The sequence below is a fragment of the Canis lupus genome, chromosome 10 (assembly GCF_011100685.1).
Source record: "Canis lupus familiaris isolate Mischka breed German Shepherd chromosome 10, alternate assembly UU_Cfam_GSD_1.0, whole genome shotgun sequence".
NCBI classification, from domain to species: Eukaryota; Metazoa; Chordata; class Mammalia; order Carnivora; family Canidae; genus Canis; species Canis lupus.
The window spans coordinates 15,353,336-15,497,514 of record NC_049231.1 but is presented as its reverse complement, the minus strand read 5'-3'; positions in this window follow the sequence as shown (position 1 = coordinate 15,497,514).

The window sequence follows — 144,179 nt, the reverse complement described above, 5'->3', positions numbered from 1 at the left end:
TCACATTTCTTTAAAAACCACATGACTGCCTCTTGTTTTTTTTCTTTTTTTTTTAATATTGTTTTGGAAAGATTTAGGAAGTCTATAAGCTGAAAACATGAATTTATTCTTGCATTATTACTGAATGGGGTCCTGAATAATAATTCTACTAGGAATCAAGAGCAAACATAATAAAAGTGAGAATGGGCAGCCCGGGTGGCTCAGCGGTTTAGCGCCAGCTTTGATCCAGGGCGGGATCCTGGAGACCCAGCTTCGAGTCCCACATTGGGCTCCCTGCATGGAGCCTGCTTCTCCTCCTGCCTGTGTCTCTGACTCAGAGACTCTCTCTCTCTCTCTCTCTAGGTCTCTCATGAGTAAATAAATAAAATCTTCAAAAAAATTTTTAAAAAGTGAGAATGCTTTGTTAATGGTCAAAACATTCCCACAGTTTAAGTTCCCTTCTTTACTTTTTATCTACGATACTGTTTTTCCTTGCATCTAAAATAAAGAATTCTCTTTATTGATAAAATCAAAAAATATTTTAATTTTTTTTCTTCCTTGCCCCCCTGAGGTATAGGCCCAGTTTATTTTTGTTTTTTTATGTTGTAAAATAACTCCCCCTGTAGTGGTATTCCTAAATGCACTGTGGTTTGTTTAAGTATAACACTAATAATTTGTGTCCAATTGTTCTTAAATGAAATGATCAATTTAAGAATACTTTGTCTTTCAAGGTCAGCAGGGTCTTCAGAAACACCTGATAAGCATCCATCAGATGTTATGAGCTATTTATTTAATCTAAAAGTGTCTTTCCTTTCTTTTTATTTTTGTTGTTAAATATTTATGGTTAATTAATGAAATAAAAATGTTTCAAGGGATTGTAGGTAACGCACAGTGTGACAGTAGATTCTGAGGCTAAGTCAGTTCTAGGATCTAGTATCTTCACGTGTAGAATTAGGATTATAAATTAACATACCAAGTACACAGAAAGACTTATAAAAATAGTATTTCCTAATCAACAAAATGGAATAAGACTGGAAGAAAGAACATAAAAGACATAATTAACCAATAGAATGAAAGGTTCGAAGCTATAGAATTATAATAGAATAAAAGCTTAGGCACAAATTGAAAAGTGATTTGATTTAGCCAATTTCTATAGACAATAACTCAAAGATATAGATTCCCACTTTTATTCTAATTTAAAGCATTGTTTTTTTCTAATTTAGAACATTCTTAAAGTAATACCTCCAAAACAAATTAATAATACACATCTTGTTTGGGAGACACATCAACAGATAAGGTTATTAAGTCCCTTTGATAAACATTCCATATGTCTAATTTTTTAATTTTGTCAGCAAATATTTTCTCATGCCAAGTATCAGAAAGAGATTTTTTCTCCTGAAGTATGCACATTGGATCACCATATTTATATATTTTTCATAAATACTTGCAGCAAAAATCCTTGTCTAGGAAAATCATTTTCAAACTCTTTTGGCTTGACAAGTAACTTTGGTCTATTTATTGCTCTTCAAGAGTAACATTTAATTTAAACAATTTATTTTGCAGTAGTAACAAATCTAAGATTTTCTGCTAAGAAATCACATCCCATTCCCCTCCTGTAGGTTAGCTCAATGAACTCTAAAAATAAAATTTCAAGTAATAGTAGATATACATTGAGTTACTCCTAAATAATCCTTCAGAACGCAACAGGGCTTATAGTAAATCTGAATGTAGGAATGATTCCCTACAGATGCCAGAGACCCACCACAGCCATTGTATTATTAGTTACAGCAGGAAGCCTTGTCGTAGTGCATGACTGCTGAACCTGGAAATACTCTGAAATGTCACAGACCAAATCTCCATTGCTGTACAGAATCTACGGAGACCTGTAAAGGTATTTTAAGATGGATTGACATTTCTACTTCCTCAAAAACTTTAGCTTTCAAAAAGCTAATGTTCTCTGGATCTACTGTATTCTCCTTACATTACATGCATATTGTTTCTTGCTAATACTCTTCTATAGCTGTTAATGGTGCTGTATCAAGAAATTTATGGATTGCATATGAATACAGAACACTAGATTAGGTATTGAACAACTTAGAGGAAAAAAAACTCAATTTCCACATTTTTCAAGATGTATAAAACATGCACAGTTCCTAAGCACCAACAAAAATCCTTTTTTTAAAATTTTATAAAATAGGTGTTCAATTTGATAACAATGAAAAATCCACTATGTAAAACCATAGAAATAGTATTATAGATGTTAAGAAACTTCATTTATACATTACCAGAATTGCTAATCTGGAAAAAAATGTAAAATTCAATCAAATTAAAAAAAAAAAAAAAAACTAGAACTGTGCTTTAAATATTAAAGTGTGAATTGGACAATAGAAGCAATAATCTAGATAGCTGAAATTAAACCAAAAAGCTTCCATGATTATTTCCAAATTCGTAAGCAAGTTTTTTTTTTTTTTTTTTTTTTTTTTTTTTAAAGTAGGCTCCCATGGACCCACTGTGGAATCTAACACGGGGTTTGAACTCATGACCCTGAGACCAAGACCTGAGCTGACTGAGATCAAGAGTCAGACATTTAACCGACTGAGGCACACAGATGTCCCATTTTTAAGCATTTTTTAATGAGAAATATTTTTGCTTGATTATTAGAATAAGTTTTGTAAATTCTCTACTATGTGTAGGCACAGCTTTAAAATCAATAAGAAAATGGGGCAAAAAAGCTAGTTGTATATTCAAGAAGTAGTAGTTTACGAAAATCATGGACTTATTGCTTATTTGTGCTTATAATAATGATGTCCATGTTATTTTAATATGAACCTAATTTTTATTTGAAAAAAAATGGTCATGTTCTTCTATACCAAATATATCTAGAAAACCGTTTCCTTGGTTAGATTTCTGGAAGTGTTTGGGATGTTGTAGATTCTTGATGTTTCATTGTGTCTCAGAATTTGCACTATATTGTAAAATGATTCCGTGGAGGACCTCACCTCCGATGAGATTCTTTGGGGAAAATGCTAATGCCTGCCCATCAGGTTTCTGTTTGACTGGCATCAGATTGTTGGCTTTCTCAGGGGGCATATTGTGGCCAGTTTTGAAGCCACTCTCCTTACAATAGACACATTGCGCAGTCTGTATCCTGGCCTGTCTGGGTTAAGCAGTAGAAACTTGTACACCTGGGCCTACTTCATTTTCCTCTCTCTTCACCACCCTGGTCGTGGTTCAATCAGTCAGTAAACCACCAGTTTTCAACATTGCTCAGAAAAGAAACAAGCCTGGAAGCTCCAAGTAGATATATATTCCCGAACTACTGAGGACAAATGTCCATTTCTTAAGAATATTCCCCTCCAGTGCCAATTCTGGGGTGGGCCTGAGCGTTTTTGCAGCTTTTGAAACATCTAACCAGAAATGACCGATGTCAGCTTTCGGTAAAAACCCCCAAGCTCTCTGAGAATGAGCTCCCTCAGTTATTTTAGTGAGCCACATGTCAGCACTAACAGACTCATTTTCTTCCTCCAAAATCCTCCATTTTCTGCTTATATGGCTGGAATGGTGGGAAGTGAGGTTGAAAGACTAGTTCGGATACCCCCTAGACAGGTAGGTGAAGTCCAGGGTAGAACTCGGGCAGCTTCATAATCGTTCGATCATGTGAATGAACTTGTTGTTTATTGTCCTCAACATTAAAAAAAATAAAATAAAAGACCAACTTCACGTGATCTATACACCTCAGCTAATCCGCTGATGTAACTAGAACTTTCCTACAATCCATGAATGAAAAGGGTTGAGAGTCGTGCAGAACAAACACTATAAAAATTACAAAAGGGAAAAAAGTTCGTCAATGTGTAGAAGGATTATATTCTGTGAATATCTAGCCACAAGGGGTGTGCCCATAGAAATATAAAGTGGAGGATCGATTTTCTGTAATTATGAATAAACACTAAGCCTTGACGGTCGTTATATCAGCTCTGCATCAAACCTCACTGCCTATAATCTTCTCTGAGTATGTCCCTTCGCTTGTCCTGTAGTGCACTTGGGGATGTCTATTCATGGGTATTTCCTTGAACAAGACACGGCTCCATTTTGCCTGCCCTCTATCAAGCACACAACCCAGATGCACGCAGTGGGGAGTTAAACAAGTGATCACACAACATGGCAGAAGGATTTGTTCAGAATTTACTATGGCAGAATGCCTACTGAGAAATTAACCGTCTAGTGTTGTTTCTTTCTTTTTTTTTTTTCTGCTATACCACAGCAAAATGGGTAACATGCTACTTTGTTCCACCCTCCATTTGTAGCAGGGAGCCCTGTTGTTGTGTCCTTGAACTCTGGGTTTCCTTATTTCTTGGGTAAAGGGAAGATTTCTTGTGTGTTCGTGGGAAAGGGAGAGAAGTTATTGGGCAGACTATAGAAATAACATGCATTAAAAAGTAAGATCCCCTGTTTCCCTACCCCCATACCCCCATTCCAGTCCCTTGGATAGGCTCGATTCGCTTGACCAACAGGGACTGTCGTGTCTGTGCACTTTGTCACTTAAGAGCATGCGGGTCTCCAAGGACTCTTGTTTCTCTCATTTCCCTGTGGATGGCTTCAGTTGACCATGACAATGCCAGCCTCTCTAAACATCCCCTTAGTCCTGCTGACACAGTCTCAAATATTCAAGAGGCACACAGGATCCTAATTCCCCCAGAAGAAACCAAAAGAAGTATGCACGTATGTATATACATGTAGTTCTTCATCAACATCTCTACCTTGTTTTGTTTTAACAAGCCTATGAAACTGTATGTGTGTTGCTTTGAGGTGCTTAAAATGCGCCTTGAACAGTGACAAACTAAATTTTAATGTTCATTTAATTTGAATTAACTTAAAATTAAATCTAGATAGTTAATGTAGCTTGTGGACACCACTGGACAGAGAGATCCTATAGGAAAAAGTCAGTTTTATTTTGTGAAGTGCTATGTGAAGAAACATCTTAAAGAAAAAAAAAAAAGTATACACACGTTCATGGCAGTTACAGACATATGGAAACTTGTGTTTTATGAGTTTGTAAGGACAAATTCAAAATGAGAAAATGGCAGTTAGAGCTAAAAACATATATCGATTACGCAGGAAATTGGAAACACTGGGCCACCACAGTCTCTAATTAAAGAGGGTAAAGGAAAGCAAAAGATTTCATGACAGGGAGATGATTAATGATTTTACAGTATCAGCCTTTTTTAGAGATGTCATACAACATCATGAAGGGACTTACATCTCAGAGTCTGAAAATTCACAAGATGCAAATACATGAAAGGTGAAATTTCCAATCACAAATACAAGGCAGTATGTTCTCTCAGGGATACAAGCCAGGTACAAAGTACAAGCCATTGAAAGGGGGATTTGGTTTTATGGTTAGCTCATAAATCTGAAGCTGATAATCAGAGTTCAATACTTTTATTAAGATTACAGTTACGTTTTCCTTCAACATCATAAATTTAGCAAAGGATTATTAGAAATAAAGATAAAAATCACAATATAGCTGTTAAATTATTCTGCTTTCTGGAAGACTTTTCTAAAAATTATGTTAATAGGAATACACGTAACATTTTATAATTATGCTAAGATGTGTATATAAAGTAACTTGTAAAGTTCTTATTTATCTAGTAGGAAATCTAAACTTCTTTAGTAAAGTTATATTTATATTTTTTTGCTTCATTTCACATCCTCACTTTCTCCCTCCCATAGGTACCACTATCCTGAATTATGCAATTATTCTCACTTTTTAAAAATTCAGTTTGCCACATATGTGAAAAATAAAACAATATTTTTAGAAGTGATAAATACCTGTATAGCTTAGTAAAGTCAGACAGAATTAGATCCATAGCCTGATTTTCCCCATGTATTATATCTATATTTTTAAACATTTTTTAGTCTGAAAAAAACAAAAAAAATCTAAATAATAAGGTAGGGAAAGGGGCACCTGGGTGGCTCAGTGGTTGAGCATCTGGCTTTGGCTCAGGTTGTGATCCTGGGGTCCTGGGATCGAGCCCCACACCAGGCTCCTTACTCAGTGGTGAACCTGCTTCTCCCTCTCCCTCTGCCTCTCCCCTAGCATGTGCTCTCTCAAATAAATAAATAAAATCTTTAAGAAAAACAAGATTAGTGGCCCCATGGTGTAATGGTTAGCACTCTGGACTTTGAAAAACAAGATTAAATGAGGTAGTATATCTAAACTTCTCAGTGTAATGCTTGGTGCATGCTGGATGCTTTTATCATCACCAACACACATTATTATCATTATTTAATGTTCTAGTATATGCATAAGTTTTAGCTATGATTTAATAAGTCTTTAGTCGGTCAGCATGGTTCAATCCAAAGCCTTGACTTTATTCTCAAATAATTTTTTTGCCGTCACACATGTCCCTCTTTTCATTAAACTGTTTCTTCAGTGATTACTAAGAAGAGAATCATGTAGCTCCTAAGTCTGTACCGATACCCTCCTGTGCCTGTAGCCAGGCAACATGAATGGAGCACCAAGAACACGTCAGAACAGACTCTAGACTTGGCCAAACATACCATATCCTACCCTAGCATCTATATAAAGTGAAACACACTTGTGCTGACCCTTTCCTGACGTTTAAAACACTTCCAATGATTTGCAGTCTATTCCAACTCCCTCTCACTACTTTCCTCTTATGAGGAAATGGGAATCCTCTTTCACCAGGGACCTGCCAACATGGGCTGTGTTTGCACCAAAACTGTGAAGAAAGCTGTCCGGGTCATCACTGGGAAGTGCCACACACGCCTGGGCATGACTTCTACTCCAACCAACACAAGCGTGTGGGAGGAGATTGCAGTGATTCCCAGCAGGAGGCTCCATGGCGAGAGGGAGGGCAGGGCCCAGGCTTGAAGGAGATGCAATGAGGCCCCGTGAGGGGATCTCAATCAAGCTCAGGGGGAGGAGAGGGGAAGGGAGAGGCGGTTTAGTGTCTGAAGTCTCAGCCCTGGATCAGGAGATCATTGAAGTAGATCCTGACCCTAAGGAAGCGTTGAGACTCTTGGGCTTTGCCCAGCTTGCAGGTCATTCAGCCTAGAGTTGGAATGAATTTCAAAAATGCCACGTGGAGCCTTTGAATCTTTCTGCTGGGCTATAATATCATCTATGAAACTTGGGTAACAACAGCAATAACAACAACAAAGGACATTGGAATAAAATCCCCTATTTCTCTAAAGTCATTTCCACTTAGAATACTTACGTATTATAAACTATGGCTATTTTAGGGGATTTCACTGTACACGTTTCATATACATACACATACTGTGGCTTTCAATTAGGTAATAATGCTAAATAGACTTATGAATTTCCTTTGGCATTCTGATAATGCATTACTATGTACGTTATATAGAAAAAATATAATTTTAACAATTTCCTATTCTCGGTTGTTGCATAGCAGGGCAGATGCCATCATTTCTTCTGTTATTTTTGTCATATGCATAATTTTAAAAGAAATAGTGCCTGTTAATGGCTTTGAAGAAATTATTGCCCTCATGAATTCCACTATATTATTAATATGTTACTCAATAGGTACTTTTCAAACATCCTTGCTAAAATAGGCAATATCGTTTCCTCTATCATTTTCTTCCATCCTTTTGCACTTGTTTCATAAGAAAATCTGAACATGTGAATAAACTCTCTTACAAATAAAATCTATTTCCAAATTAGGACAGAAACAAACATACTGAAGATGATTTTTCTAATGATTTCATAATGTTCTGAATATATTAATAACAACTGCTATCGGGATACATATTTATTTAATATATATTCATAATACATGCAATAGATGTTTATATTATAAAGACACTATAAAATAAAATATTCTGAACAGGGGAATTTTATAAAAGTAATGGAAGACAGGGCACCTCGGTGGTTCAGTGGTTGATTGTCTGCCTTTGGCTCAGGGTGTGACCCCGGGGTCCTGGGATGGAGTCCTGTGTTGGGCTCCCTGTGGAAGCCTGCTTCTCCCTCTGCCTGTGTCTCTGCCTCTCTCTGTGTGTCTCTCATGAATAAATAAATAAAATCTTAAAATAATAATAATAAATAAAACTAATGGAAGAACTCCCAAAGAAGGATGTCAATAGATTTTCATCATAAAATACCATAATTTCTCAATATAAGAAAGCCACAATTAAAAGACAAATTAAACCGTTTGAATCATTACAGTCTAAATGATTCAGACATATAGTTAAGGAAATACTAATGTGATAATAGATAAAGGAGCACACTTTAAATTGACAATTCAGAAAAGAACAATGATGATCTTTTCTACAATATTCAAAACCCATCTGAACATGAAGCAGTTGATGAAATTATATTTTAACATAAAATTTACATTTCCAATTCCCTAATACAATTCTACAGGGAAGCTATGAACTCTGGGGTTCAAGATATATGTGTATATTTTCATGGTCACATCTTAGCAGCTCTTTAAAAATTTAGACTCTACAACATAACAAAATCTAACTTTTTCTCCTCTATATGTGCCTGTTGCCCTTTATGATCCTTTCATGCTCTGCTTTTCAGTGGTGTCCTTAAGAAGGTCTTATTCCTGGATTTCAGTGTAACCTTACCATCTCTGCTATTAATTAACCTTTCCTCCTCTGAACTGGTTACACATTCAGCTTGCATGTTTGTCTTTCTTTGTTCTACTTGAGCTGTCTGTGAAGTGTAGCAGAGGAACCAAGGCGCTCTCAGCAAAAGGGCACCAACTCTTTTTACAGCCTACTCCCTGGTTCGTGGATTCTCAGCGGTCAGTTTGAGACCATAATTGTGTTCATATGTCACTGCAGACTAGTCTCAGGGGCCTGCCCTCAATTCCTTATTCCCTTACAGAATCCTAAATACCATTTCCAGTCCCTTTACCATTTAAGCTTTCAACTAAACAACTTCAAGATACAATTCTCAGGGGAGAACTGGAGAGACAGAGCGGGGGCCGGGGAGGGGGGCAGCATAGTTGAAAACTAGCTTCTGTTGTGTGGATTCAGATAACCAGTGGCCAAACTCCAGAAATTTCTCTGTCCTTCTATGACATATTTCTGAAAGAAGGTGAAGGTGATTCAGATAACTGTCACGGGCTCAGCAAGTCTCATCTATGTAGATGTTGCAGGGGGTTGTTTGGTCATCACTTTTCAATCAGAGCAACCACAGTGCGGCACTTGAGTATTCTGTGCGTCCTGAAAAATGCTTAACATTCTACAGAAAAACATCACTGTTGCCATTTGTCTAAGAAGTCGTGCTGTGTTCTGGTTAATTTGTTTTATTTTATTTATTTTATTTTATTTATTTTATTTTATTTATTTTATTTTATTTTATTTTATTTCATTTTATTTATTTTATTATTCTATAATTTTTATATATTTTAGACTATTACTAGTCACTAATATTTCTTTTTTTATTTTTTAAAGATTTTATTTATTTATTCATGATAGACATAGAGAAAGAGAGAGAGAGGCAGAGAGAGAAGCAGGCTCCATGCAGGGAGCCCGAAGTAGGACTCGATTCTGGGACTTGTGGATCGCACCCTGGGCCAAAGGCAGGCACCGGACCACTGAGCCACTCAGGGTTAATTTGTTTTAAAGAAACCATCATGGTGTTTAAACATAAGGAATTTTTTAGAAGGTGATTCTTTCAGTGATAAATATGAGAATGTGAAATCAGTGAAAATATTTATCAGTGAAATCAGTGAAAATTCAGATAGAATTTTCTTCTAAACCTAATTTGGATAACAGAGGTAAGGGATCTGCTGTCTACTTATTTTATGTGAGTTTGGATCAAGTTGACTATGTCCTCAAACTACATTTTTAGCACTTACTGGGAAGAACAATTAACCTTGACCAGGAAAACCCGACATGTGGTACAGGTGAGGCAATTTTTTTTTTTTTTTAATTTTAGGTGAGGTAATTTTGATTTAAGCAGTTTCTCTGTCAGTTAAACAGTGGGGGTCATGGCAGTTATGTTCGTCCTATAATGGAAATTGGAACAAAGGGTGGGAATTTGACTCCATTAGACTCTTCAGAGATGGAAGACCGTTTACTAGTCAATAAGCAAAATGGTGTGGGCACAGGTATCAATAACTGTAGCATTAACCTTCAGAATGGATTCCTCAGTCATTGATGGTTCTCTGATATATGATTTCAAAGTCAGCCTCCAAGTTCCTTGGAGGCCAAGTAGTGTGGCCTTCTACCTCCAAGGGTTTGTAGACATGTTTTGACCAGCCCAGAAGAGTCTGTCCCCGGACAGACTGCACGAGGATCGGGGAACTTTAGCTCATGTTAAAACACAGACCATACTTGAGTTATGAGCTTGGTCTGTATCAATTTGAGGGGTCTAAAGCCTAACGGCTGGAATTTTCAAAATAATGACAACAACAAAACCAAGCAGCCCAGGGCAGCCCGGGTGGCTCAGTGGTTTAGCACCTCCCTTCAGCTCAGGTCGTGACCCGGGATCCAGGGATCGAGTCCCACATTGGGCTCCCTGCATGGAGCCTGCTTCTCCCTCTGCCTGTGTCTCTGCCTCTCTCTGTGTGTCTCTTATGAATAAATAAATAAAATCTTATTAAAAACAAAAACAAAAACAAGCAGCCCAAAATAGCTGGTTTTTTTTCCTTAAGGAAGATTTATAACAGTTCACCAAAAATATACTTTGTTCAGAATGGTTTTTTTGTTTTGTTTTGTTTTGTTTTTTTTCTTTGCTTTGGTTTGTTTTCCTATATGTCAGGTCAGTCTTTCCCTGCTGAGAGGTCGACTATGTGGATATACCACTCTACTCTTGTTTCTGTTACCTCTGACTCTGATCTCTCAGTTCCAATCTTAAGTCTGACTTTAATTTTCTGGAGCACCACCAAGAAAAAACACCTAGGGTTTTTTTGTTTGTTTGTTTGTTTTAGTTTTGATTTTGGCCTTTTTTTTTTTTTTTTTTTGGTCTTATTTATCTCAAACTTGGAGTTGGAAAAGGCAGCAACCTAGAAATAACAGATACAAACAAAAATAAATGCTTGCTGTTTCCAACCAAAAAACAGGAAATTCGTGGTATAGCAAGAGAGAACCTTTCCTCTATTATTAAAAAAAAAAAAGAAACAAACAAAGAAATAACAACAACAAAAAAAGGCCAAAACAAACAAACAAAAAGAAAAAACACTGTAGAGAAAGCCATGGTACCACCGCAACTCAGCCAGTAAAAGCAGGGCGGGAGCCCAGATTTTCTCTGTCTCCAGGTTCCCCAACTCCAAGGTGCACCAACCACCCTCTCTTCCTACACAGGAGTGGTCTCAGAGAAGGCTGAGTTGGGAGCCAAAGCATTCATTTCTTCTAGATGGTAACAAGGACCTCACACCGTATTAATGGAGATCATCTGGGGAGCCTGCAGTAATGAGGCAGTGTTCCTCCTCCACTCCCCCTGGGAAAGCATTAGAGGAGGGCTCTTGGAGAGGCAAGACCTTCACTCTTGCTAGCAGCAACAAGGACATCCTCCCCAACTTGGTATAAGTGGAAAACACATAAGATGCTGAAAAAAGGCAGAGCTTACCACTCCTTGACAGGGAGATATTAGTAGAGGCCTAGCAGGGACCCAGAACTAGCATCTCACAATAATAATGACTACCTCCCGACGTTGGGTATCAACAGAGGCCAACGGATAACTAAGTGGGGCTTCTGCTCTTTTCTGGTAATAATAATGATGTGGCACCTTGGCCTTTCCTTGTCAGGGCAGGTTCAGAACAAGTCAGTTAAAACAGGTTTAAATGAGATCCAGAGTTTCATAATCTCAGAATGTCTAGGTTTCAGTATCAAATTATTCACTCTACCAAGAATCAGGAAGACCTTACACTGAATAAAAAAGACAATTAATAGATGCAAACACTAAAATAACAGAGGAGTTGGAATTACCTGACAAAGACTGTAAAGCAACTATCACAACAGTGTTTAAATAAGCAATTATGAATATACCTGAAACAAATGAAAAATAGAAAGTTATGGCAGGAATATAGAAATTCTCAGTGAAGAGGGACACCTGGGTGGCTTAGTGGTTGAGCGTCTGCCTTCTGCTCAGGTCATGATTCTGGGGTCCTGGGATCGAGTCCCACCTCGGGGTCCCCGTGGGAAGCCTGCTTCTCCCTCTGACTGTGTCTCTGCCCCTCTTTGTGCCTCTCATGAATAAATAAATAAAATATTAAAAAAGAGAAATTCTCAGAAAAGAAATTGAAGCTGTAAAGAAGAACCAAAGGGAAATTATAGAACTGAAAAATACGGTAATTGAAATAACTCAGTAGATAGGCTACATAGCAGAATGGATGGAACAAAGGAAATAGTGAACTTGAAGATTCAACAATAAAAATAAAAATTATCCCATAAGAACAACAGAGAGAAAACAAACAAACAAACAAACAAGAACAGAAACACAAGCACCAGTAGAGTTGAAGCAAAAATCACATTTGTGTAATTGGAGTCCAGGAAGGAAATTAAGAAAAAGAGGAAAGAAAGAAAGAAAGAAAGAAAGAAAGAAAGAAAGAAAGAAAGAAAGAAAGAAAGAAAGAAAGAAAGAAACAAGGAAGGAAGGAAGGAAGGAAGGAAAGAAAGAAAGAAAGAAAGAAAGAAAGAAAGAAAGAAAGAAAGAAAGAGAAAGAAAAAAGAAAAGGCTAAAAGAGTACTTGAAGAAATAATGGCTGAAAAAATCTTCTAATTTGGCAAAAGAGAGAAACTCACAATTTTAAGAAGCTGAATAAATCTCAAACAAGATAAACTCAAAGATATCAACACCAAAGACATTATAGTCAGACTTCTGAAAACTAATGGCAAAGAAAAATCATGAAAGTTTTGATGAGAAGCGACATTTTAGCTATCAAGCAAAAATAATTCTCATGACAGCAAGTTTCTCATAGAAACCACAAAGGCCAGAAAGAAAATAACTGTCAACCCAGAATCCTATATGGAGGGAAAATATTCTTCAGGAATGAGGAGGAAATCAAGACATCTGAACAGAAAGAAATTAAAATGAGTAGGAATTGATAAAAGAAAATATCCAAATATCCAAAAAGCATATGGAACATATTCAACAGCGTCTATCAGCACGTAAATACAAGTTAACTCCTTTATGATCTACTATGTTGCACCTACCAGGATGGCTAAAATTAAATAGATTTATAATATAAATAAATGATAAGGATATGAAGGACCTGGAACTCTCATTCACTGTTGGTGGCTGTAATTACATGTACAATATTAATTATTGATAAGAATATGAAGGATCTGGAACTTTTGTTGGCTGTTGGTGGTTGTTTAAATTGGCGACAAGACTTTGGAGACTATCTGTATTTACTAAAGCTAAACATATGCCTACATTTTGACTTAGCAAATCCACTGCTGCTGTATCCCCCCAAACACATGAATGCATATGTTCTAAAAATCATTCACAAAAGAATGTTTGCAATAGCTTTATTCATATTTCTAAACTAGAAACAACTCAAAAATCTTTCTACAGAAAAAATGGATGAGTTTTTTTTAAGTAATAGAATACTATACACTTATAAAAAATGAAATTCTGATATGCAGACTAGTATGGATTAATAGATATTGTATTGGGCAAAAGAAGCAGACACAAATGAGAATGTATCATATAAATCCATTTAGATGAATTTTAAGAACCAAGAATACTTATCAATGATTATAAAGGTCAGAATAATTAAGAAATTCTGAGGGTATTAATCAGAAAGGAGAATGATTGAAATTTGTAGCTCTGATACGGAGTTCTGTGTCTGATATTGGGCATTATATACGTAACAGTCTTTAGGTTCTACATTTAAGTTTTGGGCACAGGTGTAATTGAGTATAACTGGCTTATGTATGTTTTCGAGCTTTGAAAGTTAAGTTGCTCATTATTTGAACTTGAATTTTTCAAGTTTCAGAGTCCCTGGTAATCTTCATTATGTCATATTGTCCTCCTAAGATAAATGGTGCCATCTAGATCAATTCTATAGTTCAGCGGCCCTGGAAAGTGGAAAAGAATGTATCTGAAGAAAGAAAACTAATATGGGACAACAAATTAATATAATTCAGTAAACATTCTGCATAAAATATCAGTTTAAATGGAGGACCACTTACAATTAAAAAATTGTAATTTCTCTGCTTATATAGAATAGAAAGAGTAAGACTTTTGTTATCCTCATAGTTGTGGCCTCAATAGTAATAGCAATAAACCATTTAAAAAGTAAGTGTTTTTTTTTTCAACAAATATATAAATTGTTTTGGTAACACCAAAAGACTATTTTTTCAGTCTAAACATACTTAAAAAAGGTAACTATCACATATAGGGGAATAGGTTGTTAAAGTAATATCTAACATTGAAATAATACGCAATTAGTTGTAACATTCCCTAGGGGTCATTTCAAATAAAGGTGTTCTCTCTGAGTCTTTCCCAACCCATTGCTCATATGGGTTATCTAATTCCCTCACATTTTTAGTTACCTCCTATATGCTGAAAATTATCAACATTAAGGCAGTCATCTCTTCTGCTCCCTCTTTACTATCTGGCCATTTAATGGTCATTCTCTTCTTCTCTCAACCTAATTTTGTATTTTCAGTATTACATCACAGCGCTAGAGTGAACCCACTCACCTCGCTAAGAATATTGGGTCATACTCTCCCTCTTCGATTTCATAATTGCCCCTTTCTATTCCCTTTATACCTTGGATTATATGCTTAGTAGTTCTCTATACACAATAGACTGTGGTTTCTTATCTTTCTGATTATCACTATTTTTAAATCAGTTCTTAGAAGCAGCTCATTTTCATTCTCTTTCTTATACTCTGTGCCTATTACACCTATTTCCACTATGTAGTTATTTATCTTTTCTATTTAGACTATAACTGCATGGACTATGCCTCGAGCCTCTTCCCATCAAGGCCATCCCATACATGGAACATATGAAGAAGATGGCGTTAAAACCACTTGAGTACTATTCATTGCACACTAGAATCAGTGTGCCCCTGCTGAGACAGGCCACACATCTGAATTAAGAGAGAACACATCTACAAAATTCAAGACTTCCCTTGTTTAGCAACCAGGTTGCTAGGTTGCTTTTCATACTTCCATGTAATGAATTCAGAGAAATCCTTCGTTTCTTATTCCAAATGAGCTGTGAAGTGTATGACTTGAGATCACACGTATTCACAATTTCTGCTCTGAAAAATTAATAAGAGCGTTAGAACGCTTCCTCAAGCCGTTGGTAAGGATGACCAATGAAATCCAGAGATAATTGGCATTAGCAGTAGAAAATCCTTCTATCAGCCTCATTCTCTAGGTGAGCCCTGCTTCCTTTTCTTGGTCATAAGACCAGTGGGATATTTGAAGAAGGTGGGAGCCATGAGTAGTAGCTATACTATACTTGGCAGTATATTTGGTAGAGAAAAAGGAAATAGGCTCTTTTGCCATCGTACAGTTATTTTAAAAATTTGATGAAAGCATGCAGCCCATAGACAGGCAGGAGCCCCAGTTTGACATAAACTCACAGAGTTGTTTTACTTTGGATTTTCTAAATAAAGAATACACAAATGAGAAACCAAATATAAAATGTTTGTCTTTGGAATACATAACCCTTTTAATTTCATTTTGAAAGGGAACAATCAACCCTTGACTATGTCACCCAAACCATGTTTTCCCAAAGTGTGATTTGCAGAACCCTGGTTTGAGAAGCTGCTTAATAGGAGTTAAATGATAGAAAGACTTCTATGATCAAACACATTTGAGAAATAAATAGCTAAGCAAAGTTAAATATGTTCCTTCTCTTTCTGAGTTAGAGCTTTGGGTATGCAAATATGCCTTAGAAAATGTTAGCATATGCAGATTTTCCACACGTATTTGAACATGGTACTTTTTTCCATGGATCCTCAAGATGAAAGGACCTTATAGAAGTAATGTTACATGAAGCATGCCTTGCAAAATACTACCATAAACTATCTTTCCTCTTCTTCCTAATATTTCTGCCTTCTTATACGAATGTTGCCTTTTCATTCTTTTGTTCTTGTTTGTTTAGTTTTCTGACCTTACTAAGCATCCACTGAGCATGGCATAGCATGAAGTAGAAGCTATTTATTGCTGTGACAAGCTGGGTAACCTGAAAGGGTAAGGGCATAAGAAGAAATGAAAGGATGTTATTCTAAAAAAAAATCAATTTTTTCCTGGTCATGTACAGACTTTGTACATCCGTTTCATTATAATATAAATTACTACATAGAATGTCAACCTAAAGTACATCTTGGCCCCAAAGCCTTTTTGGGTAGCCATATAAACTATTCAGGGACTTTATAAACCTCTAAACTGTCATAATCTACATAGTAGCATTTAGGTACTTGAGTTTAAGTAAAATGTAAAATCTTTTTTAAAAAATCACAAAAGAGGTTAAAAATGCCATGAAACTGCACTACAGTTAATGGTAAATGGCTTCTCTCTCATCAATATCTTTCTACCCCACCTATTGAACGATTATCATGTTGGATTAATACTTCAGTGATTATGTCTTTAGTTAGCTTCCTTCCATAATAAGAAAGTTCACCAGTAAGTCATAATGGATAATCATCCTGAAATGATTTATTTAAATACTCAGCCTGATATTACATATGACTCATTTATATCATAGAATTAATAAGTGGCATTTCCAAGATTCAGTATTTATAATAAATGAGATTGTTCTGGTGTGAAACAATTTCCCACAAGTAGGTTAATCGTTTAAAGTAAAGCACAGCATCCTGCAATGACCTTTTCCTCTTTAAACTTCTACGGTTATAAATCAGGCTGCCTCATACTATACTATGTTTTATGTGTATGTTCTGAGACCTACTGGGATCCTGAATCTTTAACCTGTTTTCTGCCTTAACCAAAGCTCATGTGGTAGCTTATGGGTTTTGTTGTTTTTGTTTTTGTCCCCCCGCCCCCGAAACTACAGAGCAGATACTTGGTACAAGGCCCAAACTTCCGTGTCATTGTGTCTTGGGTAGGATGATTTTTGAGTGGAATTATTCCTTTGATGCTTGTGGCTCAAAGCCTCAACTACAATAATGAAAATCACTTCTTGCACTCTTTATTTATGCCTATTTATATATATATATATTTTCTGCTTCCCCCAAAATCTTTAGGATACTGGTTTTTTGCATTACTTTCTTTTGTTTCATTACTTTAATCATTTGGCTCTTACTTTTTTTGTGGTGGGTGGCTCATCTGTTCGATTTATTGATGATTGCTCTCTGGCAATTGCATCATTTTCTTCTTGTCAAAATATATTACATTACAAAAAATATGGGTATATAAGTTTCTTAACTTTTTTTTGGAAAATCATTTCAATATTTTTTCTCAACAAATGTTAATTTTTCCAAAACATAATTCCTTATGAGCGTTTTAGGATGAGACCTCTAGTCTACTTCATTTAGAGAAAACTCACCATCATTTTATAGATCAACTGAAATCTGAAAAAAATAAAATAACTTTTCCAATGATATTGATCTAGTTTATGGCAAAGACAAAATATGTAAACACTAGGCTGTATGTTAAACATTTATTGGGTAGTGTGAAACTTAAGGGAAATGTTTTATTCTTTGGTCTCAGGGGAATGCCAAGACCTGGTACCGTCAAAGAACTATAACATTTATTCTGGTTTTATTTATACTTCGAATCTCTGTTTGATTTACTCTTTATTTATGAAATCTGGATCTATTCAAATGAATCTGAACATTTTCACATATTAGGTTCCATGTAGCTATCTGCTAAGGACCAGTCAGATATCAACTCGTCCATGGCTGTGAGTTGAGCTGGCCTTAGGGCTTGAATCAGATTTCTCTAGTATTCTTATGCTTTCCAGATGGCTGTTTAGCAAACTAGGACATTTCTTGGTTTCCAGGAAATGCAAGATGTCCCTGTTATCAAACTGATTTGGGGAATGTTAGCCCTTGATAAAATTTCATTTTGGCTCTTTGCTCTGTTACTTAATATAACAGTTTGCGTAGTCTTCCAGAATTACAAAAGATGTTTTTGTTGAATAGAGTAAATGGGGGTAGTTTTTCTATGCTCAGTTATCATTCAGTGTTCTCAAAGGACTCCGATCCAGTGAAAAGAGAATATTAGTGTCTAGTTCCAAAGAAAGCATGTGATTGAATTTCAATTAAATGCTGGATGATGTGTATTCGAAAGGCACAGAACAAACTGGGAGATTAAAGTGCAGTATTTCTTGAAATTAAGCTATATTAATAAACATCACTGTATAACAATAACTAAAATGGATCTTTTCAGTAACAATCTTAACAAATAGTCCCCTTCCCCTTCAATTTGCTAGGCCTATTTACTCTAGGATGTGGCATTGCTCCATGAGCATGGAGCCAAAAGTTATCTGTATGGTTTGTTTATTTAAAAATTTCATTCTTCGAGCAGTATTCTCCTTTACCTCACTCATGTTTCTCAGAGAAACTGTGTCCATTACCATACATTTCAAGTGAATCATACAGGCTTGATAATTTTCTTAACCTTCTAATGTCCAGACAACAATCCACAAGATGCGTATATCATCTTAGAGATAAACATGGCGGACATAGAGAAGATAAAATATAATAAAGACTTCCGTTTATATTGCCAAATTACTCTTCCTCAAGAGAACTTTTGGGCTTTATTTAAATGGATTGTAAGAGATGAAAATGAAGTCAGTTACAGATGTGCAGTGTACACATAGCTAATGGAGAGATTAAAGAAAAACAAAGCAAAAACAAAAACAAATAAAGACAAACCAACAGTAAATAAGAAACTTATTAGTGGGTATTATAGAAAGGAGAGTATAAAGTACGGTGATAAGGATCTGAAATCCAATATGGTTGATGCTGGAGGAATGGCTGTAGTTTTTAACAGTTTTAAGATTAGGTCTGACATTTGAGCAGAAATTGTGCAGAGGTAACAAATGCAGTCGTTTCTGGGGGAATAACATTCAAGGAAATAGGAGCAGCCAACACAGAAATTTTAAGGTAGGGATGACTGGCATAATCAAGAAGTACCAAAGGGGCCAGCGGGACTTGCTATGTAATTTACATAAAGTAAAAATGTTAAAAATATTATTAAAAAATCTAAAGATGGTGAATAGCAAGAATTAAACAAAATATGGGGAGCCCACTTGAGCAAAAGGCCTTGATGCTGCACAAAGGGAGGATCTTTTTTTCAATGACAGAGCCTAACTGCTTAGGAGAGTGCTTGGTGACTACTACTCAGTAAATCTTTGTTAAGTAAATGATTCAATTCAGTCCTTTAACTAGAATTTAGCCCTTGTAATTTTACTCATACATAATGTATATCTACAAATATATATTCTACCATTGCAAAAATTTGCTACTGTTTGAGTCCTAATATCCCAAATAGTATTTTTTTGACCAATGGAATGATACCTGGCCAGAAATTAAAACATTTTTGGGGGGGGGGAGATCTGGGAAAAACATTGATCTGACTTTTACTAAGAATTTTGCAATATGCTCATTAAGCTCTGTAATCTCTCATAAATTAGAATCAGAAGACAAGAGCTCTAGAACACTCATGAATATGTCTGTTAATTAATTAATAAATAATAATAATAATATGAAAAAAATCACTCTTTCATAAGATCCTAGTTTCTTTACTTGTGCTGTGAAAGTCAGTACAATATGAACATTATAATGGATGTCTACAGAGTTCTGGGTCTACCATTCTAGCTGTGGAATGTTGAGATTCCCTCATTAACTATACAGGGGAACAATAATATAATGTCCTCAGAGTTGAAGTTGTGAAGATTAAATTAATTTATGAACATAGCATACTTTGAACAGGCACATACTAAATATATATTAAACAAGAACATACCAAACACTATAAATTTGTTAATATTATATATAAAATGGGAACACCATTGTTTGTGTACTGTGTACTTCTCTGGTTCTTGTGAAACTCAAAGATAATACAGTGAAAAAAGTCAAGTTGAAAATAAAAAAAAAAAACTATGTAAAATATATTACACTGATTCGGCTTAATGACTATCATGAGATTTCCATACCCAGGAGTCTACAATGAATATAATTTCCTACAATTAATGAAGAGTTTATTTATATATTTTACTAGATAATGGTTTTATCAAATTGTAATAGTATTTGGCTTTTTGGATATATTTAAACAGTGCTCTAAGATAGGGCTATTACAATGAAGTATATATCATTTGCAATCATTTAAAGTTTTAATAAATATATTAGATAGATGTCTTCCTAAATTTTTCAAGAGAATAAATGTTTAGTCAATAATTATTTTGAGTTTTGTTAAGCTTTTTTTAAAAAAATTATTTTCTTAAAAGCCCAGTGGAAGAGTGGATTAAATAATTTGTTAATAAGTTTAAAATTAAAGACAGACAGGAGTTAAACTATAGGTTGTAGCATTTACCTAAGTAGAAGGCAGTGGTGGCTGTTCTTGGAGCCTCTGGTAATCATGGAGAAAGATCATACTTGAGCTTATTTTAAAGAAAGAATTAGGAGGATTCAGTGGCATAAAGAACATAAGAAAGCCTTTTTTTGAAAGAAGGATATATCAAATATGACCAAGTTTTCCAGCCAAGGAATCTAGAAAGTCATCTGGAAAAGCCTTATTGACAGAACTGGGTTAGCTGGAAGCAAAATCTATGTTGGAGGATGATACGGAGGAGTTAAATTTTCTATATAGTGAGTTTGGGGTGACAATTGACACAGCCTTTATAGACAAGTAACAAGTTAGTGGTCAAGGCTGTGGGTATAAATGTGGGGTGGTTTCAGAGAAATGGATGGTCAAATGTGAAATTAGATAATGATATTGAAAGATTAAATAAAGAAAATAGAGCTAATTTCTAAGATTAAGTAGGTTCTTATATTTTATAGCTAGTTGTATTTTCCCCCCAGCAGTAGGGGTTTGCTGAAATATGGGATGATGCTAAAGGATATAGATTCAAAAAATCTTCATCTTAGATTACTAAGTGTCTCAGGAAGTCATTCTAAACAAATGAAATTTTCATCAAGCTTGCTGTGGGCATATCCTGTGAACACCCAGCTCTCAATTACATTTTTTTCTTCTCGATTTATAATAAAGTTATCATGGGGTAGATTGTAGACAGGTATAAATAGTAGGAGGGAAATGGATCCAAGTATGTAAAATACTTTATCTTTGTATGTAAAACTAAGATATCAGCTCTATTCTCAATTGCAGTATTGTCTCTAAGAAAAAGTAAGAAAACAGCCTAAGGCTGTGTCAACCCAATGTCAAAACAAATTGATGAATTCAGTATGAGAATAGGGATGTTATATACTTATTTTAAATAATTATACTTAGATGTTCATATTTTTTTTATGATTCTTAAATGTATTTCTATGTGCCAAAATGCCTTAGTTAAAAACATAAAATCTTATCTCATTAATTTCTGTGCATAGATCAAACATTGCAGTATTTGAAACATATTGTTCTGGGTAGGTTCTGTGCTCAATTTTTTTGATTATTTGAAATATTCAGGCAGTCATATTATATGACAGCCTGTTTTTTTTTTTTTTAGGTCTGTATGCAACTGGGTTTTAGTTATGACAGTATCATCACCAACTGGAATATTTCTACTATTTAAAAAAGTGAATCATATTACTTAAGGATTTGAGCAAAAAGTAGATTGCAAATTTCTAAAGCAAGGTAGTCCATAAAGTTTTACAGTTACACAGCCCGCTTTGTAGACTCTAAAATCTCCCCCTCCATAGTCAAAGTGAAATAGGGTTTTGATGACTAAAATTTTGGCTGAATTTTTTATAAATGATAATATATTAAATTGGGAAAATAAGAAAGAAAAACTCAGTTATACATTTTATGGGACTGATCACATTTAATCTTTCATTTTTCATGCGTTACTGGTTCCACTTTATTATTATTTAGTAGATGATAAGTCAAATCAATATATGATAAACCAAGATATCAGAAAGACATGAGCTAGCATTTGGTCTAACAACAGGAAAGGTGAGGAAAATTAATTAACTTCCTTCTGAGAAAAATAACATGACTTGGATAAATCAAGTCTATCCCTCTTTTTATCTGTTTACTGTGTTTCTACCTATCTACCTATTTATCTATCTGAAGTCTACTGTGTCTGTCTACCTATTTAACTAATATAACTGTGAATTGAGGCAAGAAGAAAGAAAAAGAAGCTTCAGGAGTGAAAATAAGTAGCAAAATTGTCCCTAATATTGGACATAATTGTTTTTATGGAAAGTTCCACAAAATCTGTCAAACCACTACTAAAGCTTATACGCATGTAGATTAGCATAGTTAAATGATGGAAGGTGATTCAGAAGCAATCAATTGTAATACTATGTACTAGCCAAACAATGAGAAAATTGGAAAGTTTTTAAAAAGCCACTGAAATACCTAAAATAAAATAACGTTTAAGAAGAAATTACAACAGATTGCATGTCCTCTACATCAAAAAGAATGAAACTGTTAAGAGAAATTAATGAAGACTGAATAAATTAAAGTCGCTACAGACGTTCAGGAATGGGGAAATTTGATAGTGTAAAAATGTCAATTCTCAATGAATCAATTTGTAGATTCAGTGCAATTTTTTTCCCCATTGTAGTTTTGTTGAAATAGAATTCAATAAAATCCCTCCTTTAAGTGCACAGTTCTCTGGTCCTTATTATAGTCTTAGTGTTGGTAACTATCCAGGCAGTGTAATTTTAAAACATCTTTACCCCAAAAGGAAACCTTCTACCAAATAGCAGCCACACCCTCCCTCCCACCCACGGGCTCTGGCAACACATAATCTGCTCCCTTTCTGTGGATTTGCCTCTTGTGGACATTTCACATGAGTGAGGGCATTCAATAAGTGTGTACCTTTAAATATTTTACAAACTGAAAGAGGGCTTTTCCAAAGGACCACATACTGTATTGTGTGGGGCAACCACATTTTGTTTTTCCACTAACCAGGTGATGACTATTTAGGTGTTTCTGCTTTTTAGCTATAAAAAATAATGGTGCTGTGAAATTCATGTGCCAGTTTTGTGGAAATATGTGTTCATTGATCTTCAAAATATATCTAGAGTTTGGAATTGCTGGGCTTATATGGAAACTCTGTGTTTAATATTTTGAGGAACTGGCAGTCTGTTTTCCACTGTGGCTTCACCATTTAATGTTCTTACCAGAAGGGAATGAAGTTTCAGATTTTTCTACCTCCTTATGAACGCATAATTATCCGTCCTTTTTATTTTAGCAGCATAATGCATGTGAAATAGTATCTCTTTGTAGTTAAAATGGGCATTTCCCTGATAACTTATGATGTTCAGAATCTTTTCATATACTTCGTGGCCATATATATATCCTCTTTAGAGAAATATCTATCAAAAATCCTTTTCGGGGCACCTGGGTGGCTCAGGGGGTTAAGCATCAGCCTTCAGCTCAGGTCGTGATCAGGGTCCTGGGACAGAGCCCCATGTCCACCTCCCTGCTCAACAGGAAATATACTTCTCTCTCTCCCCCTCCTCTTGCTCATGTTTCCTTTCTCTCTCTCAAATAAATAAATAAAATCTTTTAAAAAATAAAATGAAATCCTTTTCAGTATTTTAAATTGGTTATTTACCTTTTTATTGTTGAATTGTGAAGGTTTTTATATACTCTGGATACAAGTCCCATTTTAGGTATATAGTTTATAAGTGTTTTCTCATTGTCATTTCTTAAAATTTTCCTTTTATTATCTTTGTTTTCTTTTTAGTGTCATTTTATTTTATTTCTTTGATTATGTCTTTTGAAGCAGAAACAATTTGATTTGATGAGTCTGACTTATATTTTGTTATTATTATTTGTGTTTTTTGTTATTATAGCTGGGAACCTATTACCTAAATTAAAGGTACAGAGATTTGTGCCTATGTTTTCTTCTAAGACTTTTGTAGTTTCAGCTCTTTAGGTCTATAATACATTTCAAATTATTTTTTTATATGGCATGAGGTTGAGGTTCAACCTCATTCTTTTGTATGTATTCAGTTGTCCCAGCACCTTTATAACTCCTTTCCTCAATAGTGACTTACCTAGCCCTAATTATCCTTAACATTTCAATTTGTTCAATAATAGAATATACATAAATAATTTTTGGCTTTTTAAGCCATATTTCTGCAATAACAAATACACTAATTAGAGTTCAATATTTGTTTGCAAGTTTTATTCTTTTTAGGTGTAATTGACATATAGTAAAATATACATAAAGATATATCTCTGTGAATTTTTATAAATGTATACTTCCATGTAATCTACATATCTACATGTCAAAAAATAAAGAGCATTTCCATAATTCCAGAATGTTCCCTAGGATCCTACCTACAGTTTCAAAAGGCAACATCTGTTATAAAAATGGAATGGAGAAGAGCAGAATTGAGCAACTTGAGTCCAGATCTCAATTCTTAAATACCAGTCTCCACTGAAAGAAACTAAACTTCCTTGGAGGAATGGATGATTTCAACACTAGAACAGAGAAATAAAAATTGGGCTTGAGATATCACGTTGTGTCAGAAAGAAATGAAGCATCAAGAATCATGGAGACTTGTCAGAGATTTCAGCAATGAGCATGAAAGAGTTCTTGCTGGCCAGCCTGGAACAGCTTGAGTACCAAAATAAATATTTGCTGTATTATGTCTCATTAAATGAAAGAAAAATAAACTGACACACTGACATAAAAATGAATGAATATGTAAATGAATAATTGCAAAGAAAAGAAACAGCTCAAAAACAATCCCAACCCAATAACAGAAAAAAAATTATAGAGAAGGAATAAAGGAGTTAGAAAATTATCAGTAGGTACTAAAAATAATAGATAAATTTTGCTAAGGATACTTTCAGTTTCATCTGTGACATGTAGAAAGTTTGAAAGTTGTTGTTTTCATCTTTGCAACATGAAAAACCTGGACAAACTAAAAATAAACAATTTTTCCTAGGCATATCAGAAAACTGACATGGCAGGACATAGGCTGCCCCAAAATCTGGAGAGACGGCTAAATCCAAGGAGACACAGCTAAGATCTGCTTAATTGCAGCAGAAGTCACGAACCCTTAGGATCTCAGGGGGGAAAAAAAAAGTATTTCTGGTAAATTGCTGGAGGCCTAGTGTGGATGAACAGGAGAGTGAGAAATTCCTGGAGGCTGGAGTTTTAAGGGGGACTGATCACATTCAAGTGATTTACTTACAGAAAGCTCAACTAGATTCTTACAAAAAGCATCCAGGAAAAATACCCTCTGAATGTGGCAGAAGGAGCAGGAGAATAATTACTGAGATAAAACCCAGAGTCGTCTCCACAGCAAGGCCTACTCTCTAAAAGGTGGAGGTTTAATCAGAAGCCCATCGAATGCTCTCTATCCCCTTCTTACCACCATCACAACAGGACTCTGGTATAGTACGTGGGTTACAAGTAGAAAGGTAGCAAGGTGTCTCTTTTCTCTGATGAACATACTTAGGGAAACTCAAATCAGGAGAAAAGACATAAATATGGACAATAGAATAATTTGAAGCCTCTAGCATCTATAGGAGCCACAAATGTTAGCGGAGCCCATTCCTAATGAGATTAACATACATCTTTACGTATCAGGTCTGTTTGCCTCAGTTCCTAGCAATGGGCACGCGTTCGCCTGTCCATTTAAAAAAAAAAAAAAAAAGTCAAGATATGTAGGCCAAGACACAAGCAGTCTGAAGAGATAAAACATGTATCAGAGGCAAAACAGATATGATACAGATTTTTGAATTATTAGAGAATTTAATTTAAAACAACCATGATTAATTTGCTAAAAGGTTTAATGGAAAGAGTAAATATGTAAGAACGGATGGCAAATTTAAGAAGGACCAAAATAAAACACTGAAGGTATAAAAACAATAAAAAGTAACAAAATAAAATAAAAAATGCTTATGATGTTATGATGTTCTTCAGTAAACTTGAGTGGTAGAGAAGAGAATCAGTAGGCTTGTAGACAGATCATCAGAAACTACCTAAATTGGGTTGCCAGGATGGAAGGAAGGAAAAACAGCAGAAAAAAAAATATTTGCAGTAATAATGGTCAAGAACTTTTCAAAATTAATGACGGATACCAAACCACAAATCTAGGATGCTCAAAGAACACCAAGTAGGACAAATACTGCCTCCCCCTGCCACCCGACCCACTCAAAATTTCTCAACTTATCTTATTTAATCAGAAGAAAGCCAAAGCCAGAGATAATCTTGAATGAAGCCAGAGATGGGAAGACATTTAAGTAAAGAGGAAGATAGATAAAAATAATAGTGGACTTGTCAAAAACCATACAAGCAAGAAGAGAGTGGAGTAAAAGAAAGTGTTGAAAGAAAGACAAACACCCACATGAAATGTTTTATACACCATTGAAGCAAATGGAGGAAAAATATAAACAATTGGAAGTTCTGAAGGAAGAGTTTATGAGAGTTTCTTGCATTATTTTTGGCCATTTAAAATTGTATCAAGGAGGTTAAAACGAAATATAAAATGTTACCTTGAAATATAAAATGTTACCTTGAAATATAAAATGTTACCTTGAAATAAATGTTGGCTTTGAAATAAAGCCATCTTTCCAACTCACAACCCTGTAAAATAAGGCAAAAAGGAATGGAGAGATCTATTTTTTTTCAAGAGACTTCCCTGAAGTAAGAAATTTAAAAAATGTAAGTTAAATAATGATACATAGCCAAGGCCCTGTGGAGGTGAGAAGCACCTTGGCCAGAATCATGGCAAGGCGGAAAAGAGGTTTACTTCTGGGATTTGCTTGACACCAGCCTCCCTTTTTCTTGACACCCATAGTCCTGATGTTCTAGACATGTCCCAAAATATTGCAGGAGCAAAATGAGAGTAGTGCCTCATTTAAAATTCATATGATTCTATTCTGACAAAAAAGGGAAAAGAGGGGAAAAAGTGTAGTTTAATAAGGTAATGGGGAAGTTTCTCTGACTACAAGATCACTCGGAATGACAGAGGCACTATTACAAGGTTAGCCTGCATATTTGAGCAAAAAGCATCAATAAGTCTACATTCCACAAGGAGTAAGAAATTAATTTACATATTTCATAAGCACATGATAAGGAGTAAATGTTGAACTTAAAAAAATAAATTATATTACCGCATTTAGTTTAGATAACTCTTTATTTTTACACATGGTCAAAATCCAAGTAATCCAAGAGTGGTTTTCAGGCAAAAATAAGTTTTAAAACTTGCGAACATTTTTAAAGTTTTACACAGGAGAAAGTCCCTGTAAGTGACAATTTCTATTTTCAACTCATTTTGTAACTGGTTACATAATCATAAAACCTGTTGACGTGAGCCAAAGGAGTCGTTTATTCAAGCAATATGAATTATTTCTGAGCCATTCCATGCTTCTTCCTCTGCCATCCCTATTAGAGATAATTGAGGTAATTCATGCATAACTGGGAATCCTATGAGCCTACAAATAACCTTGCAATTATCACTTCACATTGTGAAAAAAAAAATTTATCAAGTCTGACAACCTCTCCCAATTCTGTATTTGATTCTAACCATAGGTTGATTGTCTTTACTGTGAGCTGAAAGGAGAATATGCTTAAGAGAAAGACTGTGATTAGTTCACTAATTACGTATTATTTTTCTCAAATCAATGGTTTTTACATGTCTGTTTAGTTAGAAGTATCAGCTGAAGATACCAAAGTCTCTCAAAGCAGGTATCAAGAATCACCCCTACGAAGAAAGTTTGTTTATGAAGTCGTAGTGCATTAACACATAAGAATGCATCATTTTCCCCTCAAGAAATATGTATACTGGGCTGTGAACTTTACCCCAAAACAGGTGATTTTTAAAACTTACCTTTGTAATCGTGCATTTAACTCAATGGTGTAGCACAATATGCCCAGTGGATAAAATAATGAAAGGAAAGAGAGGAGGAAGCGGAATAAGAAAGGGAGGAAGGGATGTTGGTTGGATAGGGGGGTAGGTCTTCTGAGGGCAGCTAGACTAAATCTCATTTTCCTGGTGACATTTTGGATGAGAATAGCATAAATATCCCCAGGAATACTTGTTAGGTGGAATGCCTTAATTCAGGGGAAAACCAAGGACCATGTGATCTTGAGGCTTCATCATATGTAAAGTCAGTTGAGCAAACTCTTGTGTCTTCAATTTAATATCAAAAGCCAACTCATCTGATATACAACATCCAGGAGCTCAGGGAGGTCATGAGGGAGAGGGGCTCCCGCCCTTCTCCTTCGTAGAAATTATTATTTTTTGTCTGTTCTTGGGGGGCAGTAAGGTACGGAGGTCAAGAGTGAGTTTGGGGATCAGCCCACATTCACACATTCCCTGAAACTTGTCACCGTGAGGTCAGATCTTACCACCTCTGGTTCAGCATGGCTAGAATAAAGGTAGTCCATATCCATACCCGAGTCATCTGTGGGTTACCAAGCTTTTTTTACAAATTTTTGCTAATCTGTTTGGTTTGTCAGGATATCTCCTGGAGGTTTTCATTTGCATTTAACCTGAAGTGAATGAGACGAAGCATCTTTTCATTTGTTCCTAGAAATTGAAGTTTCAGTTTTTTGTTAAGTTTCCATTAAAGACTCTTGCCTCTTTTTCATGTAGCTTTTTTCCTGTTTTTTTTTTTTTTTTTTTAAGATTTTATTCATCTGAGAGAGAAAGAGAGTGGGAGCGGGGGAAGGGGGTGAGGGAGAGAGAATCTGAAGCAGACTCTGCTCTGAGCATGGATCCTGACAAAGGATCAATCTCATGACCTGAGATCATGCTCTGAGCAGACACCAATAGTTGGATGCTTAACTGACTGACTGAGCCACCCTGGTGGATTTTTTTCTGTTTCAATTCAAGTTGCTTATCTGCTTTTACTTTTATTTATTTATTTTTTTTGAATTGATCACTGAGCTCAGATATATTCAAACCTTGACTTTTTCCTTAAATAAAAAATGAATATAAATTATTCTTAAAGTACCATGTTTACAGCTATTTTAATTGTTACTCGAGTTCTAAATGGCTTTCAGTTTCCATAGTAATTTTTTGATAAACTATATAATATTTAGAAAGTTTCAAGTATTTTGGAAAACAGTCTTAAATGTCTTAAATATCTGAATTTCAAATCAATACCCTTTTTCTTCTTTTTGAAGAATTTTAACATTTCTTGAAAGGCAGACTTACTAGCCATCAAATACCCTCAGTTTTTGTTTGTATGGGAAAGTATTTCTCCTTCACTTTTGAAGAATACTTTGGCAGGATACAGAATTCTAGATTTTGGCCTTTTTCTCTCAACACTTCAAATATTTCTGTCCATTCTCTTCATGCTTGTGTGGTTTCTGAGGAAAGGTCAGATGATGTTGTTCTTATCTTTGCTTCTCCATAGACAAGATTCAATTACATTTTTCTTCTCCATGGCTTCATTAAAGATTTTCTCTTTATCTCTGATTTTCTGAAGTTTAAAGATAATATGCCTAGTTTGCATATAAAATGCCTATTTTTATTTTTGGTGTTTATTTAAGTAGGTGTTTTCTGAGCTTTTTAGTTGTTTGTGGCACTAATTTGGGGAAATGTTCAGCTAATCTTGTTTCAAATATTTCTTCTATTCCTTTATCTCTTTCTTTGAATATTCCCATCACACATATGTCATATCTTTTGTAATTGTGCCAGAGTTCTTGGATATCCTGTGCCATTTTAAAAATATTTTTTCTTTTTTTGTTTTGTTTTGTTTTAATCTTTGTATTGAAATATCCTCAATCTCAGATATTGTTCCTTCAGTGGATCCAGTCTGCTAATGAGCCCATCAAAGGTATTTTCATTTCTGTTACATTTTTTTTTAATCTCTAGCATTTATGTTGTATATTTTTCTTAGAATGTCTTCTCTCTGCTTACATTGCCCATCTGTTCTTGCATGGTGTTTACTTTACTCATTAGGACCTTGAGCATATTAGTCATTTTTTTTTAATCTAGGTCTGATAATTGCAACATCCTTGCCATATCTGGTTCTGAGAGTTGCTATGTCTCTTCAAATTGTGTTTCTACCATTTGATATGCCTAGTAAATTTTTTTTCCTCAATAGCTGGATATGAGGTACTGAGTCAAAGGAACTGTAGGAAATTAGATTTTAGTGGTGCAGAAAAGTGTGGGGAAGAGGATTGTTGTAGAGTCTAGGATTTGGTTTCAGTCTTTTAGTGAGCCTGTGCTGCTGGACTGTGAACTCCACAAGTGCTTCTCTGTCCCCTGCTCTGCCCCACTTGAGTGGGACAGGAAGGGTCGTCATGGCCAGAGTTGGGTATTTGCCTTTGCCTTTTCCCACCTGCTAAAGCTGGCGGGGATTGGATATTTCCCTTCCTCCAGGTCAATTGCCCTTAAAAAAGAAAAGAAAAGAAAAAAGTTTCTCTTGAGGGCAGATTTTGTTAAGAACAGAATAATCTGGTGTATTTCAAAATAGTTACTTTCTCCTCACCCTTCAGGAATGGTGTTGGCATTTTTGTGTGATGTTCGCTGTGAGAACTTGGCCCCATTCTTACAGGCAAAACATGAAACTGTGGAACGACTCTAGGACTAGTTTTCCCTGGGGTTTTAAACTCTTAGACATGTCCACACTGAGCTTCCAGCTATTTGTCGGTTATAGTTTAGATTTTCCTAGCCCAGCACTGGTTCCTGGAGACATTTCTGATCATGGGTTTATACTCTAATAAATTGTGATTCCCTGTATTCACCTGTGTCTCTAATTTTGGGAGCAGTTGCTTGCCCAGTGGATTCACTTCTTTGTCAGATCCAGGAAGACTTGTTGATATTTCCATTTTTTATGTGTTAGTGTGGAGTGAGGACTTACAAGCTCCTACATGCCAGACCAGAAATGGGAAATCCTTTTAAAATCTTAGTAGAAGTATTATTTGTATTCTTTCATTTGTTCTCCAAATACATATTATACAGTCATTATATGCCAGACACTATGTTAGGTGTAATAGAGGAAGGAATAAATGAGCTCTTAACCTCTATTATTATTTTCTTTATACAAATATATTTTGGTAAACAACATTATCTTTTACTTCATATACTTCTACTACGTACACATATATACCTCTGATTAGAGTATGCAGTTTTTTTTTTTTTAAGATTTTATTTGTTTGAGGTGGGGGGAACATGAACAGGATGGAGACGGAGAGGTAGAGAGAATCTGAAGCAGACTGTGCTGAGCGCAGAGGCTGAAGCAGGGCTTGATCTCACAGCCTCAACATCATGATCTGAGCAGAAACCAAGAGTCAGACACTCAACCAGCTGAGCCACCTGAGTGCCCCAGTTTTATGCAACTCTAATATTAGAAGATATAACCCTGATATTTTGATCTAGCAACATCCTGTCTAATTTGTTAATCATGTTAGTAGTATCACAATGCACAAATCTCATGGCATTCATAGAAATCACAGTTACTCACCTCATAACTTTGATACTCCTTGTCTTTGATAGCCTTGATAGCTTCAGATTTTAGAATTCTTCATGGACTATGAATTTCTTTGGAAATAAGAAAATGAAAACAAAAAATAGGGAATGAATTTTTGGTGTTTTGCAAGCCCTGGGGATCCCTAAGGCAATATTAGTTAAGATATTATGTATTGTATTAATTCTGCTACCAATTTTTACTGCTATTTTACAGATTTATGTTACTTAGTAATAGAAAATAACTTTTATTTAAGTCTTCATATGACTCTGTTTTCCTCTATTTAAAGAGATATACTGGGCAGCCTGGGTGGCTCAGGGTTTAGAGCCTGCCTTCAGCCCAGGGCATGATCCTGGAGACCCGGGATCGAGTCCCACATCAGGCTCCCTGCATGGAGCCTGCTTCTCCCTCTGCCTGGGTCTCTGCCTCTCTTTCTCTCTGTGTCTCTCATGAATAGGTAAATAAAAATCTTTAAAAAAAATTAAAAAATAAAGGTATATACTTAATTAGAATTTATTTACTATGTGACAATCATTGCTTCAAAATATGGTATAATTAAGAAACATTTTCTCCTTTTTTTAATAGGATCTTTTTTCAGTCTCAATCCACAACCACCTAGCCCTTCACATGCCATTCTATACCTATTACAGAGATACAGCAGAGGTTTATGTGAGTTCCGTTTTAAAAAGTCCCCCCAAATAAATATGATAGCCCCAAAAGAAGGAATGAGAGACTTGTGTCTGTCATCTTAACAAGTTTGCCGTAAATTTGTTTTTACTCTCTTATGATGAAGTGGTCATTTTAGACCTTGATACATTTTTCTCTTTGAAGGTAAACTGTGTCTTTATGAATTATTCTTTCAGTAAAATACATGTACATACACTTAATTATTTCTACTTTTCAGTCTTTGATCATAATCTATGAGAGAAGAACAGCTTAGAGTATATGAAAGTGATGTTGTATCACATGTGAATTTTCTAAAATAGGATATTCTCCCCATAGACACCCCACATTCTTTTTTATTCTGCTCTAGATTATCTTGGGAAATCAATGGTTGATTTCCTTTATCATTGTAGTTTCTATTCTGTAATTTTAATGTGTGGCAGGCAAGATTGGAAAGGTGGAAAATATCTAGCCTGAAGAATAGCTAGACATCTCAAAAAGAGGAAAGCATTAAAATGTTTTTAATTATACAAAGATGAGTTAGGGTGAAAAGTAACACAGATTAGAAAATTTGTCATATTTATTTTTAGGTGTAGTAATTGTTGGCCCTAACTAGTAATAAAAGGTATATAGTTGTAGAATAGAAAATAGCATTTTACAAACTAACATGGAATAGACTACAAAGCTAAGGTCAATTACCATCAACTTAAGTGTATTTTTATGTTTTCTATTGTTTATATCTTTAATTCAAAGAGCTCAAGATTACCTTTGAAGCTCATAACAAGTATTTTGTTGTGAGACACCAGTGGGCTACATCATAAATAGTAAAAATCCAAGATTTTTTTTCTAAATTTATTGTTTTATATTAGTGTAATTCCTATCTCCTATCCTTAGTAATTGACAAATAAATACTAAGCCTTGAAATATGTCTATGAAGTTAATAAGCTACAATTACTTAGGTAGTATTTGTTTTTAATTAAAAATATTCATCCTTTAATTCCTTCCAGTTCTACAGTGAATGGCAAGCAATTGAAAGACTGATGTTAAGTGTAGCTGTTCCAGATTTAAATAGATTCAACACAATCCACATAGTTTGAATAAAGGTTATCTGTCTCATGATTGAAACATAAGCAGTACGAAACAAGCAGTAGGCGTTAACGCTGTAACCCTAATCTCCAAATATTGTTCTGCTTTATAAAGCTTGGGGAGGAAAGAAAGACTTGTAAGGAGGTAATCTCTGTTTTTCAAAAGATACCATGTGTCATGGTAATATTCAGGATTCTTTTCAAATGATTTTTATTATTCCTTCAAGATTTTATTAACTTCCTGTTACATGCAAAATATACTCCAGATTCTGAGGATATCAGATAGGCAAATTTTGGTCTATATTCTCAAGGAATTAAGAGACACGTAGTAGAGAATGAGTAATGACAAAGTAATTTGTAAATGCTGAAAGATTATGAATTCAAGATGGAGGGGAGCAAAAAAGTGATCATGTCAACCTAGATATAGTTGGTGTGGAAGGAAAGATGTCACTGGAGATTATTATAGAACCTGAGTTGTAGCATATTATCAGGAAGTAGAGTTTTTTGGTTTGTTTGTTTTTGGAGAGTTTACATATGCAAAGGTAAAAAGAATTAAAATAACTTATTTGTCACTCCTTTTCATTAGATTTCGTGTGTTTTGTGTCTTCCCCCTTTAGAGATGCAGATTATGCTAGTAGTTACATAAGACACAAAAACAGTACATAAAAATCATCCCCTATCATTTTGTTTCCACAGTGAAACTACCTAGCAGGTGACAAGCTAATATCTGGAAAGCCAGATATCAAGAAAATGTCCTTCAAAAGAGAAAAGGTAATTATGAATTGGTTGGCTACACTTCGTTTTCTTGTTCATTGGTACAGAAAGTTCAGAATAAACATTAAAAGTTTGTTTATTTCCATGGGTAAACTCTCCCTTGGGTGGTATATATAGCAGATATGGGGGTACGCTCACCAATAATGTTTAAGGCAACACACATCTGAAAGTTCTATTTATTTATTTATTTATTTTTAATTTTTTTTATTATTTTTATTTATTTATGATAGTCACAGAGAGAGAGAGAGAGAGACAGAGACATAGGCAGAGGGAGAAGCAGGCTCCATGCACTGGGACCCCGACGTGGGATTCGATCCCGGGTCTCCAGGATCCCCATTTGAACGTTTAAAGGTAGATTCTGGGGATCCCTGGGTGGCGCAGCGGTTTAGCGCCTGCCTTTGGCCAGGGGCGCGATCCTGGATACCCGGGATCGAATCCCACGTCGGGCTCCAGTGCATGGAGCCTGCTTCTCCCTCTGCCTATGTCTCTGCCTCTCTCTCTCTCTATCATAAATAAAATAAAAATTAAAAAAAATAAAGGTAGATTCTGATAACGCATACTATTCCTTGTTCTTGCTAGGTTAATTAAATCTCAAAGATTGTTTCTTAAACTGATTAGATTATAAATTTTATGCTCAGTTCTGCTGAATAATATTTTTTCAGTGAATTAACTCCCTAACAACTAATTGAAGCAGTGGTGATATTTTGGATAGCATCTTTACTTCCTTGATTGCATATTTTTATGTAAGCAAATTGCTTATGAAACTGGGAATTTCTATTTCCAAGACCATAATGAAAAAACAGGGTAATCTCCATTGTTAGGTAGAGTAAGATATTATCTATATCTGACTTTTAAAATCTAAGCCAATTAAGGGCTTATCAATGTATGTGTATATGTTTTATAAAATTCTTTGGAAGATTAACTAGTGTTTTATTATTATTTTTTTGATCTAAGGCATGTTCCTAAACTAAGAGAAAGTTGTTTTCCATGAGATAATTTATTTCTTCAGTTGCATTTTGGAGATTAGAAAAATGGCGAGCCTTATTGACATGGATTTTGAGGCACAGTCAGAACGTGGGATGGGAGGAGAGGCAGGAGTGGGATTGCTATAGTTGAAGAATAATATCTATTCAAGAAAGAGGAGAGGCACTTATCGTGCCATGTATTTGCATTTGCGTGCTGAAGTGATATTGTACAAGTTGAGTCCATACAAGTAGGGTTATCACATGGTATCAGCAAGATACTTGAGTCTTCTTTTCTAGTGGATATGTTTGACATCTGCCCTAAGACACTTGAAGAAGTGAGTAGTAATTACTAAATATCTTCAAATTCTTGGCCCAATTGTTCTCTCTCTAGAAAGAAACATCAATTTATACTATTCAAATGATAACGAAAACTACTCAGATAATTGTTCTTTATCCATATAATTTTCATTTCCTTGTTTTTTTCCCGTTACGTTAGGGAGTAGTTTAAAAATGCACAATTGAAAACTGAAGGTGCCTTTGAATTCTCTTTTCATAATTGTGTTGCCTGTGTCACTTGCCAAGGTCAGTACACATTGGTAGTTCTTGAACTTCATTGTGCGCAATAATTACCTAGGGAGTTGTTATGTACGGCTAATTCTTGTGCTTCATTCATAATTACTGATTAGAATCATAAGGCATTGTCTAGAAATCCACTTTGTAATAAGCTCCATAGGAAATTCCAATTCAGGTTATTGGGAGATCACACCAGGCTGATTACTAACATCTCCCCATTTGTACTTTTAGTTGAAATCTACCCATTTAGAAGTCTCATAAATGACACAAAGAAAAAAATATCTTCAGCATGAATCATCTTGTGCATTAAACATTTTAAATTTAAATCTTCGTCCTTTCCTATTGTGATCCCAGTAAGCTGTGGCCGCTTCCATCCATCTATTTTCTAGCTAACATCTGTGTGAAAAGCCTCTTCCCACTCTAGCAGCTTGTATGCCAGCCAGTCACAAAACTACCAAGTTTGGATGCTATTCTCATGTAATTGCTGCCTGTGGAAGATGGCACTGCTGTGCAGAATGCCAGTTCATTAGTTATGAGCTAGACGGAACTTAAGGCTTGAAACAAGATACTCTTCATTTCCTTCAATTCAACCAGAGCCTCCACCGCTCTCCTTGGAGGGGGGGGGGGAGCTGACTCCAGTTGCAAAGTCAGGTGAGCACACCCACACAGAGCGCATCATTCCTGAGCAGCAGGTCATCTGCTTTTGTCCCTCCAGCTCAGCTCCGTGGGACTGCCAGCTGCAGAGCAAATGCACTATAGCCCCCTTGCATAGAAAACGGATTTCTACTGAGTGGGAAATTGATGAAGATTGTGTGATTCTAATCCATTTCACTCACAATGGGTAAGAAGGGCCTGTGCGCAGGCTGGGGAGACACTCCCAGAACAGCTGCTGCCCTTCACCTGAGCCTAGTAAAGACGCAGGCAGGAAGATGGAACACATAGGGGACAGGGAGGCAAATATGCAGCCAACTCACTCTCTGTCTCTTCTCACTAAGAATTTCACAGGTGGTCATAGTTTCACCTGCTGTAAACATCCAAATGGTTCACAAAGTCTCGGGCAATACAGGATTTATTTTCAGAATGCTACACAAGGGGATGCAGGTTGGTTTATTTATTTTTTATTATTTTTAAAATTTTTTGGGTGGATCTCTGGGTGGCTCAGTGGTTGTTGCCTGCCTTTGGCCCAGGGAGTGACCCTGGAGACCTGGGATTGAGTCCCACGTCGGGTTTTCTGCATGGAGCCTGCTTCTCCCTCTGCCTGTGTCTCTGCCTCTCTCTCTCTGCATCTCTCATAAATAAATAAATAAAATCTTTAAAAAACATTTGTTTTCAAGATGACAGACCACCGATGAATCATGAGCTTTTGTAAAGACTGTGGATGAACATTTATTTCAGTGCAAACACTGTTAGTAATTGACAGAGTTGAATGTCTAACTTGACAATGTCACCTCAGATTTAGAACAAGAAAGATAATAAAATTATAAAAGATGGTTTCTGCAATTTTCTGTCAGCCCTCCATACCATCTTCAACTAACACACTCACCTACTTACACACAGAGCTAATCAATGGTCCAAAGTCCCAGGAAGGGAAGTGTCCTCACGTGCCTCCCTTTTATCCAGGGATCTCCCATCTCTTCTGCATCTGCATCTTTATTCATGATACTTGTTCTTTTTCCCTAGAATATAAATGTGCTCAAGTCTTTTTTGGGACAATACACACACACATAGCCGCTTAGACTTTCCTCTCCAGCTCCAGCTCACTTGATTGCTCTCTCACTCTCTTGCTCTCTCATGCTATCTTTCTCTCTCCATTTTGTAGCTAAATTCCTTTAGAGTCTTTTGGAATAGCGTCTTAACCCTTAACATCTCTGTATGTCCCCTTGACTCTACTAAAAACTTTCTGGAAAAGCATTTCACTGGTAAATTCTATATTTCTTAGAACAATACACAGATCATACTCGGATTAACTTGATTCAATATTGTTAACCATATGTTTCTCCTTAAATAGTTTGCCTACTGAGTAATGCGGTACCATTTGTCCTGCATTCTCTTCCATTTAGACATTTCTATCCCCTCTTTTTCCTTGATTCCTCTTTTTTTTTTTTCATAATTAAATTCTGATATCTCCGGGAGTTCTTACTTTAGCTCTTCCCTCTCTGCAGTTACTCTTAGGGTCTTACTGTATACTATAAGCACCACCTTATTGCCTATAAATATGCTACGGCAACAGATTCTCCATCTGTAGAATACCAAACTGGGCCTATCCCTTCTTTTTCATTTCACTGCATTTAAAATGTGTCGCCCTCCCCTTTTTTTAATCTCTCAGAAAATATCAGGACTATCCTTTCAATGACCAAACCTAGAAAAATTTAAACTGCAGTCTTGATTTCTATCTTTCCCTCAACTTCTATGTTTAAAAATAAAGTCTTGCCATTTGTTCTCAGTGTTTCTTTGACTCTCTTGCTCTCTCTCTCTCTTCCTGTTTAAACTGTGGTCCTTGAAGCCCTTAATATCTGTTGCATCACCTTGGTAAAAACTCTCCTTTGCCTACAGAATTAGATCTAAATTCCTTAACATTTCCCTGAAAATTTTCATGACAGATCCCTGGCTGTACTCTTTTTCTACATGTCTATCACTTTCATACTCTTGTAGGAAGAAATCTTTTATTGTTGTTAGGAAACATCATAGAAATGCCCAAAGTCAAGATGAGACAAAAACAAAGAAACCAGAGGAGCTTCTGGCACCTGTAGCTATAGCAAACTTCAAGTAGATGGATTCCTAGCTAGATCAACCTAGGTTCTCACACTAAGGACTTCTTTTCTTTAGCTCCTAGAAGCCAAGATGTTTAACTTTCGATAACAATGACAACAACAACAAAAAAAATTACAAATCATGCCTATGAGCAAGGGGAATTCATTCTGAAGAGATAGAGCAAACATCAAAGTCAAAGATGTGATGAGATGTTAGAATTATCAGACAAGGCCTTTAAAATAACTATCGTTAACTCACTAAGGACTCCAGTTGGACAAATAGATACCTTACAGGAACAGATAGGTAATGTAAACAGAGATGAAACTCTAAGATTGAATTAAGAAAAGTCTGGAAAAAAAAAAGCCTACTATAACAGTAGTAAAGAATATCTTCAGTGAACCCACCAGTAGACTTGATATGACAGAGAAATAATCAATTATGTGGAAGATAGGTCAAAAGCAACTTCAGAAAATACAAAGGGGAAGAATGAAAATCAACAGCAAACATAGAACTGTGGGATAATTCCCCAAAGTGTGACATACACATAAGTTCAATACCAGAGCAGGAAAATGAAAGAATAGAATAAAATAAATATTTGGAAATATAATGACTAAAATTTTCTAAAATTAATAACCAACATTAAACCACAGTTTCACAATGCTCAGAGAATAAGAAGGGCATATCAAACACAAACAAATAAAATTAAAACAGTAACAACAAAAAAACCTCCATGTATATATATATATATATAATATAAATTATGCAGCGAAACAAAGACAAAAAGAAACTCTGGGATTTCCTGGGTGGCTCAGTCAGTCCAGCACCTGCATCTGGCTTAGGTCATGATCATAGGGTTCCTGGATAGAGCCCCATCTGGGGCTCCCGGCTCTGTGAGGAGTCTGCTTGTCCCTTTCCCTCTGCCTCCCACCCCCTTCCTCCCTCCCCCTTTTATATCTCAAATAAATAAATAAAATCTTTAAAGAAAAATACTGGAAAATCTGTAAAGAAGCGAGGGAAAAATAAAAATAAAATACCTTACTTATAAAGGAACATGGATAGGAATTATAGTGGATTTGTATTGAGAAATATGCAAGAAAAAAGATAGCCATATTGTATATGTAAAGTTTAAGAGAAAGAAACAATTCCAGTAACTTAGAATTATATATAGCAAAAAAAGTATTCATTAAAAACAAAGAAGAAATAGATTTTCTTAAACAAAAACTGATGGAATTTATTGCCACCTGATCTTCCTTCTCTGCAAGAAATGATAAAATAAGTTATTCAGGGGAAGGAAAATAATATATGTTCAAGCTTTGGATATAAAGAAAGAAAGCATGTCATAGACGGAATAAATGAAGTTAAATTCTTATCTTAATGATAATTGTTTAATGTAATGACAGTAAAAATGTATTTAATGATAATAGCATATAGGTTAGTGAGGTGAATAACAATAACATCACAAAGGTATGAAAAAGATTTGGAAACACTCTGTAATAAGCTAACTGTCCTACATATGAAACATATAGGGCATTTTGAAGCTATATTTTGATTAGTTAAAATATGTTATAAAATATTAGGGCAATCACCATAAAAAGTTTCAAAAGACTATAGATTTTGGTCTCATCTCTGATATGTAAAGAGATTGGAAATCATGACTCTTCCTTGAAATTAAAAAAAACAAACAAACTAACAACTCAGAGATTAATGAAGAAATTGGAAGAATAAGAGACAAAACTGTGTTAAACTGATCAGAAAATTGGTCACAGAGCCAAATCTCTATCCCCAAATCTAGAAATACATAGGAAAATCAGAGTTGCTAGTGAGAGCTGCTAACCTGGAGCTTATGTCCATGGATCCGTCAACTGGTAAGAACCTTTAAATGGCAATGCTGATTACTTGCTTAAGGATGAGTGTGGAGTATGAGTGAGAACCTTTGGGGGCTACAGCCTTATGGGGACCCCTATATTTTTACATCAGAGAATGCTTCTCAGAGTGAAGAGCTGAGGAAAGATCTCTTTGTGGCAATGACATGGGGATGAAACAGGAATCGTTGTGAAATATACTCAAAGCCTTCTTCATAGCAAAGGCCTAATCTCAAAGGAAAGGGCTTTCCTAGAGATTTGCTCTAGCCTGGCAAGTAATCCTTCCACTTGAGTGCCCTTTAACCTTTGAGTTCACCTAAAGGTGAAAAGAAATACCATACTATTTGCAAAACACTTGTAGGGGTCACAACTAGGGACAAAGGTCAGCCTATAAACCAGAGGTTTAATTTTAAGATTAAAGACTCTTCACACCTATTTGTAGTTACCTAAATGGCTCCAATAAAAAGAGTGGATCACATCTGAAAGAGCCATAAATCATAGTCTTTTTCTTCCAAACTCAGAGCCAAGAGAAAAGATGAAAGCAATGACACTGGAAGGATCTGAAGCTTCTGGTACCTGTAGGTAGAGCAAACATTCCACACAACGCAGCTCATACCCAGATTAACATAAATCCTTATGCTAAAGGTCTATGTAATTCAGTTCCTTTATACTTAATACTACATGTCCAAAGCAGAAGAAATCTCCGAAATCAGAGTGGCTGAGAAATTTCCCAAATGAATGAGAGAAATTCACAAATTAAGGAAACCCACTGAACATCAAGCATGATAAATACAAACAAACACAAACTTACAAGCCAAAGAACATAAACATATTTAAATAGCAAGAAATAAAAGACAAAGGGAAAATATTGAACGAATAGAGGGGAAATCTTACTTAAGGAGGAACAAGGATAAGAAATAAAGAAGTAGATTTCTCATCAGTAACCAAACAAGCAAAAAGAAAAAAAAAAAAAAAAAAAAAAGACTGGAGTGAAATTTTTAAAGCTTTAGAAGAAAGAAACCAGCAATCTAGAATTCTACACCAGAGACATCTTCACCTTCAAATGAAGGAGAAAGAAAACTTTTCTAACCAAGAAAAAGTGAGGAAATTCATCTCCAATAGATTTGATTTGCAAGAAATGTTAAAAGGAGTTCTTCAGGAAGAAGAAAATATGTCAGCTACATCAATTTATAAAGAAAAAAATAATTAGAAAAAATATATACAATAAAATATTTTAGTTTTCATTCTTAATGAATTTAAAGATTAACTGAGTATTTGAATAATGACAGTAATGATGTGTTTGGACATTTAAAGCATAGAGATGAGTCAAATGACAAGAATGTTATAAAGAATAGGAGAAAGAAATCAAGAATGATTTGTCGTAAGGTACCCGTACTACACGTGAGCTATTAAAATATAATTTGAAGGTTGACTCTATTAGTTCAAATGTATATTGGAGATTCTAGAGCAACCATTAAAAATATCTTTGTAATAAGTATGGAATAACGTAAAGTAATATAAAATGCTCAGTTAAACCCAGAGTAGGGAGGGAAACATTGCAGGATAAAAGAACCAAAGAATAAGAGCAAAACAGAAAACAGTTACAAGCATGGTTACTATTAACTGAATTATCAATGATCACATTAAAGGTTAGTGTTCAAAATACACCCACTAAACTACAGAGATTGTCAGAGTAAGAAAAAACTAAAACCAACTGTGTGTTGCCTACAAAGAATGTACCTAAAATGTAAAGATTCAGATAGATTTAAAGTAACTGTTTGGAGGGATGTATACCATGCTAACAATGACCAAAGGATTTGTGATAACCATATTAACTTAAGAAAGAAGCATGATTCACATCAAGGAAGTTGCCAGAGATAACAAGGACGTTGCATAATTAGAAGGGAGTCAACTTTCCAAGAAATCATAACAGTCCAAATGTGTATGCACATAACAAAAGTGGCAAAGCACACAAGACGGAAACTGATGGAACTGAGAAGAAAAACCAGAAGAAGAAACATGGTTATATCATTATGTATAATATATTTATATAATATATCTTGTAATATATAATTGTTGCCTTCAATACCCTATTTCAGTAATTTATAGTTAAGGAAGACAATATCCAGTAAGGACATAGTTTAGAGGAATATGCCTTTAATTAACTTGGCCTAATTGACATTTATGCAATACTATATCATAACGACATACACTTTCCCTAAGTTAACATGGAATGTTCCCAAAAATATACCAAACTCTGGGCTATAAAACACACTGTAAAAATTTTATTTATTTTTTATTTATTTATTTTTAAAGATTTTATTTATTTATTCATGAGAGACACAGAGAGAGAGGCAGAGACACAGGCAGAGGGAGAAGCAGGCTCCATGCAGGGAGCCTGATGTGGGACTCGAGCCCAGGACCCCGGGGTCACACCCTGAGCTGAAGGTAGATACTCAACTGCTGAGCCACCCAGGTGTCTCAACACACTGTAAAAATTTTAAATGGGGCACCTAGGTGTCACAGTTGGTTAATCATCACAGTTGGTTTCAGTTTAGGTTCTTATCTCAGGGTTGTGAGATTGAGCCCCACATTAAACTCTGTGGTCAGCAGAGAGTATGCTTAAGTTTCTCCTTCCCTCTCCTTCTGTTCCTCCCCCCCTTATCCCTCTGCTCTCTTTCTCCCACTCTCTCCCAAATAAATTAATCTCTAAAAAAAAATAAATGAAGATTGTACAAAGTATGTTTTTAGATCAAAATGGAATTAAACTGTAAATCGATAAAAAGAAAAGTCTCAAATATTTAGGAATTAAACAATACTCTTTGAACACACAAGTCAAAGATGCGTTCTAAGAAGAAATTTAAAAATATGTGAACTAAATGAAAATAAAACTAGCATACACTTATCACAGAAGTGACTTAAATAAAAATGATAAAAATGGCAAAATTTTTGTCATGTATATATTACTACAATTTAAAAAGTCATAGGAGAGATCCTTGAGTGGCTCAGTGGTTTAGCACCTGTCTTCAGCCCAGGGCCCGATCCTGAAGTCCCAGGATCAAGTACTATATTGGGCTCCCTGCAGGGAGCCTGCTTCCCTCTCTGCCTGTGTCTCTGTCTCCTCTCTCTGTGTCTCTCATGAATAAATAAAAAAAATCTTAAAAAATAGATAAGTAAAAATAAAAAGTCATAGGAAAATATTAACTTTTTTTAAAAAGACAAAATTACTGGTTAAAAAAATTGAGAAAAGAGCAGTCTTTTACTTAACAAAAACTCAATAGCAAAGTAATATAAAATCAAGGTTCTTATTCACAAAACAAGTTATAAAAAATAGAAAACAACATAAATACACATTTACAGAATTATATTCATGGAGGAGGTAATATGCAGTAATCAAATAATTGTTACAAATACTTGTGTGGATAATCTAAAAAATATAATGTGAACTTGAATCATAAAATTTTAAAGGATAATAATGATTGAAAGAATCAAGTGGGTAATTAAATAAACTGAAGAGTATCATCTAAAATTATACAATGATTTTCTTGATATATAACTATATATAAATAAGGCTAAAATGTAAAACGAATATAACGACAATGACTGGAAATGTGAGTATAACCTTATAGAGGAAGGAGAATAGGGAGAATTTTGAAATCTGTTATATTCATATCCATGATGTTTTATTTATGTATACCTACTTTTTTTTTTTTTTTTTTTTTTACAAAGAGGACTATGAATAGCAGAATATTAGAGTTTGAAAGAACCGAGTGGCTGATAAGTTGGTATATGCCATATTATCAGATAAGCTTATCTCTATGTTTGGGGCATTTCATAAAATAATAAAAATAATTTTAAAAAGAGTAGTTAGCCACAAACAAGATGATCCAATACATACAAACACACCACATCCACTGCCACCACTAAAATCCATGAGAGAAATATAGCCATCCTATTAACAAAAATTAGAGGAAATTTCTATCTTCCCCAAATCAGTAATTATCATATCAAACATACTTAGATATCCTTGTCACAGTAGATGCTATAAAAAGTTTTGTCCCCCCCAAAATATAATTTTAATTTTGAGTAAAGAATTTGACAAAATCCTGAATTTGAACGTGTTGTTTTGATAGTTTTATTTATTTATTTATCTATGTGAGAGAGAAAGAGAGAGAGCTCAAGCAGGGGGAGAAGCAGAGGGAGAGGGAGAAGCAGACGCCCCTCTGAGCAGGGAGCCTGATACAAGACTCGATCCCAGGACCCTGGGAGATGCTTCACCGACTGAGCCACCCAGGTTCCCTTTGATGGTTTCTTAATAATAGATTATAAGACCACAAAAGACCCTAAATAACCACACCAACCTTGAGTAAGAGGAGCAAAGGTGGAGACCTCACACTTCCTGATTTCAATGATTTCAATCTATATTTCAAAGTTATAGCAATCAAACAATATAGTATTGACATACAAACAGACACATAGAGGGAACAGAAATAAACCCACACATCTATGGTCAATTTATGCCAAAGAAGGTAAGAATATACAATGGAGAAAGGATAGTCTCGTCAATAAATAGTGTCAGGAAAACTGGACAGCCACCTGCAAAAGAATGAAGGTGGACACCTATTTTACACCATATGCAAAAATCAAGTCACAATGGTTTAAAAACCCGAATGTAGGACCTGAACCCATGAAATTCCTAGAAGAAACGTAAGAGGTAACCTCCTGGACAAGGATCTTAGCAATGATTTTTTTTTTTTTTTTTTGCATTTGACATCCAAAGCAAAGGCAAAAAGGCAAAAAGGCAAAAAAATAAACAAGTGGGACTACCTTGAACTAAAAAAGCTTCTGTACAGCAAAGGAAACCATCAGCAAAACAAAAAGGCTACCCATCAAATAGGAGAAAGTATTTGCAAATCATGTAGCTGATAAGGGGTTGACATCCAAAATATGTAGGACATGCATGTAACTCAGTAGCAAAAACCAAATAATAAACCAATTTGATTAAACAATGAGCAGAGGACCAGAGGACCTGATTAGATATTTTCTCATATACGAGCTACAGATGGCCAACTGGTACGTGAAAGGGTGCTCAAAATCACCAATCGGTGGGGAAATGCAAATCAAAACCACAATGATATCCCCTCACTCCTCTTAGGATGTCTTCCATCTGAAGGGAAGACAAATGCTGACGAGGATGTGGAGGAAAGGGAACTCTAGTGCACTATCGGGGAGACTAAGTTGGTGTGGCCACTATAGAATACAAAAATAATAACAGGCTAATAAGCAAAAAATGGAAATTTTATATCTGGAGAGAATTCTTAGTCAAATATGCCACATGAAGCCATAATAAATGGGATCACATTTTAGATACATAATGAAGTGATAAAAAGAAAGTATTTGGGGCACCTGGGTGAAGCTCAGTGGTTAAGTGTCTGCCTTCCTGCAACTCAGGTCATGACCCCAGGGTCCTGGGATCGAGTCCCACATCAAGCCTGCTTCTCTCTCTGCCTGTGTCTCTGCCTCTCTGTGTCTGTCTCTCATGAATAAATAAAAATCTTTTCAAAAAAAAGAAGATATTTTTAGTTCTTAAAAATGATTTTATTTATTTTTGCATAAATCCTTACATAAGTCTTTAATTAAAGTTGAGGGAGTAATAAACTTTTCTAACAGAGTTTGTTGTTGTTTGCATATAACTTAGAAATTTCAATTCTTTAGCAATTTGCCCAAAAAAACAAGTTCATAATTTTCATTATATATTAAATATTTTTTGAATTCTCCTATATAGTTTTACAGGGTCAAATTATTTGAAATCCTTTTAACTCATGTTGAAATACCAATTATTTTTTGTTTTATTTTTCTTGTAGTTCTCTGCAGTAAATTATTTTGAGTTATTTACTGAGAATTGGTAACAGTTACACGAAGGTTGAATATCTTGAACAATAAAAATTCAGCCATTTGGCAGAGTGCCTGGAGTTTTATCATTCGAGATTATTTTTTACTAAGTTATTTTATCATTGCCCCAGATATCTTATTTAATATTTATTCATTAAGTTTAATACTCTCATACTATGTACCACGCTTGTTAATAAGCATTATTATGGATTCATCTTAAACAGTATTTTATTATCAGTATAAATTATATTTTATTGAGAGCTTTTGGGTGCATCACTTAATGAACTAAAGAGTATGAACTTAGTAAAGCCGTTATTGTCTAATATAGCCTTGATAAACAGAGGATTAAGCAGCCTGTAGGGAGGTATCAAAATTGCATTCTCATTTTAAGGAACAATGAGTGCTGCCTTACTAGTATTTATATTATTAAAATATGTGACAAACTTAAAATTAGTCTGATTTTTTAGATGGTTGTCTGTAGGATTTTATTTTGTTTTTTTTAATACCTCGTTCTCTCGCAGTACGGAAATTTGATAGCAAAATCCATTTGAAGTTGCAGGCGAAGCTCACCAGGATTTAAACATCGTAAGTGTCATGCCAATCATCTCTCCATTTAGCAAACTAACACCTAGGGTCTCCAGTCTACAAAGATGTTCCACATTATTTTCTTTCTTTTTTTTTTCCACATTATTTTCTAAGCTTGTTGTGGGTCCAACTATTTGGATATTGGGAAGGAAAAGAGACCAACTGAGATTCTGCTTATGAACTTCTGAATTATGTAATGAGGACAGCAGGTGATTTTTAAAAACGCTATAGAAATGTAATCATTTGGGCCATATTTCATTGTCTTTTTTTATTGGAGACTGGAGGAGCAGAATGATGTCTCCCATAAATCTCAAAAATATTGTTTAATTGATTAAAAATATCTGTGAACTACAAATGCACCACATAGAGGCTCAAAAGAAGGATAGAAAAGTCACCTGAAAGAGAGCCTATCCCCTTGACCCAGGGCAGTACTGTCAGCTGATTACGTCAACATGTCTACAGGCAGGATTATTAGCCACAGCCAGTGCTAGTGCAGTCAACAAACCACTGGGCCACTTTCCTACATCAGACAGAAAAATACATTCAAAATGGATGAAAGACCTTAATGTGAGAAAAGAAACCATCAAAATCCTAGAGGAGAACACAGGCAGCAGCCCCCTTTTTGACTTCAGTCATAGCAATGTCTCACCAGACATGTTTTGGAAGGCAAGGGAAACAAAAGCAAAAATGAACTACTGGCACTTCATCAAGATGAAAAGCTTCTGCACAGCAAAGGAAACAGTCAACAAAACTAAAAAGCAATGTACAGACTAGGAGAAAGTATTTGCAAATGACAGATAAAGGGCTAGTATCCAAGATATATAAGGAACTTATCAAACTCAACCCTCCCAAAATAAATAATTCAGGTATGAAATGGGCAGAAAATAGGAATAGACATTTCTCCAAAGAAGACATCCAGACCACAAACAGACACATGAAAAGATGCTCAATATCACTCGACCTCAGGGAAACACAAAACCATGATGAGATACCATCCTACAGTCGTCACAATGGCTAAAATTGACATGTTACACAGGGAACAACAGGTGTTGGCGAGGATTCAAAGAAAGGGGAGCCCTCCTGCGCTGTTGGTGGGAAGGCGCCCGGGTGCAGCCACTCTGGAAAAGCAGTGTGGAGGGTCTTCAGGAAGTTAAATTTAGAACTACCCTACAGCCCAGCATTTGCACTACTAAATATTTACCCAAAGAATACAAAAATACTTATTTGAATGGGCACAGTCACCCTGATGCTCGAGGCAGCATTTCAACAATAGCCAGACTATGGAGAGAGCCCAAATGTCCATCATCCAATGGATGGATAAAGAAAATATAGTGTATGTGTGTGTGTGTGTGTGTGTGTGTGTGTATATAATATATTATATATACTATATATAATATATTTTATATATGTGTATATTATATATTATATATTATATGTGGATATATTATATATGTGTATATATATATTAATATATATATATATTATATATTGTTATACTGTGTATATATATAGTATAAATCATCTATGTATAATTTAGCCATCAAAAAGAATGAAATCTTGACATTTGCAAAGATGTGGACGGAGCTAGGGTGTATTATTCCAAGTGAAATAACTCAGAGAAAGAAAAATACCATATGATTTCACTCATTGTGTGGAATTTAAGAAACAAAACAGATGAACATAGAGGAAGGGGAAACAGAGGGAGGCAAATCATAAGAGACTGTTATCTACAGAGAACAAACTGAGGGTTGCTGGAGGGGAAGTGGTGAGGGATGGGCTAAACGGGTGATGGGCATTAAGGAGGGCACTTGTGAGGAGACTGGGTGTTAAATGTAAGTGATGAATCACTAAATTCTACTCTTGAAAGAAATATTACAGTGTATGTTAAGTAAGTAGAATTTAAATAAAAACTTAAAATCTCAAATCCAAGTGACCATATGCAAAGTACACTCAGATACCTACCAGTAGGATATAGGCTTGTGAACAGAGTTAGTTCTTCCTGCAAATGGTCTTAATTTTTTTCCCCTTTTGTTTAAATATTGTTTGAGAATGGGGAGGAAGCTGAATATAGTTCCAAAGATGGATTTTGTTGGACCTTACAAGAATTTTAAGACTTTTTTATTTTAATTTAAATTATATTAATTTAAATTATTGTAATTTAAATTATATTAATTTAAATTATTTTAATTTAAATTATATTAATTTAAATTATTTTAATTTAAATTATATTAATTTAAATTATTTTAAATACTCTCTGGCTCATAGGTGTCTCAACCACACCTGCAGCCGTATAACTGACCAGCTGAACCATCACTCTCTCTGTTGCGTACATATGGTGAGAGAATTCATCATTTAATATGTAACTTCCTTAACTTATCTCATGACGTTCTTACCTTTGCCAAATGATCTTTCAATTTGTCTCTGCAGGAAGAGTCTACGCTATTTGCAGGTTTCTGGTCTCTGTGAAAAATTACTATGAATTATTCCCAGTTACGATTTTGCACCCCTGCATAGGTATATTTGGGTACTGAGAATTGATAATTAAATCCTGGAAATGAGTAAATGTCTATTCTTATGTACTTTTTTTCACTAGTGAGGGCTGTTCTTTTAGGGACCAGTCATATTTGGGCAAGTCTGGAAAGAATACTTACCCAAGTTCTCAAAAAAGAAAGCCAGGTATCTTCTTCAACACCTTAGGATGCTTCTGCTGCTTTGTTAGCTTTTGCAAATATGCCATGATTTCACTATTTTTATTTATTTATTTGTATTTTATTTGTATTTTTAAAGATTTTATTTATTTATTCATGAGAGACACAGAGAGAGGCAGAGACACAGGCAGAGGGAGAAGCAGGCTCCACACAAGGAGCCAGACGCAGAACTTGATCCCAGGACCCCGGGGTCACGGCCTGAGCTGAAGGCAGATGCTCAACTGCTGAGCCCCCCAGGTGTCCCACCCCATTTTTATCTTGAATTTGCTATACCTTGCACTGACTTCAGGGAAAACAACTGGTGGATGTGGTAAAGAGTAATGTATCTGGAAGGTCTGCAGAGCCAAGACATGGAGTGAGATACTGTCTAAATGGGCTCTTCTGTACACAGAGCCACCTCTGTCTACAGCACATTTCTCTATATTATTATTCTATACAGTAATCTAAATGAAAGTAAGAACTGTAGTTTGTATTTATCAAGACTGATATTTAAATAACTGTAAAAGCAAACTCTGGTACTTAGAAAGAGTGTGATGAAAAAACATGTGGAATATAGGCAGAAAAAATATGGTGACTAAAAATAAAAACCAGAAAAAAATTAAAAATAAAATAAAAATAAAAGCCAGAAACCTTAATAGTTTCTTTAGGAGTAGGCCTCTATTTTCCTAGACTGTTGGTCTAGTCAAATACAATTTGGAAATCCCTGTTTCTAATGAGATGTATTTCAACCGCAAGAACTTTCAGTTGCTGTGTCTTGTTTGAGAACATCGATTTGGGTTGCTTCACCAAAGGAACTATCACAGTGACCCACTAGTCTTTGTTTCTATCAAAATTATTATTGGAAAAAAATTATTATTGGTAAAAAGAAGTTACTTCAGGGAGATTGATTATACTCCAGTATACATTCAAATATCTTTTCTCTTAATTAAATTTCTTGTCTGCAGAAAACACTGAAGACTACAAGACAAAAGAAATATATTGACCTTACTGGATACTTTTGAATATAAATTCTTTATGAAAATATTTTCTATTCTGATTAATCTTTCCACAGTAGTACTAATAATCTTTAGGAGAAAATTATCTTACTTGCCTTACAATTAAAAATAAGACTATTAAGTGAAAAGGAATGTACCACATTAATTATAGTAATTTTTAATCTTTATTAGACTATTTGAAGAGAATTAGGAAAACTCTGAGCTTCTCACTTCAAATATGAAATGTTAGGGAACTTAGGAACATAATTCACGTGAGTCTAAAGAGATTTCAGCAGCATTTCCCTCATGGAGATCTTTTTTTATTACTAGGAACACACACTTTTTACTAAGGGACATGTCAGAAGAATAACAGCTTTGAGAGAAGAAATCATAGAATATCTATTTTGAGCAAGATTCTGTAAAAGTAAAAATAAAATGGAAAGTTTACTAGATACTCATTAATTAAAATAATGTTTATTGAAAACTATTTTGTGTAAGCAGTGAGTCATGAGCTGAGAATACCTTGTGTTATTTAAAATTCATTCATTGCTCAGTGAGTTGAGTGTCTGACTCTTGATTTTGGCTCATGTCTTGATCTCAGGGTCTTGGGATAAAGCCAAGCATTGGGCTTCGAGCTCAGCAGGAAGTCTGCTGGAAGATTCTTTTTCTCTGCTACCCACCCCCCCAGTCAAGCACATAGGTGTGCATGCTCTCTCTCTCTCTCTCTCTAAAATAAATGATTAAAATATTTAAATAAATAAATAAAATTAAGTCAAAATTTATTTTGCCCATGACAGTCTATTCAATGAATTTCCATTGAGTACCTACTTAATGTAAAGTGTCATGTTATATTGAGGTCATAAATAAAAATTAGACCATTCTTAAAATCCCCAAGGTTTATTAATAAGATGTTTTTAAAAGAACTTTACTTTTTTTAAGAGCAATTTTTGATTTACCAGAAAATTGAGAGGGAGGTACAGAGATGGCACATATCTCCTGCCCTTACACATGTATAGCCCCACATTATCAGCATCACTAAACAGAATGGTACTTTTTTTTTTTCTATCAGGAATGAACCTACATTGACAATTATTGTCACTAAAAGTACATAGTTTACATTACAGTTCACTGCTGGTGTTGTACATTCCATGGTGTGGACAAATGTATAATAAGAGATATCATCTCTATAGTATCTTATGGAGCATTTTTACTGCCCTTAAAACCTTCTGTGCTCTGTGTATTCATACCTCCCACTAATCCCCATCCCACCTCACAACCCTGATCTTTTTATTGTCTCTATAGTTTAGTCTTTTTCAGAGTACCGTATTGTGTGAATCATAGAGCATTTTTAACCTTTTAAGATTGGTTTCTTTTCCTTTTAAAAAAATTTTTTTTGATATGGGGGTAGGAAAAGAGGGAGAAGGAAAGAAAGAGAATCTTAAGCAGTCTCCATTTTCAGTGCAGAGCCTGATGCAGGGCTTAATATCATGACCTGAGATCATGACCCAAGCCTAAATCAAAAGTTGGATACTTAACGGACTGAGCTACGCAGGTGCCCCAGATTGGTTTCTTTCACTTGGTCATGTGAACCTATGGTTCCTCCATGTCTTTCATGGCCCAGATCTCTTTTATTACTTAAGCACTGAATTAATATTCTATTATCTGGATGTACCACAGTACCATCATTATCTAATACCATTTTCTAATAAAATGAATCAGAGTCTCTTAAATAAATGACTGATTCTATAACTAAGACAAAAAAAATTACAGGATAAGCCAGGAGCATCTTATAGTACCAGAAAATAAGAAAGTGCTCAGAGGAAACACAAGTAACATACTGATTGCGTTATGCAAAAGGAGTGTGTGAGTCAACCGTGAGTGTTCCCAATGGCCAAATCCAGAACAGTTAAAAGAACGGAAGGAAAAAAAAATAGCATAAATCTTATATGAAGAAGAATTCCAAATAATTTATATAGAGATACTGCTTTTGAAGAGGGAAGCATAATTTAAGTTTAATCTGTGCATAGTGAATTACTTCATCATAAAGTATAAAAAGATGAAAAACACTGATGTTGATAGTGTGCAACTTTAGTATGAATGTGACAGGAATACAATGTCATTTTTTTGCTCTTCCTCTCAAAGAGCTATAACATTTATGAGAAAACAGACACGTTTCAAGCACCCTACAAAATACCTAGTCGGTATTCCTCAAAGCTGTCACAGTCATCAAAAATGAGAAAATCTTAGAAACTATTATAGACAACAGGAGCTGTATTAGTTTGCTACAGGTGTCATAACAAAGTACTACCAAAGAATGATGTAAACAACAGAAATCTATGGTGTCAGCCCCGGCGACTGGAAGTCAAGAACAAGATGTCAGCAGAGTTGGTTCCTTCTGAGGACTACGAGGAAAAGTCAGTTCCATGGTTCTCCCCTAGTTTCTCTAGGTTTTCTGACAATCTTTGGCCTTCCTTGGTGTGTACAAACATCATCCTGAGTTTTCCCTTTCTTATAAGGACACCAGTCACATTAGTAGGGTCCACTCTAATGACTTCATTTTAATTTGATTACCTCTGTAAAGATCCTGAGTAAAGTCACATTCTGAGGTACAGGGTGTTAGAACTTCAATAGTTTTGGGGAGGAGGTGACAATTCAACTGACTACAGGAAACTAAGGATAAATGACAACTAAGTTAATAACAATTTGGCGGGGGGAGGCAAAATTCAACTGATTATAGGAAACTAAGGACAAATGGCAACTAAGTTAATGCAGTATGCTGGATGAGATCCTGGAACATAAGATGGATAGTAGACAAAACTAAAGAAATCTCCCCAGCTATAGAGAGAACTATAGTTTGAGCTTTAGTTGCTAGTAAGATATCAGTGTTACATTACATTAATCATACATGAATTGTAACAAAAATACCAATTTAATATGTTAGGAGGAAAAATCTCTGTGGGATAGATGGAAACTCTCCATGATATCTTTTTAGTTTTTGGGAAATATAAAACTCTTCTGAAAGTATAATATAGTTTTAAAAATATGTGAATGAGATATACAAATTGTAAGTGGTCTCAATTATTCTTTCTGCCTCAAATATCACAAATAAGGTTGATACTAGATACAGATCTAGAAACTGAAGTCAAGTTCAGCAGAACTGGTTAAGTTTGGATTAAAAATGCCTGACCTTAATCATTGATGACTAAAATAATACTAAAGGATGTATCTGCCATTACTCCAAATTTATAGCATTTTCTAATTTAATGATGTCTGAAAAATTTGGTAGGAAGCATAATAAGAATGGGAGACTTTAGATGCCTACTGTTTAGGATTTCTAATTTCAGGAATGACAAGTTGGACTTCAAAGGACAATTATTTGTTATTTTCGATGCAAAGAAAGTAACAATTACAAGTCATCAAGAACATTATCAGTGTGCTTAACAGGGATAATTTCTATTTTTAAATAAAGATGAGTGGGAAAAATATAATACTATTAAATTTTTGAGGGTTTAAATGAGGATTAAAGAAAGATATAAACTGCCTAATAAGAGAATGAGTTCAATGGAAGTTGCCTACATTTACGATATAGATGTGATTCTCCTTAGGGTGTGGTTGAGGAAACAGAAAGTTATGCTAACTTGCTTAAGAATTCTAGTATTCTTTCAAGTTTCAATATGTAAACTCTAATGATCACATATGTCCTTCAATGATTCATTAAAAAAAAAAAGTCCAAATAAAGTGGTACAGAAATACTCAAATCTATATTTTTTAGACAGAAAAAAGAAATAATTAAGAATATAAAACATAATATTTAATCTGCATGATATGAGGTTTCTGATAGTTGCTATATTGACAAAATATCACAAGGAAAATAGATAATTTTTAATATTAAGTTTGGATTTGACTAAGAGACTGAGATGTAAAAAGTAGCCCTTGACTTCCAACACTAACATCTATGTCATGGGCTTGTCAAATAGGAGTATTTTCTCTGGAGACCAATGTCCAATAAGGCCACTCTGGTCATAGTGGAGCAGTGGACAACAAAGCAGGGCTATTCCTTCATCTTTTTTTGGGCACACACGGAAGGTCACCCTATTTCTGAGGTAGTTCCCAACCAGATGAATATAGGTTTTTGATTTTCCCCAGCAGGTAGAAAGGAACTTTCGAAGCTCTAACCCATTCTGCAAATCATGCTTAAATTCCAGAACACAGCATCTCAACTAGAAATGTATTTCAGACGCATCAGAGGAGATACCATACATCCTCACAAACTATAATTGTGTAGGTCGAGGAATGTGTTCCTTCATTTCTCCAGATCTCCACAGGATCAAGCATGTCATCTGTGAGTAGAGACAGTGTTACTTCTTCCTTGCCACTTCCTTTGATGTGTTTTCTTGTCTTATTGCATCATCTAGAACATACAGTACAGTTTTCAAAAGGAGTGAGTGGTGAGAGGGAGCATCCTTGCCTTTTATCTTCTGTTAGTGAGAAAGTTTCAAATTTCCACTATTAACTATGATGTGGGCTGTAAGTTTCTTGTAGGTACTGTTCATGAGTAGAGAAGTTCCCTTTATATCTAGTTTACAGAGAATTTTAAATCATGAATAGATGTTGAATTCTGTCAAATATCTTTTTCTGCAACTATTGATATGATTGTGGGTTTTTTTGTTGTTTGGGGTTTTTTTAGCCTGTTGCTGTGATGGATGACGTTAATCGATTTTCAAATGTTGAAACAGCCTTCCATAAATCTCACTTGATTGTAGTATGTAATTATTTTTATGCATCGTTGGATTAGATTTGATAATATTTTGCTGAGAATTTTGTAATCTATGATCATGAGAGATATTAGTCCCTAATTTTCTTGTAAGTTCTTTGATCTTGGTTTTCGAGTAATTCTGGCCTTAGAGAATGACTTTCAAAGTATTCCCATTGTTTTTATCTTTTGAAAGAGGCTGTAGGGAATTAGTTTAATTTCTTTCTTAAATCTTTGGTAAACTTTACTCTGGAACCTATCTTGGCCTATTGCTTTCAGTTTTTTCGGAACATAATTATTATTTATTGATTCAATTTGTTTTAATACATACATGGCAATTCAGATTTTCTATTAATTTTTATATGAGTTTTGGAAGATTTTTGTCTTTCAAGGAAGTGCTCCATTTCATCTTAATTATCAAATTTGGGGGTATAGAGTTGCCCATAGTATCCCTTTACTATTATTTTATTTTATTATTTATTTATTTATCCTCTTTAACTTATGATATTAGTAATCTCTGTACTTTCTGTTTTTTTTTCTTAATTATCCTGGCTAAAGGCTTACTGATTTTGCTAATCTTCTCAAAAAACATTTTTAGTTTTCTTAAATTTTTAAATTGAATTACTGGTTTTAATTTCATTGATTTTTTTCATCTAATTTTTATTATTTCTTGCCTAGAATTTAGTTTCCTCTTTTGCTTGCTTTGATTTTGATTTGCTCTTCTTTTTCTAGTTTTCCAGGGTGAAAGCTCAGGTGATTGATTTTAGATCTTTTTATTCTTTTCTAATATTCATATTTAATGTTATAAATTTTCTCCAAGCAATGGTTTTGCTGGATCCTACACATTTTCATAAGGTGTGCTTTATTTTCTTTTCATTCAAAATACTTTAAAATTTTTCTTAAGATATGTTCTATGACTCATACTTTGTTTAGAAGTGTGTTGTTTAATCTACAAGTATTTTGTGGTTTTCCAAGTATCTTTCTGTTATTGATTTCTAATTTAATTTCATTGTGGAGTGAGAGCAGACATTACATGGTTTTTATTCCTTTATATGGTTAAGGTGTGTTTTATGGCCCAGAATGTGGTCTTTCTTAGTGACTGTTGCATGTGAAAATGTATACTCTGCTTTTGTTGGATAAAGTAGTTGATAAATGTCATTATATCCAGGTGATTTGTGTTGTTGCTGAGTTGAACTATGCTCTTACTGATTTTCTACCTAGTGGATATGTTCATTTCTGGTAGAGGGCTATTGAAGTCTCCAAGTATGGTGTATTCATCTATTTTTTCTTGTAATTGTTTGAGTTTTCACCTCACATATTTTATGCTCTGGTATTAGGCATATACACATTGAAAAATGTTGTTTCCTTTGAGAATTACCCCTTTAACACCATTTAATGCCCCTAATATCCATGATAACTTTCCTTGCTCTGAATGAGGCTCTGTCTGAAATTAGTATATCTATTCTTACTTTTTTAAAATTAATACAAGCATGGTATATCTTTCTCCATCCCTTTACTTTTAAGCTCATTTGTCTTTATATTTAACATGGATTTCTTATGGACAACACATAGTTTCCATATTAGTAGTATACATGGCAAGAATAAATGTAAGGAAAATCAGCCTCAACTCATTCATTAGTAATTTACAGAATTTAACATCTGCTAAATAGAATTAATCATCTAAAATTGAAAATCACAAGAAGATAAAATAATCACCAGGTGTCAGCAGACATTAATCAGAAAAATTAGGCCCTGGTATTCAGTTACAGAAATGTCAGATGTATAATATGAGCACAGTCTATTTCAAATGCTTTAAGTGATAAAAGAATTAATTGATAACACACACAATTATAAAAATGACCAAGTAGACTTTATAATAGCATAAATTTTAAAATCTAGATAAGTAAAATACAAAAATTTTAAAATTAATTAAATTACATATTTCACTGAGCTAAAGTAGAATTCATGTTTGGAATTTGGGGAAATTACTTATAATGTAGTAAAATAAGACAAATTTTTGGAATAAAGGTAATAAAGATAGAGACAGGAGACTAGAAAGGAGTCTAACATAAAGATAATTATCGCTTCCTGGCCTTGTGGTTAAGATCAAGTATAACATAAAGTAATTAAATGATTTAATTAAGCACAAAAGGATAAAGCAAAGTAACTAGAGAAGAGGCAATATAATAGGAGATAACAGCTTAGAATTTCATAAAATTGATGAAATCCCATGTAGCAAACAGTGTAAGACTCCCAAGAGTGAACTAAAATGTTGGGTTGCCATATCTTCAATATCTTTTTTAAGATTTTATTTATTTATTCATGAGAGACACAGAGGGGGAGAGAGAGAGACAGAGAGACAGAGACATAGGCAGAAGCAGGATCCATGCAGGAAACCTGATGTGGGACTCAATCCTGGGACTCTGGGAACATGCCCTGAGCCAAAGGCAGATGCTCAAACACTGGCCACCCAGGCGTCCCCACATCTTCATTATTGGTGAAAGAAGAGAGTGAAACAGAAGAGATTAGAGCAAGACAGTTTATTACAAAAAGACAATAGGAGCTTCAGTGTGATTTACTCTCTGGCTCCTAAATACCAGTTGGGGACTGTGAAGTCAATGAGCTGAACCACAGTTGAGGAATAACAAGGTGAAAGGCTCAAAACTTTTGGTAGTTGACAATGAAGAGCCAGTCCCCCTTCCCCGAAGAACAAGAAGTTACATAGCAGACGTTCTATGATCACCTTGATATACTTAATTGCCTGTGTAGTTAGTTAACAGAAATAGCTCAGCATCAGGAGACAGAAAGCCTTGCAGTTTGGAACACTCTGCAAGGATATGCAGGATGCTCAGGGCCCCTGGACAATTGCCTTTCCTAGCACGGGAAACCAGGGAGTTGAACTAATACAAATTACTACGCAGCAAATAATGTAATCCATGAGACAATGGGTTCATTGATATGGTGAAAATAAAGGTGCCAATCTGGAATTCTAAATCCAGGAGAACATCTTTCAAGAATAAGAATCAAATAACATTTTTAGATAAATTAAAATCCACATAGTTCATTACTCAAACAATTTCATTTGGTAACCTTCTAAAAGTTGAACTCTAGGGAGATGAAGTAAGCTAAGAAATAGTAGCAAGGAAGGAAAATAGATTTTTTTGTTTAAACCAAACATATATTGACATAAAACAACAATAATATGTAACTTTGGTATTAAATGTGTGGGATAATTATCAAATAGCAATATATAAGAAGAGGTGAATGTTTGGAGTTAAAATGTGATAAGACATAGAGAGTTTGACTAACACTGGAATTCCAACATATCTATTATGGTTAGGGGAGGAAGAATGAAATGGTAAAAAATTTTTAAAAATGCAAAAGAACACATAAAATAAAAAAAGCACAAATAAAGCACAATAAAGTAAAAACATTTAATATATTAACATATATCACAAAATCTATTTAAATGACAGAAAAATGTTGTATGGGTTGTATTAAATGGCAAGAAATTTAAAATGTAGTACAGAAATTGAACAATAAAAAAGTTCTATGCATAAACAGTAAATAATAAAACATATGTGTCTATGGTAATAGTAAACAAAATACATTTCAAAATCCAGAGCATTCTGAATATGTAATTCTCCATATATACTAATAAAAGATTTTCATTAAAAGAATTACTGTGGACTTTATATAGAGGAGTTTTAAAGACAAAAGAACCTGATGACATGCGCAAAAATATACAAAATCTAGTATGACAGAATTACAAGGAGTGTTTGACAAATCTTTTATCAGAAGGGTGACTTTAAACACACCTGTTTGGGGAAAGTAGATAAAAGCAGATAGAAGTCTTGTCTGCCTCATGTACATTAATATTTGTTGAAAAGATCATCTTTTTTTTTGTAGTGGCATAATTGACATAAATCAAGCAACTATATATGTGGAATTTTGGGTTTAGACTTTTACTAAGGTTAAATGATCTATTCTCTAATCCTTGTACCATCCCAGTAGTTACTAATTGTTTATAAATTATAGTAATTAATACTGTACTTTGGTGTGAAAATTATTTATACAGAAATAAAATAAAAGCTTATTTTTACTTCATATCATATGCAAATAGCACCTCCAGGTGGATTGTGAACTAAATGTAAAAAAGAAAGTAATGCGGTTATTTAAAAAGGCAGGAAAATAATTTTATGGAATCTGGGTAAAAGAGGTGTCACTACACATTTCTCAAGTTGAAATTCCAAGAGAAAACAACAACAACAACAAAAAAAATCATGAGAAAAAAAGAGGACAGAACATCAACAAACAATGAGATAATTTGAGAAGCTATATTTGCACAATTGAAATAGCAGAAGAAGAAAGAGATAATGGAGCCGAAGAAATATTTGAAATAATATTAGCCAAGAATTTTCCAAAATTAATGACAGACACCAAACAACATCCAGGAAGCTCAACGAACACCAAACAGTAAATATCAAAATCTATACCGGGCATCTCACGGTCAAACTGCAGACAACCAAGGACCAAGAAAACATATTGGAAGAAGCCAGAAGGAACATAAAGTCATAGAGGAACAAAGGTAAGAATTACTGTGGACTTTTCATTTTAAACCATGCACATTAGAAGAGAGTAGAGTGAAATATTTCAAGCATTGAAAGCTAAAAAAATCATCCAACTAAAATTCTACATTCTGTAAAAATATCCTTCTGAAGTGGAGGAAAAATAAAGTCTTTCTCAGAAAAATAAAATCTGAGGGAATTTATGAACAGCTGATATGCAAAAAATGTTCCTCCTTCAGTAAGAAGGAAATGATAAGAGTTCAGAAACTTATATAAAGGACATGGGAGAAAAAAGAGATCAAGATAAAGTAAAATCTTTTATTTAAAAAAAAGTAATAGATCCAAAAGACAATGACCTATTGAGGTAATACTAGTAACAAGGTATTGGATGATTATAGTATTTGAATCAGTGGAACGAATTACAGCAAAGTCATAAGTGATGGGAAGGAGTGGTGACTTACCTGTTAAGAGGCAGCACCACTACATACGCTATGATAGAGTGTCTTTTGAAAGTGGCTTCAAATTAGTTGTAAAAGTGCAAACCTAGGGAAACCAATAAAACCCTTTTTTTGAAAAGGATACTAAAAGAGAAGATAAAATGGAATCACATAAATAGTTTACTTAAAATCAGAGGAAACCAGACGGAGACTATTTTTGTTTGTATGTGTGTGTGTATGTGTGTTTTAGATACAACACACATACAATGAGAAACAGAAACGAAGACCTGACCCCATGTTGTCTATAAGAAACCTAATAATTGTATAAAACACAGATAAATTAAAAGGGCAAGGGAAAAGATATACCCTGCAAACTCTAATCAGAAGAAAATGAAAACTGTAGTATTAGTATTTGTTTCAGAAAGAAACAGATAGAGAACAACAACAAAATCATCACTGATAAGGGAAGGCATTACATGGTGATAAAGTGGTCAAATCTGTAAAAATAATTAGTATAAAGGCACCTAACAACAGAGCATCAGAATATACGAGGCAAACACTGATGGACCTTCATGAGGAAGAGGCCAAACCCACTATTACAGTTGGAGACTGCATCACCCTCCCTGGTTAATAGTCACAGGAGGCAGGAAATCAGTACAGACACAGCTGGTCCTAATAGCATCACCAAATAACTTGATCTAATTGGTGTTTAAAGAATATTCCACTGAAAACCAGCCGAATGTATATTCTTCTGAGCCTCACATAGAACATTCATCAACATAGACAGGAAAAGGATGCTATGGAAAAAAACACACACAAGCCACAAGCACCTACAAAATGTGATATTAATGTACACACTCACACACTTGTGTGCACACTGAAGATTACGTGTATTCCGGGATTGTGGAACAGGTAAGAAGTGCAGAAGAATATGATACGATATAAAGCAACACATGTCTGCATACATGCAAAATAAGTGTTTACGGGTTAGCATGTGCTCTCATTATCCCAAATCACTTCAACCGGCTTTAATACTGGTTTATTACTTAAGATTCATATAGAACATTCCCAACTCGGCTTGGACATATGGTCGTTCAAGTTCACAGTGGTGAGCTAATGTACAGTGGGCCACCTGCCTACAGCCAAGTGCTTCGGAAACATTAACACGCCACACATAGTGGATAAAAATAGAACTATTCTTCTCCTCTTAATTAAGAGATGAAAAGTCATGAATTTGTAGAAGTGAAATAGGTCCTCTCAGTCTCAAAAAAAAAAAAAGTAAAGTGCTTTAGTACTGACAGATGAATAGAATTCCAACATCTCCTTTTTGTTTTAGTATCTGGAAAACAGTTAAAATCTCTCTTGGAATAGAGAGAAGATTAAAAAGTCAGGATAATTATTCTTCATCGCCTTAAAACATCTTTACTATGAAACAATGTCCTGATTTATAGTAAAACACCTTTATTTTTCTTTATTTTTTTAAATACCTTTATTATAAATCTGTATTTACTGATTGGAAAACTATAATATTTTAATTTCATTTATTACCAAATAAATATATGATCATAGCTTTTAAAGGGCTATCACGTCTCAAAATTTCATTATTTTATGATCCCTATCATTTTAATTAAATCAAATTACACATTTTAATGTAATAGGTTTATTTTTATATTGAATAATCTGTTTCAGCAGCAATATGGATTTCCAAATATTTGACGTCATTTAGTAATCCTATTCTATAATAGCATTGTATGTATTAGTCTATCCTTTTCCATTTTCCAAAGGAAGATAAGGAAAAAAATATATAGCAAGCTAGAATCATGTTATCATCTTCCTAGGAGATAAGTAAACCATTGAGTGTCTAATAAAGTGTCGGTAAAGAAATGAAAAACTCCTCTTCATTTGAGTGAATATGAAATTCTCTTTAATTTAATGCATTATCTGTCAACCTCGGTATAAGATACACTAGTTATACCAAATCTGTGGCCCTAAACGGAGAGAATGTTTCCTTATTTCTCAGTCCAAGCTCATAGGTGGTGCAGGGGATAAGAGGATTCATTCACCAGGTAACCCAGGGATGCAGGTTTTCTTCCGTAGATTTTCTCTTCACCTTCCCAGGCCCACATTTGAACAATATAACCACCTTCAAGTTATAGCACTCAGGAGGGACAATCAAGTCCCTTTTAAGCAGGTGACTCAGAAATTGCCCGCACCTTTTTCTCCAAAGGCAGAACTTTGTCAGCAGGTTATAATTAGTGGCAAAGGAGTCTGGGACATGTGTGCTCTCTCTGTGCCATGTACGAGCTAAAAACACAAGGGATTCTATTACTAAAATGGTGACAATAAAATTTGCAGACAATTAACAATTCATGTCACGTGTGAACATTTTAATGATGCTAAACATAATCTTACCTTTCCTTTTTCTTTGCTATTTTCCATTCATATGAAACATGGGGGTATTATTTTTCATTGTTGTCCTTGTCTATTAATATATATTTCTTTTTCTTTGAAATTTCTAAGCTTTTTTAGTTCCTGGGGAATTTTACATTTGTTCACAGATTTTGACAACAGGGTAATAAACTATTTTTTTTCAAATATGCTAATATTTCTCATAAATTTTCAATCCTTATATATAATAGACTTTTGAACCATAGACTCATCTCAGTAAAAACAGTAGAGTTTGCTTTGATGCACCCTAGTGTTATCCATCACCACAAAGGCACAGGGGTGTGAAAGTAAACTCATCTGCTGAAGAACTTCACAAAGATGAAACCCTAAGGCAAATATGAGGGGGGATAGGAGATGAGGCTAAAAAGCCTAATGGTGACTGTGAACATCATTATGTATCTTCAACCACCATCATGTAGTTGGGAAACGAGAAAATCTCCAAAACGTTTTATGGCATATACTTGTCAATAAAAATTTATTGATCATGTAACCCAAATCCGTGTATTTAGAGCACATGTATTACTCTACTGATGCATTGTGTGTTTTATATGGCATATACTAAATAGAAATTAAAGAGACAAGGAAAATATAAGCAGTAGCTTATTTTAAGATTTTATTTATTTATTTGAGAAAGAGCCAGAGAAAGAAAGATCACAAAGAAGGGGGTGGGGGAGGGAGAAGCAGACTCCCCACTGAGCAGGGAGCTGATGGGGAGACTTGACCCCAGGACCCTGGATCATGACCTGAGCCAAAAGCAGACACCTAACCAACTGAGCCACCTACGTGGCCCTAAGCAGTACTTTAAATATTCACTTTCTATGGCTGTTAAAAAATAAAATTTTTTGCCCTCCAGTTATAAACATCTTATGCTGGACATTCAGTTTTAAAAAAATCTTACTGACAATATGAAAGTCATAATATAAGAAGTTATAGTTCAAGCTGTAGTTTTATTTACGGGTAAAGTTCAACCTTAACATTAGCTTCATATAGTCACATATGGAATCTCTGTTTTATATAATGTTCTTGTTAATGATGAAAACACAGAATTTCTCCTCAGTGAGAGGCAAGGTAAACTGGAGCTGAGCGTTGACTGTTCCAGATGCCTATCACCGCAAATCCAATGAGGGCAGGGGGAGGAATCCACAAGTGTAGGGCACTTTCCTCACCTTCCCAGTCACTAGTCCCTACCTTAATGTAAGCAATCCCTCAAAAAGTCCCACTTTTCCTCGTTCTGTTCTTTAAATATTCAACAAATCCCAGAACTCTCAGCTTTCTTAAAAATTCCTCATTGTGGTCAAGGATTTGCTTTGATGGAAGTTTCATGTGTGTTAGTGCACTTCTCTCTTGCTGGGCAAGAAACACGATCTGGACCTTTCTTCATCTCTAGTATTTAAGGGGTGAAGGTTATCATTCATGGAAAATTTCAAAAGTGTTTGGGGTTATTAGTTGTAAGCTCTGATTAAAATTCCTCTTTCTCCTTTTCCTTTCTTAAAACCATGTGATATGACTGGAAATTAATTCATTTAAGAAATATCAGAATTATTTGGTATGTTCAAATTACACAGCCATGTTCTCTCTGCTTGCATTACTAGTATTATTTTTATCTGTCAATCATGGGAGTTAATATAATTTAAAATGAAAATGAAGTCAAGTTAATCAGACATGAATAAAACTTTGAGGGCACCACTGTCAATCTTACCTATCATGAAATTCCCACTTTTCTCAGGATAAGTCAATTGCCTAAATAAGTAAACGGCCTTTCACATAAGTGAGGGGGCCTTGTAATTTGTGTGATAAATGTTATTACTCCCTGGTATTTTTCTTATTATCTTACAGTCTCTAGTTTTAAAAATGAATATGAATAGCAGTGCTAATATTTTTGCTTATCTTTCCATGGGTTACATACCAACTTCTTTGGAAACCAATGATCTAAGTTAGATATGTTGTCTGTTAAGCATTTAGATTTGTATGAAATTGTCTGAATATTTTAGGTTTTAAGAGTCTCCTGATAGAGGGGCATCTGGGGGGCTCAGCATGGAGCATCCACCTTGGGCTCAGGGTGTGACCCCTGGGTCCTGGGATCGAGTCCCGCATTGGGCTCCTTGCATGGAGCCTGCTTCTCCCTCTGCCTGTATCTCTGCCTCTCTCTCTCTCTCTCTCTCTCTCTCTCTATGTCTTTCATGAATAAATAAATAAAATCTTAAAAAAAAGAGTCTCCACATAGGTGAGATAGTTATACCAAGTCCCTGACTTCTAAGGGATAGATGTGCATTCTATCTAGCTCTCTCACTCTGATAGTTAACGTGACTTAGCTGCATCTTTATCTGGGGATATCAAAATGGTAGCTGAAATAAATTCCAAGATACTTGCAGCAAGTTATTAACACTGATACCGTATAGGTTGAAATCACCAGCAAATGGCATCTCATAAAGCGATCCATGTTTGTATTATTATTTTTTTTAAAAAGGTTTTAAAAAACCTCTGACACATGCAGAGGGAGAAGAAGGCTCCATGCAGGGAGCCTGATGGGGGACTCGATCCCTGGACCCTGGGGTCACAACCTGAGCCGAAGGCAGACACTCAACCCCTGAGCCACCCTCGTGCCCCTATTGATATTATTTAGTAGTGTCTAATTTATGCTGCCTCATGATAACGACTCAATAACACATGAGAAGGTATTTTTCATACTTAAACCCAGAGACATCTACTTCTCTGAAGTACTGATAATATCCATGTATTTGCTGAGCCTGATTCCATGATCAGCTTTTGATAGAGTAAGTAATTCTCAGCTACGCACTGTTCCTCTGTTTCTTGGCGACAACAGCCTCTGATCAGCCATGAGCACAGAGCAAATGTAGTCACTTCTGTCCCCCTGCATCTGTTCCAAGAGATGTCATGCACAGCCAATTAGTGATCTCAAATACCAATCTGGCACCAGTGTTCAGGTCATAAGCTTTCATTTTAAACAAGTGATTGGAAAACAATCTTTACCCGGTCAGAACAGAAATGCACTAAAACGTTTTATGCCACATTTGTTTCTTTTCACCAACGATTCTATGATCACTGATGTTATTTATCTTATAGCCTTTGTTTATGGAATGATTATACGTTTTGTTTTGCCCCTAACCTTTCCACTTAGGAGAAAACTATACAGCAGACTTTATCAAGGTACTTATTGTGTCTTAAAGATATAAATACTTCTGTGTTCCTGATTTAGAGAAAAGGAATATAAATAGGCATGCAAAGCCCCACTGGAAATTCTATTCACCATCAGATTCAAAGTAATTCTTTTAACTTAGAAAGTTTTAAACTTCAGTCTAGTTCACAGATATCCCTTTTTAAATGATTATACACAAATTTGGGAAGCACCTCAGTGGAAAAAAAAAATCATAGTGCAACTTTACTTTTTGGTATGAGATTCTCAAAGATTCATTTCTACACCAGGCATCACTTTAATATCATATCTTTTACTCTTTCAAACGGGTTATTGATTTTTCATGGTTTCATTTCTCAATCAAAGCCTAACATAAAAACTTGTTTGTTGACTTGAGCCTTGATGTAAAATTTAGTTTAACTCTTTTACTAACAACACGTTTGTCAGTGGCATAGCAATTTTCCTGTCACTGAAACAAGTGGACCCTCTAAATTGCTGGCGTATAAAATTATTGTTTTCTTGCTCAAATCAACAAATGCTAATTAAAAATATATTTTTTTAACTGTTTCAAACAAATACATTACATTCCATACAGTTGAGACTAATTCCTCTTCTGCAGTGATAGTTCTTTCATAATTTTTGAAGCTAAGACTCTAAAGAAGTTATAGGGAAAGAAACATCCAAGGGCTGCTGTAAGTATTGGTGTTGGCTTTGCAGCTCCCAGAAGAGACACAAAATTCTGAGTTGTCCTGGAAGATTGTGCATTTCTCTGCAATTTTTATGCACCTAATGGAGGAACTAAAGTGGTACCTGAGAATGAGTAAGAGCAATTTTATCTGTTTTTTTTTGGTTTTTGGTTTTTGGTTTTTTTTTTACTATGCAGTTTCCCATCACATTAATTATAACTTAGTGGCTGTACTTCAGATGACATTGTTGTTCACTAAGAGAAAGAAGACCTGTATGTAGAACTAATCAATTTCTGCAATAAGCTCAATGGATACAGATTTTGTGAATTCACCAAATTTAGGTACTTCTCTTTAAGCACAATTATTTTATCAAATGACATTTCACAAGACATACATATTTTATTATTATTTTCTAAAGTGGTTAAGTGGATGCTTTGAGTTTTAAGACAATAATTGGGGAGTTTGTGAAATGTCAAGTTTCATTTGATATGTAATTATTCTTTATTGTACTTTTAAAATCTTTCGACTTATCAGTCCAGAAACATGAAAATTGGAGGTCAACTGTTAGAATAATAGAGAAAAGGATCTCTGCTCTTTTGTTCAGTTTTTATTTTCTCAGTTTTGCATAATATGATGAAATGACGCTTTTCTCACATCATACCTGTTGTCCTGTTTTGCCAAAAAACCATTTGATGCTATACATTGCCCCATAAGGAGAGTCTTATATTCTCCCCTTCCCCATTTCATTCTCAGAATCTTAGTTATAGGAAAGAATTATTCTTCATACTTGTAGTTCTAATAGTTGTTCTGCTTTGATGGCCGCTAGCACATTTTTGATTGGGCTACCAGAATTTAACAGTTGGTAACCCCACTTATTTCTAACCAGAGGGAGCCATTAGTTGTAATGAGGCAGCTATCCTCACATACTTGAATCGGATTGGTAATCAGCTTCCTGGTAATTGGATTAGTAGAACACTATGAGTTTCAGTTTTCTATGCAATTTGCATATTCATACAAGTCCTGCTTCACTCTGATTTATGACTCTTTTATATATATTTACATGACAGTCTTTCAATTTATAAGTGAATGGCCATTTAAAAAAGAATTTGATTGATTTGAGCTAGCTCGTATTTACATGAATGTTTAAAATTTGTAAAGTTTAGAGATTGATAAATGTGATTTCTTATTTTTATATGTTTATGAAAATAAGGCCTATTTCATATGCAAACACTACTCTTATTCTATATACCTTTAATTCTATAGTCAATCATATTGTTCTACTACAATCTCATTTTTTAAATATATGTATTCCATAAAACTATGTTTCTCTATGTATTTCTCTGGAATTTTAAAAGCAGCTTCTAGGATTTTCTGCGGAGAGTTACCAATGTGTAAGATTGTAATCCATTACTTTAAAAGGGTAGTGATCTTCCATATTCTGTGACATGTCTCTCTACTTTACCTTCTTTCAATTCCCCGAGGTATCCTAAAGTAATTATTTTAACTCTTACTTGGGGACACAACTATAATAAAGTGAAAGCATCCTGGAATGGGCATCACTTAAACTCTACTGTAAGATTCATATTCTTGCTCAAAAAGAAAATTGACATGATAATTTTCCACAGGTTATTGAAAGTATTAAATGAGTTAATATATTGGGAATGTGTCATACTTTATATTAGTAATTTATTTGCTCTCTATTTCTATATAATAAATTATCCCCAAACTTAGCTGTTTGAAACAAACAGTCATATTTTAAAAGGTTTTATTTATTTATTTGAGAGACAAGGAGAGAGAACAAGTGAGAGAACACAAACAGACAGAAGAGGGAGAGGGAGATGGAGAAGCAGATTCCCAGCTGAGCAGGGAGCCAGATCCCGGGACCCTAAGACTGAAGGCACAGGAAGATCTGAGCTGGAAGGCACACAGTTCATTGACTGAGCCAGCCAGGCACTCCCAAAATGTCATGTATTATCTCACAGTTTCCTAGGGTCAGGAACCTGGGAATATCCTAACTGGGCAGCCCAGGCTTAGGGTCCTTCCTGAGGTTATAATCAAGATGTCAGGTGAGGCTGTTGTCATTTGAAAACTTTGCTGGCTTGGAGAATCCAGCCAGTGATGGGAATATATATCAAAGGTGAAAGGTTGAGTTTGGAAAATGAATAAATTTTGGATGGTAGAGTAAAATTAAATAATGAAGGGTAGGAATTTGAAGGCAAAAGAATTTCTAGAATTTCTGGAATTTCAAAATCAGTAAAAAATAAAGGATTGTGGCTTCTCTATGAAAATGAAAATTGTTCAGTTTTGTTATAACACAAAAGGATGCTCTGAATGGAGTAAGTAGAGTTAGAAATAAGGAATCATTCACAGGATATTTTTTAACAATGTTATCTTAGTTGAAGGAAAGAATTTGAAAGATTTAAAGCTGAGGAGTATCAATGATAGGACAAAAATAAAAAAAGCACAAAAAACAAAAAAATCTAAAGACAAAGAGATGAGTCACCAGACTGTGTTAGTTGTTCACACGATTGGTGATAAAGACTTGGCCAAAAGCATAGCATTGAGTATTAAAATCAGAAGACAAAAGCAATACATTTTAAGAAAGAGACTTATGGTTATGATTGAGTAGCTTATGTCAGGCAGATCTTCCCTCTGAGAACAGTTTTGAAATCTTGATAAAATTAGAAACTGAAGAGAACCAGCAACAAGAACTAGAAAGTCCATGGTCATAAAAAGAAGGAGAAGGGGGTAGATATGAGATCCATATTCCTCATGTCTTTTCTCTTTAAGGTATTGGGCAATCCTTATACTGTAAGAGCTAAATGCCAAGAAGAGAAGAAAAAGAGGCAAAAAACAGATCAAACTAAGCTGAACTTTGAACGTGCTTACAGGATAGGAGTGAGGAAAATTGGAGATTTGTGACTTGAAATAGGAGAGCCCTGGTAAACATTCATCAATTTCAGTTAAAAATTATGACAGGATGTTATCTAGGAGTAAGAGCTAATAAAAAATAGACTGGAAAGGTCTAACTTTGAAATTCCTCTTTTTCTGATTTGATCTGATTTTCAACTTGAACTCCTCTATGAGAAGTATCTTCCAAAAGAAAAGTATTGACTCCTCAAGAACAGTAAAAGCCATCATCCTGAGCTGCCACAATTTTTATACTCAATTTCAGACAGTTAATCAATAATCACTAGGTATACCTCTTTATCTGGCCAAGATGGTGAACAGAGACTAGATTTAACCTCTTACCTAAAGTATGCGGGACAAAATAAGAAATGGTTTTCAAGATATTGGAATCAGCAGTGAAAGGTAGTGATTACTGAGAGATGGAAAACCATTGAGACAAGCCTTAGGATGGCACCAATTTATGACTCTGAGAAAGTGTTCAGGTCACAGGAAAGAGGGAAGAGAGTTCAGGTGGAGCCTGGTACGCACCTTAGAGTGAGGAGACGGAGACGAGATGAGAGACCAGTGAGACTGAATCAGCTAGAGTTCACAGGACAAGATGATGGAGACCAGACACCTGTACGTAGAATCCAGGAGACCTGTCGGAGATCTCTGAGTAGTCAAAGAGAACCGATTCATAGATATGTAATGGGAAAATCCCTGAAGCCAAGGAAGTGACATGCAGGAAGATTAGAGGGAACGGGACCCAGGACTCCCACAGGTCTAGGAATAGAGCAGGTTATATCTACTGGGATTGGAAAATCAGATAATTCATGGGGTGTTGAGTAAAGTTCTCAGTATTAGATATTCATCCTTAGACTCCGTGCTGCTCAGTCACACCTAACAAATCTTAAGACTCAAAAAGATCGAATAGATTCTATCTACCTTAATTGCATCATAAAACAAATATCAAAAATATTTGTAGAAAAACAAAAGTATATGCCATCTAAAATATTAAAGTTCACAATGGCTGGCATCCAAGTAGAGATTACTAAATACGCAAAAGAAGCAAGAATGTGAGGCTATAATGAGGAGACACATTAATGAGCAAAAACCAGCACAGAACAAACACAAATTAGCAGATGATGTTAAAATAACTATTCTAACAATACTTTTCAAGATGCTAACAAGGATATACAAATGACCTAAATTGAACCTATAGAGAAATTGAATATCTGAAGTGAAAAATACAATGGAACCAATTAAAGATGGATAAGATATCATAAGAGAAAGTGTTAGTAAAAAAAAAAAAAGAGAGAGAGAGAAAGTGTTAGTAAATTTGAAAATGCAGCAATAAAAACTTTCAAAATTAAAAATCAGGAAAGAAATTGATCTTTAAAAAAAAGGAAATGGGCACCTGTTAACTGTGTGAGAGCTTCATGGGGGCCAATGCATGTGTATTTGTAGTTCCCAAAAGGGCATAGAGAGAGGAGAGATAGAAATAGGAAAAAATGGGGACCTAGACGGGGGAGTCAGTGGTTCAGCATCTGCCTTCAGCCCAGGGCGTGATCCTAGAGTCCTGGGTTCGAGTCCCACATTGGGCTCCCTGCATGGAGCCTGCTTCTCCCTCTGCCTGTGTCTCTGCCTCTCTCTCTGTGTCTCTCATGAGTAAATAAAATCTTTCAAAAAATAGAAAACATATTTAAGGAAATAATGATAAAAATACCACTCATGAGAAAGACATAACAATTCTAAATTTTTATTTGCCAAACAGCCTCATACTATACCAGAAATTTCCATTTAAGGAGGATTACATAAGTCCAAAATAATTGGGTGGTATTTATAATTATAATGCATGTTCCCTACTACTGGTAGGACAAATCATTAGATATTTTTAACATGATTAACAAATGAGTTAATTAATATATATATATATATATATATATATAATTTTAAATTAATATGATCTATTTTGGAAAAATTTTAGAATTATAAAAAACTGAGTACATATTACGGAGGATTCCTATAAACCTCCTAACCTTTCTTCACATCCCCATAGTTTCTTCTATTCTTAACATTTTTTCCTTTCCTACATTTATTATGGTTAATAAAATAATATTGATACAGTATTTTTTTAAAGATTTTATTTATTTATTCATGAGAGACACAGAGAGAGGCAGAGACACAGGCAGAAGGAGAAGCAGGCTCCCTGCGGGGAGCCCGATGCGGGACTCGATCCCAGGACTCGATCCCATGCCCTGAGCCCAAGGCAGACACACAACCCCTGAGCCACCCAGGTGTCCCGATACCATATTGTTACCTGAAGTTCATAATTTACATCAAGGTTCATGCTTCGTGTTAAACAGTTTTATCTGTTTTGATGCAAGATGACACAAAATTCTGATGCTAAAAGTATGCCTGTCAATTAAGTTGATCTGTAACTAAAAACCTTTCTACAAAGAAAACATCCATCTAGACTTGTAAAGCAACCAAAAATTGGAATGAACTTTATTGAAATATAATTTACATATAACAAATTCCATGAACTTCATGTGTAAAAATCAGTAAGTTTGAAAAATAGTTATAATGGTAATATTTAATATTTAATATTAATCATTACAATTATGACACAGAAAAGGATTCTGAAAACTGTTTTGTAAAAGGTAAGTTAATATGTACGCAATAAGCTCTGGAGGCCATGAGGCAAAACAGGGAAATTCTGTAGGTATTTATATAAATGAGATATAAAACAATTTTCAAAAAAAAAAACTTTGAGTAAAATTCAAATTATGATTATGATGGAGTGTAATATTTTTGTACTATGGGTCTTTTAATAAGAAGAATGGAAATCATTCTGAGGAAAAGCTTTTCACCTAATTGGCTTTTAGAATTATTGTCCTCACTCATCAAAAATGGTTGTAAATATTTATGTATCAATACCAGATGCTAATAGAATTTTATGTATTTTACCTTTGACAGTGTCTTCACAGAGATTAGCCCTGCCCTATGCTGATATCGGTGCATTAACATAGATTTTAATTGAGCAGTATTCATCACGCCCAAAGCACCTGTAAACTACATTAGATACTTCTCTTACATTTTCCTTTTATCATGTCATACACTGCAGATGAATCCCCTCTAAATGAGAAATAGGTGGACGCTCTTCAACTGCATAGCTAACTGGATTTTAAAATATGAAAATTTCCTTTGTAATGGTATCAAGATAAAAAAAAACTATATTATAGCTTGAACTCAAAAAAACTCTCTCTCCCAAATTAATGTGGCAATAGAAATCTGGTTTCTTATTTTAATATTTGACAGCATGGGGAATAATATATAAAATAATTTGACATTACTTGGGGATACAAATGAAATCGGTTGTCATCGAAATGACTTGTCCCAGTATAAGTTTTGGATGTAGGCATTTTTGGCCTTGTAGTTTTAGGTTGACTAATTAAGGGCCATTGTGACGTATGCAATAAAAATAATTTTGCGAAGCTATTTTTTCCCCCAAATTGTTTCTAACATTTATGATTTTTTGAGTTTAGGGATATTTTTGCTAGTCCATAGAATTTCTATATGGTAAGGCATGTTAGCATGACACAAAACTGATAATTATTAATTCTAAGAACAAATGGAATTCACTTTTATGGTACTGGTTCAATAACATATGATAGATTTAAATATTATCATTAAAGATCCTGCTGGTGAATAATACAATAAATAACCATATATTTTCAAAAACTTTGTAATTTTGTTTAAATGACTTTTTTCTACCTCACATATATTTTTATCTTCGTCCATTGTGATGCATCTTAGCACATTCACCCTCAGATTGTGCTGATCTGCTTTCTCTCAACTTCTTTAAAACTAATCTCTGCTGTGATTGTTCGGGCAGACTATTGATAGAGGATAATTTTTCAGTCACATCAAATTCAGCATCAATTCCTCGAATAAACAACAATTATGAAGGATCTATAATGATTATTGACTCATCAAGAGCCAGGAAAATCATTTGCCTTGATTTTTGATGATATATATTCATTAGAAAAATCAATCATCAATGTTCTTAAAAATTTGCATAGCACCAAGCTACTAAATAACAGGGCTCTCTTGCAATTTTTTAAAATATTTTATTTATTTATTCCTGAGAGACACACATAGAGAGAGAGGCAGAGACACAGGCAGAGGGAGAAGCAGCCTTCATGCAAGGAACCTGATGCGAGACTCGATCCTGGGACCCTGGGATCACCCCCTGAGCCGAAGGCAGACCTCAACCACTGAGCCACCCGTATGCAATTTTTAATATCAGATTGGGTCAACTAGTTATTTTCCAGAAATAGTATCAGTATAAATCATGTTCTAATGAATTCATTGATGGCAAGTAAATGTTATAAAAATTTTTCAGTGAAGACCCCGATGTTGGAGCAAAACAAGATGTTCAAAGTAGGTAAAGACAATTTTTTCTGCCTCTCAAAAACTCCTTTTACCTTTATTTCTCAGGCTGCAGGATTTTCTTTTGTCTTTTAAAAAATGTTACCTACAGCCATTTTCTCTAAAAAAAAAAGAAAGAAAGAAAGAAAGAAAGAAAGAAAGAAAGAAAGAAAGAAAGAAAGTGGTGATTAATCTTAATATTCGCCAAAAGGCTTTTAAGTCTATTAATTATATGATTGAGCCAATATTAAGAATGTTCCTAGGTAGTTTATAATAGTACACATTTATTTTAAATACCAAGAGGTAAAAGTATCTTCATCACCTGTGTTAACTATATTGCTGGTAAGGAGGGGAGAACAAAAATAAATAAATAGATAAATAGATAGATAGATGAGGGGAGAACAGACCAACATTTGTATTTTTGTTGTGTTCCTTAGAAATATTTGATTAACAATTCAAATGGTCTTACAAGATTTAGCACTATTTTAAAAATAAAGTTCATAGTTCATTCCATTAAAAGTGCATCTTTAAACAATGAGCATGTTTTTGCTAACTGCGTGAGAACACATTTATATAGCCAGTCCCTGCTTTCCATACAGGTCATCTAATGCCTTCGGGATTTAATCATATCAGGAACACTGTGTAATCCGTTAAGAAAATAACGTGCATTGTACATATGTACACACATGCAAACCCGTGCGCTTTTTCAGTTTCTTTTTGTTGTTTGTTTTCAGTTTTTTTACGCTGGAGAGGAAAGAAACCAGGAGAGAGAAAATGGACAAACTAAATGAACAAAATAGAAATATTTGAGAATTTCAAGTTTCCCTCATTGTCTATATATGTATATCAGTATTCTGAGCCTGAAAATTCTTTCTAATTTTGAAAATCATTGTTATTTTCTGAATCTTTAATCTCCTGACCATTTTTTTTAAACTGTTTCTTCTCAGGTAAGAAGCCCAAGTATCTCAGATCTTAAATAATGAGGGAAATGGAGCCCGTGTGACTTGAAACAACATCAGGTTGACACAAAGGTAACGGATGACACTCGGCATAAAATGAAAGCCCATTTCCTGATTTTCTTCAACACCAATGTTTTTCCTTTTTCTTCCTACTTATAGAGATCCTCAGTTTTTGCGTTTTCTGTTTTTTTTAAATTTTTTCATCTATAACAGTTTCAGAGCAAATTTAAAAGTACTTTACTGACATTATTTAAACTTAACAACATCCATGAGAATTAAGTCATTTTCCATTTTGCAGATGAGTAAAGTGATCTGAGCAATTAATTTGCAGCTTCAAATAAACTGCATGCCCATTGGTATGCACAGCTGTAGCATTTGATACACCATATTAAAAGTATGCATTTCGAAAAGTAATTTTAAATTTATCACTTGTTACCTGCTGAACAGACTAACATGTAAGTTTCTTAGACACACATTTATAAGGCAAGTATATTAAAGAGATCTTCATATATCTTTACAATTTAATTTAGAGGAATATGGCTATATCTAGAAGTTTTATTTTTCTGTGTAATTCGTGAATGATGAAAAACAACTTATAATTTATGTGAAGATTGGAAAAGAAAGTATAATATGCTACATTATTAAAATATATTAAAACCAAAACAAATGCAAAGATACTGCACAAATTGAGCTTTTGGATCAAAGGAAGGCATGCATACATGCTTGAGGGAGGCAAGTTCTGAACCAAGATATAAAAAAGAAAAAAATAAAAGTGGTTTTCAAAGAACGTGGTTGGTTGGTAAGTAGAGGAAAGAAGGCATTTTGGTTCAATGACAAGGGGTGAGCAAACCTTTGAGGAAGGGATTGACAGAAGCGTGAGGACACCAGGATCCCAGCTTTGTAAATAATGAGTGATGGTCCCATCACAGTTTCTAAACAAGGTGATTCTAACACTGAGTATAGTATTTAAGTGACATTTCATATCTAAAAGATTTACTTTCCTTCTACCTGCTTTGACATTGTAATTCTTTGTGGCTAAATTCACCTAAAATTCCTTTGATGTGCTGTAAAAGATAAGTCTGTTTTCTCAAATCTCTAGTTTCTGCATGGAATTGGGGATGCCGTCATCAACTTGACAAATGGGAAGCACTCTTAAAACTTGTTTTTAATTCTCTAACTTGTTTTTGCTAAGAATTTAAATAATTTATTGTTCTTTTTTACCCACATACTTTTTTTATTGCAATTTTTAAATGGTCTGTTAGGATTGATCATTTCCCAAGAGCAATCCTGAAATGGCTTACTTGTTTATAAACCTAAATTAACTTTAAGAAGTGAACAAACTTTTGTCATCAACGCTGTAAGTCTTTATAGCATCTCTACAGAGAGATTTAGAAAGTACATTTGTGCAAGCAAGTTATTTTAATGAAAATGAAAATCTCTATGCAAATAATACCTCAACAAACTTGACATTCTACAATGAAGATTGTTGGCAATGAAACACAGTGCTTAAGAATTTTGCTTAATTTAAATCAAAACCACCAGTAATAGATTCTGGTTTTGTCAAGATAACTCTGATTATGAGCAGTTCATTAATTTCTTTGGGCCCTTTCCTGGGCCTAGGTGAAGTGATTAATACTTTTTCTCTGGGTTGTGGACAAATTTAAGGATTTCCTAAAGAGCTCCCAAGTTATATATGAAATATCACAGTAGCTACATTTTAGTATTCTAGAACATTCCATAGCATGAATGATTTTCCATAAATGTTCTAGAAGATTTAAAGAAATGTATTGATAATGCAGAATTTCCTTGAGATAAAGACTTGTAGTTGGGGCAGAGGGTAGACTGTTGCTTAAATCTCGCATTAACGTCTCATAATTTCAGCTCTGTGCTTGCAAAGCATCTTATAATTAATCTTCCTTTTAAATTGTAGCTTCTTTAGGGATCAGAGTGCAAAGAGAATATAAAGAAAAGAAAAATCAGAAAATAGAGGTACTTCTGTACCATTTTTACTTTTGCAACTGTAGAAACTTGTGCGGGGCCGTTCAGACAGCATGGACCTGGACAGTGAGCAAATAGCTTTACATACAGCATTGTAAGACATGGTGAAAATTCAAGAATTGTACCCTCAGAGAGATCTGTGTGCCTTAACTTCCTAGTTATATAACCTTTGGTCAGTTGCCTTTTTTTTTTTTTTTTTTTTTTTAGTTGCTTTGTTTCTGTAAGCCTCAATTTCTACATCTGAAAAACAGGAAATGCCTTTGTATGCAACGTGCCTACACCTAAAGGGCGCCCAGATCTTGAAAATCTGATATTAGACAGAAATGAAATATCTATCAAAAGCAAAGTTAATACAAAGGATTGTGAAAGGACAGGGACCTAGATTTCCCATAAACCATATGTGTAGAAGCCAATATGGGTGAGATATTAAATTAGACAATGATATTCATTTACTAGACAAATGCTAAAATAGCTTCAATTAAACACACTAGCGTGCCGAGTCACAGCTCTCATTTTACTAAACAACTTTTAAGAAAATATAAAGTAACAAAATATATTTATATGCATTATTTTTTAAAAGTTCAGTTTGATTTATGTAAGATAATATTTAATGAAATTCACATAAAGGTTATGTAGTCAGGTAGCTATAAGGTATGTATGTGCTGGGGGAACGCAGACCTAGCTGAGGACAAATCACGAGCCCTGGGCAGCACATTGACAAGCCCTTGAAACAGAAAGAAGGACCTTCCTCCACAGACTCAACGGCCTCAATGTTCACACTTTGCTAAGGGCAGGAGGCAATCCTAGCCTGACCCCCAGGATCCTGTAAGTCTACTTTAACACATAAAAATTCCTTTAGAAATTTTCCTTTATCTCTAAACCCCCAGGATACATGTTGGCAATCATCCCCCAAGCATGTGGCCTACCCTTACACATCTGAAGGGCCTCATGACTCAGGTTTTATTAGATGGTAATAAATGACCTTTTCCCAACAATAGCTGGCCCCCTTGAGGTCCTGGAAACTTCCAAAATTCCTTAGAGAGGACGCTATCCCCAAACCCTTCCCACTGCCAGCTACATAACCAGCCACGCCTCACAGGCCTGGGGGAGCAGCTCTTCCTGCCCACGGGTCCTGTCCCTGGGTTTTAATAAAACCACCATTTTGCACCAAAGATGTCTCAAGAATTCTTTCTTAATCATCAGCTCCAGACCTCACCCCACCAAGCCTCACCTAGATTCCCAAACTCCATCACATGTATATATGTAGTATGTATGCATATTTACCTCTGTTTTCTTAGATACCCCTCTAGTCAGGAAATTGAATATAACAAGGACTGACGTTTGCTCACTTGTTTTTGTTTTGTTTTTGGTCAATATTCAGGACACCCAGGAGCAGTAGGCTTAACCGGATGAGGACACATATGTTGACTCTATGAGCATACGCATAAAAAGCTTTTACTGAAATGAATAAAATACCAATTGGCCACTTAGCCAAATTTTAAACATCACTATATTTAAAAATGATGAAACAATGGAGTGTTACCTTGAAGTCTGTGATTGTTTGAGAAAATTATTTCGTTGACTACCACCTAAAAAAAATACAAAAATAAAAGTTGAAAAATAAATAGGTAAAGTGGAAGTCTGTATTTTATAAAAGGAAGAGAACTAGATTGAAAGCTTGGAGAATTCGGGGATCCCTGGGTGGCTCAGTGGTTTAGCACCTGCCTTGGGCCCAGGGCCTGATCCTGGAGACCCAGGATCTGATCCTGCATTGAGCTCCCTGCATGGAGCCTGCTTCTCCCTCTGCCTGTGTCTCTGCCTCTCTCTCTGTGTGTCTCTCATGAATAGATAATTAAAAAAAAAAAAAAAGAATAAGTAAATATTTTTTTAAATAAAAGAAAGCTTAGAGAATTGGGTTGAAATTTTGACTTTTATACTTATAAGCTAGTGAACTTAGGACAAATTCATTAGTTTTGCCCTGTGAGCTTCATGTTCTATTAAAATTGAATTAGCCGTACCTGTTGTCATTTAATGAGAGTTGTGAGAACAAATTAAATAGTGTCTGTAAAACTGTATTTTATAATAGAGAAGGTATTACAAACATGGATATTAAAATGATCATAAATTTAAAACAAGATATAATTATTTCATGATATTCTGTTTTTCTTTTTTTTCTGAGCCTTTCATGCATATAAGAGAGAGAAGAGATCAACTGTAGTGCTGATACTTTTACTCAGAAAGTGCAAAAAATAGGAAGAAAGAGACTAGGAGTGTTGGGAATAAGAAACAGTACATTTTTGACTACCCAGAATTACAAGTAATGCTACTCTGAGACCTGATGATGAATCCGTGTGTTTTGAAATGCAGTGCCCTGCCAATCTCAAAGTAGAATGAAAGGGTATAAAATGGAACTTTTGCCTTCTGCTATTTTTTACTAGTTAAGTTTCTAATAAATAGGGACACCTGGGTGGCTCAGTGGTTGAGCATCTGCCTTCAGCCCCAGGCATGGTCCCGAGGTCCTGGGATCGAGTCCCACATTGGGCTCCCTGCAGGGAGCCTGCTTCTCCCTCTGCCTGTGTCTCTGCCTCTCTCTCTGTGTGTCTCTCGTGAATAAATAAATAAAATCTTTTAAAGAAAGTTTCTAATAAGTATATAACTCACCTCAGGGTGAGGAACCAACTAAGACTCCTAAATTACGGTGATTATCATGTTTCAATTCTCTGAAGAAGTCATGGCATGCGTGATTTGCACTTGTTAGTTTTATTTTTTGATGTTTGCTGTTAGCCAAATAATGCAGAAATAAGTAAGGATTCTACTCACAAAGCATATAACTAGTACAAAACAGAAAACTGGATCATGAAAATGATTAATGCAACGAAATTCTATGGTGAAAAGAGTGCAGAATTGATTCTTTCCCATTCTCAAATGTTGAATTCCTGAGGGATTCATATGAACTGGCACAGATAACAGTGTCTTTACATCTGTGATCAATAGGTCAGAGTTATACTACTAATAATGGTCCTTGTAGGAATCAAAGTATTAATCTTCTTCTTTCTGTTGAAAAGTGAATTATTTCCATTTAGTGTGATAGACTTACATTACACACATAAAGAGTATAGGTTTGTGATATTTTATTAGCTGAACATTGATATTAATAGCTAACTTTTGCTGCCAGCTTCCTTTTTTTTTTTTTTACCTAATTTGCCTTGTTTACTTTTTTACAATGAGATACACACATGGTAGGATCAAGGTAGAAAATTAAGCAGTATGACTCTGAAGAAAACACATTGTAAGCATTAGCTAGTTAGTAATTAGATTCCAGCACAAGCCTTATCTGCGATGATTAATGCACTCTTAGCAAAAGAATAAAATGAGTCATCCTGTATATGAAAGAGATTTGGTAAACGTTGCAATTAATCTTTCCATTTATGAGAGAAAATTGTTTACTGCAAATTTTACTTACTTCACTAATGCAGATAAATTATCCTAGATGGCAGTCAAAATCCTATCAAACCATGGTCGGTGTTTCAGTATTGATGTCTATGATATATTTTCTTAATATGTTGGCTTTTTTATGCTCAATCACCAACATATCACACATTAGCAGAAAAATCATGTAAATATCGCTTCTTCTCATCAGTCTTATACAGTTTTAATGACATAGCTAATGCATTCTTACAACAAAAAAGCAATAAAACAAAAAACAACATCTAAAATGACCTGTGAACCTTGAACCTATGATAAAAGAAGTGAACAAGGGTGGTATTGAATATGAAGACAATCATGTTCAGTAAAATTAGGGTGAAGCAGTCATTTTTGAAAATAATATCAAGTCATTTGCTTTAATTAGTTTTTGATTCAACGAATTTTATATATTGCAACATAAATCATATTCTAGAAATATAAAGATCCACTGAAACTATTTATGAGAAGGAAACTATGAGTCATAATTAACGGATGGTTTATAAGGGATTCTTTTAATTGGGTAATAGTATGTACCATTATTAATTATAAATATTTCCTCAAATGATCTTCATCTCCCACACTACTGTTTTCTGAATTAATTATTTTAAAAAATTGTATGCTTCCTATCTGGTGTATAATTTGAGTGAATTTGTTGCTCCCTTTGTTTGTTCATTCATTCATTGGTCCTTCCATCACTCATTCAGCATTTGTTGGGTAATTACTTAACCTGTAAGTAAAAGGCCTGAGTAGATAGAACAAAAAAGGCTGATCCTTCCCCAAGTAAGAGAGAATTTTTCCTGCCTGATGGCCCGAGTAGGCTCTCAGCTTCTTCCCAGCCGTTAGACTTACACTGAAGTATCAGCTCTTTTGGAGGATGCCAGCCTGTGATTCCACAGAGAAAAAAGATAATTGTGGAATCTGAGCAACTTGGTATAAACTGATTCATGTTTGATTTAGGATTAAATCATTGAATGGGTGTGCCCAGAAGTTCAACATACAGAATTAGGCTCAGGCAGCTGCTGAAACCACAAGTGAGTAATGTAATTTATGACTTACATCTCAGTGAGTCTACTCTTGTCATATTCCATTTCTTTTTCACCCTATTTCATAGAAAGATCTCCATGATCCACTAATTTGTAAATAGCTTTTCTTTTTATATGGTCTCTCTCTCTCTGTGTCTGTGTGAACTGGACTCATAGAGCATTACAGCCCCACCCTGAATGATACCGGAGAAGAAAAATCCTCTTGTCATTGGTACAGATCAAGAAGGCTATCTCATGACCTACTTTGCTTGGTTGGAGATATCTTCCAGAGTCAAAGGTCTACACTAATGGATAGTGGCTAATAGATTGAAGTAATTGAAACTATAGTATTGATGACAAGGAAGTTTTTGGGAAAAAAAAAAAAAGGTATATGGTTAAAGAACTGTTCATTATAGATTCATATATATATATATTTCTCCAAACAAATGCTCATCAAATGATAGCCGGGGGGGGGGGGGGGCAGAAAAAAAAAAAAAACCTCTTCAATAATCATTTGACAAATGATTAATGAGAAAATACATGAATGAGACTTTTCTCCAGCTACCTCACTTCTTGCTAAATGGACTAATGAACAAATCAGACATAGTAAGAATGGAAGCAATACCTAGGTTTATGATGATTTTTTCTTCATCAGGGCTGAATTGACTATCATTACAACTTGAGGTTCACAAGGAGATAGTTATCAGTAACCCAGAGCTTTTCACCTGGTCTGATGCCTTAGGGGAGTCAGCCTACCTACCAATGGGAGGGTGATTATATTTCTAATATCTTCCTCCATGGAAGGAGCCCAATTAGTCTGTATTGGAATATGGATTTGTCATAAAGGTAGAGTTTCCTTTGGTCTCTACACCATTCTGTGATCATTTTCATCTTTATTGAATTCTCATTCATTTATGTATATCACAATGTATCTTTGGTCAGTAAACTGTTCTTAAAGCAAGAAAAGAAGAAAATGAGCTTATGCTTATATCAGTGTGTCATATTTCTCATCACTTAAAAACAGCTGATCTTAAAGAATAGTGGAATACTCTTTAGAATAGTCAGTTAAGATGCTATAAGAGGGACAATACCTTTGGGCTTGGGATATGGTATAGGCTCTGAACAAAAGATCTATATGCAGTGCTATATTTCCCAGAGTTGGAAATATGGACCCACCAAGAGAGACCAGGGATTAGAAGCTGGACTTGCAGCTTCCAATCGGAATTCCTGCCCAACTTTCAAAATATTGATTTCCTAACACATAACATTCAGAGTTCCAATATTCTAGAGATTTTAAAATAGTAGGAGAAAAAAATAAAACCTCCATCAGAGAACCCCAAACATATTTCTGTTGAATTTATAACTGGGACTGCTAAATAGCTATTTAATAAGAATTTTATAGATAAACATAATCAATAGGATAGATGATAGATGGATAGATAGATTTATTCTAAGAATTGACTCATGCAATTTCAGGTCAAGAAACCCTACAATCTGCCAGCTGCCTACTGGAGAATCAGGAAAGCCAGTATTACAATTCAGTTCAAATACAAAGGCTTGAGAACCAGGGGAGCCGATGGTATAAATCCGTCAGTCTGATGCCAAAATCCTGAGAATCAGGAGCTTTGATGTCCAAGGCCAAGAAAAAAATAGAAGTCAAGAAAAGAGAGAATTTACCCTCCTTCACCTCTTTGTTCTATCCAGGCCCTAAAAGGATTATGTTGCTCACACATTGGTGGACGTGGGTCTTCTTTTCCTGTGTCTACTGAATCAGATGGTAATCTCTTCCAGAAATACCCTTGACAGGCACACCCAGAAACAATGCTCTACCAGATATCTGGGAATCCTGTAGCCTAGTCAAACTGATACATAAAATTAACCATTAAAATAGCCCTCTTGGGTTTCTTGTGTCATTGAGGAAAAAGAAAAGAGAGGTTCATCACGTTGTCTAGAATGATCGCTCCTGATTAATAAACAGCAATACTATTACAAGATGTAACTATGAAAGATACATGAGGCATCTCCTGAGAAATTTCATTCCCAGTGTCTGAAATCAACACATGGTAACAGCTTTACAACATAGAGGTATTAACAGGGGTTTCCAATCTTCAGGAAAGTATAGATGCCAAACCTATTAGCTAGCAGATGAAAAGCAGATGAAAGAAGAGCATATAAAACCAGAAATCAGGAAAAGTTAGTATAAATAGCAATTTTGGCCTAGTGAACAGTTGAAGAAATGAAAGAATGAAAGTCATTGAAATAACCCCTGGGTTGGTTATAATAAGTTATTTTTGCCAACATGCTCTTCCTCCTTTATTTATACAGGATGTATGGGTTGAAATTAATTTTATAAGCAAATATACAATTTATGCATTCTTGAGATAGATCTATGAATTAATTAGGAAAAGCCATTAATTAGAAATTTTAAACTTGGAGCTATATTCAGTAATGATTAAGCTGCGAATTTTGCCTTTTGGGGACAGATGGACATCTGTTTTACTTATATGTAGGCAGTTGTAATATGTTATATTTAGGGGTATTGTTGTTGTTTTGATATTATTAGTCAAGGGTTGAGACTATCTTGATGAGTGTATAATCTGGGAAGACTGTAATTACCAACATATCTTGGTCACTCTACATTTTACTTTTTTTTTTTAAGATTTTTTTATTTATTCACGCAAGACAGAGAGAGAGGAAGAGACCCAGGCAGAGGGAGAAGCAGGCTCCCTGCGGGGACCCCGATGTGGGACTCGATCCTGGGATCCTGGGGTCATGCTCTGAGCCAAAGGCAGACGCTCCACCACTGAGCCATCCAGGGGCCCCTATGTTTTACTTTTCACATTTTACTTGCTTTTGCAATACAAGAATCTCACCCAAAACACTTCTCTACATTCGGGAAAAAAAAATTCCTTTTCCTGTAATAAGGTCATATATGAAATTTAGATTCCACCGTTTGTATGCATCCAAGTGACATTTTGATTAGTTTCATGGCGAAAGAAGTAAGGAACAGTGTATACCTTGTACAGATTTGCCAATTTTTACAAAGATCTGAAATGGTAGGCGTGGAACAGCTTTCTGATTTGTAGTTTTCTGTTCGTGGCAGAGTTAATAGTTCTGTCAATTAGCCCGTTCTAAAGTGAGGTGTGAAAAGTCATTTCTAGAATCTAAGTCTAGAATTCGTTTGCTCAGAATGAAAAGTTCGGTGAAATATCTCTAATTTTCACAACTCCTTTCTGCTGGAGTGTTTTTTTCTTGGTAACGAGGATTCTGAGGAACAGTGGCCATATACGGCAATTTCAAGTTTTGCTTTGTTTTGTTTGTTTATTTGTTTATTTGAGAGAGAAAGCGAGGGCAAGTGGAGTAAGGAGGGGCAGAGGGAGAGGGAATCTCAAGCAGGTCCCATGCCCAGTGCAGAGCCTGACAAGGGGCTGAGCTCATAATCCTGAGACCATGACCCAAGCTGAAATCAAGAGTCATACACTTAACAGACTGATCCACCCAGGGGTCCCAAGTTTTATTTAATTTTTTTCTAAATCCCAGAGAATAATTTTGTGTAAAATTAGTATCTTGAAAATTATGGTAATTAAAGGCAAGTCTAAGATACGGGTCCTGTGAGAAAATAATTCAGCTAGGAAATTCAACCTGCAAAACGAAAAATAAGATCAATTTTACCATTTCTGTTAGTAAAGATTAATGAATAAGCTGGAATTCTCACTTTCACTCGGTCGTCAAGTAGGTACATTAGAAGACTTTATAGAGCAATTTGGACTTAATAGGTCAGAGATGTTAAAAGTATCACAAAGTCGGTTTCTAGAAAGACCAGATGAAATCCTTACTCTGTGACATAATATCATCATTAGTAGCAGGTTGCAAGAGTCTCAATGATAGGAAAATATGAGTCCCTGATTAGGATTGCTTTTACGTGTCTTGTTCTTTGTGACCTTTTCTGTGTAGCAATATTAAAGGGCACTGGATGCTTTTTTCTGTGATGCTTAGTATCATTTCTCAAACACCATTATAGTTGGAATGGCCCGCATTAAACGGCGATGTGACACTGGTCTACCCAACAGCGTAGCTGATTTTTATGGTGACACTAGAATGTGAAATGAGAGAAGCAAGATGATGTTACAGGATCAGAGTTTTTCTTTCGCAGACGATCCTTGGTACATTCCTCTAAATGTATTGGGAGGTGGAAATTGGAGCAGGATTTTCTTTTCCCCAGGTGGGCTGTGCCAGGTGGTGCCTCTACAACAAAGGGATCGGTGTAGAAAAAGGGCCCATGTAGAGTCCTGTGGTTAATTCTACCAACTTCTGCTAAGACCATAGGGATTCATCAATCAACAGAAACAAAGCAGAGAATAATCAGAAGGGATGTCGGACAGATGAGGTAACCTGGAGATGGAGCCCAGGATCACAGCATTGGCGGGGGAGGCGCCCGGGGTGCTAGCTGAGAATGCAGAGGAACCTGCAGCCTGGAGGGCTGGCCAACAACACTGTCACGGTGGGACAGAGACTGTGTGAAGTCCACATGACTGAGTGGAACTGAGAGATTCTTGAATTCTCAGGCGGGCATCTCTGGCTTTAGAAGTGTGCACTTTTAGATGTGTGTGGAGCAATGCAAACACCAACAGTCTAAACAAATAATCTACTTACTAGTTTAGAAAAATAACTATAGGTTAGAGCATTTAACTGCCAGTGATTCTGCTCCAAAATGCATGCGTCTAAACTTTCTCCTAGGCAGTTATAACCACAGGATGAAAATAACTTTAAAGGGAGTTCAGAAACCATTGACTTAGGCTGGGAGAGTCCAAGTTGAAAAATAAAAAGCCTTTCCTCTTTGTTCCCTTTCACTATTTTTTATATTCCCCAAATGAATGAGACCATATAATCTTTGTCCTTCTTCAATTGACTTACTTCACTCAGCACAATACCCTCCAGTTCCATCCACGTTGAAGCAAATGGTGGGTATTTGTCATTTCTAATGGCTGAGGAATATTCCATTGTATACATAGACCATGTCTTCTTTATCCATTCATCTTCTGATGGACACTGGAGAAAAAATTAGTGGGAAATATTAGAAAGGGAAACAAAACATGAGAGACTCCTAACTCTGGGAAACGAACAAGGGGTGGTGGAAAGGGAGGAGGGCAGGGGGATGGAGTGGCTGGGTGACGGGCACTGAGGGGGGCACTTGATGGGATGAGCACTGGGTGTTATTCTATATGTTGGCAAATTGAACACCAATAAAAAAATAAATTAAAAAAATAAAAATAAAAAGCACAGCACTGAAGCATGAAACTTTCAGTAGTTAGAATGTACAATGCACAATTTATCGCTTTGTGAATTATTTCTGGCTTGAGAAAATGCAGTAGGACCCCTGTTTCTGCAGGAGATACACTCTGGGATCCCCAGGGGATGTCTGGCGCTGTGGATCAGTATTGAACGTGTATATACTATTGTTTTCCCTTTACATACACACCTATGACCAACGTTTAATTTATAAATTAGGCAGTAATAATAAAACAGCAATTATAACAATATACTATGATACAAGTTATTTGAATGAGGCCCTCTTTCTCTCCATAAAAATAATTTTATTGTACAGCATTCACCCTTCTCATGATGATACAAGAGGGTAAAAGGCCTTCACGATGACATGAGATGAGGTAAGGGGAGCGACCCAGGCCCTGTGACCTAGCATTTGGCTACCATTGACCTTATCATTCGTCAGAGGAGGTCCATCTGCTCATGCAGGTCGTGGACTTCCAGGATGAAACCATAGGAAGCACAAGTGGGTTGTGCTACTGTGCACCTGACAACATAATACGCATTTGTGCGTTCTAAGAAATAGGGCACAACTGAAGCCTCCAGTTTACTCCTTCCAGATCACCTTCAGGGTCCCTACTTCCAGGTGACCTTTACTCTGCATTGGAGTTCTCACGCAAGTGGCTGTATTTGATCTGATACGAAGCTATCTCCGAAGATAGCACAGCATGTTAATTTGCATGAATTAAAATTGTGTTAAAGACATTATACTTGATGATCATCTAGGACTTTTAAAACATCTAAAAAATAAATTATCCATGTTATACAAGGCTCTTGTTCCTTTGTTCTAATGACTCTATACTGATGCCATGTGAATAATACAGTTTCTTGATGTATTCTCCTGACTGGAAATTCAGACGCTTTTCAATCTGTCAATATTACAAACAATGCTACGATGAACATTCTTGTACACATCTCTCTGGGCACCTGTGGCCATTTCTGGGGAAATAGAATTGCCAAGCTACATTATATGTGCATCTTCCACTCCACTGGAGAGTGTGAAATTGCTCTCCAGAGGAACCAGGCCAACTTACAAATCTGCTAGCACTGAATGGGGGTTCCCTTTGCCCCACACCTTACAATCAGTTATTGCAATTTTTTCCCCTCACTTTTGCCAATTTAATGAGTGTGAAATTATAGGTAATTATTGTTTTAATTTGCATTTTCCCAATTACTAATGAGTTTGAGCATTTTTGCATGATTATTGGCCTTGTGAGTCTCCTCTTACGGGATTTGCCTTAATTTATTGTGAGCTCAGCCAGGTACGCTAATGAATATTTGTTTTATTTAATTCAGAATTTTGTAGGGTTTTGCCACAGAAAATTTTTTGAGTATTTTGTTTGAGACACTGCTTTGAGATACTAATGCCTGTTCTTCCCCTCGGAGATTCTAATTTAGTTGTTATGCAACCTGCCCACTAGGGTTTTTATAAACTCCTCAGGTCTTTTTAAGTACAGCAGCATTTGAGAACCTTTGGATTAAGTTGCTCCTAGATTGCTAATGTTTCAGAAAAATGAATCCGTTGGTGTCATATTTTTTACCTTAACTGTTAGGGATTGAGTAGAAGACGAAGAAACAAATCATTCAATTGGCAAATGAAGTTGGAATACTCTGATTTATTTGATAAAATATCCTGTCACCTTTGGATAGATAGAAGATTTACCCAATAATACCAAGAGACATTTACATTGTTTTCCCTATCATAGAGAAATATTTAGGGAAGGCGAGAGAGATGCACTGGCCAACTGTTATTGTAAGAATATTGAATATTAGGGTTGGATAACTACATAAATAGACTTTATTCTAAAATTTGGACCTTCTATGGAGAAAGTACTTTTGAGAAATGGTACGTTTCTTCACCTGATTTGGCTGAGAGAGTAAACGTAAACTGGCCCTACTGGGCAGACATGCCCAAAGCCTGAGTCTCCAGAAAAGTTCTGGGGAGGAACACAAATGCACAGGAAATTGAAAAAGGATCTTCTATTTTTTTTTTTTTTTTTTGAAAAAGGATCTTCTTGAAGGACCTACGGGGTGGTCCTCACTATGCTCCCCATTCCCACCCTCCGGGTGAGTGTCCAGGGCCACAGGCCACTGTCTTGGGTTTGGGGATGTTATGGGAACTCCATTCACACTGAGACCATTGCTGTATGATTTTCTCAGTATAAGGATGATGTTTAATAAATTTTATCCATTGTCAGTTTTAAAGGAGTTCATATCCTTTGCCTTTGGCAAGTTGAAATACCAGACACCTGACGTTAGCATGAACAAGACTGGCTGTTAGAACAAAGAGCAAAAGAGGCTACATGTGGACACCAGGCCACTCACACACATCGACACCCAGGGAGAAGTGTAGCTTCTTGTGTAATTTGTTTATTTCTTTTCTATTTGTCATTTTAGAAACTGGACGTGTGCTTTACTTATCTCACGGTATTAAGTACCCCGTGAGAATTTAATGAAAATTCTGGCTTGTGTGGTTTTATGTCATTCATTGCTTAACACTTTAAAATATATTACACTAATACATTCATACATTATCACATTAAAATACAATGCATTATATCATCTTTAATTAAAAAAAAAAAAAAAAAACTTGGGACGCCTGGGTGGCCCAGCGGTTTAGCGCCTGCCTTCAGCCCAGGGCGTGATCCTGGAGACCTGGGATCGAGTCCCATGTCAGGCTCCCTGCATGGAGCCTACTTCTCCCTCTGCCTGTGTCTCTACCTCTCTCTCTCTCTGTGTGTCTCTCATGAAAAAATAAATAGAATATTAAAAAACAACAACAACAACAACAAAAAACCTCAGGGCTAATTATAAACTTACAGAAAAATTGCAGCAATAATATGACGCATTTTGTTATATTCCTCATCATGATTTCCCTTCATATTAATGACATACATGACCATAGTACAATTATCAAGAAAAGAAAATTAGCATTGCTAAAACATTATGAGCTAAACTGTGGACCTCTTCAAATTTCACAAGTTTTCCATTAATGTCCTTTTTCTCTCCTAGGATTCTATCCAGAAGCTCACATTTCCTTTAATTATTTATCCTTAGTTTCCTCCAGCACGGAACATTTCCTTAGCCTTTCCTTGTGTCTCCTTACCTTGGCTGATGCTTTTGAAGACTACCAATCAGTTATTTTGTAAAATGTCTCTCAGCTAGGAGTTGTCCCATACGTCCTGCTAGTTGGAATGAGGTTATGCATGTTGGGCAAGAATACTACAAAATCGATGGCATGTCCTCAGTGCCTCATATCAAGTTTTTGTGATGTCAGTGAGCCCATTAATGAGGAACATAGCTTGTTAAAATATATGAAGGCTGAGATGATAGATGGAAATTAGTGAAAGGTACAGGAGCGTTGGCCTTGGCACCCCATGAGAATGTGGAGACTGTGGCTGAGGCAATATTGATAACCCCGCGACTCACCTGATGGTGAGCAGTAGGTAACATCGCCCACCTGTCACTAGTGCACCTGCCAGCAGCAGTGTCACTCACCATAAAACAAGGGAGGGAAGTAAGGGCTTCAAATATATTTTTCAACTGCTTTGTGGAAATACAAGCCAGGAAAAAAAAATCCACATCTCTCGTGCAAGAAAATTCCCAGGAACAACCACACGAAACTATCATTCTTGAAGTCATACTTCAAAACCGATCATGTCGATTGTGAAGGAAAACGCACCAGGATGTTCTGCAACTTAAAAGTCTTGGCTGGGAAGGAAAAGTACAAGGAAAAATACAAACAGGCAGGCAGATTGCTTACGGCAACAATTCAGATGTGTTTCGGAATTGCACTGGGAGGTGAAATCCATAATTGGAGAAATTTCGTGATAGTCTGCATTGCAGTTTAAATGAACAGATTTCAGTTCAAAGCCCAATAGACACACTGACAAATAGCATTCTCAAATGACATATTTTACTATACTTAAGCACAGACTTCATTAGTTTGGACACAAATTAGTTTTCTTCTCCTTTTTCATTTTTTTGTTCTCTTACGAGGCTACTTACTTCCCTTCTTAACCATGAAGTTACATAAAGTAAATAATTTTATGATTGTATTGCCTTTGTAAAACTATGTCATAACTCTCATTCTATCTGTTTAACCAGTTCCGAATTTTTCCTAGCAGGTAGAAATTTTTATGAGTCCATTAATGCTCAATATAATTAACATAAGATGATAGTGTTTCTCTTAACGGAATAAAACCTCAAGCATTAGCTTAAAATATAAATAGCATGCATTTGTGATTTTGCTGAGGATAATTTTAAGTCATAAAAATTTCTTCTTGCTACACGTATCCTTTTAGCAGCTGCAAAATTATCATTTATCATTTTGCTTGTCCTTCATAGGTTACATATATTAACATGAACTGATAGTAACACAAAGCAATTTAAGAAGCTTTTTTTTCTTTAAAGAAAAACCAAGAAGTATAATAGTATTTTAGTGTTGAAAAATAATGCATGAAAGTACACTAGAAATGTTTGACACAAAAATAAAAAGCATTCAGAGACAAATAACTGTATTTGATTCCAAGCTGACTGTGGTCATTTTGACTTAATAAATGAATAAACAAATTGGATAGCAACATTAGATATGAAAGTAATTTATAATAAGAGTATTAAAGCATTGTTTTATTGAGTTTTATTGAGGTGTAACGGTTAAATAAATGTATAAGATACTTAAGGTGCTCAAAATTTCTGTTCAAAGTGCACAATGTTATGAGTTGGTGTATGTGTACGTTATGAAAGTATTCCTCCCATTGAGGAGTTAATTAATGCATTCATCACCTCATCTATTTTTCCTTTTATTTTATTTTTGGTGAGAATATTTAAGTTCGACATTCTTATCAAATTTTAGTTATACAATATCGTCTTATCAGCTAAAGCCACCATGCTATGCCTTATCCTCCAATTTTAATCATCATATACCTGAAAATTTGTACTGTTATCAGACCCCCATCTCCCACACTCTTCATTACCTGACAACCATTGTTACACTCTCTGTTTTTGTGTTCAACCTTTTTTTTTTATTTTGTTTTTTCTTTGTCTTTTCTTTCTTTCTTTTTTTTTTTTTTTTAAGATTTCACATGTGAGTGATACCATGAAGTATCTGTCTTTCTCTGCCTGGCTTATTTCATTATTTCATTTTGCCAATATCTTCCAGTTTTACCCGTGGGGTCATAAATGCCAGGATTTCCTTCCTTTTTAAGGTTGAAAGGTATTGCATTATGTACGTACATATAGATGAGTAGATAGAAATGTATATAATATGATATGTGTGTATATATATGTTAAATATATATCACATTTTCTTTATACATTTATTCCTTGATAGATACATAGGTTGTTTCTACACCTTGATTATTGTGAATATTACTACAATAAACATGAAAGAACAAATTTCCCTTTGAGATCATATGGAAGTCCTATTTTTAATTTCTTGAGCGAACTCCATACTGGTTTCTATAGTGGTTGCACCAGTTTATATTCCCAGAAACCTTGTGTAAGGACTTTCTTTTCATCATCCTCCCCAGTATTTGTTATATCTTCTTTTTTTTTTTTTAAGATTTATTTATTAGGGACAAAGAGAGAGAGAGCAGGAGCAGGAGAAGCAGAGGAAGAGGGAGAGAGAATCTCAAGCAGACTCTGAGCTAAGCTCACCTCGGGGCTCAGTCCATGACCCTGAGGTCACAACCTCAGCCAAAAACCGAGTCAGTTGCTTACCTGGCTGTGCCACCCAGGAGCCCTGTTTTACCTTCTTGATAATAGACATTCTAACAGAGCACCTTTTTATATACCCATTAGCCGTTGGCCATGGAAAATATCTTTTTTAGAAAAAATTCAAGTCTGCATCCACTTTCCTTTTTTAAAATTTAATGAAAATTTATTACAGTAAGTTTGATAATATAGTTAAAATAGAAAAGGATCCGAGGTCAGCTCCTTCTGTCATGAATTGGCAAATCACAAGATTAAATATCAAAAAAAAAAATTACATTCTTGCTGCAAATATGTAGAAAGGTAAAGAGAAAAATAGGAAATAATTGTTTTCCTACCTTGGATAACAGGCTGCACAAGATTAGCCTTCAGAAGAGGAAACCAATTGAAGGAAACCCCAGTCACACGTGGAGCAATTCTAGAGCCTCAGTGCAGGGAAAACCCAGGGCCTACAAACCTCACTTAGCTGGAGGGAAAGACACAGAGACGTCAGACGTCAGGGATAGTGAAGTAACTGGAATAAACTGAGCTGAATATTCAAAAGGCCCGTTGCCCATTTTTCTACATGGGCTCTTTGTATTTTGGAGATTGTTTTGTTTGTTCGCTTGTTTTGAGTTGTGAGAGTCTTTGTACATTTTGGATAGTAATGCCTTATCAAATAATGTGGTTTGCAAATATTTTCTTTCTTTCTATAGCTCACTATTTTGTGGATGATTTTCTTTTGTAGGCAGAAATTTTTTTGTCTGCTGTGGTCCCATATGTTTATTTTTGCTTTTGTTACCTTCACTTCTGATGTCATATCCAAATATATATATATATATATATATATATATATATATATATATATATATATATATAATTTCAAAGACCAATGTCTATGAGCTTAACCACTGTGTTTTCTTCTAGGAGTTTTATAGTTTCAGATTTTATGTCCAAACCTTTAATCTAGTTGATTGATTTTTCTATAATGGTGTAAGAAAGGGGTCCAGTTTCACTCTTCGCAGGTGGCTCTTCAGTTTTCCCATCGCCATTTATTAAAGAGACAATCCTTTTCCCATTGTATATTCTGGGGTCCTTTGCTGAAAACCAGTTGCCCACATATGTGTGGGTTTATTTGTGGTTTATTTATGGGCTCTCAATTCTGTTCCATTAATATATGTATCTGTTTTAAGCCCATGCCATACTGTTTTTGAATGCTGTAACTTTCTAATATAAAATCAGGACATGTGATGCCTCCAGTTTTGTTCTTTGCAAGGATTGTATTAGTTATTTGGGGATCTTCTGTGGTTGCTTCAGATTTTAGTATTTTTTTCCCTGTAAAAAAAATGCCACTGGCGTTTTGATAGGTATTACATTGAATCTGTAGACCACTTCGAGTATTACAGTCATTTTAACAATATTAATTCTTCCAGTGCATGAGCATGGAATAGTTTTCCATATATTTGTCTTCTTCCATTTCTTTCATTATTCTCTTGGAATTTTCAGTGTACAGATCTTTCATTTCCTTGGGTAAATTTATTTCTAAGTATTATTCATCGTGATACTATTGCAGTGGTATTGTTTTCTAAATTTCTTTCTGATAGTTTGTTCTGAGTGTATAAAATAACAACTGATCTTTGCACATTGATTCTTGTATCCTTCAAATTTATTTAATCTATTTATTATTTCTAAAGTTTTTTTGGTAGAGTCTGTAGGGCTTTATATATGTGAGATCATGCCATCTGCAAATAGAGACATTTTCTATACCTTCTCTTTTGAACTGGATACCTTTTATTTTTATTTTATTATTTATTTATTATTTATTATTATTATTATTATTATTTTGCCAAAGTGCTCTGTTTGGGGCTTCCAGTACTATGTTGGATAAAAGTGACAAAGCTGGGTGTCCTTGTTTTGTTATTGAGTCAACAGCATATTTGGTATTTTTCTATACCTATCATTTCTATTTGTCTATCTCTCCATCCCCTCTCTTTGTCTCTCTCTCTCTTTCTGTTGGAGTCCTGTGACTGTCTTTTTTTTTTTTTTCATTCAAATTGTGGTTTTCCTGGTTCTTGATATGATGAGTGACTTTTGTTTGAAACCTAGACATATTCGGTATTATATGAGTCTATGTTTATTTAAACTTTTATTTGCTTTTAAATCACTTTCTCTGACATCACTCCTGCCAGGAAGAGGAGCGATGACTCATGAATACTAGGCATGGGTAGAAGTCTAGATTCCCCACCTGATCTCCATTGAAACTAGATGGGGAAGGGGCTCCTTGTTACTACTTGGCAGGGGTGAGAGTTTCAGGTCTTCTCTGAAGATTAGTTATTCATTTATTCATTTAAAAGAGACAGAGCACACAAATGAGGGAGGGGAGGGGCTGAGGAAGGGGGAGAAGCAGGCTCCACTGAACAGGGAGCCCCGTATGGGGCTCCAACCCAAGACCCTGGGATCATGACCTGAGTCGAGGGCTAACGCTTCACACCTGAGCCTGCCAGGAGCCCCTCTTTGGCTACCAATCTGCTTGGGAGCAGCAGGAGTACCTCCTTATTGGATTATTGATCCATCTTTGACCTCCACTGACACCAACTTCAGGGCAGCCTCGTTACTGCTGGGTAGGGGGAAGGTTCTCACTCTCCATTGGGCCTCCTCTGATACCATCCCAATGGGCAGGTTGAGTTGCCCTATCACAGTCGAACAAATGGGAACATCTAGGCTCACTACTTGGTTTTTGCTGGCCTGAGTGGAGAGGGACCACCATTTTTTTCTGTCGTATTTTCCTGGAGTGGAATAGTCACTGTCTGAAAGGCTTCTGTCTTGTTAGACAGCTCTTTCCTTTGTCTTCAGACTCCCCCCGCCCCCAACACACCTGCTGGTATTTCTGGTTTGCTGGCTTCTTTAGCTTTAAATCTGGCATATTATAGGCAGAAAGAAAACCCATACAGCCCACCATATGTTTTTCATTGGGCCCTGAGATCCCTGGGTCCTCTGCCCTCTCTAAACCTTCCAGTCTGAAAATAAATAAATAAATAAATAAATAAATAAATAAATAAATAAATAAATAAATAAACCTTCCAGTCTTCCTATGTTTGTTTTACGTATGACGTCCACGGTTTTTAGTTATACTTAGTGGATGGGAGGAATAGAAAAACTTGTGTATACTCCATCTCCTTGCAAATAGAAGTTGAATAAAATTTATATTTAATTTAGACTGTATTGTTCAAAGTCGCCAACTGTATTGTTCAAGTACTTTCACATGAGATAAATCTCTGAATGGCAAAAGATCAAGCAAGCAAAAAACAAACAAACAAACAAAAAAAAACTCCCAACCATTTTCTTGATCACTCTCTATTTTGTTATTAAATATTTTAAGGATTTCAGTAAGATCACTTATATCATCTAAATTGCAATAGCTCACAATATGCTGAAAACAACACCTGAATGACAGTGTCATTATCCATCCTTTCTCTTTGCACACATCCTTTTTCTGTCTCTGTATATTTTCCAAATTATGAATAAAATCTATTTCATCTGTAGGTAAAGTGTGGATGTCAGGGCCAATCCATTTATAAAATATTAATAAGTTATTTTCTAAACTTTAACAAATATTAATTTATGTTATAACATTTTCTTCAACAACCAAGTGAATCTGATGTTCCCCATTGACATGAACTCCTTCTTTAAAAACTCCTGTTTAATTTGGAGGAAAAACAGGCTAGAACCAAGCAAAATTAGAGTTAAGTTGAAAAGAAAAATAGGTGATCTCGTGAAGGGGAAATGTTGTCAACTGTTTAGGGTGTTTAGTCAGAAAGTGAGAGAAGTTTTGGTGATAGGCATTGCTATACAGAACAAACAGAAGAAAGCTCAGTAACCTGCCAGGAGATGAGAAGAGCAAAGAAAAATTTTCACACCTTTCTGATAAAACAGTGAGTTAATTAAATGCAATCAATCTACTGGCAAATTAAAAAAAAAAAAGAATTGCAAAGATTGTATTAATGCAAGAGCTTTTCAGTAGTGAGTAGTCCTTTCCAATTGAAGAAAATGTAGAAAGCCAAGGAGACTTGGCTTGATCTTAGGGAGGGGAAGAGAGAGCTGATCAACCTCGGGTGACTTTGAATATTACATTCAGTTTCCTGTTTTGTTTGTGTGTTCATTTTATTTTATTATTTTATTTTATTTATTTATTCATGAGAGATGCAAAGAGAGAGGCAGAGACACAGGCAGAGGGAGAAGCAGGCTCCATGCAGGGAGCCTGATGTGGGACTCAATCCTGGGACCCCAGGGTCACAACGTGAGCCAAAGGCAGACACTCAACCACTGAGCCACCCAGGTGCCCCTGTTTGTATGGTTTTGACCATAGTTTCTTTATGTCTAAAATGCGGGTGTCCTACAACACACTCATCCTGTAGTGTCTATTTCTTTTGTGCACATAGATTCACAGAAAGTTTTTCAGTAAACTCAATATTAAAAATACTGAGATGCACTTTACATTATACCCAGGTAATTTTCTTGGCCAATAAATTCTGTGAAATGGTTATGAGATTGTATCAGAAACAACTGGATTTTAATAATAATAGTGTGGAGTGTTATGTTTATATAGTATCTTTCATTTTGGAATCTCAAATGATTTAAATATACCTCATTAATCACCAAGGCATTCTTGGAGGGAGGGAGGAGGGTGTTTTAAGCATTATTATCAACAATTAAATAATACCATGGAGATCAATCTTATCTTTTACAATATAAAGGAAGCATATTTTTTTATCTTCAAAAGGCTCATAATGAACAAAAGAAAAAGACATTTAAATATAAATATGCCCCAAAACACACTGTCAAATATCAGTGGGATAATTAAACAAAATGAATTTGAGATTCATAGTGGAGAAACTACTCTCTTTAGAATATATTAGATTTTTGTGAAAACAGAGTCAGTAGTTTTAGGCCTCTAGGATATGATTAAGCACATTAGAACAGTAATTTAATTTATTATCGATTCAGGTGTACTTCCTGTTTCTCAGTGGTTCTGTTTTTGAAAAGTTTCTAAGAATTAATTTTTTTGTTAAAAAATAAAGACTAGGAAGATGTTACTAGCTGAATAATTCTTTTAAGGATAATTGACACTCATATGTTATATCTAATAGTATTAAATACTCTGAATTTATTCAGAAGATTTTTATATATTTTTAATTCTTAAAAGTGAGGCTACATCTGTACCTTAATAACATGGAAGTGAAGTTTAATTTTCTAAAAACCCTAAAATATTCCTAGAGAATAGTTTTTTAAAAAGGAGAATCTTGATTAGCAACACACTGCAGTTAGTAAAACTGGTAAGGAAATCTGCATCTGCAATATATTTTTAAGGACATTGGGTAAACACAGTTGCATGATTTTGATATTAAGTCTATGATTCTTAAATTTGAATATTAGCTAAGTTATTTATCATAGTTCACCTTTTTGTACTGTGTGAAAATATAATTTAATCTAGAAAATATTATAATATTGGGAAATTTTCAATTTTATTACAGAAGTTTAAAAAAACAGAGCTTATTTAAATACGTAGTAAACAAAACATAATTACCCAAATATATTCACCTAGATTCTCCTGAGATCTGAAGATAATTTGTATATAATGCCTATAACCATGAATTGCTCAAAAATAGCATTTTGGAAGTTTCATTGTAAAATATTAAGAATTCAAGGAATGTGACTTTTTTGGCTGCAGTTAAAATCTTCAAAACAGTGACAGGCAACGTAGGATGCTATTGAAAAGTGTAAATGTAGAATCACAAACAAATGTAGCATGATATTTGTCTTATAAAATTCTAAAGAATTATTAATTAAGTGCCTCAGAAAAGTCAAAGGATGTTTTCAAAAGCAAACTATATTAAATATGATGCTACAGTACAATTTTCACTATAGTATACAGCGGAATTTTCTCTAATTTTCCATAAAAGTTTAGCTCATAAAATGTACTCTACGTAAAAATGGACTTGCTCGTTTCCAATATAGACACTTATTGAGTATTTGTACCACAGCCATTGCTTTTGGTGAACAGTCTCGTGTGTGTGTGTGTGTGTGTGCGCGCATATTAACACCAATTTTGCCGGAAGTAAGCAAGAATCATATTTTAAAACACAGGGCATGTTAAATGGAAGCATCTGTAGAAATACATTTGGACTTTCATTGGGAATAGCCAGTCACTCAGGCTTCTTGCTTTTCCTCTTATAAAATAGATAATCTATTGTGCATGTCAGGTTGACAGACACATTAGGAACAATGTAGGACTCTTAAAGGTGGTTAAGGACTCCATTAATGCTTAGCACCACATAATGCCTTTCAACCAGTAACTATTTTTTTCTCTTATCTCCTACTTAATAGTAATAATAATGATAATGACAAAATTAAGCGCATTTTCCTAATACATGAATACTCTTTACTTCTCAATATTATGTTCATACAACTATACTAATATGTTATAAACAAAAGTAGACATCTAAATTGATAAAACAAGGAAAAATGCTATGTTATTACAGGCATATATTTGTTCTGTTCAACTGATTCTATGTTTCAAATGTTATTTTGGAGATAGGAGCTGAGCAGGATCTCTTTCTCTTTTTCCATCGAATAGAGGATTAAGGATCTGGAGCTATACAGGGCAATCTAGATAATGAGAGAACAAGGAAGGATTCGGAAGGCAAGTATACTAGAGATGGCTTAGGTCTTGGAATGAGAAGCTTTTGTTCATTTTATCTAAATTTTCAAGAGTCAGGGGCCACCAGGTGACATGGATTGCATTATTACTAGTCAGACACAGAAATGAGGATTTCAGATAAGCAAAGATGACCGAGTCAAAATGTCAAGTGTAGAGCTGCCAACATTTTCTCATCTAGGGAACTCAAGTAATCACCTAGGTGAACATCACCATTTGGGGGCATTCAACATCGTTCTGCTCTAACGCAGGCACAGGTGGAAGAGAGACTAGGTCACTGACTCGGGGATCGGTGCCCGGCGATGACTTTTGCCGTGCAAGTAATCTCCCCATATATTGTAAATGTTTAAATTCTCCATGATTTAGGAGACTAGTCATCATTTGTCTGATTGCATTTTGATTTATTCTGGAGTCTCATCAACAGTGTGTAAAATGGCTATACCATCTCAAAGAAAAAAAAAATTACGAAAGCCTAAAGGCATACCTCTTAGATTATATCCTCTTTGATTACCCAATGGAATATAAATGTTGCCAGTCAATTTCAGGTCCTGGGCTGGAAATTTCTGTGAACATTCCAATGATTTCAGGAGTTCATACCCAACTTTTCTAGTCACTTCGATAATTGATCTTTCTTTGCCAATAATCTATGAAGTTATATTCCTGAAAAAGATCACAACTGAAACTTTAATGGAAGCTAACTTTAACACTGCTCTTACATTGGAAAATAACACCTAAAATGCCAAAGAGGAGATTATCCAGTCAAACTGAATTAGAAAGCTTAAATGATGTAGAGTTACACATCCTTTTGGAATAAGTTGTTAGCAGTGGAAAGCAGGTACACAGAGCAGAAATTTTTCAAAATAAAAATAGTACTCAAGTATTATAGATGTAAATGTGAGATGGCCCAGCACCTTAGGATCAATGGAAAAAACAAACAAAAAAACACAACCACAAATTGTTATGGGAAGGAATAGATAATGAGCCACACATTAGCTGGATAGTAACTTGGTTTCTTCTTCTGTTGATTGTGTGAGTTTAAAACAAGTTTAGGAAAAGTATTTAAGATAATGATTGCTAAGGGGCACCTGGGTGGCTCCTTCTGTTCAGTATCTCACTCTTGGTTTTGGCTCAGTGACCTCAGGGGTCTTGAGATCAAGGTCCGCTTGAGGCTCCATGCTCAGCAGGGAGTCTGCTTAAAAAGTCTCTACTTTGGCCCCTTCCTCCACTTGCACTCTCTTTCTCTCTCTCTTTAAAATAAAGAAATCTTTTTTTTAAAAAGATATCAATTGATAAGATAAAAAGGACAAATAATCAGAGAAGTCAGCAGTGCCTAACTAGGGAGATGCTTTGTAAATTCTATTAAGTTCACCTATGACCTAACGAAGTGGGTAACATCTAGTAGAAGAGAACAGATCGGACGGTCCACTAAACAGAGCTAAATACTTAAATCTAGAACTTTAACATTTGCTGATTCATACGTTTGGGTATTTCACATGTCAGGGAAAATCCCCGCTCCTTTCAGAAGCCCCGCCTGACCCGTCTAGTTCAATGATTGTCCCCTTATCCACGTGGGGCTAATAACTATTGTGCTTGCTTTTCATGAGTGTTTGATTTTACAGCTCACTATTTACTGTCTTATCCTACTTTCATTTGAAGCTTCAGGAATGGTATTTTGCCCTGCATAGTGATTAACTTCTGATGAGGTGCTCAACAAATATTTATGAAAGGAATATATCAAATTACAGTGCATATGTAACTGCAGGTTTGACTGCCTTGTCTGTGGTTGCAGCACGTCTCATGAAGGTAAGGGACAAAGCTGCATGGCTGCAAGCAAACGTCTACATTCTCTGGAGATTATTTTTAATGCATATCTGTGTTACTCACCCATATATTCTTGGCCTAGCAGTCAGAGAGCAGATGGACATCTAGTGACCACTCTGTGGAACCAGACATCCCGGATTCAAATCCTGGCTCTTCCACAGTCAGATTAGGGATCCGGGGCTGGTCACTTATTACAACCTGTTTTTCAGAGGTGATAACAATTCCTAAGGCTATATAGTTGCTACATGATTGAAAAAAAATGATTATATATAAATAACCTTCTAACTGTACATATAAAGCAAGCATTCGATAAATATTAGCCATGATTATCTGAACTACTGTCAATCAAAAATTTCTCCCTTGATGTTCAGAGCCTTGGCTACCAGGATGTTTCATCATCCTGAGCGCTGTTTCATCATCCACCCCCTGTGTGGTGGGGAAGTTATAGATTCCTGAGGAGAGCATTTTTTTATGGCAGTGAGTCTGCAGTGAAAGTGTTTTATGAGTCCCCAATGTTGAAATATGTGTATTTCTAATTCTTCAAAGGCCTTTTGCTGAGAAACCACAAAACCTTATTCACAGACATGGCATTTTCTGGGGCTAGATCTTATTCAGTGTGAATCATGAGAAACTACTTTCTGGAAATCCCTGTCCTGCATCAAATTCATAAGAAAAAGAGCCCCATTTGTGGAATGGTGCCTTTTAGATGTATGTTTCACATTATCCTCCCACATGTATTACTTAAAAGCTGCTAAAATTACTTTAACTAGATGATATATCAGTGATAGTATACGTTTCATAGTTTAGGATCTTGCCTCATAAGCTATCCTCCCATATATCGTCATACAGAAATGGGAAATTAGAAATGCAGTAGCACTGTCATTCAATTTCTATAACCAATATTTTAAACCAGCGGAACTATTAATCTTGATTCTACTTTCGTCTTTTCGTGGTGAACTGTTTTAGTTGGGAAAATTGGGGGTGCAAGGGAAAGAAACCAATTGTAATTAGTTCCATCAAAAGGGCCGTTATAATGAGACTATAGAGACATCTCACAGATCTTACATGGAAACGTACTAATCTCAGGAATTACTGAAACTATGAACAGGAAATTGGGAATACAATCTTTATTTTCTTCTGCACATGTCTTCATGCTGCTTCGGGTTGAAAGGCTTTCTCTGATGCACAGTTTCCATGAACATAAGGATCTTAAAATTTAATACAAGGTCATTATTTACCATCCTTTAAACCATTTTTTCGCTAGTGTGCACTGGCTACCTTACATTCACAGCATAAAAAAATTCAAAAAAGATCTTAACATATCAGCTATTTACTAATTGCAGATAACCAAGTTTTAATCTCATTAACACTAACAAGCATCACTAAATCACAAAGAACTTGCAAAGATATGTAAATGTATATGTGTGTGTACAAATATACACATATGGCTATCTAAACATGAAAATATAGACTTTGAACATGACAACTGAGGAAATTGTACTAAGTAATGTATCTCCAAAATTCAAAATGAAAAATTTCTGGACAGTGTGAGAATATTGATTAAAACAGTTTCACCTGGTAGAAAATACTATTAAAACAGTGGCTGTCAGATTAATGAGGAAAGAATCCATAGGTTACTTTTCTTTTCAGGACTGAGTGTAAAACTTAACATTTTAAATGCTAGTCTCAGAGATAAACTCTAGCTTTGTTAAACATCAGCAAGAAGAAAAAAAAATTGGCAGAAACAATAATATTAGAAAACTAAGCTACATCCGCCCATAAGGACATACAATTTCGAGCAGGATACATTATGAGGTTTGAATCCTCGTGGATTCAAATACAGTTTTAGAGAAAACCAATGTGATCTAAATGTAAAAGATGACATAGTAGAATTGGGATCAAGAAACATATGCGACTGTCTATAACTTGTACTTAAACTTCACAGGTTCTGCTTTCTGGCCTGTTTGTTAGTGTCCGTTCTCCAAACTAAAACTTATAGGTTAGGGTTTTGCAAGATCTCCTAGACTGTCATTCAAGGGGCCTCCTATGTTCACTTATTTATTGTTCAGTCTAAGGTTTAATATAAATGTGGTTCAATCATTATCAAAAGGAGAGGAATATAAAAAGTAAGAATGACTTTTTTTTTTTTTTTTTTTTTTTTACTGAATAAACCTTAGACATCCCAGAAGTTCTGGAATCAGTTACAATGATTACTAATCATTATCATCATCAACAACAATGTGATTTAAACAGCATGACCTGTAAATACAAGTGGAAGAACAAAAAAAAAAAAAAAAAGGCATGACTTAATGAATGGTTTTCTTAAAAATTAGAATTTAATAGAATTGGTTAAGAAATACAAAAATCTAAATAAATAGTAATCACTAAATAAATTCATAGAATACTATTTAAACCTCTTCCTGATAAATAATCAGGACACATGATGTTTAGCATATCTTCAAAGAAGAGAAAATGTACAGTTTTTCCTAACAAATTTAATGAGGCTGGTATAATCTTAATTCTAAATTCAAAGAGAGAACAGGAAAATAAAATGATAAATTATTCTTGATCATGAACATGTGCAAAAATCACCAAACAAATCACATTTAGAGTGTATTAAAACATTGAATCGTTAATACAATGTCCCTAGAATCCAAGGTTAATTCACTTCAGGAAATCTATCCATGTATACCAACACATTAAAGTAAAAACAGAGAGAAACTTACATGATTCCCTTAATAGATCCGGAAAGTTATTTAATAATATTTGGGAAATGATATTAGTAGGAACTCTTACTATTTAAACTTTTGTCCGCAGCCCCAAAGCTGGGGACAATATTCTCTAAGCAGTCTCACCGTTTAGAGCAAGACAAGCTGTGAGATGATTTAGTCACGTCATACACGTGGAGCTGAGTCCTCCTAGCCCAAATGAGAGTCCCAGGGCTTTCCTTTCTCTTACGGTAGCTGTCATAAGCATGGCAAATTTAACTTAAATTTTAGTCATTTAAAAACAAAATTAAATAAATAATAAATAAATAAATAAATAAAATAAAATAAAATAAAATAATAAAATAAAATAAAATAAAATAAAATCAAAACAAAATAAAATGTGAAGTTCTGTGTTTCAGTCCTACCAGGTGCACTTCAATTTCAAGTGCCTGGTATGACCTGTCGCTAGTGGCAGGCACACTGGACAGCACAAAGAACATTTCCACTCTATCAGAAAGCTCTAATAAAAAGCATTACTCTAGAGTGTGAAGAGAAGCACACATACTCGATAAAGAGAATTTCTTTGAAGAGACGTGCTGGAGTGATGGGCAACCCTTCTCCCACTCTCCCATATTTATATAACTTGGGATGTTGGTGCTTTTTGTCATCATCACAAGCCAAGAAGTGAGTCCTTACAATAAAAACACTGACAGATGGTTTTCAGGAGAAAAGACTACCCTCATACTTCTGGTGTCAGCCACTCAGCAGGATATTTCAGGGTTCTGGAAGCACATCGCTCTCAAACACCTCGTGGAAAACAAGTCTCAGTTCAGTCCGATGGTCTGTTGAACCCATGGACAATAACTGTACATAGGTATCTGCAAAGTATTTTATCTAAGATTTCCCAGCTACATGAATGTGACTTTTAGAAAGATGCAGAAACTTTCGAGAGTACCACGAGCATGAAAAACCTGCACCACGAGCTTGAAAAACCAGCCAAAGGAACTCCAACAAGAGAAGGGTTTAGTGTCTGACCATGCAGTCTTATCTAAAGGAAGCGGGTTCTGGATTACATGGGCACGGGTCAAGAAAGAATTTTCCAGTCCCAGACGTCCCTTCCTTTCCTGTCGCCTCTGCACCAAACCCTACATAGCCAGAGGTTGCATGCTGAGTTGGGAGAGCTGATATGCAAGAGCTAAATATAAAACCTCCAAGTACGATGGTGCACCAGGCCTTTGCAATATGGGCAGAGCTGCCTCATGTCAGAGGAAAGGAGCATATCTTTGGAATTTGTCTCTCAGAAAGGGGAATGGGTGTGTGTGTCCATTTTTGTAATTAATATAATCATGGAAGGCATCTTTCTGTAATTTGTATATAACCTCCATTTATGATAGCCCCAGCCCCAGCAAGAGGCAGAAATAGTAAATTCACTATTAAATTAAGCTTTTTAATATTAGAAATGTTAATCAACATCCTCTCTTTTCCCACGTCTCTACGTCTAATCCACCTTAGTATAGATGTGAGCCTCATTAAGATGAAGAAACCCTTCTCGTGACATAGCATTACTGTTAAAAATTATAGCAATTAAGGCTATTATTATTATAAAAATAAATATTTATTTGGCAGTGGAACAGAGTGGAAAGCTCTCATATAGGCTAAGAACTCTAAAGAGACTTAGCAGACGGTATTGGAAAGAGTACAAAGGAAGAGTCACTAAACAGAATTTGAATCTGTGAATACGGTTTAGCAAGGGGCCCCTGTAATTAGCTCCAGGGGAGGAGTTTCAGGGCCCCAAGCATAGCAAATAGCATAATAATTACTAATAAAGGAACAGTAGCCCCCTCCACCGATGTCAACCGACTCTGTGGTTTGCAGGTGTCGAGTCTCCAAGGAAGTTGGACCTCAAATGGCTACTGGATGGAACAGCACTTTATTCACATAAAGAAGAGCCAGAGGAGAATCAGCTCCAAGGGCAGCTCAGTCCACCGAGGCCATGGGGCGCCTCCCACAGCCACGCGATGTCCTCATGTCCCTGATGGGGACGCCTAGAGCACTGGGGTCGCAGGTGCCACATGGTGCGCACACTTATGGAGAACGAAGAAGATGTCAAGACTAGAGGAGATAAAGACATTCCCAAGGAGATATGCTCTCACAGGCTGGGAGGTGTTTTTATCTCTTTGAAAGGAAACATTTACATCCCAAAATGCATTCGTCCCATGTCACTAGGCAGGGGTACAGAGTCTGTGTTCACTTGACTCCCTTTCCCAGAAAATATCCATCTGAAAAAAAAAATATGTATAAACATAAATTAACATCCGATTAGGTAGGCAAAGCTTACAAAATTTAAACTTTTATGAAGGAAATATGAGATATCCAAAATAAGATGTGGAAAGCACGATGTATAAATAATGAAAGTTTAATATAGTGATTGTGATATGATTACATGTTTTATGCAGATAAAAAAGTGAGAATGTGAACCTAAGACTTGAAAATATATGTTAAAACATAACAATATAGGCTTGGCATTAGCATACAGCATATTAAAAGACCCAAGGAAAAAAAATAAATAAAAAAATAAAATACCCAAGAAAGAAAATAATATTTAGTAAAATTGGCAAAGGATGTGAATAGGCAGTGGGAGACCTAAATGATTTTGCAAAGAATCCTCAATGCTGTGGTATAAATAGATTCTTTAATATTCATCAACTTGGAACAAATATTAAAGGTAAATATTTAGAATATGTAAAAATGAGTTGATTACATACACATGTATATACTTTTTTGTTTGAAAAAATTATTATTAAAATGAAATAACAAAGTTTTTTATGACTAAGAATATTGCAGGATAAGCATTCTTATTCTTTGCGACAGAATAAATAAATGCATTATTTTGGAAAGCACTTGAAAAATTAGTATATTTAATGTCAAAATTCATATATTTTCACTAAATCAGCTTTGGATATCCCCCTTTTTTTTTTTTTAAAGATTTTATTTATTTACTTGGGAGAGAGAGAAAGCAAGAGCAAGAGCAGGGGGAGGGAGAAGCAGCCTTCTTGCTGAGCAGAGAGCCCAACATGGGGATGGATCCCAGGACCCTGGAGTCATGACCTGAGCCAGAGGCAGGTGCTTAACCAACTGAGGCCCCAGGTGCCCCAGCTTTGGATTTCCTATGAAGTAACTCCAAGTGGTAAGAAAACGCTTAATTATTGACAGCTCTATCAATATGTTATATGTAATTAAAACTTCAAAGTAATATATTCGTTAATAAAAAGAATACACCTTACGTGAGGGCCTAGCCACCCTGTAGAAAACTACTCCTTAAAGATTAAACATATAGGTAATTGTCACATTGAAAAGAATACCGATATTTTGTTAAACACCAAAACTGAATGTGAAATGATAACTTTCACAAATCTTGTAGAGTTAATTTAAGAAGTTTCGGTAAAGGGGCACCTGGGTGGCTCAGTTGGCTAATTGTCTGCTTCAGCTCAGGTCATGACCTCGAGGTTCTGTGATCAAGTTTGGGTCAGGCTCCCTGCACGGTGGGGAGTCTGCTTCTCTCTGCCCCTACCCACCAACCTCGTGCCCCTCTCAAATAAATAAATAAAATCTTTTAAAAATGAGTTTTAGTTAAATTTTTTTTTCTCAGTGTATTTAATTGAATTGCGATGAGCTCTTCTTAAAGATGTTAAATTGGTTCTATGTGCTAACATGAAAAATATTTAATACCTTTTTAATTTGTAATTTCTCAGTGTCATATTAATCTCAATTGTGTGTCTCTAGAAGAGATATAATTGACACTTTAATAGCTATCTTTAATAGAAGTATTTTTCTCTAGGAGCATCTTGAGAAACAAATGTATTTAAAATAAAGTTAGAGGAAAAAAAGTAAAAAATAAGGGAAAAAATGGAATGAAATAGACCAAAAATACGCACATTATTTCTCTTTTAATGACTCTACTGATTGCTCTAAGACTCTTCAATTCTATCACTTACTCAACTTTACACTATTACCTACGGTGTCATCTTTCTCACTAATGTCTTTTAAAAATAAGAAATTTCTTCATTTGTTAATACTATTCCCCCAAATAAATACCTAGGTAATTTGTGGTATTGCAACAAAAGGAAACTCCAGTGAGAATTGCTTCAGTAACATATTTAACTATAGTTATTCTTTTAATTGTTATTTAACTGTTATAAGGAGGACAAATATCTGATTTTTATTTTCTATTTTCTGTATGACATAGCTTGCGTATTCTCTTTTTATTTTATTTTACTCTTAATAGATCTAAGCAGAATTGGAAGGAAATTCATAAACTTTAATAATGATAAACTTTATAATGGAAACAGTATCATTGAATTATTTCAAAATACAAATTGCTTATTTACAAATTTGGGACTTATTTGCACTGGTGCCATTACCAAAGAAAAAACACAATCACAAACCTTGCCTTAACATTTATATCTATGAGAAATCATTGACCTTCAGTTAGTACTATTAAAATTTTTTAAATAATAATTTTATTCAACTGAATGGTTCTGGAGAGAATCTGTTTTAAAAGGATGATATTATCTTAATTAAAAGTGCATTTATGTGTGAAAGCATAAGGTCAAATGCATTTCTGTCTTACAGATTATCCAGAAGCATGAACAAAACTTGTAAGTTATTCAATCATAATTATACTTCTAAATAGCTGTTTTACTTTGTCTGCGAGGCTTCAGCTCCTATTTTCAAATTAATGAAGGCCATACTGCCAAAGCATTTTTAACTGATCTAAGTGCAAATAGCTCATTTTTTTTTAAATGTGCATCTCTATTTAAATTTTGTAAATTAATTTTTCAAAACTTATAACTTATAAACAAGGATCTACTAAATTATATACAAAGAGTTTTTAAGAGTTTATAAGATAGTTACATAAGTGATTTAGAAGACACCCTCACTACTCACTCATTTCTCACCAATTTCTCAATGATGTCATCAAATGTTAGAAGTGTAGTTTGTTTTAATTAACTGATTTATAATTGAGAGTACAATTAACCAATTAATAGTTTACATATTGATTTCCCTGCAATGCATTAAGTATAGTGCAGAATATATTTTTATTTTATTTATTTAGTGCAAAAAAGATGGTTTAATTAAAGCACAGGACAGGACCCATGAACAGAAAGAGCTGCCCAGAAAATATAAAAAAAAAAAAAAACAACACAAAATAGATATCAATATGAAGCCAATGTCGTCTTCTTTTCTTTTTCTTTTTTCTCTAAGATTATTTATTTATTTATTTACTTACTTATTTATTTTATTTATTTATTCATGAGAGACACACAGCAAGAGAGGCAGAGACACAGGCAGAGGGAGAAGCAGGCTCCATGCAGGGAGATAATGTGAGACTCGATTCCGGGACCCCGGGGTCACGCTCTGGGCCCAAGGCAGATGCTCAACCACTGAGCCACCAGGTGCCCGGAGGCCAGTGTCTTCTTTAAAACATGAAGTTTATACGTGAATCCAACTAAGAAGCAGATTTGATCTGATTCAGGAATTCACATGACATCATTATCAAATTTCCTCCTCTTCAAAACATAGTGAGGTCTTTTAAATGCATGAAGGTTGTCCACTCATTTCTGTTTGTCCACTCATTTCCCATTTCTTGATTTCCTGCTGATCATACCATGTGTTCTCGTGAATAAAAATTCAGTGAAGAAGACTGGGGGGAAAAGGCCCTTAAAGGGTGCTAAGCCATGAGACCCTTTCTCTGTCACTTCTGTGTCTGGCACGACTTGCAGAGGATATCTGGCTTATGCCCGGCGTAGAGCGAGAAGCAGAAAAACGAGGTGGAAAGGGGACTCCACGACGATTTTTACTTAATTTATGTATTCACTGTCTAATCATTCATTCATTCTGCCAATTAGTCATCATCCCATAATTATATAATTAGTATATAAAGCTGAATAACACCATCTTTGATGTCTGGTACCTCACAACGTAGCATAAAAAACAGTCAAGCAGAAACAATTACAATGAAATCATGATGAATCCTATAATGAAGTTTGTTTTAAATGTTAACGAGAACAAAGAAAAGGAACTATTAATTGGCGAAAAAGGATTCGAGGTTTCCATATTAAAGAAACGATCTGGGCCTTAAAGACCCTGTAATCCAAGAACATGTGAGAAGACCATTCTATAAAGACAAAGAGGGAATCTTCAATTTTTGCCTTCATTAATTTTTAATACAAATGCTAGTTTCCAGAATTTCAGAAAAAAATACAGTATTTCTCATATCCATTCATTCAAATAATATTTGTTATATCAGCAAGGACGGTGATAGAAACTTCAAAAATATTGCTAGCATAGCAAGCCAAAAATTATTTCAACACAGTCAGACCATTATTTTAAATAATTTCGAACAACATTTCACCTTCAGCTATGAATAATGTTAAGTCCATTGAATTCTGTATTGGAGGCCTCCAGAGGATCAATCAAAAGGATATGTATTTATATAGATATTTCTATATCTCTATCTCTATTTCTAGCTCTCCATCTACATATAAGTATGAGTTATTTTAAAATTCATTGTAAGAATTGGCTCACGGGATTCCGGAGGATGGGAAGTCCCATCTGCTTTCTTACAAACCTACGAGACCTAGGAAAGCTGGCTGTGTGTCCTAGCCTAAGTCCAAAGGCTTGAAACCTGGGGCAGCTGGTGGTGTAGGTTCTAGTCCAAAAGACTGAGAACTAGGAACTCTGGTGGTGTAGGTTCTAGTCCAAGGACAAGAGAAGATAGATGTTGGGCTCAAGAGTCAAACAGGGAGAGAGAGGTAATGCTCCCTTTGCCATCATTTCTGTTCATCCGCTCAACAGACTGGATGGTGCCCACCACGGTTGGAGGGGGCCATCGGTTTTACTCAGCCGGCTGATTCAAATGTTCATTTCTTCCAGAAACACACTCACAGGTATATTAATAAATCTTTAACCAACTACCTGGGCTCCCCTTGATCAAGTCACATTGACACAAAACTAACCGCTGTATAACCTTTTTTTAAAAAAAAACTGGTGGTTGACTTTGTGATAAGAGCCATCTCCAAACTTTTTGAATTTTTTTTTCAAATTCTAAGTGAAACATTACAATTAAATAAAAAATGATTTCAATATTTCTAGCTAAATTTAGCAATTATCTCACTGAACGAGTAACTCATGGGGTAGCTAACTTCTCAAACCAAAAATGTTTCTGCTCAAAAGACATCCAATGAGCTTCATTTAACCTCCGAATCCAAATGATCAATTTTTGGCTTGTGTAGTAAGGAGGAAAACTATGAAAACTATGTGAATATAATGAATGTCTTCTGCTAAGAATTAAGCAGAATGGAAAAGAACAGAGAAGTGTAAATATCTAACATTAGAGAAAGTCACATCAACATAGGTCTTTATTCTTTGATAAAAGTTCATCTTAATCAATGAATTTTTAGTACAGATTTGGGAAAAAATGCATGTATGTAAATTCTAATAGACATGCACAGAGAAATGTTAAATGTAGTCCAGGGTGTGTGAGAGAGAAATACAAATGTTTCTTAAATTTATTTCTATGAGGAAACTGAGATGGACAATAAAATGTTTCATAATGCATTTCCCTTTGTAAATGCCCAAAATTTTAGGTTATTTTTATCTCAATTTTATTTTAAGTGGCGAAATGTGTTATTTTATTTTTAATTTATTTTCTATTCATTTTTTATTCAAGATTTTGTTTAAATTCCAGTTGGTTAGAACATAGAGCAATGTTGGTTTCAGCTGTAGTATTTTGTGATTCACCACTTGCATACAACGCCCAGTGCTCATCACACGTGCCTTCCTTAAGACCCATCACCATTTAACCCATCCTCCCGCCCCCCACCTCCCCTCCAGCAACCTTCAGTCTTTTTCTATTGTTAAGAGTGTCTTCATGGTCTGCCTCAGTCTTTTTACTCCCCCATGTTCATCTGTTTCATTACTTAAATTCCACATTTGAGTGAAATCATATGGTATCTGTCTTTCTCTGGTTGACGTATTTTGCTTAGCACAGTATTCTCAAGCTCTGTCCATGTCATGGCAAATGGCAAGATTTCATCCTTTTGTATGGCTGGGTAATACTCCATTGTGTGTATAGACCACGTCTCTTTATCTGTTTATCAGTGAATGCGTCTTGGGGTCTTTCTATAGTTTGGCCATTGCTGATGATGGTCCTACAAACATCGGGTGCACATGTCCCTTCAAGTCAGTAGTTTTGTATCCTTTGCGTAAATAGCTAGTATTGCTGTTGCAATTCCTGGGTCATAGGAGGGCAGCTCTATTCTCCACTCTCTGAGGACCCTCCACACTGTTTTCCAGAGTGGTTGCACCCCTGTGCATTCCCATCGACAGTACATGAGTTCCCTCTCTCTGCATCCTTGCCGACACCTATAATTTCCTGTGTTGTTGATTTTAGGCATTCTGACAGGTGTGAACTGATAGTTCATTGTAGTTTTGATTTGTATTTCCCTGAGGATCAGTGATGTTGAGCATCTTTTCATGTGTCTGTTAGCCTCCTGGAGGTCTTCTTTGGAAAAATGTTTATTCATGTCTTCTGCCCATGTCTTCTGGATTATTTGCTTTATGGGTGTTGAGTTTGGTAAATTTATTATTATTATTATTAATTATTATTATTATTAATTATTTGATAGGGAGAGAGAGAGCACAAGCAGGGGGAGCAGCAGACAGAGAGGGAGAAGTAGACTCTCTGCTGAGCTGGGAGCCCCACTTGGGGCTCGATCCCAGGTCGCTTACCCAAATGAGCCACCCAAGCACTCAGAGTTTGATAAGTTCTTTATAGATTTTGGAAACTAGCCCTTGATCTGATACATCATTTTCAATTATCTTCTCCTATTCTGTAGGACTGTTTCTTTTGCTGTGCAGAAGCTTCTTATCTTGATGAAGACCCAATAATTCATTTTTGCTTTCATTTCCTTTGCCTTCATAGATGTCTCTTGCAAGAAGTTGCTGTGGCCAAGTTCAAAAAGGGTGTTGCCTGTGTTCTTCTCTAGAGTTTTGTTGGATTCTTCTCTAACATTTAGATCTTTCATCCATTTTGAGTTTATCTTTGTGTCTGGTGTATGAGAGTGGTCTAGTTTCATTCTTCTGCACGTGGCTGTCCAATTTTCCCAGCACCATTTATTGAAGAGACTGTCTTTTTTCCAGGGGATAGTCTTTCCTACTTTGTCGAATATTAGTTGACCATAGAGTTGAGGGTCCACTTCTGGGTTGTCTATTCTGTTCCATTGATCTATGTGTCTGTTTTTGTGCCAGGACCACACTGTCTTGATGACCACAGCTTTGTAATAGAGCTTGAAGTCAGGAATTGTGATGTCACCATCTTTGCTTTTCTTTTTCCATGGTTGCTTCAGCTATTTGGTGTCTTTTGTTGTTCCAGACAAACATTATGATTATTTGTTCTAATTCTGTGAAAAATGTTGGTGATATTTTGATAGGGATTGCATTAAGTGTGTAGATTGCTTTGGGTAGTCGTATACATATTTTACTAATATTTGTTCTCCCAACCCATGAGCATATGGGATGTTTTTCCATTTCCTTCCTTCCAATCTCTTTCATCAGTGTTCCATATAATGATAGTTTGCAGAGTAAAGATATTAATGTCTTTGGTTAGGTTTATTCCTAGGTAGCTTATGATTTTGGTGTAATTGTAAATAGGATGGATCCCTTGATTTCTCTTTCTCCTGTTTTGATATTGGTGTATAGAAATATAACAGATTTCTGTTCATTGATTTTGTATCCTGCGACTTTACAGAATTTGTGTATCAATTCCAGCAACTTTTTGGTGGTCTTTTGGGTTTTCTGTATAGAGTATCATGCTGTCTGCAAAGAGGGAGAGTGACTTCCTCCTTGTTGAATTGGAAAACTTTTGGTTGTCTGATTGCTGAGGCGAGGACTTCCAGTTCTATGTTAAGGAACGGTGGTGAGAGTGGACATCCTGCCTTGTTCCTCACCCGAGAGGAAAAGCTCTCAGTTTTTCCTTATTGAGGATTTCATTACCTGTGGGTCTTTCCTATGTGGCCTTTATGCTATTGAGATACAGTGCCTCTATCCCTATTTTGTTGAGAGTCTTTATCAAGCATGGTTGCTGTACTTTGTCAAATGCTTTTTCTGCATCTATTGAGAGGATCATGTGGCTCTTATCCTTTCTTTTATTAATATGATGTATCATGTTCACTGATTTGCAGATATTGAATTGCCCTACAGCCCAGAAATAAATCACACCTGATCACGGTGAATGATTATTTTAATGTCCCTTTGGATTTGGTTTGCTAGAATTTTGGTGAGACTTTTTGCGTCCATGTTCATCAGGGATATTGGTCTGTAGTTCTCTTTTTATACTGGGGTCTTTGGTTTTGGGATCAAGGTAATGCTGGCCTCATAGAATGAATTTGGACATTTTCTTTCCATTTCTATTTCTTGGAACAGTTTGAGAAAAATAGGTATTAACTCTTCTTTCAGTGTTTGATAGAATTCCCCTGGGAAGCCATCTGGCCCTGGACTTTTATTTATTGGGAGATTTTTTTTTTTTATTACTGATTCAGTTTCCTTGCTGGTTATTGGTGTGTTTCTATTTCTTCCTGTTTCAGTTTTGTTAGTTTATATGTTTCTAGGAATTTGTCCATTTTTTCCGAATTGCCCAATTTGCTGGCATGTAATTTTTCATAGTATTCTCTTGTGACTGTATTTCTGTGGTGTTGGTTGTGATCTCTCCTCTCTCATTTGTGATTGTGTTTATTTGGATCCTTTCTCTTTCCTTTTTGATAGATCTGGCTGTTGGTTTATCAAATTATTCTTTCAAAGAACTAGCTCCCAGTGTTATTGATCTATTCTACTGTTTTTTTTTGTTTCTATATCATTTATTTCTGTTCTAATCTTTATTATTCATCTCTTCTGCTGGCTTTAAGCTTCATTTGTTGTTCTTTTTCTAGCTCCTTTCAGTGTGAGGCTCAGTTGCATATTTGAGATTTTTCTTGCTTCTTGGTAGGACTGTGTTGCTATATATTTCCCTCTTATCACTACTTTTGCTGCATCCCAAAGTTTTGGACCATCATGTTTTCATTATCATTTGCTTCCATGTATTTTTTTTTAATTTTTTTCTTTAGTTTCCTGGTTGACCCATTCATTGTTTAGTAGCATGTTGTTTAGCCCCCATGTATTTGTGGTCTTTCTAAATGTTTTCTTGCAGTTGACTTTAAGTTTTCTAGTGTTGTGATCAGAAAATATGCATGGTATGATCTCAGTTTTTTGTCCTTCTTGAGGCCTGATTTGTGACCCAGTATGTGATCTGTTCTGGAGAAAGTCCCACGTGCACTTGAAAAGAATGTGTGTTCTGCTGTTTAGGATGAAATGTTCTGAATAGATCTGTGAAGTCCATCTGGTCCAGTGTGTCATCCAAAGTCATTATATCCTGGTTGATTTTCTTAGATGATCTCTCCATCGCTGTAAGTGGGATATTAAATGCAACTACAATTATTGTATTATTATTATCACTGAGTTCCTTCATGTTTGCTGTTAATTGATTTATATATTTAGATGCTCCCAAATTGGGGGCATAAATATTCACAATTGTTAGATCTTCTTGTCAGATAGTCCCTTTTATTATGATACAGGGCTCTGCTTCATTTTTTTTTTTTATAGCCTTTAGTTTAAACTCTAGTTTGGTCCTTACAAGTGTGATTAGTTCGGCTTTCTTTTGATGTCTGTTAGCACAATGAATGGTTCTCCAGTCCCTCACTTCCAATCTGGAGGTATCTTTAGGTCTAAAATAAGTCTCTTATAGGCATCATATAGATGGGCCTTGTTTTTTTTTTTTTATCCATTCTGATACCCTACGTCTTTGGCTTGGAGCATTTAGTCCATTTACATTTTGAGTAATTATTGATAGATGTGAATTTAGTGCCATTTTATTACCTGTTTTTGTCATTGTTTCTGGAGATTCTTTTTCTGTTCCTTTCTAGTCTTTGTCAGTTTTGGTTTCTCTCCTGCTCAGAGATTCTCCTTTAATATTCCTTATAGGTCTTGTGTAGTGGGCACGAACTCCTTTAGCTTCTGTTTGTTTGGGAGACTCTTTTTAAAAAAGATTTTATTTATTTATTTGAGAGAGAGAGCGCACATGAGCCGGAGGAGGGGCAGAGGGACAATCAGACTCCCCGCTGAGCACAGGGCCCAATCCAGGACCCCACGGGACCTGAGCTGAAGTCAGATGTTTAACAGATTGAGTCACCCAGGTACCCAATCAAAAACTTTATTTCTCCTTCTATTCTGAAGGACAGCCTTGCTGGATAGAGTATTCTTGGCTGCAGATTTTTCCCATTCAGGACTTTGAATACATCCTGTCACTTTTTTTCTAACCTGTCAAGTTTCTGCGGAAAGATCTAATTCTAACCTTATTTGTTTTCCCTTGTAAGTTAGGGACTTCTTTTCTCTTGCTGCTTTTAGGATTTTTTTCTTTATATTTTGCAAATTTAACTATATGTCTTAGTGTTTGCCTGCTTTTGTTGATTTTGATGAGAGTCCTCTGCGCCTCCTGGATTTGGATATATTTCCTCCCTCAGATTAGGGAACTTTTCAGCTATAATTTCCTCAAATAAACCTGCCCCCTTTTCCCTCTTTTCTTCCTCTGGGACTTCTGTGAAACATAAATGTTATTACACTTTATGGAGTCACTGAGTTCTCTAAGTCCACATTTATGACCTAATATTTTTTCTTTCCTCCTTTTTTTTTTCAGTTTCATTATTTTCTATAATTTTATCTTCTCTATCACTTATTCATTCCTCTGTAATGTGTTCATGACATCCAGTTGGTTTCACATCTGGATTATAGCTTTTTTTTTTTTTGGCCTGACTCATTTTCAGGGACTCCCTGGAGTCTTCTATGTTTTTCTCAAGCCTAGCTAGTATCCTCATGATTGCTGCTTTACATTCTGGATCAAGCTTATTATTTATATCTGTTTCTATTAGATCCCTGGTTGTTGACCTTTTCTTATTCTTTCTTTTGGATGAATTCCTCCATTTTGGCATTTTGTCTAGGTCTCCGTCTTCTTCTCTGTGTTAAGAAGGCCTGTTGCATTTCCTGCTCCTGACAGTAATGGCTTTATAGAGAAGTCATATGCTGTCCAGGGCCTGGCACTTCAGGAAGAGTCTCTGGTGTATGGTGTGTTCACTCTACAGCTGTGTTTTGGCTGCTCTTTCCCTCAGCCCTGTCCTCTGCAGAGTTTTTCCTTGCCTGCAGTGGAGTGGAGAGTTTTTGGACCTTGGTCAGAGTGTGGTGAGTTTTAACTAGGTGTGCTCTGGTCTTCTTGTTAAAAGAGACTTTATGCTATTTCCAACAGAGCTGAAGCTTTGCAGGACTCTGTGGTCAGTAGATGTGGTGTTCGGGGTTGGGGATTGTGCTGATCTTCTGAGGGGGTGGGAGGGTGCTGTTGCTCTGGTTCTCAGAGCCCTAGAAAACACTTGCCCTAGAAAAGCAGCACCTGCACAGCTCAGGGGGCTGGGGCTTGGTGTAAGCTGGTTAGAAGCCACTGTTGGCACCATGCTGCTTCCTGAAGTTTGTTTATGCTGAGAGGAGGGTAAGAGACATGGTGCTAACCACCCCCTCATCCCCAGAGAGAGGAGTTTGTGCCCATCATGTCCAGGAAGCTGTCCCAGAAGAGTGAATGATCTCCCCTTATGTGTCCCAGGTGTCCCTCCAATTCCTGCCTTCACCCAGTCTGTGTCCAAGCCATCTGCCCACCGGGGCCGCACAGTGCACATTTATTTGTTCTATCCCAGGCAGGCTGGCTGAGTTTTAAAACTCTAATCATTGGGGACGTAGCTTGGCGTGGACCTGTGCTGGTCTTCTGGGGGAGGGTCTTGCCCTGCTGAGACTGATGCAGGTTTGTCCCAGAAGGGCGGTTCATGCCCAAACACAGGGGCGTGGAGTGTGGAATAAAGAGCAGCAAAAAGTTGGTGTCCAGTGTGGAGGCCGAGAAAATCAAGGCCATTCCACTTTAGGTTCAGCATTAGCACAAGTCCAGCCATCCCAGGCCCCTGGGAATAAGAGCTGAACTTTACCTTACTTCAGTTACAAGAAAAAAACAGCTTACAGCTTAACACCCTAGAAAGCCCCATATTAGAATAAAAACAGAGCCCAAGCCAAGGGCAGGAAGCCCCTATTAGAAGGAGAACAGAGCCCAAGCCAGATGCAGGAAGCATCTATATTAGATGATGTTCCCATATTAGAATGAGAACAGAGCTCAGGTTAGGCATCCTCAGCAGGTGTCTCTGTGCCGAGGCTAAGGGGCAAAGGAGAGTCAGGAGGCCTTCCAGCTCTTGTGTTGCAGGAAAGGCAAAGCCACCCCCTGGATGTGCCCCATAAAGGGAGAACTGTCTCTCCCCGAGTGTCCCAGGGGATCCTCAGAAGCTGTTTGCCCCTGGCCTTCTGCCCTCCTTCTCTGCAGGAGCACTTGCAGTCCCTTAGGCCTCCACTGGACCACACTGCAGACCTCTCAAACTCTAGTCTTTGCCCCTTCTCGTTGTAAAAACTCATGAAAATCAGCCTCCCTCGCTGTCCCAGTCAGTAGCTTTGGGGAAATGTTTTCCTTGTGTGATCCCCTGTGAACTCCTCTCTCACCTCTGTCTGTGACCAGGGCTCCATATTACCTATGATCTGTTTCTCCCCCAAATCACAGCTCTGTACCGTCTACATTTTATGATGTAGCCTATTCTCTCTCTCTCTACTTGTGCAGTTTTTCTTTCAGTTTTCGGATGGATTTCCTGGGTATTCAGAAAGATTTGATATTTATCTAGCTGAGTTTGAGGGACCAGGCAAGCCTAGGGTCCTCCCACTCCACCATCTTAGCTTCTCCCAATTTAGGTTATTTTTAGATGTGGGTGATAACGTATGTTTGAGAAAGCCAACATATAACATGCATTTTAAAAAAATTTCCAGTGAGTTTTATCATGAAAGTTAAATTTGGTATCGTTGCCTCTTTCTTCTGAAGTCCTGATGGATAATTAGCATTTGTTAATATTTTGTCTATTGTGTTTCAACTGACAAAATTTCTAGAGTAATATATCTACCCCCAATCTCTCCTTAAAAATGATGTCCATGAGCAATTCATTTTGTACAAGTATGGAGGATTAAAGCTTACCACAAAATTATACTGATATTTTTATGGTTTCAAACATGTTTCCATAATTTATTTTATAGTCTAAGGCTGCAACAGGTGCTAGAGATCATGTATCTCCTGTTTCTCAAGGCCTTCTGTTTTTACTGGCAGATGTACAACATTTGGTAGATATTAATAAAAAAAATCATGTATCATAAAGGGATGGATATCATCCAAATTTAGCACAGCTCAAGTTAGACTGTTGGTGGGAGCTCTCCAGATATATTTTTGGCAGTGAGCTAAATGTTAAGTGAGGAAAAAATGAATGAAAATGATTGAATATTATGTTTGCACACAATTTGCCCTAAAAACTGTGTATTTATAGAATTATGAAACCTAAATGTATCATTTATTCTAGTTCCCCATCTCATATATTCTTACAATATATATTCCATAATGACAACTATATCCTGTGCCTTTGAGTGTTTCCAAGGCTGTAAATAGTCATCTTTGTGTTTGGTGATTTTAACTGCATGATGCTTTGCCCTGTACCGTAGTTAACTCTTTGAGTCCCAATTGTAACATGCATTTCTCCAGAAAGGATGTTCTTTCTCCTCTCTTAGAGGTATTACGCACTGCCAATATGTGACTACCTCACAACACATTTTCAGCAGGTTTTTCGAGCCAAGGGGGTGGTATGAATTAAGGGTGTGAAATTAGAGTTCTTCCCAATAGCTTTTTCTTTTACGTCTCCCTTCCAGCTAAGGCTGAGGTAGGCAGGGATCCCCACTACCACCCAGTCTCTAAATGATGTTTTGTTTTTGAATTTTTTTTCTAATTCACCTGCCCAGGAAGCTGAATTTTTCTGAGAAATCTATAATCTCTTTTCTTGCCTACAGAGCTCCCAATAGCATTTCCTATCTCCCGTGTAACCAAAACTACCTGACCCAAGGGTAAAAGCAGACCTTCCTGCTCACTGAACTGTATGAATTTCCTCTACCTCATAATATATATATATATATCTCCTCTGGATATTTCTGTTAATTTCCTGAAAAGCCAGTCAAGCATAAAAAAAATAAGAAAAATATATCTTCCTTCATTTAACACCCCTGTACTCGATGATTTTTAGACGTTTTTAACTGGGATATTATTTCTGGTTATCTTACTTAAAATACATCTAAAACAGCTTTTTCCCATCTTTGTCCATTCAGAGAGAAAACAAAATAGGAGGGGAAAGATGCCAGTAATACCTTACAACCTGGAAAGTGTTCTCACCATAAGTAATTCAGGGTAGGTTGGGTTAGAAATATATCACTCCTAGTGTCAGTGTAGAGGGGTTAAATTCTAAATTCTTTAATAAGTATCCTTGTCTGAAAACTAAGCTTTGGGTTAGAATATACCACTGGATTATAAGAATGTTCACCAGATGAATACGTCATATAAATGAGAATTATACTAAGAGCAAAACACAGTCACCACCACTTTTTAGCTGTAGATCTCAGAAGAGGAATAAAATATTACCTAAGTTGATATTCAATATAGAGGCATGAGTAATCCAAATATATGGTGCTAGCTAGGATGAAGAAAATTTATAAAATGTTAAAGAATACTGAAATATGAGTATTATCCAGAGGAAATAGAAGGATACAATATCTCAAATACTCATCTGCTGTGGTATATGGAAAACAGTTTTATAGAAGTCGTATGCAGGATAGAGTCTACAAAAGGGTATTTACACAAAAGTTTGTACTCACCACACAAACTTAAAAGTAGATGTCTCCAGAAATTGTTATGACTTACTGGTATAAGACACAAGCTATGAAAAGTATGTAAAGGTAAATAAAGACACATATATATGGTTCAAAATGATGTAAAAAATAATTCTCTCCCATATATACCCAGGATGTGAAATATTTTTCTATAGTTTGGTTTCATAAATACTGAAATATTTATTTGGCATGAAATCATAAATATGCTTTCTAACATTAATTTATAGCTTATTAAATAATCATTAATACAAATGTTGTCATGTACTCTCTTTGAATAAAATCTTTAAAAAAAAAAACCACAATATTGTAGAAGGGTATTGGCAAAAATATTGCATAGTGGCCAAGCATATATGGCCCCTGAGTTTCAGTCCCAAAAACGTATTTTTTAAAAATTTTATTTATGTATTCATGAAAGACACACAGGGAGAGGTGGAGACATAGGCAGAGAGAGAAGCAGGTTCCCCTCAGGGAGCCCAATGTGGGACTCGATCCCAGGACTCCGGGATCACGACCTGAGCCATGACCTGATCTGAAGGCAGATGCTCAACCCCTGAGCCACCCAGGTACCCCCCAAATATGTATTGATTACAACTCTCATTATTCTGGTATTTCTCATGTCATTTTCTATTAGTTATAGGAGATAAGTTGTTTAACTGAGTGCTAGGCAGTGTAGATAATAAATATCAACTTTGATTTTCTCTCCTTTCCTCTGCATATCACTCTCCTCATCCACTCTCGCAACATCCAGAAAGCTCTGAAAAGTCATCATATTCTAAATCCAGGTTTTTATATTTACAAGTTTAGGTTCTCAGGTTCTTCAGTTTCCAAGAGCCTAATATAATATATGAAGCATGATGCAAAATAGCTCATTTATAGTGATGTTTCAATGAAATAAGAGCGATACTCCCCGCCTCCCACCCCGGAAAAGAGATTTTAAGTTTCTCTTCCTGATATCAGGACACTTTGAAAATATTTCTCCTCTTCCTCCTCATGAAGAATATCAAGTAATAAACAGTAGCTCAGAAGATCTAAATGGAGGCTGCTGCCCTCTGTTGAAGATGGCATTTATTTGTTATGGGATCCAGGCAACACTGCCAACCTCGGACTTGGCTTATGGTCTTGGCTTAATAAGGAAACTCTGGTTCCACCCTGTGACCTTACAGAAAGCCCAGTCTTAGTTTCTAGGATGGCAGTGCTAGTATCATCATTTCTATCAGGAGTAAATCGTGACTTTTATAAAGCTCAGTGGTCACTGCATCAATTAATGTGAGGTTCTGCAGCAGAACAGAGAAATTAAAACAGCAGTGACATGAATGAGATAGAAATTTATTTTTTATCCTGTAAACATCCAGGTGGAGAGTCTAAGCCGGGCATTGTTCTCCAATGTCTCAGAGACCTGGGTCCTTCTATCCTTTTGATCCGCCATATGTGGTCTTTCCCTTAAGTCTCCAGGTATTTCCTGCAAATTATGGCAAAGGGTGGAAGACGCACAGTATGCGAGATGGGACTATCTCTTGAAGGTCCTTTCACGTGACCACATGGCACTTTTTGTTATAATTTATGGACCAAACTTAGACATACGGCTGTATTTCTCTCAAGATCAACTGAGTGTAGTCACGTTGACCTGTGCCCAACTAAACATTTTGGACTCCTATTACTCTAAAATGAGAAAATGGATGTTTAGGGGAAAGCCCACATTGCACACTTATGATGGGTGTAAGCCATCTGCGTTTTAGTTGCTGTGGCTGTTGTTTCTTCTTCTTTTCTTTGAGCATGAGCAGCTTTAAAAGGTATACTTATCATCTACCTAGTATCTATCAGTGTAAAGGTCAGAATCCTTTCAAATTATTTAGTTGCCTATAGAGAGGAGAACAGGAAACGAAATTTTCCCCGAGAGTATTAGTACTATTGATTAGGATATGGATTTCCTTCACATTCAGCCAAATCATAGCTATATGTTTCAGATTTTCACTTCAAGGGGGTAAAAGAGTCCCTAATGACTGTTAAGGCATGGTGTTTCCTTGAGAAAAATATCAATTAATATTAGACACGGCTACTCTGAGACCAGGAGGAGGCCAACCCAAACAGCAGCAGTCCATAATCATGTTTCAGCAAACACAGAAACAGGAACATTGCCAGACAACAAAAATGACCACACATCTCCCTCTTCCAGAGAATGTGACTGCCCCTGTTCTAGAATTTACAATTTTAGCTTCTTCCCAACTTCCCCAAATTATTAACATACCCAATTCTATAATCACCTCTTTTTTTTCCTGACAACATCCAATTCGGAATCAAACTCTGCTTTCCTGAACTCTTTCCAAATAACCAAACAAAAATCCAAACCCTCTGAGAAACCTGTTCTAAACCCTTGTAATGAGTATCCCCAAACTCGTCCCCACCCCGTGTTCTGTTCATTCCCCTGTTTTAAACAAACTCACCTTTGTTTAACCATAATGTGCTCTGTTTTCTTCAGAGGAGCATCAACATATCCTTTTAACCCTAGCACACCGAGGCCATTGAGTGTATTTATTTTGGTGGCGACTACAATCCATGAGGTGTGGGTTTGCATATTTTATCTCACACAAGTAATTGATTTCCAATATTTTTCTGAGGGTCTGTTTCTATTGTCTTTTTACATTTGCTTGCTACGTGGCCCTTTTATGAGTGATGATCTGTGAGTAAATGCTTTGCATGATGTATGAAAACCTGTAGAGATAATATTACGCTTTGTACCATCTTGCCTCTACCTCTAAAGGGTTTACTTTTGCTTCTTGAAGCTATTTGACTTTAAGCAGAGTTGTTAATATGATATAAAATTGACCTCATTAGCAAGTGCCTGAAATCTGAAGCAAATAGCAAACGAGAAAGCGAAACAAAATTAATTTCACCTTTTCTTTCATTTGGGCAGGAAGACCTATTGGTCCTTGTAGGAAATTTTGCCTCCCTTTAAAAATACAAGCTTAAAAAAAAAAAAAGCTTAAAAAAATAAAAATAAAAATGCAAGCTCATGACAAATAATAAGTTTTAATAGTCGTAAAAGCATAAAACAATCTTTCTTCCCCAAATGTACTTTGAGGAATTTTTTGAGAGGTAAGGCAAAGATATTTTTGGATGTTTACAGTTGATTGGGTTAAGAATATTGTAGTAATTGAATAGGTTGAGCATACAGATCAGCAGGTAAAATGTAAGGCGGGAGAAATTGAAGCAGGATAGGTCTCCCCAAGTTTGTTGGAGTAACTTTGATCAAGAGATCAAGGGGAAGGGCTAACAAAGCCGCAGAATAGCCTCTATAAACAACAACAACACACACACATTAAAGAGCCTTTTGTAAAGACATTTCTCATCACAATGAAAAAAAGAAGTCTCACTGTGGACAAGTGGATGTTGGGGTCCAAAGAAAATTACCAAATACCTAAGTAGTCATTGAGAGGCGTGGGGAGAACTATTGGAAGTGGATGATTGCGGAGGAAAAAAACCCGTAATTTTGGGGTTTCTGATAACAGTGAATAGCTGATAACTGCAATTCTACGAGGACTTGGTGGTGCCGTCCTGTGCCACCAACACAGTAAGAGGCTGCAGAGGAGGGGACAGGACACGTTTCATCCCGACAATGCAAGCAGGTGCTAAGTGCAGGGTCTGTTGTTTATCGCAGCAGGGACCAGCCTCACTCATTACAGCGCCCGCCACTCTGTGGAGATGAATCTAAAAGCATTTTTAAAGGGTCCTATTCTTAGAGCGAAGAGATTTGCTGTCTATTTCCTGAAACCAAGAACATTTTTGTTGATTCCTTTTCTCGGTGTCCTTTTTTCTAGCCGGTATCATTTGACAACCGCGAGTCAAACAGTCAAATAAAATAATGGCATTTTCAAGACGACGGGTACGTACGGTGCCCATATGGCTGTGACTTACTAGTTCAACTGTATACACGCAGGTAAGTATGTGTGCGTATGAGTAATATCTAGGTTATATGTGTGTATTTCTGTGTATACGTGTGATCTTACAAAGTATACGACAGCTTCACTACCCTCAAAAAAGGATTTAGGGACACATGGGTGGCTCAGTGGTTGAGCATCTGCCTTTGGCCCAGGGCATGACCCCGGGGTCCATGTCGGGCTCCCTGCATGGAGCCTGCTTCTTCCTCTTCCTGTGTCTCTGCCTCTCTCTCTCTCTCTGTGTTTCATGAATAAATAAATAAAATCTTAAAAAGAAAAGGATTTAGTTCTGGATTTGAGGCTGAGGAGCTGCATAGATAAACCACTTCTAAGAAATCATCACTGAATATGATTTCTCTCTTGTTAGAATTTTATTTTATTTTATTTTTTTTTTTTATTTTTAATTTTTTTTTTTAATTGGTGTTCAATTTACTAACATACAGAATAACACCCAGTGCCCGTCACCCATTCACTCCCACCCCCCGCCCTCCTCCCCTTCCACCATCTTGTTAGAATTTTAACAGGTGTGTCAGGCAACGGGTGCTAAGTGAGCGCCCACAGTATAAGCATTGTTCTTTAAAGCGAAGGCAGACCCGGGACTCTCAGTTCACACCACTCTGCGAATTATGCCATGATTGCCACCTTCTTCCAGAACATGTTGCTAATAATTAAATCTGTGATGATTCCATGTGAAACCATGTGCAGAGGCCCTGATGGGGTGACCGACTCCAGCCCGCTTCCCCAGGACACGTCCGATGTTAGCACTAAACACCCTATGTCCTGGCAAGGCAGCCCCAGGAGAGTCGGGATGCTTGGTCACCTGCCTGGAGAGAGCGGTAATAGACAGTGAAGTAAAGCACCTGAAGGCCAGGTAGGCTTTGCAAAAACAGGCAACAAAATATATGTAAGTACATAAAACACATTCTTACACGTACGGATAAATGACCGGTGAAGCGGACAAGAACGGAAATAAGGATGACTCAAGATTTTGATGACAGCAACAGGAAGCGCAGCTTTGGCTGAGATCAAGAAAATAAACAAATAATAATTCAGTTAGTTGAAAGCCTAAACCAGGGCCTCCGTCAGCCTTGATAAAGAATGGAGCGCACCATGGAGGAGGAACTCTGTTCCCAGAATTGGTAGTTATTAGCTGTGCCATCCTAAATAAGCCACTTAACTTTCCTGGGCCTGAATTTCTCCACCTTCGAGTTAAGGAATATGGGCAAATTAATCTCTGTGGTTCCTTCTCGGTCTAAAATTCTGGAATAGCACCTTTCCCATCAAGATTTAAATTACTCGTACTTTATCCTCAGACATAATAGACATCATGTCACCGATTCCTGTCTCATTGCTACTCAAACCGTTAAGAAGTAGAAAATAATTGGCCTTTCTGCCTTTTGAACAATGTTTATTGTTTCATCAGAAGTTATACGGTGAATAGTAATTTATTGTTGTGTCACATTGTACCTGCTGGGAGAGGAGAGCAGCTAATAATGGAGCTGCTTACAGCAAAATGCATTTGTACAAAAGAATTTGCCTTCTGTGTGAAGCTGATGAGGTATTTTGAGCTGTTCATTTCCTCCTTGTGACTTAAAAAAGACTTTCCACTTGCTGGGCAATCATTTAAAAAGCAAAGTGAAGTTTATGGTTTCATCCCTCGAGGGCGTGTATAAAGGGGACTAAGAGTCTCCGGGTGGTGGGATGTTTGGAACCACAACAGTGTGGTCATCGGAAACAGTCATCCCGTAGTGCACTGTCCTTCCAGGGCTCTTTTCACTGTACGGCCTTACTAGACCCATGCACCTTAGAACCCGATCATCCAGTTTGGAAACTAGCTCCTTGCTTACTAGTTACGACACTGTGATTACCCTATTTTATCCTATTTTGTAAAAGAGAGATGAGATTTCCTTTTTTTTTTTTTTTAATTTTTATTTATTTATGATAGTCATCATCACAGAGAGAGAGAGAGGCAGAGACATAGGCAGAGGGAGAAGCAGGCTCCATGCACCGGGAGCCCAACGTGGGACTCGATCCCGGGTCTCCAGGATCGTGCCCTGGGCCAAAGGCAGGCGCCAAACCGCTGCGCCACCCAGGGATCCCTCATTACTATTTTTTTTAAGATTTTATTTATTTATACACAAAGAGAGGCAGAGACACAGGCAGAGGGAGAAGCAGGCTCCATGCACCGGGAGCCCAACGTGGGACTCGATCCCGGGTCTCCAGGATCGCGCCCTGGGCCAAAGGCAGGCGCTAAACTGTTGCGCCACCCAGGGATCCCGAGATTTCCTATCTTACACAGCTGTTTGCTTGTAAGTGGGATAATACAGATGAAATGCTGAGTGTGGTACGGGAAACACGCTAACTCCCCAATAAATATTTCCTAGAACTATGATTATTTTAAAATCCAAAACTAGGGCAGCCCAGGTGGCTCAGCGGTTTAGCACCTGCCTTCAGCCAAGGGCATGATCCTGGGGTCCTGGGATTGAGTCCCACCTCAGTCTCCCTGCATGGGGCCTGCTTCTGCCTCTGCCTGTCTCTCTCTCTCTCTCTCTCTCTCTCTCTCTCTGTGTGTGTCTCTCATGAATAAATAAATAAAATCTTAAAAAAAATGAAAATGAATAAAATCCCAAACTAGTCCTATGGGACAGGTTAATTAAAAAAAAAAAAAAAAAAAAAGGTGACTCACCATTTGACACCATTTGAGCAATGTTTTGTAACATACCAGGCCACTTTTGTCTGCTGTACCAAGTTGTCTATAAATGTGCTTAAATTTCACGGTGGTAGGTTAGGGCTTGGATTTCAACAGCTTGAGGTCAGAGCTGTCTCTCAGAAACGTGCCATAGCTGCGCGTGATGACGTGATTATTGGTGGTTGAGGAAAGTGCACATAAGCAGACGTGAAGTGGACACTGGAGCCATAACATAGGTGAACGTTAGATATGTATTTAACCTAAATAATTGACATGAAATATAAAATAGCGTTTAATAATTTTTCAAAAGACCATATTGACTATCATGGATTATAGGTCAAATCAATTCTTTTTCTCCTTTTCTTTTAACTGTGACAAGAAAATCGTTCACATATTTCTAAAAAGAAAAATTATTTTACGCAGAAGAAATCAGTTGATGTGAATCATGAGAAGGTCTTCGAAACTAAGCTCAAAAACAGTAGTTTGAAATTTATAAGAGCTTTTCTTTAAGGTCGAAAAATTACTGTTTTGTAGACAAAACTAAGGATCATACACTCGAATAACTTTCCTGAAGTTCGTAGTACGGAGTAGAAAGCACCCAGTTTGCTTTATGTTTTGTTTTGCTTACAGATGGGTACAGAAGACAGTGGAATTTTAAAGATTTAATATCTGATTTTGCTATTTGAAAAGGTTTATCTCCCTATGTGCAGTTCTCATGATTCAACGGCATCACCTCTTGAGTCTTAAACCATCACTAACATTTTCTCTTTCAAAAATACAAGGAAAACAGTGCATTTACATCTTACTCCTACTCCGAGAAGCAAGGTATTTTCTGATCACACGTGCTGGGGGAGCAGGGCTCCTGAAGGCAAAGCACAGCTGACGACCCACAAAGGTCCCCCGCCCAGGGTGGGGCATGGGGCACATTCCTCCAGAGGCTTCTGATTGTCCTAGTGTTGATGCCTTGAACACTAGGCATGCCTCGAAAGAAAAGTTTTTTCCCACAGATGGAGGGAAAAACAACCTTTAAAATAAAAAAATAAAATAAAATAAAAAAATAAAAAAGGAAAAACAACCTTTGACTTGACAATGGCAAGGCCTCCAAAGTCTCCAGGGTCCTCCTTAGCATATGAAAACCCTTTGGAAAGCTCCCTTTTCCTTACCTCCTCCAACTACAGGGTATGTAATCAGCCACCCCCAGCCAGGCCCGGACAGTAGCTCCCATCACGGCTTTAATAAAACCATCATTTTGTACCAAAGACATCTCAAGAATTCTTTCTTGGTTGTCAGCTCTAGATCTCACCTGTATTCCAAAACTCCATCAATATAAATACCTCACTTCCGGGAAATACAGGGAATATTTTTTTGAAAATAGATTACTGTAGGTCTTAGTACAATAATGAATCTGGACTAACAAAGAAAGATTGCATAGAAAATGCAAAACAAAAACGCAATAAAACAAAAACTTCCTGCAGCAGATAATTTTAAAATTTCATATTGTTCTAGTTTTTCTCTATATTAATACTAATAGAAAAGCTTAGGGATCCCTGGGTGGCGCAGTGGTTTGGCGCCTGCCTTTGGCCCAGGGCGCGATCCTGGAGACCCGGGATCGAATCCCACGTCGGGCTCCTGGTGCATGGAGCCTGCTTCTCCCTCTGCCTGTGTCTCTGCCTCTCTGTCTCTCTCTGTGTGACTATCATGAATAAATAAATAAAATCTTTAAAAAAAAAAAAAAAGAAAAGCTTAAAGCCTATTCCCCCTAAGATTTTTTTTTAATTTCTTTTTTTAAATTTTTATTTATTTATAATAGTCACACAGAGAGAAAGAGAGAGAGGTAGAGACACAGGCAGAGGGAGAAGCAGGCCCCATGCACCGGGAGCCCGACGTGGGATTCGATCCCGGGTCTCCAGGATCGCGCCCTGGGCCAAAGGCAGGCCCAAACCCTGCGCCACCCAGGGATCCCCCCCCAAGACTTTCTAAATTCTTAGAAATTTCCAGCTTTCAAAAAAGAAAAAGAATTCCAGCTTTCTGCTGTCTACTAGATGAAGTTTTGGAGTGTAAGTGGGGTTTGGGGCAGGGAAGGAGAGGGAGGTCCAAAAAGACTTTCATAGGCTAAGGAGGACCCTCAAGACCCTGGAGGCCTTGACATCCTCAAGTTAAAGGTTGTCTTTCCCAGAAAAGCACCAACATTAAGACAATTGGAAACTTCCTGAAGAATGTCACGCATGTCCCACCCTGGGCAGTGGTCGGGTCATTTTTCAGGTTATCAGCTGTGCTTTGTGCAGCTAGGCCTCTTCCCTCATCATTCTGAAACCATATATTATTTAGTATTTTCACCATTTTTAAAACCTGGCATATTATCTCTTGGCATATTATTCATGGCATAGGAGTCTTAGTTGTCACTAAAAGAAAAGTTACCACCGCGTATATAAAAGCGAACAGTGGTTTTCAAGGAAAGAAAAGTTTTATTCCTTTAGTGCTTGTAAAGCTATCAGGTTTTAAAGGATTTTCACTTCTTCTCAATAAAATCTTAGACGGAGCTCACCTCTGTACACATATGAATGTCTATTTGTGATTATTCTTGGGATGTTTGGTTTCCTTCACGTCCGCCATTTGTTGGCGGCAGGAAAATTTTTTGTCAATTGTGCTTTTAGTTTAGCAGCAAAAGGATGATCAAGCATAGAAACCGATTAAGTAATCAAATGGTTGAGGTGGGACCTGAAAAAGTAAGAGTTAATATACAAGCATAAATATGAGATGATTTGATAACCCAGATTTATCTATTTATCTATTCATCCAACTACAGTAACAGAGGTAAGAAAGGAAGGAGTCAACTCTGTGTTCAAAAAATATTTCAGCTTGGCACATGTTTTATTAATTGCTAAAGAAAATACATGTATGAAGAAGATCTATATATTTCACATATATATTTATTTTATTTATTTTACATATAATTCATATAATATTATATAATATATATTATATATTATATAATTATTATATTTATTTTATATATATTATATATTATATATTATATATAATTTGTTTAGGTATGAAGTAGATAAAAATTTAAATTTAAAAGCACATCAATATATATCAATATATTTTAACATAATTATTATTGATAGCTGGACAATATTATGAATTACATCTAACCTTTAAAATTTCATATCAAAAGCATATAATTAGTGACAGTCCCCAAAGCATACAATATCAATTCATCAGTTTTTCTTAAATTTTTGAGGTTATAGTCTTTTTTAATAAATAGAAAAATCTTACCCTCATCCTAAAAATTCTGATGTATCCCTCCTACCACAATACCCCAATTTGCTTCTCTTTTGAGAAGATAGTTTCTTCTCAGCATCTCTACAGTCTAGAAGATTTTGTACATCATGGCTTCATTTCTATTGTTTGAAATTTAAGTTGCATGATGATATTTATGCTTTTAGAGTATATGCCCACCCTTTGTAAAATGTCCATGTCTTCCCAAGGGAGATGAAGCCACAAAAGCCCATGCTTCCTCTTCTTTTTCTTCTGGACTACACTCTCCTTAAATGGTCATCAACTAAAGGGATTTGAAGCATCTCCTATGTGCAGCAGGGTCACCCTGCATTCACCTTGTTTTGAAGGGTGGTGACACATTACAGCCTCATGCATCTTGTTATAATGACTCCTAAGTAGCTGTGTACCAAGGAAAAACTGGGATTTGATCACTTTTAGAGCATTGGCAATGTGTCAGGAACGTGACCTACTCACCTTGTTCTAATAATTGTAACACTGAATAGTAGACCTATATATTGTTAGCCTGATTTTTTTTGAGATAAGAAACATTGGTTTTAGAAGCCTAGAAAATCCCCCAGGTACTGCTTGCCCTGACTTCAGGGTACTCTGATTTTTGTTATTCTGCGCTACATTATTAAGAGTCACTTTTTGAAGTTTGATTTATGACATTGGTCCTGGGACAGTGATGGGTCTTTATCGGAATCACCTGGGGAGCTAATGAATATACATATTCTTGTATCAGTTCAGTTTTAGGGAACAGGAATCTCTGGGTGTGGGATCATGGAATATAGCGTTTAAAGTACTCCCCAGGTCACTGTGATACACAGATAAGTTTGAAAACTACTCCACCTTACTTTTTCAAAATCTAATAGTCCCATTCCATCCATAATTTGACACCTCAGTATTCAAGTAAATAGTCACAAAGGAACAATTTCTTTTTCCATATAGAAACACAAAATTCCTAAGTCAGTAGGACATTAAAATTGGAGCAAAAAGCACAGAATATATACTTTGTTTAGGCAAGATTCCATGTTGATAGTAACCAAAAATAGGAAGGAACTTGTTTCTAGTTTCATTGACGAAGTTTCATGCTATTCAGAATAATACTGTGATCTTAAGGAAAAAGCATTACTGGGGTTTTCATTAGGCAAAACCCAAATGATCAGTTATTTTGTTTTACTTTAAAGCATCATCATACTGTCAATATTATTATTATATTACAAAGACTATAAAAACTACACATGAAGAACTACCCATAGAAATAAATATAAAGTAAAAAATCTAAGCCAGGATTGAGTTTTCAGCCATGAAAAAGAAATTCCTTTTCACTTTCACGGACTTGCCTACCTTTTCTAATTTTTTTTTTTTTTTTTTTTTTTTTTACCGTTTCCTTGAAATAATTTCAGATTTACTGAAATGTGTTGCAGAAATAGTACAGAGTTCCCATATACCCCTCACTTACTTACCCTCAATTTAAATTAACTTACATAGCCAAGGTACAACTGCCAAAACTAAATAATGATAATGATAATAATAATAATAATAATAATGTCAGTCCAGTATTATAACCAAACTACAACTTTATTTGGATTTGAGGAGTTTTTTAAACTGATGGTGTTGTCCTGGAACCTTCACACAAGTCATTTAGATTTCATGTTCCTTAGTCTTCTCCAGTCTGGAATGTTCCATAATATTTCATAGTTGTTCTTTTCTTCAATACTTTTGGGGAGTACCAGTCAATTATTTTGTAGAATGTCCTTAAATTTTGTTTTGTCTGTTTTCATGGTATATTCTTTCCATCCTTGTACTATTAAGTTATATATATGTCTTTATATTTATAATTGTTTGTATACAATAGATAGCTGTGTCTTGACTTAAAAGGCAGAAAACGTTTTTTTTAACTGATATTCGTTTTTTTTTTTTTTAAGATTTTATTTATTCATTCATGAGAGACACAGAGAGAGGCAGAGGCACAGGCAGAGGGAGAAGCAGCCCCCCCCTGCAGGGAACCCGATGAGGGACTAGATCCCAGGACCCCAGGGTCATGCCCTGAGCCAAAGGCAGAGGCTCAACCACTGAGCCCTCCAGGTATCCCTTTACCTGGCATTTTTAAAACATGCCTATTTTAATCTGAATATTGATAATCAGCTTAAATGTATCATCTATTGAATTCCTTGTGATACTTTCAATATTTTTGTCATACCTGAGTCCATTTCTGAAGATAACTACGTATCTTGGAATATGATTTTATCCCATTTTTTAGAAGGCTTATATATATATTTTTAAACTGACAGATCTGTGTAGGAAAAGAGATTAAAGGAAATATACAGTAGTTATACCAGGGAATGGGCACTTCTTTACTTCTTCTGGGTCACTAGGGTGTGGATTTAGATAATCCACTCAAGAGTTACTGTTTTCTTCTAAATAATTTTAGTCATATTTTAAATAAATTGATAAATGAGAATAATATATTTTATATTTACCTTCAAATTTGTCATTTCCTCTGTTACTCATTTCTTTGTATAGATCCACTTTTCCATCTGGGATAATTTTTCTATTCCTTGAGGAATGAATTTGGTATTTCTTATAGTGATGATCTACTTCCCTCATCTACGGTTTGTGTGAAAATGTATTTTACACACTTTTGAAAGACTTTTTCTGAATATTGATGGTGTTCTATTGACTTCACATTATCATACTTCTTATAAATTATTTTCTGTCATAACTATCTTCGTTCTTTTGAATGGAATCTTTGCTTTCATTGGCTCATAAAACTTACTTTTTCACTGACTTTAAGCAATGTAATTATGCTATGTCTTGGTATCGTTTTCTGTTTTATTCTGCTTGGTTTCATTCAGTGTCTTGGATCTGTGGATTCATAATTTTCACCAAATTTGGAAAATACTTGGAAATTATTTCTTCAAATATTTTGGGGCACTTGGATGGCTCAGTCAGTTAAATGTCTGCTTCGGCCCAGGTCATGATCCCAAGGGTCTGGGGTTGAGCCCTGTGTGTGGCTTCCCAATCAGTGGGAGTCTGCTTCTCCCTCTGCCTCTGTTCCTCCCCCACCCCTGGTTGTGCACATGCTCTATCTCAAATAAATAAATTAAAATCTTAAAAAAAATTTCTACCCCTCTCCAGCTCCTCTCTTCTTTTTGAACTCCTAATATGTTGAGACATTTAATATTTCTCCCTAATTTACAGGGGTTTATTTTCTTTTACAGTTTTTTCCCTTTCTGTGATTATTTTGATAGTTCTTACTGCTATGTTGTAAATTTCACTGATTTTTCCCCCAAAGTGTCTAAACTGCTCTAACCTTTCCAGTAATTTTTAAAATTTCAGATATTGCATATTTTTTCATTATGAGTTATTTTATAACTTCTCTTTTTCTAAGTATCTTGATTTATGTCCTTTATGCAGTTAAGACAGTTCCAGGTAAACCACAGGTAAGGACAGTTCATTACTTCTGGACCTACTCTACCAAAAAAAAAAAAAGCTCAATGGGTTCATTCAAGTTGAAAAGAAAGGATTCTCTATGGTAACTCAAAGCCATTTGAAGAAATACATTTCTTTGGGAAAAACACATGATTCAACTATATGGTGTCTATATAAGACTAACCTTGATACAAAGATAGCCATGTACTGCAAGTGAAAGGATGAAAAAGATATTCCATGCAAATTGTAAACAAAAGAGAGTCGGGTGGGCTATACTATTATCAGATAAAATAGTTTATATTCACAACTGTTAAAAAGACAAAGAAGAATATTACATATTTATAGTTGTGGAAATCATCAAGAAAATATAAATATGCATCAAAAACCAGATCCCAAAAGTTTGTGAAGGAAAACTTGAAGGAATTGAAGGGAAAAATAGATAGTTACACATTAATAGTCAGAGACCTCAATGCACTACTTTCAAAAATTGGTAGAACATCTAGACAAAAAATTATTATGGGAATGAGGGCTTGAAAGATACTATAAACAATCAAGACCTAACAGATGTATAGAGAAACTCAACCCAACAATAGCAAAATACATATTCTTCTCAAGTACACATTAAAAATTCTCCAGGATAGACCATATACTAGGCCACAAAACACATGTCAGTGGTTGGAAACTAAAAATCAGTAACAGAAGGAAAACTGGAAACTCCAAAAATATGTGGAAATTAAAAAACAAATTCTTAACCAATGGATCAAAAAGGAGATCATAAGAGAAATCAGAAAGTACCTAAAGATAAACCAAAACCAAATCAGCAAACAGACAAACAAATCCCCAAATAGCACATATCAAAATGGATGCAACAAAGGCAATGCTCAGAATGAAATTTATAACTATAAATTCCTAAATTAGAAAAAGAAGAAAGTTCTCAAATCAATAACCTAACTTAACACTTTGAAGAACTAGGAAAAACACAAACAAGCAAACTAAACCCAAAACTAGCAGAAGGAAGGAAATAATAAAGATGAGAGTAGAGACAAATAAATAAAGAATAGAAAAAACAATAGAACCAATAAAACCAAAATTGGTTTTTGAAAAAAGGAGCAAAATTGACAAATATTCAGCTAGGCTTTTAAAAAGATTTAAAAAGAAGGCACATTGACCTTATGCCAATCAGTTGCCTTAAATGAAATGGATAAATTCCTAGAAACACACAAAATACTTAAACTGACTTAAAATGAAGTAGAACATCTCAACATACTAATAACAAGCTACTAAATCAGTAATCAAAAACCTCTCAAGTTCCAGGAGCAGATGGCTTAGCACTGAATTCTATTACAGAAGAATTAACACTATTTTTTTTCAAACACTTTGAGAACTAACACTAATAATAATAAAAGAGGAAGGAACACTTCCCAATTTATTCAATGAGGTCAACATTATTTTGATACCAACGCCAGGTAAAAGCATCACAAGAATAGAACACTACAGATCACTATGCTTTATGAATATTAATGGAAAAATCCTCAACTAGCAAACTAAATCTAACAGTGTATTAGACGATTATATGCCATGACCAGATGGAATTTTTCCCAGGAATGCATGTTTGTTTGTTTGTTTTTAACACAAGATAATCAATCAATGTAATACATTATATTAATAGAAATGGAATGAAAAAAAATATGAGATGATAATATGAATTAATGCAGAAAAGTCACTGGTCAAATAAATACAACACTCTTCCATGATAAAAACACTGCTTATACAAGGAAGAAGAGAATGGGTCTTCTGAAACAGGATAAATGGCATTTATAAAAAAACTTAGAATGAACATCATCCTTGATGATGAAAAACTGAAATCTTTCCCCCTGTATTAGTTTCACATTGCTGTAACAAATTATCACAGATTACATGGATTAAACAGCAGAAATTTATTTTCTCTCGTTTTGAAGGCTAGAATTCTCTGACGAGGTTGCCATCAGGGATGAGGGTGAGGTTGCTCCTCCTGTTGTGTAGACAGCTTCCTCCTGTGTCCTCACATGGTACTCCTCTCTAATTTTGAAAATGGCTGAGACTTCTGGAAAAAGTATCCCAGAGACCAGTAGATAGTAGCACGTAGCAAAATACAAAAATAACATACTATATAAAAAGAAAATATCAACAACAAAAAAATAAAAATATTTATTACTTAGGTGAATAAATCATAATCACACATATTTATTGACTATTAAAAATATAAAAGTAAAATATATATATATAAAAGTAAAAATGATGTTAGCTTATAGTAAACAATTAATCCTATGTATATAAAACCTATAGGATATGAACAAAGTAACATAAGAAGATTTATAGATTGAAAGTCAATAATATAAAAATAAGAAAGATAGAAAAAATATGAATAAGGCGCCTCAGTGGCTCAGTTGGTTGAGCATCTGACTCTTGGTTTTGGTTCAGATTATGATCTCAGGGTCCTGAGATTGAGCCCTGTGTCCAGCTCCACACGCAGGAGTAATCTGCTCTGCTTGTTTTCTCTCTCTCTCTCTCTCTTTCAAATAAATAAATAAATATTTTTGAAAAAAGGATAAATGAATACACTTTTATCTAAAGAAGTTTGAAAAATAGCTAAACAAAATAAAAACAACACAGAAATTATAAAATATGAAAATAAACTGGAAAATATAATAATGCCATAGTTAAATAACAACAATATTTCTTTAAAAAGTCAAATAAAACTTTAGCAATTATTTTTATAAATGGACAGAAGGTAAAAATTCAGCAGTATCTAGCTAGAAAGGACATAGTTATAGACATGAAAGCATTTATAATTTATAAAAATACATGCAGCATTATAAAAATTAATTTTAAAATCTAACTTGGATTAAAGCAATTTTCTAGGTAGATTTAATTGGCAAAAATAATCACTGAGAAATAGAAAAGTTAAAAAATGAACACAGTCACAGAAAAAAGCAATTATTAAATGACTACTCAAAAGGGCACTAGGATTAGATGGCTGTAGAGTTTGGTTTTAATCTGTCTTCAGAAAACAGAGCTCCAACACACAGAAAAGAAAAAAAAAAAAAAAAGGAAAATTACAGATAATGAACTGAATAGAATCCTGGAACTAGAATCAGTAAAGAAGACAGAAACAAAACATCGCTAGAGATCAATATCACTTTTGGATATTCATGTAAATATCCTAAAAATACACTGGCAGATGATATTGACAATTATTCCAATAGCAATACATCTTGCCCAAGACACATTGGCTTAGCGATTCAAAGATGCTTTGATATTACAAGTTGGCCAGTGCAGCTCACTTTATTATCAGTTTCAAGGAAGAGCACTCAGAGTTCACTAAAACAGAAATAACTTCTCTTTGTCTCAACTCTCATTTGGATAGCTATCATCTCTGGACAAAGATAAATAATAACTACTTGAAACTACTAGAAAACAATAAAAAGTAAGCAGACACTTGATGGCAGTCTACACTTGGGATAAGGGAATAGTAATGGTATCTGATAATCTTGATTTTTTCCAATTCTTTCCAGAGAGGAAACCCAGTCTTACCAGCTTGAAGAACAAGAAGACAGAAAAATTAAAATATCAGCTGGAAAAGAAGAGAGAAAAAAATCACAGAGAAAGCCATAAAGTTGAGTCTCAGATTTTATGAAAGAAAATCTCTGCCCCAAACTCAGACTGACTCTTGAACTATGTTTGTGCAGGGAGCACTTTGAAAAGCCCATCAGAGAACCGAAGAAATAAACAGAGAAATGCTGCTGTAGCATTTGGAAGACAGATTTGGAGTTTGGGCCTAGCCCAATTTTCTTAAAGGGTGAAAACATTTTTCAGAGAAATATAATAAAATTTAGAGCCAGTAGTATGTATACTCATAATATCTAGGAAACATTCCCCAAGTGCTAAGTATATGAAAACGTAGGAAAATATGACCAAGATTTAAAAGAAAAGGTTATCCGATCAGTATGGGCTCAAGATGACACAGATGTTGGAAATAGAGAACAAGCATTTTGTTTTATTAATTTTTTAGGATTTTATTTATTTATTCATGAGACATGGAGAGGGGCAGAGACACAAGCAGAGGGAGAAGCAGGCTCCACGCAGGGAGCCCGATGTAGGACTTGATCCCGGGACCCCAGGATCATGACCAGAACCAAAGACAGATGCTCCACCGCTGAGCCTCCCAGGGGCCCCACAGACAAACATTTTAAAACAACTATTAACTGTGTTGAGAACACGTGATCAGATAAAGAGTTAAATAAGTGAAGCAATCTATATTATTTATGGAATGGAAGTTTCAATATTATTATGCCAATTTTATTCAAATATTTATAGCATCAGTGCAATGATAATCAAAATTTATAACATGCTTTTCCTAATGGAAATTGACTAACTAGTTCCAAAATTCATATGAATTCAAAAGGTTTGCAATATATAAAACATCTCTGAAAATGAACTATTGGAGACCATACTCTCCCCGGTTGCCAAGCTCGTTATATAGCCCCAGGAATTTAAACTGTAAAGACAGACAAACTGACCAATGGTACAGAATAGAAAGTCCATAAATAGCCTTATACATATGGTTAATAAATTTGACAATGAAGTAAAAGTAATTTAGTAGAAAGAGGAGAGTATTTTTAACAAATTATGTTGGAAAAATTGGATAACCACGTATAAAAGCATGAAACTTTGATCCTTGACTAGCAACATATACCACAAATAGAACAAAAGAAGAAGAAGAAAAAAAAAAGCAAGCTCAAATTAGATTATAGACCTAAGTGTTTGACCGAAATTTTAAAACTTCAAGAAGAAAGCATAGAATAAAATTTTGTGACATTGGGGTAAAATTTTCTTAGACATATCCCAAACACATTATCTATAAAAGATCACAGTGAATGGATTGAGTTTCATGAAAATGAAGGATTCTTCTCTTTGAAAGTCACAAGGGAATGAGGGAAAATTTTCAAATCACATATCTGATAAAAGACTTGTATCTAGACTGTGTACATCAAAACCTCTTAATATCAAAGTTACCAACACAATTTAAAAAATGGAAAGCAATATCAAAATATTGAGAGTCGCCATATTAAGATACCATTAAAGACTGTATAATTAGGAGACTTTGGTGCACTTTCTTGAGCATTTTTTGTTTTGTTTTTCTTTGCTTTTTCTCCAAGGGGTTTTTGACAGTGAAGAATGAACACTGAGTGTAGCTGGTTGGAAATTAAATAGTGGCTCTTCCATCTAAAGAGTTTGTAAGTCATCATTTCTGCTTTACAACAAGAAACATACTGAGAAATTTGAAAATCAACAGCTGTTCTTAGACACATCAGAGAACTGAGCCCGTAATACAAACAGACAACCCAAAATATAGAAACGTAGCTGAGATCTACTTATAAGAATTATACGGTCATTTTGATGAATTGCTAAAGACAGAGAGTGATATTGCATGAGATGAGAAATTCCTGGCTCCCCGGGTTTGAGGGGGGAAGGAGACATCCTATACCTACATGCGTTTTACCTCCAGGAACCTCCCCCATTTCTCATGGTGAAAATGCTAAGGATATCTTCTTGATTCAGGCAGGAAGAGGGAAAAATATTGATTGTGTAACATACTCAATAACATTCTCCATAAAGAAGATCTGTGATTCAAGGAAAAGACTTTACTGGAGCTTTATCCATCCCACTGGGATAAGGTCCTGCTGATGGTATACACATTTGATATGAGGTCATGAGCATGGCATTTGATTTCTGTAGTCTTGCTTCCCAAAATATATTATTGTAATCCAATCAGGAGAAATACATTAAACCAATTTCACCAGGGGGCATCCTACAAAATATTTGACCATTATTCCTCAAAGCTGCCAAGGTTACCAAAAAAACAAAAAACAAAAAACAAAAACAAACAACAACAACAACAACAAAAACAAAGAGAGAGAGAGAGAGAGAGAGGGAAAGGAAGAAAAAGAAAGAAAAGAAAAAAAAATTCTGAGAAAGTGTCACAGTCTCAGAAGATATAAAAATGAATGTTCTGTAGAAATCTGGGTGGGATCCTGGAACAGTAAAAGCACATTAGGTGAAAACTAGAGAAATCTAAATAAAGCATGAGCTTGAGTTAATGAGAACATATCACTACTGGTTCATTAGGGCTGACCCTGTATCCTGTGAGGGGCATTCTCAGCCACCGCACTCCATTACCCTCAAAAGATGAAACCCCACCCAGGGGAATTCCAAATGGTAGTTTCTCTAGTGTTTTCATTGCAACTTTTGAAGAGGATTGCTTCTTAAACCTTTTTATTCAATACTTTTCTAACCAATTACATGAAGTTATAGTAGGAAGAAGATCCAAAGATATCTGAGTCCTGTCGCCAATGACTTGTGAAAAGGTTACCTTGGGTGGAAAAAAGGACTTCGTAGAAGTGAATAAAATGGAAGACCTTGAAGTGTGGGGAGTATCCTGGATCACGGGAGTGGACCCAATTGAGTCACATGAGTCTGTAACCTCAGAGTCTGTAACCTCTAAGGTCAGAAGCAGAAGGTAGGTAGACAGTCAGAACGGGGCATAATTGCTTGCCTTGAAGATGGACAAAGGAGACTACGAGCCAAGGGATGTGGGAAGTCTCTAAAGCTGGAAATTGTAAGGAAAAGGAATTTGTCTAGAAAGGAGCGCACTCGCCAACACCTTGGTTTTAGTCACTGAGGCCTGGGTTTAAATTCTGACGGAGGGAAATGTAGGGTAATAAAGAACAAAGGCCCAAATACTATTGTCTGAAAAACATAACTGGAGATAAAGCTCCATTTTTTCCAAGAAAGAAAGCAGCACAGCTGTGGCACATGGGAGGCCACGTTGAGGCCTCGCAATGATAAAAACCATGTTTTTTCTTCTTCTTTTTTTTTTTTTTTTGCAGTTTTACTCTGCTGACAGATTTAAAGGCCATTAGTGTTCAATCACAGGCCATCTTTTCTATAAAATTTTCATTTATAGCCCATATTAAAATCCTCTGGCTTAGATAACTAGGGTGAACTAGTTCATGTCTAATTACTCGTTATTTGTCGCTACATCAGATTTCCTAGACTTAGTATAAAAAGTAAGAAGCATGTAAAATATCTCATTGTTTCAAAGATCCATTATATTTTGAAATGTGAATATTGAATTTGAGTTAAAATATGTATAAACCTGAGGGCGGCGGCTTCTACGTATCTCTTCACTCTTATTTTTAGATGATCCTCTTATTTTAGTCAATGACTGTGGAGGATGAAATAAATCACACTTTTGAGAATGGATTAGGTGAAAGCCCCCCAAACCTGAGAGCTGAGACCTAGGCAGAGGCATTCAGAAAGTAAGATATTAGGAAAGACTCTATTTCTTAGAGTCTAGTGTATGATCGATGGGTCATACTGAGACTTGATTAGCAAAATGGCAGTTTGTTGATATCTGTCCATCTGTATATATCTGTGTCTCTGTATATCTGTACTTATCTCTATTTTACAACTACTTATTTCTGGACCTCATTTTCTATTAGGTATCATAAGAACCTCCTACCTCATGGCCATGAATATACTAAAATCCCTATCAATTTATTTTCTATATAAATCCCAGAGTAATCTTTCTAAATTAAAAATTCATCATGTCATCCTCTGGATTAAAATATTTGGAAACATTTCCTTTATTATAAGACAAATTCCTCATTTATAACTAAAATGTAATTCTAGCTTAAACACCGGTGCTTCTCAATACTCCCTACTAAACTACAAGCAGTTCCTCCTAAAATGCCCCCTCTCCATAAATTCATCAATTTTCATTTGCCTGGGATAAAATGCAGGGAAGGGGGTCTTAGCAAATCAAATCAAATCAAATCAAATCAAAGTGGTCTTAGCAATTATATCAAATTATATCAAAGCAAACAGACCAAGTTAACTCCTGCAAAGAAAAATCTCAGAGAGAATATTTTAAATAAATAGATTATATAGAATATATGAATTATGATGGTTTCTGTTACCCAGCACAAAACATTTCTCTAGAAAAAATAATTTTCTATAGTTTGTTCTTGTATTTATCAGAGTTGTTCACAGGCAAAGATGATCACATCTTCATCTTACGAGGGTGATTTCCACACAAATGCAGCTTTACTTTGATGTTAAATCCTTGAATTTCCTCATCTCTGGACTTTGATACTAATAGATTTGTTGAATTTCACTTTATTTTGCTAATATTGGTTATTTCCTTAACATTTTCATAACTTTTTATTTGCTTTAATTTAAACTCTATCCTTAAACAAATTCAGAAACTCTTTTAATTTCCAAAATCCATACATGTACTTATAGCTTTGAGCTTATTTTTGCTCATATTTATAATGTATGTATTTAGAATGGAATATGTGGTTATAATGTCATTTACTATTCTGCTCATTGTATCAAAATTATTAAGAAAAAATGTAAATTATTCATATCTTTCAAATTATTAAGCTTCTTGATAAAAGTGTTATGTACTATAAATAACTATAATTCACACCACACTTTACTTAATTTTATTCACTATTTTATTCACTATCTTAACATAAAATTTTTGGATGCCTCCAAAAATCATAATTTATGTTTGTTCATTTATCAAGATGGTTAATATATACTTCTTTTTCATCCAATGTCTTACATTGCCATATAGTGCTTTTCTTTACATTTAGAAATGTCATGTAATTTATGAGTGAGGATTTTCTCCTTACAATCAGATTGCAAGCTTCATAAACTAAACAAAGCAAAACAAGCCATATTTTCTATTTTGCAATCTGCCATGTATAGGTACATTGCTCTTTACTTAGATGTAAAAGATTTTTAGATTATTTTTATAACTACATTTACTAAATATAGATATTAATTCACTTTTTAGTCTAGATATTTTCTATTTGTAGAATCTATCAACTTTTTATTTAGAAGGACAGCAATACTTATTTTATTTGTTTATTTTTAAGATTTTACTTATTTATTTGAGAAAGAGAGAGTACAAGCAGGGGAGGGGGACAGAGGGAGAGGAAGAAGCAGACTCCTTGCTGAGCAGGGAGCCCAGGACCCCAGGATCATAACCTGAACTGAAGGCAAATCCTCAACCACTGGGCCACCCACCCATGCATCCTGCAATACTTCTTTTAAATAAATTATTTAAGGGACGCCTGGGTGGCTCAGCAGTTGAGCACCTGCTTTCGGCTCAGGTCGTTATCTTGAGATCTCCAATCCAGTCCTGCTTGAGGCTCCCTGTGAGAAGCCTGCTTCTCCCTCTGCCTGTGTCTCTGACTCTTTCTCTCTCTGTCTCTCATGAATGAATAAATATCTTTAAAAAATAAAATAAAATAAAATAATAAATTATCTAAGATCCTGTATTATCTGAACTGTATAATCAATTCATATAAAAAGAAACATTGAATTCTTCTTTAAGTCATCTATTATGTTTTATAAGTGCAATTACACATCTTAGGCAGATAAATATGATTCAAGAAAGAGATGATTTAGTTAAAAAATATTTTCAGAATATAAAAAGTATGTGAAACAATTGACTTTATTTTAAAAAGTTGTATTTCATGAATTTCATGACCTACCAGTAGATCAAGGCCAACCATTTGAGAAACATTAGCAATAAATAAAGGTTCATGAAGGATGGGTATGTTCACCAAAGGATGAGGATTTTATAAACGTAGGACAAAAGGTACAGAGACATAGAGAAGAAATGAAACTCCTTCTAACCCAGCCCCCACCCTGCTCATGTTTGTGCTCTCTCTCAAATAAATAAATAACATCTTTTTAAAAATTTGGCAATTTGTTTCAAGATCAGTAACCTAATAAAGTTATATCTGAGAAGAATTCTCCCCAAAACTGTTTGACGTCTGAAAAAATAAATGGCACACAAAAGGTTCATCAATTAGTTTTTTTTATGAATATGAGATTTTTCAGATGTTTCCAAACACAGAATGTATTTTTTAATCTCAATTATACTTACAGTTAAATTTGAATAATAGCTTAAATAATTACTGTAAAAAAACCTAATATAACATTTAAAGGCATTAAAAGTAGAAGACTGATAATGTATAACAGAAATTGAAAATAAAAAATGAAAATAAATTAGATATTGTTTCTAAAACACTGATTTCTCAACCAAAAGCTGGTAATAAAAAAGTTGAGCGTTGAACCAATAGAAGAGAAAGATAACTATGTGAGGTGATGAATGTGCTATTGAACATGGTGGTGGTAATCATGTCACAAAGTATATTCACACCTAATCATGACATTGTACACTTTAATACATGCGATTTATTTGTTAATTATGCCACAATAAAGTGTTTTAAAATATGATATAAAATGTCAAGTCAAAGAATTCAAAATTATGGGATAACATTTTTTTCATTGTCTTCAAATTATTTTAAACTCTGGAAAGGAAAAGTATTTCCCTTAAGGAGAAATCTTAAGGATGGGATGCCTGCATCACATCTATTGTTTCAGGTAAAATTCTGAGCTAACATTCAGAATGAGTTTTTAGATAAAATTT